The sequence below is a fragment of the Patella vulgata genome, chromosome 3 (assembly GCF_932274485.2).
Source record: "Patella vulgata chromosome 3, xgPatVulg1.2, whole genome shotgun sequence".
Taxonomy (NCBI): domain Eukaryota; kingdom Metazoa; phylum Mollusca; class Gastropoda; family Patellidae; genus Patella; species Patella vulgata.
The window spans coordinates 8230776-8374954 of NC_065881.2; the positions used below are offsets into that span (position 1 = coordinate 8230776).

General features: G+C 39.8%; 1 protein-coding gene across 2 annotated transcripts; it reads right to left on the bottom strand.

Annotated features, from left to right (window-relative positions):
* Positions 1-25036: 25036 nt before the first annotated feature.
* On the bottom strand, positions 25037-83492 carry LOC126815896 (1,25-dihydroxyvitamin D(3) 24-hydroxylase, mitochondrial). Of its 2 annotated transcripts, none has more exons than XM_050541937.2 (10): positions 83293-83492; positions 48485-48684; positions 46621-46843; positions 41468-41649; positions 37352-37550; positions 34644-34818; positions 33930-34096; positions 33092-33173; positions 31586-31798; positions 25037-31066 (listed from the first exon to the last, which is right to left on the bottom strand). In XM_050541937.2, the coding sequence occupies exons 2-10, from the start codon at positions 48672-48674 to the stop codon at positions 30947-30949; spliced, it is 1551 nt and encodes a 516-aa protein (XP_050397894.2). In that variant the 5' UTR covers positions 48675-48684; positions 83293-83492; the 3' UTR covers positions 25037-30946. The 2 variants fall into 2 exon arrangements, with proteins under 2 accessions (XP_050397894.2, XP_050397896.2); XM_050541939.2 differs by lacking the exon at positions 83293-83492 and adding an exon at positions 69442-69536.
* Positions 83493-144179: the final 60687 nt, after the last annotated feature.

Sequence of the window (144179 nt, forward strand, 5' to 3'; positions counted from 1 at the left end):
GTAAGAATACCCCACTCCTTATGACGTACATGCCGGGAATCGAAACCACGCCACTTGATTACACTGACAAACTTTATGACCTCTCCAACCCCTGTAAGAATACCCTACTCCTTGTCACGTACATGTAGGAATCGAAACCACGCAATTTGACATACCTTATGATCTTAAGCCAGCGCGTCCCCCTCCCCACCCCCTTCAACATGTGTTGAATATATTTGATATCTCTATTTGTTTCTTCGACTTGGGAGCCACGGTGGCTAGGTGGTTAAGACGCTGGCTCGCTAGCCTGGCAGTCGGGTGTTCGATCCCTGCATTGGCCGAGAAAGTTCATCTGGATTTTCCGACGTGGTTTCCCCTTGTCAGTGGTGCAGGGCGGAGGGCCTGACAAGGACAGCTGTCTAGTCCTTCGGATGAGACGAAAAACCGAGGTCCCGTGTATATATTGGAATGCACGTAAAAGATCCCTTGGCAGTTGGAATTCGATATAAGAGTAGGCGATAGTGCCGCTGCCCGGGCAAAATTTCCCTCATAGCACACTGTATGGCGTATGCCCGTCTTCATTAGCCCAGTATAGGAGCAGAACAGCAGGACGTTAAACCCCATTTCATTTCATTTCATTTCTTCGACTTATAGTTACATCAGTGAATGCTACTTATCCGTCGTAATTCAAGGCTGATGATCTCCAGAAGTGTTCAGAATTAATTCCCTACATAATAAAACAACATGACTAGCCGACGGCAATTTAATGACTGAACAATGTGGTTGCCATATCATTGTTGTCGTGGGACACATTAGAATTAGCTGAGAGTTATTCCTGATTTGGAAGGTAAACCCAGCTATCAGCGAGCGCCTGTGATTCGTTAGGGCCAGTCTGATCCGATGTAAACCAAAGCACAACGTATAATTAAAGGAAAATCTGGTATGGCTCATCACAATCTGATTAAAATACAGATCTATATTTCGTTTCGTTTTTTGATACTTTCGATGGCCTACACTACCAAGTGCACACTGATCCGCAGTGAATATTCGCTTGGCCGCTACAATCACTGATAAAGATGACATCGATGTGACTTAATGACTACAAAATATTAACTTTTTTCTTTCGACAAATTAAATTCTGAAACATTTTTTTTTAGTATTAGAAAAATAAATAAAGGTGTTTGAAGTATATCTTGATAAAAAATATTCCATATTTAGCGTAAATAGGTACAGAAAATAGTACGCGGAGGCGTAAAATGGGTAAAACGATATAATTCTGCCCGTACCAGTTCATATTACTACGTTCGATGTAAACAACGCACGTGTGACCATCAATTTGACGTTTTTTTCTGTTTGTTTACTCTGAATTCTTTCAGAAGTACATTTTTTACCGTCTAATCTGATTGACCTGCTCGTGTTTGTTTTAAAACAACAAAAACAAGCCACAGAAGTAATCTTTTTTGGCGTTATCGATGCCATCTTGCTTTGTTGGTAAACATTGTGATGTGACGTCACCCATAGAACTACAGCGGTCTGACCTTTTAAAGGTCAGTCATCTTGGACAGAGATAAAAGACGGATGTCGCATTAGGTCTGTAAAAAAGATTGTACCAAGTGTAGTAAAGACAAGTAAAACGAAATTTTGAACTATAAAAACGAAACGAAATAGGATCTGGGTTTTAACCAGATTGGGCTCATCACTAACAATGATCAAATTTGCTTTTGAAATACATTTAAAGGGACAATAACACTTTTGCTGGCTTGAAAGCTCCAGAAAATAAATAATATCTCTATCTAAGTACTAGATGTTTAAGTGTCCTACCTGTTGTGTAAATTATCCATTACATCCTATTTTACTTGTCCAGAGGGTTCGAAAATATTTTTTAATCGAAGTTTCATTTGAAAAGGTTTACGTCAGGCTTTTCAAATCATTTAGTTGAATTTTTCCAATTTTTTAAATTAGGTGTGTTAAGATGAAATTTGTATCAACAATTAATTGGAATATTGTAAAATAGTACAATTTGTTGACTAGAATAAAGATTGGGACATATTATTCAGTTACAACAAGAGTGGTATTGAGCCTTTAAAGGAGCCAAGTCTTTAACTCGATATCATACACAGACTTCGACATTGTAAACACAAATTATTGGTCAATTTAAATCAATATTGATTTTGTTATATTACCGTGATAAGATGGGCTTATGATATCCAGTATTTAAGACACATTGAACGTTTAAAAATTGGCACACGAATCGCGTGCCAGAATGCTTTTAAGTGCCACTTGTAAGAGAGAGAGAGAGAGAGAGAGAGTTTAACGTCCACTCGACAAAAACTAGGTCATTTCGGGACTAACATATGGTTCAATTTTATTTCAAAAATTCGCTTGGGCGTAGGTGTCTTTGGCAGTGGGAGGAAACCGGAGAATACCTACGAGGTGGGACAGGCGACCAAACTCCTTGTCACATACAACCGGGGAATCGAAACCACGCCAGTCGACTCGACGACAGACCTTATGATACAATGCGCACGCGTTAACCACCCGACCCCCCCATAAAAACGAAATGAAATAGGGTCTTCTATTTAATCAGGTTGGGTTTTGGTTGTCTAAAAGTTAAACTTTCCTATATTCCTACAAGATTTAGCTCTTGGACACCTAAATTATAATTCAATTTCCTTTACAAAAGACCAGACGCGATTTTACAAAAGAGAGAGAGAGAGAAATGGGGTTTAACGTCCACTCGACACAAACTAGGTCATTTCGGGACTAACACATGGTTCAATTTTATTTCTATAATTCGCTTGCGCGTAAGGGTCTTTACCAGTGGGAGGAAACCGGAGGACCCGGAAAACCTACGAGGTTGGACAGGCGACCCTACTCCTTGTCACGTACAACCGAGGATTCGAAACCACGCCAGTCGACTCAATGACAGACCTTATGACACAGCGCGCGCACGCTAACCATTCAGCCATCCCCCCCCCCCCCCCCGATTTTACAAACATTGAAGCCTAAACATGGGAGTAACTGAACTCGACATCTAGACAATTTTGCAGTACTCTGTGGGCTGATATTTTACAATGTCTAATGTAAATTATAACAATGGCCTCTCTATTACAATTTTACACTACCACCTGTAAAAAGAGCGAGAGAGCAATGGGATTTAACGTCCAGTCGACACAAACTAGGTCATTTCGGGATTAACACATGGTTCAATTTTATTTCTATAATTCGCTTGCGCGTAAGGGTCTTTACCAGTGGGAGGAAACCGGAGGACCCGGAAAACCTTCGAGGTTGGACAGGCGACCCTACTCCTTGTCACGTACAACCGGGGAATCGAAACCACTCGACTCAATGACAGACCGACACGGAAAGATATGTTATAGATATACATGTACACACATTTAGTCTGGCGGTGGTACCACCGTTGTAAAACAAAATTGCCATGGAAGGAATTCTTTGCTTTTCGAAATGGGGGTGATGTCTAGTGCTCCAGAAAAAAAAGCCCCGTCGATCGGGTCATGGGAATTTTTTTGGCAGCGGATTGAATTTTGAGGTCCTGACGGCCCAGATTTTCGCCTGGAATTAGGGAGTAGGGTATGATATATGCAATATGGCCAAATTCTAATGTGTATTTATCGCAGAAAGGTGATAATATATGAATCCAATACATACTTGATCTAAAAAATGAACCTTAACGCATGTCCGATGACGTCATCAATCCAAACTCCAAGATGGCGGCCAAAATTGCGGAAAATACCCAAAATGATCATGTCAACTCAAACTGACCTTCTAATATATCGTTTTATGTGTTTTCGGGGTCGTAGATGACGAATATACCCATAGAAATTCATTAGAATCATTGTGTGTGATTCAGTCACCCGCTGATTTTACTGATTTCGTAGAAACGCATCCTGATTCTGTACTGTATTCAAATCGATACTTATCAATGATAAAGTACAGAATCAGTATGCGTTTCTACGAAATACAAAGAATAAAACGAGCTTGATAACCTGTCTGACTAGCCACCTACAGAACGGCAATCATTCCGTTCAGTGTAGTGACAGCGATGCCGACACACTTGTCGTACATGAAGCCATTACCAGAGCTAAAAATGGACAGTCAGTGAAAGTAGTCGCTAATGATACAGATATTCTAGTTATCTTGATACATCATTGGCAACAAGGAATGGCGGATATCATTCTACAACGACCAGTGAAAAAGAAAGTGGAGCTGTTCAGTATAAAGGAAATATGTCAGTCATTGGACCAAAATACACGAGACCATATCCTATTTCTGCACGCCTGGACTAGATGTGACCCTACGTCACAATGGTTTGGTCACGGCAAGACGACTATTTTAAAACAAGTGCGGGGCAGAGATAGTGCAGCGATACTGGAAATGGCTGAGCAGTTGACTTTAGCTGATGATCAGCAGACAGCTGGCGATGCGGCCATCAAACTATTCCACACATTGTGTGGGGTAAAGCAGGAAAGTCTCTGGACTCCATCCGTTATTCTCAGTTTCAAAGCCAAATCGCTTGCGCGAAAAGCATTGATCCACAGAAGTTACCACCCACAAGTCGTGCGGCATTTTACCACGGGCTCAGAGTCAACCTACAGATTTCAGTTTGAAGGATCCATTGGAATGGGGGTGGTTTCGTGGACAAAATGGACTAGAACCTATAAAGACTGATCTACCTGTGGCACCTGATAGCGTTCTCAATTTCATCAGGTGTGGATGTAAATCCACAAAAAATCAATGTGGAAATCAGATGTGTACTTGCAGAAAAAATGGACTAAAATGCGTTGAAGCCTGTCGTGGCTGTCATGGTGCGGACTGTATAAACTCTGAGCCTGTCGATCTTGACGATGGAATGGAGAAATTGGACAGCGCATAGATTTCATGTGAGTACGATTCTCAATGCTTCATGATGTTGATATTGACTGCCGAGAATATTTGATTTCTGTACCTATAGAGGTCAACTCATCATGTTGTTCCTTCCCCCTGATCAATACCAGTCAGTAGGTAACCAGGTAGACTCCTCTGGCGGTCCATTGTAGAAATCAGTAAAATCAGCGGGTGACTGAATCGACTTAGCATCACACACAATGATTATAATGAAATTCTATGGGTATATTCGTCATCTACGACCCCGAAAACATATAAAACGATATATTAGAAGGTCAGTTTGAGGTGACATGATCATTTTGGGTATTTTCCGCAATTTTGGCCGCCATCTTGGATTTTGACTTGATGACGTCATCGATCACGCGTGGAAGTTCATTATTTAGATCAAGTATTTATTGCATTCGTATATTATAACCTTTGTTCGATAAATACACATAGGAATTTTGCCATATATGCAAATATCCTAGCTTACCCCCTAATTCCAGGCGAAAATCGGGGCCGTCAGGACCTCAAAATTCAAACCGCTGTCAAAAAAATTCCCATGACCCGATCGAAGGGGCTTTTTTTTCTGGAACACTAGACATCACCCCCATTTCGAAAAACAAAGAATTGCTTCCATGGCATTTTGTTCCACAAAGGCCCGCAACTCTGGTACCACATTTCATCATTTCTTAAAAGAAATTTAAAAAAAATTATTTCTTAAAAAAAAAAATTGAAAAAATTATTGATAACTGAAGTTTGGACAAGAAACCGACAAGAAACCATATGAGAGTTTTTTTTAGTCAGTTTCACTAACCCATAATTTGTCAATTTTTGTTTTAAATTTTTTATATTATTGACATGATGTCTAGAATGCGCATATCTTTAAAATCTTTCGTATAGGTTACCTTATGTAATACGTTGGGCGTTTTATTTGCAAAATAACGCTCTTGACGCCGCATTAGCAAAGCCATTTTTGCCAGAATTTGAATTATCCCCTTTGTTGCAATACTTTGGATGCTATTGTAATACGTTGGGCGTTTTATTTTCAAAATGACGCTCTTGACGGTGCACTAGCTAGGCCGTTTTTGTCAAAATTTCTATTATCTCTTTTTTTTGCAATATTTTGGATGCTACTGGCCACACAAAAATGCCCTTATCGGTGCTTGTCGGCGGTTCAGTATCAATTATAAACTACGTGTGTTATTATTGATAAAAAACTTTTCGAGTAAGATTCTGTAAGTATTTCCACAGCCGTATAATAAAGTGAGAAAGAAATTGGGCTTAACATCCACTCGACACAAACAATCTCATATCGGGACAAACATATGGTTCGGTTTTATTTCAATAATTCGCTTGCGCTTAGGGGTATTTAGAAGCGGGAGGAAACCGGAGGACCCGGCGAAAAGTCACGAGGCTGGAGAGGTAATCCTACGCCTTGTATCGTAAAAGCTGGGAATCGAAACTTAACTCAATGACAGAAATGAAATGAAATGAAATGGAGTTTAACGTCCTACTGTTCTGCTACTAACCTGGGCTAATGAAGACGAGCATACGCCATACAGTGTGCTATGAGGGAAATTTTGCCCGGGCAGCGGCGCTACGGACTACACTTATATCGAATTCCAACTGCCAAGGGATCTTTTACGTGCACGCCAATGTGTACACGGGACCATGGTTTTTCGTCCTATCCGAACGACCAGACAGCTGTCCTTTTCAGGCCCTCCATCCTGCATCATTGACAAGGGGGAAACCACGCCGGAAAATCTGGTAGAACTTTCTCGGCCAATGCAGGGATCGAAAACCAGACTTCCAGGCTAGCGAGCCAGCGTCTTACCCACTTAGCAACGTGATCCCCTAACTCAATGACAGACCTTATGGTCTAAAGCACACGCGTTAGAATACCCCCCCCCCCTCCAAAACCCGCGTATAACAAACAATAATATCAATCGGATTAAAACACAGATCCTATTGCGTTTCGTTTTTTATAGTTCAAAATTTCGTTTTATTTGCCTTTACTACACCCAAGATCTGGAAGAGTTGTTATATAACCCGAGTTCTGGTAATGTGAGCGATAAGCCAAAGAAACGGCCTGTTGTGGCGAGTTCTTGGCGTGAGATGCACGGAACTGTGGGTAACCCACTAGAAACATCAACGCTGATTCGTTAATCAAACAATATTTTATTCAGGATGTCTGAATGGGATTGGGGAACAGGCTTAGCCCATGTAAAACCCCTACAGATCTTCATGTAGTGTAGGCCATCGAAAGTACAAAAAAAAAAGAAACGAAATATAGATGTGTATTTGAATCAGATGGCTATAATATAGACGTACCTTTGATAATTGTATAATAAGACTAGATATCATCGGATCCGGTATACAGCCATGTTTTCTACTGTCTGACGTATGTGATAGAGGACCTCGTTTCCCTAATCCAGCACTGCCCCATCCAATAGTCTGTGCCCATTGTCCTTCTGTAGAGGGTACGTATATAGACAGTAACACAACCATTAATAATACGAATTTAATTTGAACATATCCGTTGTTTGCTAAAATATAAATTAAACATACATTATTATGTAAGAGCTAAATCTGCCTATCGCAGGTCTTTCTTTAGGCCTGAAATATTATCTAAATTATTAATTAGACATTAATTAACTTATTCAGACCATAATCAACTCTCGATGTCATCGCTAGCCTGCGATATTTACTGGATTATAATCCGATCTGCTGCGCAACGCTCATTCATGATTAAATAAAACAATGGATAATCAAGACTATGTTTTTATCGTGCCGACTTTAGTAATGATGATCGTGACTAGGCCCCAAAATTCAATCAGTATGACTGAAATTTTCAGCAAATTCCCTTTACATTATCTAGTATATAACTATTATAGTGAGAACTGCCAGCTCTTTATCTAACCTCCCATAATGTATCTTTAATAACATTATGTAAGAGCTACATCTGTCTATCGCAGGTCTTTATTTAGGCTTCAGATGTTATATGTATTGTTTAATGGTCGAGAGCGAGACATTAAGTAATATATTGTAACAACATGAGGGCCGTAGGCCCGAATGTTTTTACAATATATTACGCAATGTCGTAAGCTCGAGACCATTAAACATCTTAAAATACTGACACTCAGCACGAGCTTTTACGTCACATTAGTCCAATATCTCACTGGTTTGAATAAAGTACTATTGGCAAGTTGCCCGTACGATTATTTGAAATAATGGTACGCCAACATCAAAGGGTGACGTCACTTCTGTATTTTAAAAATTATTATTTAGACAATTATTAACATTTCAAGACTATAACCGACCCTCTAGACCAGTGATTCTCAACCTTTTTTTGGCAACGGCACACCTTGGAACACGTGGAAAAATAGCGGCACACCTTGCTAAATATTTATGGAAAATATTTGAATATTGCAAAATAAAAATATGGTAAGTCAGATGGCATACAACCGTAGACACAGGGCAGTCAAAGATACATAGAATGACTCAAACTAAATAAAGAAAAACACCACAGCTATGAACTTATCAGTAGACACCAGAGCATACTCCATTGGGATCATGTGGTTTTTCGCATTTTCTTAGTGAGCTGTTCAAAATTACGCGGCACACTGGTTGAGAATCACTGCAATAGACTATCGGATGGCCGAGAATTAAATGGATTTAAACACCTTTGTTTGCTAAAATATAAATTAATAACATTATTATCGTATTATTATCAAAGATAATATTCTCTTAAAGATCCCTTATCTAAGAGTTAAAAATCTGTATATTGCAAGTCTTTATTTGGACATTTATTAACATAATCGACTCTCTAGTCCATCGGATGACCGAGATTTAAATGGATTTAAACACCTTTGTTTGCTAAAATATAAGCTAATAACATTATAATAACATTGTTATATTATCAAAGATAATATTCTCTTAAAGATCCCTTATCTAAGAGTTAAATCTGTATATTGCCGGTAGTCCCGAAATGACCTAGTTTGTGTCGAGTGGATGTTAAACACCCCCCCCTCTCTCTCTCTCTCTCTCTCTCTCTCTCTCTCTCTCTCTCTCTGTATATTACAGGTTTTTCTTTTGGCTTCAAATATTATAAATTATTTAGACAATTATTAACGTATCAAATCTATAATCGACCCTCTAGATTATCGGATGGCCGAGATTTAAATGGATTCAATTACACGCGAGATTTAAAAAAAATAATGACAACATGGACAAATGGGGCTGTAAGTAATGTTGTTACGACAACTAACGATCTAGGCTATATCTTGAAACAGTCACGACTTCGCTCAGAATAAAGTTATTTGACTGAAATTTTTAATATATCCATTTACAAATATTTTTGAAGTGTTATAGCACGAAAACCCAGCTCTTGAAACATTTATAACTTCACCAAGAATAAAGTAATTTGAGTGAAATTTTCAATATATTCATTCACCATTATTTATTTTTGAAGTGTAATATCATGAACGTCCAGCCATTTGTTTAAATCTGACATAATGCATCTTTAATAGAAATAAAATGGAGTTTAAAGTCTTACTTTTCTACAACAAACCCCGAAATGAAATGAAATAAAATGGGGTTTAACGTCCTAGTGTTCTGCTCCAACTGGGATAATGAAGACAGGCATACGCCATACAGTGTCCTATGACGCTACGACTTACTCCTGTTCCGAATTCCAACTGTCAAGGGATCTTTTACGTACATGTCAATGAAGACGGGCATACGCCAATACAGTGTGCTATGAGTGAATATTTTGCCAGGACAGCGACACAGCAGCCTACTCTTATATCGAATTCCAACTGTCAAGGGATGTTGTACGTGCACGCCAATGTGTACATTGGACATCTGGCTTTCGTCCCATCCCCTGCACCACTCACATGGGGAAAACACGCTGGAAAATTCCGGGAGAAATGTCTCGACCATCACAGAGAGCTCCTGATTAGTGAGTCAGTGCCTTAACCACTGAGCCACCGCGGCTTTAAATAATTGTCCACGAATAAATGAAACTCGTACAAAATATCTATTGAAAAATAACCCAATCCGTTTAACATCAACTCCTTTTCGTGAATGAAATGAGCTTACAAAGCAGGATTAGAATCTACATGGGGAGCCACGGTGGCTAAGTGGGTAAGACGCTGGCTCGCTAGGAAGCCACGGTGGCTTAGTGGGTAAGACGCTGCCTCGCTAGCCTCGGGGTTGCGTGTTCAATGCCTGCATTGGCCGCGAAAGTTCATCGACATTTTCCGGCATGGGTTTCCCCTTATCGGTGGTACAGGACGGAGGGCCTGGCAAGAACAGTTGTCTAGTCGTTCGGATGGGACCAAAAAACCGCGGTCCCGTGTATACATTGGCGTGCATGTAAAAGATTGGAATTCGATATAAGAGTAGGCCATAGTGCCGCTGCCCGAGCAAACTTTCTCGCATAGCACGCTTCAATAGCCCATCTTCATTAGCCCAGTCGGGGCAGAACAGTAGAATATTAAACTCCATTTCATTTCATTTCGAAACTACATTCCATCGGTAATATTCTTATAAATATGCGAATTTAGATCACGATTCCAGAATAAAAGAGGTTACCGGATCATACGCTAGTCACGAAATACATGTAATATAAAATAAAACAACGAATACGTTAACAGATTCCGTAAACGCGTGTTTCTCCTTATTACATCTTTTAATAAAATTATCATTTGGACAATATTTTGCCTGATATCACAAAAGCTTTTAAGGTCTACCAAAAGTTTTCCATAATTCCAACTGTCTTCCAACATGGCCAGTTATTTTAAAGGAGCTAAATCGCTAATATTTTGGGCCTAGAAATTGGCACAAATGGGTCGCAACACATATAATAATGTAATATGAATTTATATAAACTGTTTTACATTCAATCGTTTCCGTTTTACTGTGAATTGTCATCAGTTATGTTCGGCGAAATACGCCAGAGGTCTCAACCGAAAGACAGTTTCTAGCGTCTGGTTATTCCAGTCAACACCGATAGTATATATTGCGCATGCTCTCCAAATAAGAATATGGCATCACCGTTTGACATGACTTGTGGAATATGTCTAGCCTCATTCTTTGCGCACCTTGTTACAAATGGTGCTGAAACGCATTATGGTACACGATTCGTGTACCAATGGTAAAATGTTTATTTTGTCTTAAATATTGGATATCAGAAGCCCATCTTTTCCAGGTAAGACCACAACACCAATGCTGATTTAAATTGCAATGTCGTGTTTTCAATGTCGAAGATTTTGGATGATATTGAGTTACGCACTTAGCTACTTTAATATCATTAGCAAAATATTTACTTTTATCAATGATTTACAATCGTCAGTCTATACTAGAAGCTGTTCTTCCCTAGAATTTTACATACCTTCTTAAAGGAGCTAAATCGCTAATATTTGGGACCAAGAAATTGACAAAAATAGATCGCAATGCATACCATAATGTAATATGAATGTATATAAACTGATTTACATTCAATCGTTTCTGTTTTTACTATAATTTCTAATCAGTTATGTTCGGCGAAATACGCCAGAAGTCTCATGTGAATGGCAATCTTTAGCGTCTGGTTGTTCCAGTCTACACCGATGGTATTTGGGTTAGAGACTTAGCTACTTTAAATAAATATGCATTATGCAAGAGCAAAATCTGCCTATTGCAGGGTTTTCTTTAGGCCTGCAATGTTATCTAAAAAATGAATTAGACAATAATTAACTTATCCAGACCATAATCAACTCTCGATGTCATCGCTAGCCTGTGATATTTAGCGGATTGCAATACATTTTTTGAAAAATATTAAACGTAAAAGTGGATAATCGAGACTTTGTTTTTTTTATCGTACCGATTTTAGTAATGATGATCGAGGCTAGCCTAAAATTCACAAGATAGTACCTCGATTCAGAGTGGAGCAATTTGATTGAAATTTTCAGCATATTCAAATTACATTATCTACTTTTTTTAAAACTATTATAGCTATAACTGCCAACTCTTTATCTAATCTCCCATAACACCCCTTTAATTCGTTATATAATATTTGTACCACCATTACATTACATTTTTATTTATTTATTTCAATTTCAATCAAATTGCTCCACTCTGAACCGAGATATTACCGATTGAATTTTAACCCTAACCTCGATCATCATTACTAAAGTTAGTACGATTTTCCAGTTTTACGTTTAATATTTTTCAAAAAATGTATTGCAATCCGCTAAATATGACATCAAGAGATGATAATGGTCTGGATAAGTTAATTAATGTCTAATTGATAATTAAGATAACATTTCAGGTCTAAAGAAAGACCTGCAATAGGCAGATTTAGTTCTTGCATAATATAGGCTTATGTTTAAGGAAATTGCTTGTTTGAAAATATTTAGTAGAAGGGACATCTTTTATCCGGTTAACCAGGGACGTCGCCTCGAAATATAAACATTTCTGCATATATAAAAAATTTCTTTAGAATTTAATGGACTTCCTTTATTGCCTATTTGATACCGCTTAAATCATTAATAGCTTAGATTCTAGTCTCCAGACATTTTGGGCTACAGTGTTCAATAAATTTGATACCGCTTAAATCATTAATGACTGAGATTCTCCAGAAATTTTGGGCTACAATGTTCAATAAATTCTAATAATTTTTCTTGAAAAATTCAAAACAATCTTACCCATATTATTAGTTCTCCTGGTTGATCAAGTCCGAGATTTCCGATGCTGCTGTATGATGCCAAAAGTCTGTGCCTTTAATACCATACCTAACAATAGTATGTGGACATTGTTAATTAAAAATTCCACCACACTCTCTTCATTGTGCTTCTTATAATGCACGAGCGCGTGATCAGATGAAAATGCGAAGGAGGTAAATACGAGACTATGTCCAGCCCACTGACACACCATATGGCCCCCTCACCATCTTAACAAGCATGCCTCTATATATAATTCAATAAAACCATTATCTGTTCTTTTAGCGTCACAGAGACATTCCCTTGATTAATGCAAATGAAAACCTTCCAGCAGATGTGCTCCCTTGGTGACAAACCCCCATCTTGTAGAAGAGACAGTTATGTATTCCAGAGTGTTCATTTCTACCACTTAATTAAACTTTAACATTTTCTTTTTTTAATATTTTTTAAAAAGTAACGAGAATCTAATGACATGAATACAATCAGTGACGACTCCGAAAATACCTACTCTTTAATTGTTCTGCCAATAACGCCTATACCTATTTTCGTACAAATTTATTTTCTATTTTAAAACTTTAAACGAAAATACATACTCCTTAAAGTAGATAAGTCTCTAACTCGATATCATCCACAGTCTTCTACAATGAAAACACGAATTATTTGTCAATTTAAATCAACATTGATCGTCCGACCTCACCGGAAAAGTCGTGTCAAACGGTGACGCTATATTCTTATCTGGAGAGCATGCGCAATAAATACTATCGGTGTAGACTGGAATAACCAGAAGCTAGAGATTGCCATTCGATTGAGACTTTTGGCGTATTAGAAATTACAGTAAAACAGAAACGATTGAATGTAAATCAGTTTATATGCATTCATATTACATTATTATATGCGTTGCTACCCATTTGTGTCCATTTCTAGTTGCCAAATATTAGGGATTTAGCTCCTTTAATTGTTCTGCCAATAATACCTATTTCAGTAAAAATTTATTTTCTATTTTAAAACTTTAAACGAAAAACTGCTGCCATAGAATTTTTGTATACATGCACAAAATCGTTGACATTACGAAAATACAAAGTAACAGTTCTGCCAAAAATAACGGGCGTGTAACTCTATTCATTGAAACCTAAAAATAGACAAAACGGGTATAAACGCACATATTAATATAATATGAATGTAATTGGGGGGTGGATGGCTGAATGGTTAGCGTGCGCGCGCTGTATCATAAAGTCTGCCATTGAGTCGACCGGCGTGGTTTCGAATCCCCGGTGGTACGTGGCAAGGAGTAGGGTCGCCTGTCCAACCTCGTGGGTTTTCTCCGGGTCCTCCGGTTTCCTCCCACTGCTAAAGACCCCTACGCGCAAGCGAATTATGTAAATAAAATTAAACCATATATTAGTCCCGAAATGACCTAGTTTGTGTCGAGTGGACGTTAAACCCCATTTCTCTCTCTCTCTATGAATGTAATTTAAGTCATTTATATTCAATTTTTAGAAAATTTATTGCAATTTCTAATCAATCATGTTCGATGAAATACGCGAACAGTCCTAACTGAACGACAGTCGTTTACGGCTGGTTAGTCCATTCTACACGTTTTTTGGAATTATTATTTGGTCGATTGTGAATGAGACATTACTAATTACTTCCACATTGTCTTGTAGGATATGATTTTCTCTGTTATTTCTCTGATGTTTGTTTTAATTTCACGCCACAAAGAAAATGCACAAAGGTTGTCGGAAAACTTACGTGAGTCGAGTTTCCGAGAGAGAGAGAGAGAGAGATGGGGTTTAACGTCCACTCGACACAAACAAGGTCATTTCGGAACTAACATATGGTTTAATTTTATTTCATTAATTCGCTTGCACGTAGGGGCCTTTAGCAGTGGGAGGAAACCGGAGGACCCTGAGAAAACCCACGAGGTTGGACAGGCGAAAAAGAACTTTTAAATTGAGGAATAAGATAACAATGGCGAAAAATCGAGGTCGCGTGTATGCATTAGCTTGCACGTAAAAGAGCACTTGTCAGTTGGAATTCGATATAAGAGTAGGTAAGGGTGCCGCTCCCCGGGCAAAATTTCCCACATAGCATGCCCGTCTTCATTAGCCCATAATTGGGGCAGAGCAGTAAGACGTTAAACTCCATTTCATTTCGGGGTTTAAAGTCTTGCTTTCCTGCACCAACTCCGGACTAATGAAGACTGGTATACGCCATACAGTGTTATGTAAGTGATATTTTGCTCTGACAACCGCACCACGGCGTACATAATGCATCCTTAACAATAATAATTAAAGATACATTATGGGAGATTCGATAACAAGTTGGCAGTTCTCACTATAATAGTTAAAAACTAGATAATGTAAAGGCAATTTGCTGAAAATTTCATTCAAAATTGATCCACTATGAACCGAGAACTAAGCGATTGAAATTTCCGCCTAGCCTCGAACATCATTACTAAAGTCAGTACGATAAAGAACATAGTTGCGATTATCCATTTAATCGTTAAATCGTGAAGGAAAGTTATGCAGTAAATCGGCTTATAATCCACTACAAATCGCAGGCTAGCGATGTCATCTAGAGTTAATGGTGGTCTGGATAGGTTAATTAATGTCTAATTAATAATTTAGATAACATTTCAGGCCTAAAGAAAGACCTGCAATAGACAGATTTAGCTCTTGCATAATGTATGTTTAACAATAATAATTAAACATTATCATTTATAATAAAAATATTGTATATTTACATCGTGCCGGTTCCACCCACAAATGCATGCACAAGGCACCGTCTCTGTGTCCGTTATAAACCGGCGGCTCAGTGCGGGGGAGTGTCCATTAAATGGGCACAAAACCAGACCCAACTTTTCTATTGTAAAATTTTGCGTAGAATACGTTGCTGAGTGGTAATCAGTCCGTCGCTGGGGCGTTGTCGAGATATTCAGGGTCAAAGGTCAAATGAGGTTATTTACACTCAAAGTGAATACGCAGCCATTCTTGTACCATAAAAACATGCTGAAAATAATCGAATGTAATCACTCTTTCAATCAAAATGTAATCTTACTAAATTCACCTTTTTTCTTTGTGACCAAGGGGGTCAAAACAGGTCAAGTTTTGAGTTTTTGCACTAGGAAGCTTTAACGCAATACTCGAGCAAGCGAGCCCCCCCCCCCAACCCATCCCTTCTGGACACGCGTCTATGTTAAATGTTGAGTTATACATGAGATATCAGACTATTAGTCAATCGATTTCCATACAAGAGTTGAATAACAATCGTCTATTATTTATGTGAAGCCTGTCACTATCGTCTAAAAGTATTTTTGTGTAAATAGCTATAACATATTCGGCGTTGAAATGGGCGGACTGGATATCTATGGGCTCTCGGACCAACTGGTTTCGGGGGTGTTGGATGGCCGAATGGTTAGCACGTGCGCGCTGTATCGTAAAGCCTGTCATTGAGTCAACTGGGGTGGTTTCGAATCCCCGGTTGTACGTGACAAGGAGTAGGGTCGCATGTCCAACCTCGTGGGTTTTCTCCGGGTCCTCCGGTTTCCTCCCACTGCTAAAGACCCCTACGCGTAAGCGAATTATTGAAATAAAATTAAACCATATGTTATTCCCGAAATGACCTAGTTTGTGTCGAGTGGACGTTAAACCCTCTCTCTCTCTCTCTCTCTCTCTCTCTTTCCAACTGGTTTCCTCGCTGTGAAGAGAAAACTAAACTAGCTTGATTCCCCTTTCCCGCACCCCACTCTTAATCATTTGTCTTCTCGGATATAGGCTATAATAGTTTTTAGTGGCTCTGAAGATTCGTTTAATTTTCTTTGGGCCCCTGGAAAGGGGGGGGGGGGGATTTTAAAAGGTGTACAACATTTTTTTTTTTTTTGCAATGATCATTAGCGTGTAGGGGTCTTTAGCAGTGGCCCGTCTTCATTATCCCAGTCGGAACAGAACAGTAGGACGTTAAACGCCATTTATTTTATTACTTTAGCAGTGGGAGTAAATCCGGGGACTCGGAGAAAACCCACGAGGTTGGGAGGGCAACCCTACTCCTTGTCACGCATAAGCTGGGTTCGAAACCACACCACTTGACTAAATGACAGACCTTATGATCTAAAGCGCATGCGTTAAACTCCCACCCACCAACCATCCCACCCTTTCCGATAACAGTTTAAAGTTAATACGGACAACTGTCAACATGAAAATAGAAACAGGTGAATTGTCTATTTCAAGGTAGATCGAATGATTGAAATGTCATGAAGAACACCTGCTTTACACAATTTATTGAAGGTAAATGTAATAGGATCAGGACCCGATTAACAAGACCAACAGAGTTGGATGGCCGAATGTTTAGCGCGTGTGCGTTGTATCATAAGGTCTCATTAAGTCAATTGGCGTGGTTTCGATACCCCGGTTGTAAGTGACAAGGAGTAGTGTCGCTTGTCCAACCTCGTGGGTTTTCTCCCGAGTCCTCCGGTTTCCTGCCACTGTTTGTGTCGAGTGGACGTTAAACTATTTCTCACCCCATCTGCAAATATTGTCAATGAATTAAATCAAGTGTTGTTTTTATCAACATTGGTGCGGACATTCATAATTACGTTGTATTATTCCTGCGCAATTCATATCAGGTTAGTACTTTGATTGGCTGTTGTACACGACGCCATGCCTTCATGACGTCAAAGATGTTAAATTTAAAATAGTGGAGAGCCAGGCTATTATCACTTCGATGCTTCGATTTAAAAAGACATGATTTGTACCTGTGTCAGATAGGATTATATGCTTAATTATAGTTGAATGTGGCAGAAATGTAATAAACAACAATAATCAATCGTTTTAATGAAAAATGTCATGAATTTTGCTTACTGAGGCCCGACGTGTTTCACGTCGAGATTTGCAAGGTAAAACTATATAGCACCATCTCTCATCTAGAAACACGTAGGGTTGAGAGATGAGGTTTCTTATCTAGTAGACGTAGGCCTGATCCTCGTGGGATTTTTAAAAATACGTTCAAGGAACCCAGCGGATTATCCTAGGCGTAATTATTAATACATTATAGGTTTCACAGGCACAAAATGCAGACTGAAAAACATCGTGATTTGAGTGGATGACAATCCACAATGACATTAATACAATAGGTCGCATCTGTTTAAATGGGAGGGAAAAAAACCCAAAACTACTATTTAATTTCAACTTCCTCCTCTTGTATGCAGGTTTTAATTTTATTTTTGACATCATTTATTTATAAAAAATAATTCATTACCGTCACAGTAAAATACACAGCTGACTTACATATCTGAACAACAAAGGCTTCATTTTTCTCACTCCGTTCATGGCAGACGTCAACAGGCGGGAGCATCTGTTGAACAAGGATCGTCAATAAATGGGTAATTATTATTGAAGCTAAAAACAACATGTTACTGCGTCTGTGGTCACAACAATAAAACCTACAGTGATGAACTCGAACCGAGGGTTATCTTTACAGATCCCAAACATCGAATGTTAGTGCAATCTCATATACTTAAGATGAAGAGCGGCCTTAGGCTATTCCACATAATGAGGCCCCTCCCGATCCCCACATTCACGAATAGAATAGACAGAGAGAGAAAAATGGGGTTTAACATCCACTCGATACAAACTAGGTCATTTCAGGACTGACACATGTTTCAATTTTATTTCAATAATTCACTTGCGCGTAGGGGTCTTTAGCAGTGGGAGGAAACCGGGGGACCCGGAGAAAACCCACGAGGTTAGACAGACGACCCTACTTGTCACGTACAACCGGGGAAACGAAACCACACCAGTTGACTCAATGACAGACCTTATGATACAACGCGCACGCACAACCAGGAAATCGAAACCACACCAGTTGACTCAATGACAAACCGTATGATACAGCGCGCAAGTGCTAACCATTCGGCCATGCACCACCACCACCACCCCACCCGCTAGCTACGTGCCTGTTAATATAAGGTTTATGAGAGATATTTCTATATTGGGTTGAGTAATAAAGCACGTGATTTATCAGTAACACCAGACTACTTAATAACCCAATAATCCTCCGACAGATGAAATATTACCACAAGTTTCAGGTTAATTCATGGTTTTAAACATCTATTGTGGGCGTTGGTAGACCTTTATACGTAACATCGTTACGTATTATATAGTGCTTCTTCTTCTCGCTGCACGCTTTACGAGGACGCGATAATCCGATTCGGTTTGTTACACAATTCCCATTCTGTCGGCTTTTCGGGTAGAAATCGCGGAATAAGCTTTATTTTGAATGTTTTGATGTTTAATGACAAAAAAACAATGTTGACATTTTTTCTGAGTAGGTCTTCATAGTATGGGAAGCCATTATCTGAGGGCAGCCATTTTGCGATAATATTCCAACTTACTTTTTTATTTACACCTTATTTATAATGTTATGGAAATATCAACTGTCATTTAGCAATGTATTAATATAGGCAGGGGTCGTGACTATATTTCAGATAGCTTTCCATCACATCATCAAGATATTTCCAAAATGGTGACCATTTTTGGCGGGAAAATCGGACGACGTGGTGATTTTGATTAAGTAGTGGTGTTTGGTGTCAATACATATGTTTTCAGGGGCACAGATTCTATTTCTAACGGTTACAACTGTGTAAAATGATCATAAATTCACCTATTTTGCACATTTCAAAGGTGGCCGCAATTTTCGGCGGGAAAATGGTACGGTGTGCTGATATTTATTTAAGTAGTCGTCTTTGGTGTCAATATACATGTTTTCAACAGCACAGATTTTATTTCTACCAGTTACAATTGTGTAAAATGATCACAATTCACCTATTTTGCATATTTTTGGCGGGAAAATGGTATGTTGTGCTGATATTGATTAATTAGTTGGCTATGGTAACAGGATATGTTTTCTGGGTGGAGATTCCATTTCTGTCGTTTACAATTGTGTAAAATGATCACATGTTCACATATTTTGCATATTTCCAAGATTGCGGCTATTTTTGGCAGCAAAATGGGATGATGTGCTGATATTGATTAAGTAGTCGTCTATGGTATCAGGATATATGTTTTCGGCTCGCAGATTCCATTTCTGTCGTTTACAATTATGTAAAATGATCACATGTTCAAATATTTTGCATATTTACAAGATTGCGGCTATTTTTGGCGGCAAAATGGGATGATGTGCTGATATTGATTAAGTAGTCGTCTATGGTATCAGGATATATGTTTTCGGGGCGCAGATTCCATTTCCGCCGTTTACAATTGTGTAAAATGATCACATGTTAACATATTTAGAATATGGCTGCCATTTGTGACGGGACGTTTCCTAAACACATTACTGAAAAGGTTTCTGAATCAAATTCTGCTATGTTTAAGCTTGTAGCATGTTCCTGGAAGCAGTGGTGTGTTTTGCTTATTACGTATATTATCCAACAATGAAAGGTCGTCATCCGAGTTGACCACTAATATCGATTTTCCAGGAAAATAGCACATTTACTTGGTCGATCGCTTTGTAGTAGTTGGACGCAAGTCTGATTTTAAGACTTGGTGGCGCGATCGCGACTTTCAGTTTATGTTGTCTGTTAGTTATAGATACAAAATTGACGATTGTTAAACATGTGAGAATTAATAATAAATTAAAAATAGAACAGAAATGTATGATATTAAATATAAAGCGGTATGCAAAGAAATAAAAACAAGGACTGCAAATGAAATAGTAATACCTGTTATAAGAAACCTTCGTGGCATAGACTATATTATCAAGTGACCCCAAGCTGCGCGTGGAAGAAGCCATTGAGATGAATGCTGTTGCGTTGGAAAAACAAACTATATCACCACTTAAATGACGACGTTATCCGTCATTTATGACATCTCTGCCATCAGTGCCGGATTAAGGCTCTGCTGGCCCTAAGGCACATTTTGATAGGTGGCCTGAAAATACAGATATGTTGGGCTCATTGACAAAAGGAATTAAGTTAAATTTAGCAACAGAAAATTTATTACAAACAAATTCAGAACATTGACAGTACCGTATTTACTATAAGTAGCCTACATATTCCCATCCACTGCTTAGCTAGATTACGACAAACGCGTAGATGAAGGATGCAATTTATTTACATAAAAATAAAGGCAAGCATTTTTGTCACCACCTGATAATTATCAAAAAACGTTTTACTTTATTATTTTGTGGCCTGGAATTTTGGCTGGCCCTAAGGCATGTGCCTTATTTGCCTTATGGTTAATCCAGCACTGTCTGCCATCACTATTGGAATAACTGGTGGCAGTGATGTCAAAGTAGCCGGCCACATGCTCGTTCCACAATCAGCTTGGAAGTCAGTTGATAACATAATCTATGCTATGGGGGCTTCTTAGCAAGTATTACATTTACAGCCACGTCCTCACCACTCTGAACCACGTTGCCACCAAGCTGGATCGAAGCTCCTGGGTACATGCTTGCTACGCTGTTACAACCTTTATGTATATATAGGGAAGATACTGAACATCGCCCGTCAGCTCAAACTTCGCGTCCAAAGAGGAAACATCAAGAAAACTAAAAATTGTTCTTGATTGCTTGACTTTTGATTGTTCTCTGCTTTGAAAGTTAATGAGGTCGTTATAGGCGCGACGAGAGAGCGTCCTACGCCTGCTAGGCACGTCACGGGAGTGTGGTGGGAACACGTTGCGCGTAGCTAGAGCTTGGCCATGAGGGTAGTAAGTTCTTGACTGGAGCGCGCTGCGTTTAGCAAGCGCTTGGTTGGTCGTGGTAGAAGCATGATGGGTGCGTGTCAATTTCTTGACACGTTTATTGGCGCAAGCCCAACGCTGCCGTTACGCTCTCTTTGCCTTCATGCCAGGAGACCGAGTAAATAGGCTTTTCTTTCCCAGGAAAATCAATAACAGCTCAGTGGTCCTCTCGGATAAGGAATTTTCATCGTTGGATAATATACCAAATGGGTACCGGGACTGCACGTATTTAAGCCCAGGGCTTAAATACGGATTTTGCCTGTTTTCATCGGGTAACATTTTAGTCGAATTTAAGCCCAGGGCTTAAAAACGAAAAACTAGCAAAAACAATCAAAACATGTAGAATATTCAAAGTTTAGTAAAGACAGCATTTTCATGATCAAACATCCGTTAAGGGAGACCACTTTAATTCAATAATCTAATTTACGCCCCTAACAGCACTTAGCGTATAATACTGACTGAGATTTTCCATGGATAGCACGTTTCAGCAAACATCCGTTAAGGGAGACCACTCTAATTCAATAATCTAAATTACGCCCATGGGCTTAAAAACGTTTTTTTGCCCGTTATTAAGCCCATGGGCTAAATAACGGGTGGGCTTAAATACGTGCAGTCCCGTACGACACGGTACCGGCTTTCCGGAATGTGCTACAAGCTGATAACCTACGTAGCAGAATTGGACTCTGAAACTTGTACATAACAACAACAAGTAAATAAATGATAATAATGTGTTTAGAAAACGTTCCGCCATCTTGGAAATATGCTAAATTGGTGAACATACGATCATTTTATGTACGATCATTTTATGCAGATGTATATGGCAGAAATCGAATTTACGCCCCCGAAAACATATATAATGACACCAAAGACAAATACTTAATCGTAATCAGCACATCGTCTGCAGCAATATTGGAAATATGCTAAGTATGTGAACATTTGATCATTTTATAAGGTTGTAAATGTCAGAAATGGATTCTGTGCCCCCCCCCCCGTAAAGATATATATTGCCACCAAACACTACTACTTAATCAAAATCTGCACATCGTCTCATTTTCCCGCTTAAAATGGCCCCCATCTTGGAAATATGCTAAATATGTGAACATATGATCATTTTACAAGGTTGTAAACGTCAGAAATAGATTCTGCGCCCCCGTAAACATATATATTGACAACAAACACTACTACGTAATGAAAATCAGCACATCGTCCGATTTTCCCGCCCAAAATGGTCGCCATCTTGGAAATATCTCCATGAAGTGGTGAAAAAAATCTGAAATATAGTCATGATCCCTGTCAATACTAATACAGTGCCAAGTCACAGTTGATATGTCGATAAGATTATAAATAAGTTGAAAACAAAATATAAGTTGGAATATTATTGCAAAATGGCTGCCTTTCAAATAATGGCGTCCCACACTATGAAGAAGTACTCAGAAAAAATGTCAACATTGTTTTTTTGTCATCAAACATCAAAACCTATAAAATAAAACTTGTTCCACGATTTCTACCCGAAAAGCCGACTGATGTACATTAAGGATCGGACTACGAGGTAAGATGGTTGAAACGAGGACATTCTGTGAGCAATGACCAGTTATTCTCTCTGCACGCTTTACGAGGACACGATATACGACAAATGAAACGAGGAGAATTTCTAAGCAATGACCACTCATTCTCTTTGCACGCTTTACGAGGACACGATATACGACAAATGAAACGAGGACATTCTGTAAACAATGACCTGTCATTCTCTCTGCACGCTTTCCGAGGACGCGAGGTAAGATGGGTGAAACGAGGACATTCTGTAAACAATGGCCACTTATTCTCTCTGCACAATATACGAGGACACGATATACGACAATTAATGAAACAAGGATATTCTGTGAATAATGGCCACCTATACAGAGTTTCCTTCAAAATATAGAACCATTGTTCTGGTAGATTTGTTTCTCGAGAAATGAAGTGGGGTTTAACGTCCTACTGTTCTGCTCCGATTAGGATAATGAAGACGGGTATAAACCATACAGGTGGTTATGAGGGAAATTTGGTCTATTCTCCAGTTGCCAAGAGTTCTTTTTACGTGCACTGCAAACGACTATACGTTGTCCATTGCCAGGCCCTCACTGACAAGGTCAATCTGATCAAAACACAGATCATATTTCATTTCGTTTTTATAGTTCAAAATTTCGTTTTACTTGTCTTTACTACACTAGGGACTGGAAGAGTTGTTATCATTGACGTGTTCTGAAAGATGTGAGCTATTAGCCAATGATACTGTCTGTTACGGCGAGCTTTAGGCGTGTTTTGCACGGAACTGTGGGTAACCCACTAGTAACATCAATGCTGATTGGTTAATCAAATGTCTGTCGTTATAGGGTTAAAAGCCACTCGTATGACCTATCGCTACAACCGGTCAGATCTTCATGTAGTGTAGGCCATCGACAGTATAAAAAAACGAAATGAAATATAGATCTGTATTGTAATCAGATTGTGACAAGGTGGAACTTTCTCAACCGACAAAGTGATCGTGAAAGGTCGCGGTGTCTCAATGAGTAATGCTAGGTTCCCATTATCACGATTCGCGCTACGATCGCAATCGTGGTTTTAGTCGTGGAATAATCGTGGTGATCCTATCAGGTCTTATCATATATTGAGGTCAGTCGTAGCAATCGTGTTGATCATATCGAGACGTGTCCGAACGTACCAGATCGTGGACTCAATAGGGCCAACCCTATCGTAACACCTTGCACGACAGTGGGAACCTAGTTACTTTAGTAACGAAAGTATGAGAGCCTGCCCTGTCTGCTCTCTGCGTTACTGGTGAGACTTAATGACAACTAGTATGAAAATAAGGCTTTTCCCCATCTCGGTTCTAAGGCTATTTTAGAATCCTTACCGTCTATTTTGCACCGCGATTCTTCTTTGATCACCAAAAGAAATCATTTCCTGCCACAACCGACACAAATTTATAATAATCCAACACTTTTTTTATGTAGAATTGTGCGCTAGAAAAACATAAACAACATTCATTCAAATCTGGCGACCATTGTAAACTGACGCCTGCGCAGACCGGTTCATAGCTGCTCTCAGCCAATATTCCAAATTTAGGAATGGAATTTTTTACCGTAAACGAAAATTCGGGATACTAGTTGTCATTAAGTCTCACCAGTAACGCAGAGAGCAGACAAGGCGGGCTCTCATATTTTCGTTACTAAAGTAACTTGTGGGAACCTAGCATAAGGCGCTGACTCGGTAACCAGGAAGTCCCGGTTTCAATCTCTTGTTGGTTATGAAAGTTCCTTTGGATTTTCCGGTGTAGTCCCCCCATGTCAGTGATACAGGGCGGAGGGTCTGGCAAGGAAAGCGCCCAATCTTTCGGATGGGACAAAAAACGAGATCCGTAAAAGACCCTTGACATTCGAGCAAAGTTCCCCCCATAGCACACTGTATGGCGTACATGCCCGTCTTCATTAGCCCAGTCGGTGCTGAGGCCTGTTTCACGAAATTTTAACTAAGATAAAATCCAAATTTTAGTAATTTGATTGGATCATATTAGATTGATTTTAATGCTTAACCAATCAAAATTGAAGTATCTACTAAAATTTGGATTTAATTTTTAGTTAATATTTCGAGAAACAGAGCCCAGAACAATAGAACGTTAAACCCCATTTCGCTTCAGCCGCTTCAGTTTCGCAGCATCAACGTTTAAATGATGCCATAACAGAAATAAATAGCAATAGTATAAGTCAATTTATTCAGTTTGCGTACATGGTTACATTCAATATTATTTACAATAACATGTTTAAATACAGCAGCAATATTTACATTAGGAACCATATCAACAAATATAGATGTCATGTCTTAGATTTTATTGTGCACCCTTCCACCACCCATTCTTAGTGAAGCTAAACACCTCTTTGAGTTCGGTCAATCTGATTAAAATACAGATCTATATTTCGTTTCGTTCTTTTAGTCTTATCATTTATTAAGTGAAACGAAATAGGATCTGTGTTTTAATTCGATTGAATTTTGGCCAATCTGATTAAAATACAGATCTATATTTCGTTTTTTTTTACACTTTTCATTTATGAAACGAAACGAAACGAAATAGAATCTGTGTTTTAATTCGATTGAATTTAGATCTATATTTCGTTTCGTTTTTTTTTTTGCACTTTTCATTTATGAACCGAAACGAAATAGAATCTGTGTTTTAATTAGATTGAATTTAGGGCAATATTAAATTTAGTTGAACTGATAATCGTTGTCATCGCAAAAGTACACCCCAACACATAACAACAAAGAAGTCTCGCCATCTACATTCCCCAAATTATCGGAATGGCAGTGCGAGTATTTTAAAAAATAAATTATCCCTGCAATGAAATGTATTTTTATTTTGTGAACCATGTGAATCGGTAATAATTGCTTTTCGTGCTTGGCGATCGTCGCATTGTATTATATTGTGTTTCTTCTTCTCGCTGCAGGCTTTACGAGGACTCGAGGTAAAATGGGTGAAACGAGGACATTCTGTAAGCAATGACCAGTCATTCTCTCTGCACGCTTTAAGAGGACACGATATAAGACAAATGAAACAAGGATATTCTGTGAACAATGGCCAGTTGGCCACCCATAAAGAGTTGGTCTATTTGATACGGTCAACTTCCATATTGGTCAAAGGTCACGAGATGTAAACAGTCGGGCTATAGCGCTAATCCCAACCCTAACCCTAACCTTGGACCTAGCCCCAATGCTTACCCAAACCTACAACAATCTCGTCAACAATCACGTGCCCTCACCTTATTTACATCTCAGCGTCTTGCCGAAAATTGAGCTGGCCTTAACAAATAGATTCAGCCCCTCTCAAGAGGGGATATTGACTTTCAAAGATCTTACTGTAGTTTGAAGGTTGACATCAAAATAGAAACGAAAAACAATGAAACGAAATAGTAAGGTTTAGTTTTCATAAGAGTGATAGAAATTCGCCTTAATCAAAACTATTCGTGCCACAAAGTCAGTGAGAATGAGTAGGAATAGTGTATTGTCTTCGTACGCGTTTATGTTAACGTCATCTTTAAGTCGGTTACACCATTGTGTAGTGCTTGGACATGAGTATCGGGTATCAGGCCCCAAGTTCACAAAGCATTCTCAGACTTATGAATTTACTCAAAATTCTTCGCCTTATTTTAACTAGAATATAGCCCTTTATCAAACTTTTGTTGATTTAATATATCAAATACACCAATAAGAAATAATAATAATAATAATGTATATTTGTAATGCGCTTAATAATCCATCCATATACGCATGCCCAAACCATGTACAAAGTTTCTGGATCAAAGATTGCATTCTTCATACACAACAAAGACTTTCACTTTAAAGACACATTACGTAAGAGCTAAATTTGCCTAATGCATGTCTTCTTTCTGACGTCAAATGTCATAAAGTATTATTTACGCGACAAAGCCTCTAGTCATCCCTCTAGACCACCGGATGACCGAGATTCACGTGAATTAGAATGGTCACAAGATTTATAAACTTAATGATAAAATGGATAACCGAGACTCGATTGTCAAGTATACCGTTTCTACGATAGTGAACAATCTTCAGATGTCATGAACTGTTATTCACATGAAAAGCCTTTAAAAAAAACCCTCTAGACCATCAGATGACCGAGATGAAAATAAGCATATCATTGGTCGCTATGGTTAGTGAATTTATGATACCTATGAATATTTTAGGGTGACCTGAAATCCCTAAACTAAAGCCACATCAATTTGATTTCCTGTTCTTCGGGAATACCCGTAAAAATTTACCTTCTTATTTCTTCTTGAAAAGGACTAATTTAGAAACCAAAAGTACTTGATTGCACTGTTGAAACGCTTTTAGTTCCTAATTATTATGTTTTAAAATTTCAAACAAAACAGAGTCGCCTGTCCAACCTCGTTAGTTTCTGCGGGTCCTCCGGTTTCACGTTAAACCCCATTTCTGCGGGTCCTCCGGTTTCACGTTAAACCCCATTTCTCTCTCTCACTCTCTCTCTCTCTCTCTCTCTCTCTCACACACAACATCTGTCACGTGATTCAAGTGGTTATTTATTTATCAAGGCTTTAACATCAAATTGGTTTGGCCATAACGGGTTTTTCATAACTGAAATATTCAAGGATTTCATAAAATCTCTAGTTTTACATCTTACTACAATCTAATTATAACACAGATCTTATTTCGTTTCGATTTTTTATTGTTCAAAATTTCGTTTCGATTTTTTATTGTTCAAAATTTCGTTTTACTAGTCTTCACAACACTGGGGTCTGGAAAAGTTGTTATTTAACTCCAGTTCTGGATGATGTGAGGGATAAGCCAACAAAACAGTCTGTTACGGCGAGTTCTTGGCGTGCGGTGCACAGAATTGTAGGTAAATCACTAGAAACATCAACGCTGAATGATTAATCAATGTCTGACGTCATAGGGTTAAAAGCTACTCGTATGACTCCCTGACGCGACCTTCCACTACAACAGGTGTAGGCCATCGAAAGAATAAAAAACGAAATATAGATCTGTATTTTAATCAGATTGATCTGTACTATGACATAGATACTGTTAGTTTTATCAACAATATTATTAAATACATATTAACTTACATGGGTACATCTGTATTAATAGAGAATCTCCTACGAGTCTTTTTTGATATAAAAAAAATATCAACACAAGTTGATAAAGTGAGCCTTGTTTTTTTTTACTTTATCGACGAGTGTTGATATTTTTTGATATCAAAAAAGACGAGTAGGAGATTTTATTTATCACCCAATCCCTTCTTACATGCACAAATAAATAAATATAATTCTTTGCTATAGATTTCACTTTTACTGAATGTGATTACATGATACGTCATTTTTTGACAGCAATTTTTGACAGCAATTCAACCATTGCAAAGTCCTTTATATTGATCCAGTGTTTTCATCAAAGACAATTAAATAGAAAATACTTGCTTTTTAATAAGAAAGAAGTTAATTTTAATAAAAAAAATGAACTGTTCTTTGAAAAAAAAAAAGTAGTTCCTTTTTGATTGACCAATCAAATTCATATAAGTTAGTAGATTATGAAATTTATCACACAAGCGATATCTACTGTTAAATGTATTATTGGGTGATAATATTATAATAATTAATTAAAACGAAAGTACACATGATAATTTGATAAATAAACTTGTCATATAAAATGGTGACCACCAACAACGTTCTCTAAATGGGCCAAATTCTGTGGACGTATATTGTCGTCGCCCTTATCCGTCCGGACGTCCGTCCACAATTTGTGGACATTCCACAGGTCACAATTTTTATCCAATATTAAGTCTATCTCCCAAAGATACCAGTTCCTTTCGAAATTGGTCTCTGATTGCAGGAAAAATTGCGTTTTTAACTTGTGGACACTCAAGAGATCACATTTTTTATCCGATTTTGATAAAACTTGAAATGTATGTTTATAACCCAACAATCTTGGTTCATATCGGACCGTAACTTCCTGGATTATGGCTCCTGTGTGTACGAAAAATCGCGTTTGTAGTTTGTGGTCCCGTCTAAATATAACACCGTTACACCCTAATTCTGGTTGAGTTCGAATTTCGTGAAAATCGGACCTAAACTGCCCGACAAAATGGCTGCTCTGTGTACGCATATAGTGTAAATGTATGTAATACCAAGGTTGTGGACTCTCTAGTAGCCACAATTTTTATCCGATTTTGATGAAACTTAAATATATGTTTTATTCAAACTCTATCAGTTCCTGTCGATATTCCCGCATATCGGAACGTAATTTCCTGGATTATGGCCCCTGATTGTACAACAAATCGCCTTTTTTTTTTAGCTCGCCCATCTCTTGCAAAATGTGGGCGTATCTTGCATGGCAACCCTTTGTTATTTGAATGTTATTGAAAGTCTAATAGAACATTTTCTCGGCATATTTTAGCTCGTCCATCTCTTGAAAATATGGGCGTATCTTGCATGGCAGCCGCTTGTTATTTCAATGTTATTAAGAGGGTCTAATAGAACATTTGTCATATAAAATGATGGAGACAAATATCGTACTTTAAATGGCTCAAATTCCGCGGAACCCAAAAATCATTTTCGTCCGAATTTTGTCTTTTTTTAAATTAATCATTCTAAAACATTTTAAAGGTATTAGAAATCTAATAGAACATATGCATACAACCAATCTGATTAAAACACAGATCCTATTTCGTTTCGTTTTTTATAGCTCAAAATGTTGTTTTACTTGTCTTTACTACACTAGGATCTGGAAGAGTTGTTATATAACCCGCGGTCATGATCATGTGTGGGATTAGTCAATGAAACGGTTTGTTATGGCGAGTGTTTGGCGTGAGATGCACGGAACTGTGGGTAACCAACTAGAAACATCAACGCTGATTGGTTAATCAAATGTCTGACGTCATATGGTCAAAATCTGTGACCTCTGACGCAACCTTCCTCTATAACCGGTTAGATCTTCATGTAGTGTAGGCTATAAAAAACGAAACGAAATATAGATTTGTATTTTAATCAGATTTGCATACCACGTAAAGACTGCTTGTTAAGCTAATGGCGAATACATATATATAGACATTCGGTTGGTCAGGAATACAAAACATTTTTGAGATTTAGTAGAAATAATTTGAATGATATTAATTATAGAAGGATAACTCGTGTTTTCCTTTCGTCACTTCCGTTTCCCGAAATCTTGATAACGCATCTATCGTAGCAATGATCTCTGTGTTAAAAGTATATTTAGAAAATGTTTAACCAGTTCTATCACATATGTTATAATGACTGACACCAATATTGTCCTTTAAAAATATAAACGTTGAAGACAATCGTACGATGGGTGGTAGGGGGCGGCGTGGGATGGGTTTAGGGGGATTACAGACTGTTGAAATATTAGTCTGTTATCGAGGTTATCGACTTGTTTCATCGTAAAAGTTTTTGTTGTTGTCTCTATTCCCCTGTATAATGATTTTCCAAAAGTCTTGCACAGTTTTAGCTGTCCAACCTCGTGGGTTTTCTCCGGGTCCTCCCGTTCACCGCACTGCTAAAGAACCCTACGCGCAGGCGAATTAATGAAATACAATTGAACAATACGTTGGTCCCGAAGTGATCTAGTTTCTCGAGTGGACATTAAACCCCATTTCTTTCTCTCTCTGTTAATGTTTGATAACATCCTTCAATCCCAAAATAACACAATTTTATGGATTTAGCTAGTAGCCCACATATTAGCTGAACTATACCCAAAGATAGTAACACAAATGTAAAGTTTCACAGTAAACGACGAAAAAGATAAAAGGTATGCCAGCACAAACTGATTTCAACACTGGTTTAATAACATTTTAAAAGTACCCTTTCGCTCATTTCCGGAAAGCTCGCCGGAATTTATGTCATTGTCTTTCACTGGATGGTGGTTTAAAACTGGTGGCATATATATACAAACCCACCGTGATTTAACGATGCGATATCACCCAAGGCGGAAGCGGACGTTAAACTTCAAGGAAGGGACGAACAAACACTGGGCAAATGATGAACATGCTATGATAATGGATGAACAAGTGGTAACTTGTTTGATGTGAAGTTTGATCTTCTAGCTCGTTCAAGATATCCAAACATTTCAGCCATTTCTTGGTTTAAATATTAACGGTATGGGATGTTTAGTTGTTATAAAAGTCGTATATTCCACAATCATGTCTTCGCTGTCTTCCTCTAGATCTACTTCACTACGCTGCAAAATCTAAAAAAACAAACACATAAATTTTTTGTTGTTTATGGATAACTACCCCCTACTACACCCCCCCCCCTCCCCGTTCCCTACCATCTTACATAATAATTCATTTACATGTCTTGAAATGAAATGAAATGAAATGGGGTTTAACGTCCTACTGTTCTGTTCCGACTGGGCTAATGAAGACGGGCATACGCCATACAGTGTGCTATGAGGGACATTTTGCCCGGGCAGCGGCACTACCGCCTACTTTTATATAAGAGGTTCTTTTACGTGAACGTCAATGTGTACATCGAGGACCCGTGTATACATTGGCGTGTGCGTAAAATATCTCTGACGCTACCCGGGCAAAATTTCCCGCATAGCACACTGTATGGCGTATGCCCGTTTTCACTAGTCCAGTCAGAGGAGAAGCGTAGGACGTTAAACCCCATTTCATTTCATTTCCAAATTTCCGGACAAAGGGATTGACAGACTAGCCATAGGGAATGTTTTGCAAACGGAACCCTCAATTTGTTTTTGCATTACCTGAATAGCAGCAAGATACATTTCCTGTTCCGCAAATCGTCTGCCAACACAATTTCTGGGACCAAAACCAAACGGTAAAAGCGCCATTGCCGGAATAGGCCTCTGCCTTGCCCCGTCAACATTTCGTAACCATCTCTCGGGCACATAACTCTCTGGGTCGTCAAATATGTCCGGGTTTTTCGCCAGTCTTTGATTAGATAATATGATTTCAATCTGAAAAGATCACAACATTTGCTGGATAAATACTATGGATAATCGAATTACCGGGGAGGGTGGGGTGGGGGTGTGTGGCCGAATGGTTAGCGTGTGTGCGTTGTATCATAAGGGCTGACATTGATTCAACTGGCCTGTCCAACCTTGTGGGTTTTTCTGGGTCCTCCGGTTTCCCCTCACTGCTAAAGACCCCTACGTGGCGAATTATTGAAATAGAATCGACCAATGTGTTAGTCCCGATATGACCTAGTTTGTGTTGAGTGGACTCAAACCCATCTCTCTCTCTCTCTCTCTCTCTCTCTCTCTCTCTCTCTCACACCATGACCAAATAGAAGTTGTCAAAAACAGAAGCACGACTAAGGTCGGCGATAGTCGGCGACTAAATGGATATATCAAAAGCAGGAATTCCAAACCTTTGCATGTCGCTACAAAAATAATTCCACTTATAGTAATCCACGTATACATATTGTAACACAGGAACTTCTGGTGCACGTAAAAGATCCCTTGTCAGTTGGAATTCGATATAATAGTAGGCCATAATGCCGGTGCCCGGGCAAAATTTCGCTCATAGCACATATGGCGTATGCCCGTCTTCATTAGCCCAGTTGGTCAGTAGGACATTAAACCCAATTTCATTTCATTTCCAAACTTCTGGTGTACGTAAAAGATCCCTTGACAGTTGGAATTTGATATAATAGTAGGTCATAACGCTGTTGCCCGGGCAAAATTTCGCTCATAGCACACTATATGGCGTATGCCCGTCTTCATTATCACGGTAGGTGCAGAACAGTAGGATTTTAACCACATTTCATTTCATTTCAAAACTTCTGGTGTACGTAAAAGATCCCTCGACAGTTGGAATTCGATATAAGAGTAGGCCATAGTGCCACTGCCCGAGCAAAATGTCCCCCATAACACACTGTATGGCGTATATATAGAGAGAGAAATGGGGTTTAACGTCCACTCGACACAAACTAGGTAATTTCGGGACTAACATATGGTTTTAATTTTATTTCAATAATTCGTTTGCGCGTAGGGGTCGTTAGCAGTGAGAGGAAACCGGAGGACCCGGAGAAAACCCACGAGGTTGGACAGGCGACCTACTCCTTGTCACGTACAGCCGGGGATTCGAAACCACGCCAGTTAACTCAATGACAGGCTTTATGATACAGTACGCACGTGCTAACCATTCGGTCATCCAACCCCCCTTTATGGCGCATGCCCGTCTTCATTAGCCCGGTAGGTGCAGAACAGTAGGACGTTAAACCCCATTTCATTTCATTTATAACTTACCCCTTTTGGTATTCTATAACCACCGAGAACGATATCTTCTGGAAGAACACGAATAGTGCCAGTAGACGTTGGATGATGAAGTCTAAAACATATAATAATATACAGAAATTAGTCCTTCAATCTTTAGTTGAGAAACATCTTTATTATGGAGTGGAATTTACGACACAATTCTTAACCTGGTAATGCGTGAACTAATACGCTTACTTCAAAGAATGTAACTTCTTTTACGTGACTGGTTGCACACCTAAAATGCTAAATTATATAACTTATATCTTAAATATTTCAGATTGAAATTGTAGTTTGTTCTAAGTTCATTATTACTTTTAATAAACTGTCATTTACATTCAATCGTTTCCGTTTTCACTCTAATTTCAAATCACGTTATGTTCGGCGAAATAAGCTAGAAGTCTCAATCGAATAGTAAGCTCTAGCGTCTGGTTATTCCAGCCTACACCGATAGTATTAATCGCGCATGCTTTCCAGATAAGAATATGGCGTCACCGAATGACATAACTTGTGAATGTCTAGCCTCGTTCTTCAAGTCCCCTGTTACAAATGGCGCTGAAACCTATTATGCTACATGATTCGTGTACCAATGGTAAAATATTTATTTTGTCTTAAATTTTGGATATCAAAAGCCCATCATGTCCCGGTATTATCACAACATCAACCAGAACGCGGGTTATATAACAAATTTTTCAGATCATGGTGTAGTAAAGACGAGTAAAACGAAATTTTGAACTATAAAAAACGAAACGAAATAGGATCTGTGTTTTAATCAGATTGGATTTAATGTTGAACGTCCTGGATCCAACCCTGTGATTAAATATATTTTTACCTGAAAGACTCTTTAACACAAGCTCTCAAATATTGCATCTTAGCCAATGCTTCCGGTGTGACGTCATTCTGTGGACCCAATGCATTTTGAATTTCCTTGTATAACTTCTCTTGTTTATCTTTATTGGTCGCCATATTGTAGAAAAATACTTGGAGATTTTTAGCCGTCTGCAATCATCAGAAGGTAAGGTTTGTTAATGGTAGTTTTAAATAGGTGTTTGTGTTGTTAAAATTCAAGGGGTCGCGGTGGCTCAGTAAGTAAGATGCTGGTTCGATCCTTGTTCCCTCTTGTCAGTAATGCAGAACAAGAGGGCCTGGCCGGGAACACTGTCTAGTCGTTCGAATGTGACGAAAACCGAGGTCCCGTGTCCAGATTGACGTGCACGTAAAAGAATACCTGGCAGTTGGAATTCAATGTAAGAGTAGGCCAGAGCGCCTCTGCCTCTGTCCGGCCACAATTTCGCTCACACCTCACTGTATGGCAAACGCCCGTCTTCATTAGCCCAGTCGGCGTAGAAGAGTAGGACGTCAAACGCCATTTCATTTCATTGTTCTCATACGATTTTGCTTGTTAAACATTTGCAGTTTAAACAAGGACCATAAAGCTATTTAACACACACAGAGCAAACTCTTGTCTGCGATATCACCCTAGTTGGAAGTGGACGTAAAACCCCAGGAACGAACAGGGGAAACTAAAAGATAAATAAATTCTTACGGAGTCTGTTCCTGCGACTACAAAGTTATGAAGCAGTGTATCAATGTCGACTTCTGATAGGTTGGTATTTGTAATCAGATGATGCAGAAAGTTGGGTTCATCGGGGTCAAATGTTCCATCTTTCTTTTTCCTGTCTATCTCCTCTCTCAATCTACGTGTATATTTATTTACGGTTCTAATAGAAATAATAAAAAAAAACAACAACAATAAAATTAACGCCAAATATTTCCGAAGCCAATTTCTCATATAATAAATGAAATGGGGTTTAACGTCCTACTTTTCTGCACCGACTGGGCTAACACCATACAGTATGCTTAGAGGGAGATTTCGAATTTTAACTGCAAAGGATTGTTTTACGTGAATGCCACAGGACCTCGGATTTTGTCCCATCCGAACGACTATACTGTGTTCTTGACAAGGTACTCAGACCAGGCCCGCGGTAGTCAAAACAGTAAGATAAGGACCTTGGTAGTCAGGGCGCTCAGACCAGGACCGGGGTAGTCAGGGCACTCTGAACAGGACCGAGGTAGTCAGGGCAGTCAGACCGGTACCGTGGTAGTCAGGGCACTCAGATCAGGACCTTGGTAGTCAGGACACTCAGACCAGGGCCGATGTAGTCAGGGCACTCAGACCAGTACCGTGGTAGTCAGGGCACCCAGATCAGGACCGAGGTAGTCAGGGCACTCAGACCAGTACCGTGGTAGTCATGGCACTCAGATCAGTACCGTGGTAGTCATGGCACTCAGATCAGGACCTTGGTAGTCATGGCACTCAGACTAGGACCTTGGTAGTCAGGGCACTCAGACCAGGACCTTGGTAGTCGGGGCACTCAGACCAGAATCGAGGTAGTCAGGCCACTGCACCCTCGAACAGAGGGTTCCGGCTCCAAATCCCGACGCGGGCAGAGAAGAACATTCGGGATATAAACCCGAGGCCCGTATGCATATTGGCGTTCAGTAGAGACCCTGAACAGTTATAATCTGTCTTTTCATGGTTGGCTGCCACACAAGGGCTATCGCGAGGCTGACATTTGGTGTATAGGGGTTGACCGGACCGGGGACAAACATAGGCTAGATGGCGTTGGCATACCGCTTCCGGGTTATCCGCTAGTACTAATATAAGAAGAATGTGTGGCTGATACCCTTATTCATTAACCTATTTGGTGTTGATGAATATGACATTAACCTAATGTCAGTGCCGCGGTGGCTCAGTGGGTAGGACGTTTATTCGCTAACCTGGAAGACACGTGTTCGATCCCTGCTTTGGCCGAGAACGTTCATCGGAATTCTCCAGCGTGGTTCCCCTTGTCAGTGGTGTAAGACGGAGGGCCTGGCAAGGGACAAAGTTTAGTCGTTCGGATGGGACGAAAATTGAAGTCCCATGTACACATTACCGTGCACGTAAAAGAACCCTTTACAGTTGGAATTCGAAATAAGAATAGGCCATAGCACCGCTGTGTGTATGAAATAGCTTTATTTAACATCCGCTTCCACTGAGGTGATATCGCAGACAATCCGCGGCGCTGTCCAGGCACAATTTCCTTATAACGAACTGCATGGCGTATGCCTGGCTTCATTATCCCAGTCCGAGCAGAACAGTAGGATGTTAGATCCCATTTCATTTCATTTCCATTCGTATTCTAATATTAGATTACCCGTTCTACAATTAAGCAATGGGAAATAACTCTAATGTTCATGTAAGTCTATTAAACTGAGACAACGAATACGTGTACATTATAGAATCACGGTGTATTACGATGAAATAGTTACTAGTAACATCAGTCAGTTATATAGAGAGATGACTCGTGTTTTCCTTTGGCGTTCGTCACTTCCGATACAGGAAACCTGTATTACTCAGCTATCGTAGCAATGATCTCTTTGTTAAAATTATATTTGGAATGTGTTTAACCAGCTCTATCACATTATGTGATAATGACTGGCACCAATATTGTCCTTTAAGGTCTTTTCATGTTAATAAATGTCGAAATAATAATTTAGATAACATTTCAGACCTAAAAAAAGACAAGCAATAGGCAGATTTAGCTCTTGCATAATGCATGTTTAATTGGTCATTGTGGGTTTTTGTAATTGCCATAATGACCAATCTATGGCACTTTGAATAAAAGTTCTACCGATGTCATCGAGAGTTGATCATGGTCTGGATAAGTTTATTAATGTCTAATTAATAATTCAGATAACATTTCAGGCCTAAAGAAAGACCTGCAATAGGCAGATTTACCTCTTGCATAATGTATGTTTAATATGATTAATACAATGACGTCATTATTAATGTGACGTCATAATGTATGTTTAAACTGAAATGCAACAATTTAATTAAAATACAGATCTTTATTTCGTTTTTTTTATACTTTCGATGGCCTACACTACATGAAGATCTGACAAGTTATAGTGGGAGCTCACGTCAGGGGTCAAACGAGCGGCTTTTGACCCTATGACGTCCGACATTGATAATCAATCAGCGTTGACGTTTCTTCTGGTTTACCCACAGTTCGGTGCATTAAAAGGCCAAGAACTCGCCGTAACAGACGGTTTCATTGGCTAATCCCTCACATCATTCAGAACACCTCAATGATAACAACTCTTCCAGATCCTAGTATAGTAAAGACAAGTAAAACGAAATTTTTAACTATAAAAACGAAACGAAATAGGATCTGTGTTTGAATCAGATTGGAAATGAAATTGACTTACTTTAAAATAAAATCGTTCGCTTCTTCATATCTTTTATAGCTAGGTGTCTTAAAATAGCGAACAAGAGGAGTTCGACCCATTATAGATTCGTTGACTATCTTCATCAGTTCGTCATTAAATTTCAGGAACAGTTCTTTATTTTCATCCATTTTATCCGACAGAAAGCCTAGCTTTTTATTGTAGGTTATTACGCACGAAGCTAAAATATATAAATAAATAAAAAACAAATATGGCAATGTAGGTTTTGCGGCTCTAGGACAATTCGTCTCTGAACAATTTGTCCCCGGACAATTCGTCCCTGAGGACAATTCGCCTCCGGACAATTCGTATCAGGTCTTTTAGTCCTATAGGACTATTCCTCCCCTACGGATATTCTTCCCCAGACAATTCGTCCCCATGGACAATTTATCCCCTGACTATTCGTCCCCTAGCACAATTCGCCTGAAGGATAATTCGCCCGAAGGACACTTCGTCCCCTAGGCCAGTTTGGCCCTGAACAACAATAATGTTAGTTCCATTATCAAAAACTGAATTAATCCTAAATCCCAGTTTTGATGCTAGTTTTACATCGTTTTACATTTAGTATTAAATCTAGGCCTTAACTTAATGGTTCATGAAGTTTTTTCGGGCTAATTGATGTGCATGTAGTAATCAGTAATGATCAGCGACACCTTTTGTGAGTTAGAGAATCCATTTATCCCTTCACTATGTCCAGTGTCAATACTGCACTTGACTTATAATCAATATGCATTATTGAACATGATAAAACAATGTAGACCAGACATCAGTTAGTTTCAAATTCTTCAATTTCTTTAGAATTAGCTGTTGATCATAATTAGGGGACGGATAGACCTAGGGGATGAATTGTCCGGCGACGAATTGTCTTTGGGGACGAATTATCCGGGAATGAATAGTCCTAAGGTACGAATAGTCTCATGGGATTAGTTATCCGGGGACGAATAGTCCTATGGGGCGGGCGAATTGTCCGGGAACGAGTTGTCTGGGGACGAATTGTCCCGTACCCAGGTTTTGCATGTAAAGAATCGACAGAAAGGTTTTGTATGTAAAGAGCCATAAGAATTATTGACAAAACCGACCCAGAGATGGACTGTGAAGGAGCCTGCGACTGTGCTAGCCCCTTTAAAGTTAATGTTCACGGACGTAATAACGAGCTTTGAGTCATGGTTTTGAGTTTTTGCGCTCCCTTGAGATTTTGCACCCCCTCGCAAATAGCAAAAAATCATGCTGTTTTCAATATTATTTTATACGCATAATGCTTAACCAGCGTCAAACATATACCCTGCGTCAGATATTCTACAAATCGAATCTAGCATGTTCCATACAGCCCAACATTATTCCATGTCACTGGGAGGGACTGGCACCGCCCACCCCCACCACACATACAAATATTGTTTTTTGGGGTCCTGGACAGGATCTTGTTGCTCGTGCAAAATTATGGTTCACCACGTCCCTGCTTGAATTTGGGTCGTTTTTTATGAATTAGTAAGATGGCCACAGGCAGCTATATTTGTGTATAAATGAAATGAAATGAAGTTTAACGTCCTACTGTTCTGCTCCTAACCTGGGCTAATGAAGACGGGCATACTCCATACAGTGTGCTATGAGGGAAATTTTGCCCGGGCAGCGACACTACCGCCTACACTTATATCGAATTCCAACTGCCGAGGGATATTTTACGTGCACGCCAATGTGTACACAGGACCTCGGTTTTTCGTCCCATCCGAACGACTGGACAGCTGTCCTTGTTATTTGTGTATAAGCTAGAAACATAAGGTTTGGAGCAGGCCTCACGAGAGGGTGGGTGCAGCCGTGCACCGCCCCAGAACCAATAAGAGTCTATAGGGCCCATGAATATCAAAGTTCAAAATTGAAATGGGAAATTATGCATGAATTTTTTATTGAAGCTTATATAAGTATGTACAAAAGTTTTCACTTGATCGTAATCTGCTAGTGAATCATCTAGATATCACTAGTGTTGGAAAGGGGCGGGGGCAAATAGGTCTCGCCCCAACACATTTTTTTATTGTTCCTTTGAAGCTTATACAAGTATGTACAAAAGTTTTCACTTTATCGCAATCTGTTAGTGAATCATCTAGATATGACTAGTGTTGGAAAGGGGGAGGGAGGGGGGCAAAAAAGATCTCGCCCCAGCACATTTCTCTTCCTCTCAAGGGCTCTGCCATAGAGTGGGAACAACTTATTGAGCCAGGTTGAAGGGGGAGGGGCTATTACATGACACCTAACATAAAATATAGTCAACTGTATGACTGATAAACCATTTTTTTCAGTTGATCGGACTGTTTGATTATTTTTTTTAAATTTATCAACTGTATGATAACATTTTTGAGGCCAAGGTGATATAAATTATTGTGGATTAGATATGCTATGAAGTCTTGTGATACATTTCAATCAGTCACTTTAGTGTCACCACACCCTCGGTTGTCAATCGTACTTATAGATGAGAGAGAGGGGGAGAGAGAGAGAGGGGGTTTAACGTCCACTCAACACAAACTTGGTCATTTCGGGACTAACATATGTTTTAATTTTATTTCAATATTTCGCTTACGTTTAGGGGTCTTTAGCAGTGGGAGGAAACCGGAGGACTCGGAGAAAAACCACAAGGCTGGACAGGCGACCCTACTCCTTGTCCCGTACAACCGGGGAATACAGCGCGCATGTACTAACCATTCGGCTATCCAACCCCCCAGTACTTAAAGGCTCAATACCACTCTTGTTGTAACTGAATAACATGTCACAATCTTTATTCTGGTCAACAAATTGTTCTATTTTACAATATTCCAATTAATTGATGATACAAATTTCATCTTAACACACCTAATTTAAAAAATTGGAAAAATTCAACTAAATGATTTGAAAAGCCTAACGTAAACCTTTTCAAGTGTGACTTGGATTTAAAAATATTTTCGAACCCTCTGAACAAGTAAAATAGGATGTAATAGATAATTTGCACAACAGGTAGGACACTTAAACATCTAATACTTAGAATAAGGCTATTATTTATTTTCTGGAGCTGTCAAGCCAGTAAGAGTGTTATTGTCCCTTTAAAGATACATTGTGGATCAGGTATGATTGTGAATCTTACCAGATTCAATGAAATGAAATGGGGTTTAACGTCCCACTGTTCTGCTCCGAAGTGGGCTAATGAAGACGGGCATACGCCATACAGTGTGCTATGAGGGAAATTTTGACCGGCGAGCGGCGCTACGACCTACTTATATCGAATTCCAACTGTCAAAGGATCTTTTACCTGCACGCACACAGGACCTCAATTTTTCGTCCCACCCAAACGACTAGACAGCTGTTCTTGTCAGGCCTTTCGTCCTGCACCATTGACAAGGGGAAATCACGCCAGAAAATCCCGATGAACCTTCTCAACCAATACCGGGAGCGAACTCGCGAGTCATCCTCTTATGGACTGCTGTCCAACCTCGTGGGTTTTCTCCGGGTCCTCCGGTTTCCTCCCACTGCTAAAGACCCCTACGCGCAAGCGAATTATGTAAATAAAATTTAACCATATGTTAGTCCCGAAATGACCTAGTTTGTGTCGAGCGGACGTTAAACCCCATTTCTCTCTCTCTCTTATGGACTGAACCACCGTGGCACCCACTGGCATAAGCCTTTTTTTTTTACGCGCACTGTAGTCTCAAACACCCGTTACCATAGTCACTTTGATTTAAAACCTTCCCCATCTTCCACTGGTCGCGAGACTGGGGGATTGAGAGGGGCCTCTCTTCACATAAATCCGGAATTTAACGCCCACTCAACACCAAATGGGGTGGTGGTGGAGGGGGGAATAGCCGAATGGATAGCGCGTTGTATCATAAGGTCTTCCATTGGCGTGGTTTCGATTACCCGGTTATACGTGACAAGGAGTAGGGTCGCCTGTCCAACCTCGTGGGTTATCTCCGGGTTCTCCGGTTTCCTTCCACTGTTAAAGACCCCTACTTGCAAACGAATTATTGAAATAAAATTGAACCATATGTTAGTCCCGAAATGATCTAATTTGTGTCGAGTGGACGTTACCCCCCCCCCCCCTCTCTCTCTCTCTCTCTCTCTTTAAGAAATACAACTCACTTTCTGTAGTATATTTGTAAAACTCTTTGTTCAGGTCTTCCGGTGAGAACGCTCGTTTCGTTACCCTCTCGGCAAATTCAATGGCTACTTGATTCTGTTGATGAAGATATGGTATTGCTGAGTTCGGACGAGATAGGCTGATACTACAAGGCTTCCGTACAGCTTCCCAATCTGCCCCTTCCCTGAAACAAATAAAAACACGCATATTCACAATGAAACGAAGAAATGCCATGTGCTGATAATACGAGAAGGCGTATATTTTAAATGCTATTTAAAGACATGTCTTCTATTCGCTTAATTCATTAATAATTACGAGTATTTGCAGTTTTTCGACTAGACTTTCTTTCTCTCTTTCTCTCTCCTTCTCTCTCTCTCCCTCTCTCTCTCCCTCTGTCGAGTGGACGTTAAACGCCATCTCACCCTCCCTCTCTCTCTCTCTCTCTCTCTCTCTCTCTCTCTCGGCCAAAACTAGATGTTAATCTCTCTTCCTGAATAGTTCGTGACTGTCGTGATTCTCATATTGTTAATAATTGTTGATTGAAAATTAAATATTCCTACATCAAGAAAATGTATCGCACGATTATTATGAATCTTATCTATACCAGCGGTTAATCGCTCAGGTAGATAATACGGTATATTTATTGTTAATCACGTAATCCCATTGTATTTGATATCGCCAGGTAGAATCCTTTAATGTAGTTTTAATTACGTTCGCTTTAATAAATACCAAATGAATCGGAAATGTCAGGAACTATCCTACCTCAAAATAGCACGCTATTTCGTCAATAGATTTCACTAGGTTTGCCTGGAAGCCATTTAAATTACGGATAAATAAACAAGAGCGCAAATGGGCTTAAAGATACATTATGGGAGATTCGATAACGAGTTGGCAGTTCTCACCACAATAGTTAAAAACTAGATAATGTAAAGGCAATGTGCTGAAAATTTCATTCAAATTGATCCACTATGAACCGAGAACTAATCGATTTAAATTTTATCATTACTGATAAACAGCATATCCATTTAATCGTTAAATCGAGAAGGAAAGTTATGTAATAAATCGGCTCATAACCCACTAAAGATCGCAGGCTAGTGATGCCATCTAGAGTTGATTATGGTCTGGATAGGTTAATCAATGTCTAATTAATAATTCAGATAAAGAAAGACCTGCAATAGACAGATTTAGCCCTTGCATAATGTATGTATAACCAACCACAGATATCTGTCCGTTTCAGCATGTCCTTTCCTGGGTCCAAGATCTTTATTCTGAATACCTCCAGACAAGGAAATAAATTAACACATGAATCCAGGTAATCATATGTACTCTAAACTTTCAAGTCCGCCGGACCCGAAAAACAGCAAGAGAGAGAGGGACAGAGAGAAGTGGGTATTAACGTCCATTCGACACAAACTAGGTCATTTCGGGACTAACATATGGTTCAATTTTATTTCAATAATTCGCTTGCGCTTAAGGGTCTTTAGCAGTGGGAGGAAACTGGAGGACCCGGAGAAAACCCACAAGGCTGGACAGGCGACCCTACTCCTTGTCACGTATAACTGGGAAATCGAAACCACGCCAGTTGACCCAATGATAGACCTTATGATACAACGCGCGCACTAATCATTCGGCCATCCAACGTAATTATAGAAAGCGTCTGCTCATCATGAGATTATGAGTTGGGTATCGCCTGTAGGCATCAACCAAGAGGATATTGACATTTCTAATTATGTATCTCATTAATAACAAATATTTGGATTTAAGTGCCAAGGTTTGGCTTTAAGTACTAAAACGGATTCCTACGTAAGAACTAATTTAGCTCTAAGCGAATTACACGTTCTTATAAGCTCCTTATAAGTTTGTGGTCATTGACTCTTTGGTTCTGTAAAGATACTTGTATAGGAATAAGGCCACAGTAATTTGATTATCTGTTTTTCGGAGATCTTGAAACACGTGAAAGATGGGTTTTTTAAAATTTCATTTGGAACTTAAACCCTTTGAAATGAAATGAAATGAAATGAAATGGTTTTTTAACGTCCTACTGTTCTGCTCCGAACTAGGCTAATGAAGACGGGCATACGCCATACAGTGTGCTATGAGGGAAATTTTGCCCGGGCAGCGGCACTACGACCTACTCTTATATCGAATTCCAACTGTCAAGGGATCTTTTACGTGCACGCCAATGTGTACACGGGACCTGGTTTTTCGTCCCATTTGAATGACTAGACAGCTGTCCTTGTCAGGCCCTCCGTCCTGCATCACTGCCAAGGAAAACTTTTTGAACAGCACAACCAAATACGTTTGCTTTTTAAATAATTTTTTACCCGAAGAAATAATATGGACATTTTTCTACAGGTGTTCCAGAAGAACAGAAAATCACATTGGCGTGGCCTAAATCTGATTAACCTAATCAGCCATTCTGAAGTTGTCGAGCAATTAGGGAATTGGGTTTTGTAAAAGAATGCCCCAGGTTACAATCCCGTCATCAGTTGAGTAACGTGAGCAGAACATTTGGGATTACTGAAGCGTGGCTTAGGCCCTTAATCCATGTACTCGTTTTCGTGGCGTTTCCACACGCGTTCTCGCCGGCGAAAATGTCGTTCTAATGAAAATGTCATAGGACCGTTTCTACGTAACGCGTGCGTGGAAACCAATCCTCAGTATCCACAGTGGTTCCATTCCATTCCTCTCCACTACGGAATCAGACCACTGTGGAAACCAGATGGAAAACGGACTTTAAGGCTTGCTAAATTCGAAACAGAGTAGGCGGAAATACAACTGACGTATCAAGGAAAGTTAAGATCTACAGAAATATTTAAACATACATTATGCAAGACCTAAGACCTGAAATGTTTTCTAAATTCTTAATTAGACATTAATTAACTTATCCAGGCCATAATCAACTTCTGATGGCATCGGATTTCTCCGATATTAAATAAATTAGAACAGTTCAGCCATATTTTGATTTAAGCTAAAAATGGAGGAGCGAGACTAAGCTTCGAACAACCAGTACGGTGGTTGAAATTATTGCACACGTCTTGTCAAACCTTCAAAGGCTAATATCGCCGCTCGCAATAGAGTAATATGAATGAAATTTTCAAATTATTCGTTTTACATTATCTATTTTCGAACTATTATAGCAAGAATGGCTAGCTCTTTATCTAAATCTTACATAATGTATCTTTAAAGTAACGGTGCGTCATTTGCATTTTTCCCAAGGCTTAATCCACGTTAATACGTATTCAGATTCATTATTTTACATTTAATTAAAGATACATTATGGGAGATTAGATAAAGAGCTGGTATTTGCTGAAAATTTCAGTCTAATATTGATCCACCCTGAACCGAGAATGTAGCGATTGAATTTTGGGCCTAGCCTCGATCATCATTACTAAAGTCGGTACGATAAAATACAAAGTCTCGATTATCCATTTCTTGATTTAATCATGAATAAACGTAGAGCAGCAAATCCTAATCCAGTTAATATCACAGGCTAGCGATGACATCGAGAGTTAATTATGGTCTGGGTAAGTTAATTAATGTCTAATTAATAATTTAGATAACATTTCAGGCCTAAAGAAAGCCCTGCAATAGACAGATTTAGCTCTTGCATAATGTATGTTTAAAGGAGCTAAGTCTCTTACTCAATATCATTCAAAGTCTTCGACATTGAAAACACAAATTATTTGTCAATTGAAATCAACAATCAACATTGATGTTGTGATTTTACAGGGAAAAGATGGGCTTCTGATATCTAATATTTAATACAAAATAAATATTTAACCATTGGTACACGATTCGTGTACCATAATGCGTTTCAACGTCATGTGGAACAAGGAACTCGAAGAATGAGGCTAGACATTCCACAAGTTAAGTCAAACGGTGACGCTATATTCTTATCTGGAAAGCATTATCTGGGGGACAATCAAATACTAAACACAGAGAGAGAGAGAGAGAGAGAGAGAGAGAGAGAGAGAGAGAGAGAGATATTAACATCCACTCAACACAAACTAGGTAATTTCGGGGCTAACATTTGGTTCAATTTTATTTCAATAATTCGCTTGCGCAAATAGGTCTTTAGCAGGAGAGGAAACAGGAGGAACTCGAGAAAACCCACGAGGTTGGACAGACGACCCTAGTCCTTGTCACGTACAACCGGGGAATCAAAACCACACTAGTTGACTCAATTACAGACCTTATGATATAGCGCGCACTCGCTAAACATTCAGCCCCCCCCCCTAATAGTGGCTAAACTGGGGCTTATAATTGCAAGCAAAAAGAACAACAGTTCCCGTTGTTAAATTAATATTGTTTTTTTATTGCTTTATTTTCTTTAAGATTTGTTTTATGGATATGAATTACGACCATAAATGTTTCGTAACGTTATATTACGTGGCACTAAAAATAGATTGAGTTTCGGGGTATGCAGCGTTAAGCCCTATACATGTCATTAATAATAAGTGTGTTGGGTTAAGTACCATATTACAGCTACGGAACGCTGGCGTGAACAAAATTTATATCATTTTTTAAAATTTTATCAGCGGGGTTTATCTTCTTGCTATTCGGCAATAATTTATTACGATTTCCAAGTGACAAGGGTTCTTTTACGTGCACACAATGCGTCCACGGGACCTCGGATTTTCGTCCTATCTGAACGACTAGAGACTGTTCCTTGTCAGGCCTTTCGCCCTGTACCACCGAGGAACTTCCTCAGACATTTTATCATGTCGTGACTATGACAGTTGGGTATCCGTTACGGGGTTGGCAATTTGGGCTGTCCCGAGTCTGCTATTTGGGGTATACGGGCACCTTGGGCCTGGACGTGACAATTAATGTACGAATGAATGGAATGGATGTTAGAGTCATAATTTTCGTAACTACTTCCGGTTTCTGAGTTATAGTTCAGAAATGCCGATTTAAAATGCTATCACTATATAAAAGTTAGTTAATTGTTCCCTGTAGATAGACAGATATAAATAGGGTTTAACGTTCACTCGATAGAACCATTGGGCCATCCCCCACCCCCCACCCCCATCAGGACCAACTTCTAGAACATTCACAAGAATTGGCATCGAAGAAAAGATCAGCGGATTAACGGACACGAAAAACGTAAATATTTGTCTTAAAAGAAGAAAAAATCAATTAAAAAACGTACAGATTCTCCAAACCATTTCTGACGTTTCGTCTTTCTCCATACGCGATAGACACTGGAACACCGGGTCTGTTAGGGTATTTCCCTTCATTACCGAACACTGTCTTAATATCGTTTATATCTTCCACCAATACCCGCCATCTTCCTAACTTGACTCTTACAATAGGACCATATTCTTCATGTAAATCATCTATTAGACAATGGATTCTTTCTGGTACATGCTTGGCTGAAAATATATTATAATGATGCATTTAAATATCATTCAATATACATATAAAAAAAAACCCCAATCTTTTTTACGCCCAAATCATATATACACATCATTCACTATACATATAAAAAAACGCCAAGACCAAAAGAGAGAGAGAGAGAGAGAGAGAGAGAGAGAGAGAGATGGGGTTGAACGTCCACTCGACACAAACTAGGTCATTTCGGGACTAACATATGGTTCAATTTTATTTCAACAATTCGCTTGGGCGTAAGGGTCTTTAGCAGTGCGAGGAAACCGGAGTTCCCGGAGAAAACCCACGAGGTTGTACATGCGACAGCTACTCTTTGTCACGTACAACCGGGAAATCGAAACCACGCCACTTGACTCGAGGACAGACCTTAGGATACAGCCCCCTCAAGCTGACAAACATCAAATCATAAGCTAACTGTCTGTCCTTAAAGATGCATTATGTAAGACTTAGACAAAGAGCTGACAGTTATAAAATAGATAATGAAAAGAGAAAGTAATAATATGTTGAAAATTTCAGCCAAATCACTCCAGTCTGAGCGTCGTTGGAAGAACAGTGTAGTCTCGATTATCATTGCTACAGTTGTTACGATAATAAACAAAGTCTCCATTATCCAATTTTTAATTAAATCATTAACTGTCAATCGTATTTAAATCCACTGAAAAGCAAAACCACCCGATGGTCTAGAGAGTTGAGTATGGGATTGGCAAGTGAATAAATGTCTAAATAACGATCTATATAATATTTGGGGCCAAACGAAAGATCTACATAATGCATCATTAATTGAGTGTCTTCAAAAATATTAGAATTTGCCGAGGAAGTTCATCGGGATTTTCCGATGTGATTTCCCCCTTGTCAGTGGTGCTGGACGAAGGACCCGACAAGGACAGCCGCCTAGTCGTTTGGATGGTACGAAAAACCGAGACCTCGTGTATACATGGGCATGTAGACTAAAAAATCCTTTTGGCAGTTGGAATTCAATATAAGAGTAGACCATAGCGCCCCTGCCTGGGCAAACATTCCCTCATACCACACTGTATGACGTATAATATGCTGGTCTTCATTAGCTCTGGTGATGCAAAAAAGTAGGGCGTTAAACCCTATTTGATCTCCTTTTTCTGTACAATGCACAATGTTGTTGTTCTTAGTGCTTAACGTCTTCTTCTACGCTTAGGGGTCTTTCCTGTGAGAAGAAAACGGAGTACCCGGAGAAAACCCACAAGGTTGAGAAGGTGCCCCTATCTTCATGCCACATACGCTCACTCAAGGTATCGAAACCATGTCCGCAAGCCAGAAGTGACAGGCCAGCTAGAGTGCGAAGCGCGACAGTCTAGATCACTGGGCCATCCCAACCGGCGGGACGATTTACTCAATACTACCCAATACCACCCAATACCACCTCAATACTACCCAATACCACCCCAATACCACCTCAATACTACCCAATACCACTCAATACCACCACAATACCACCTCAATACTTCAACATAATGATGCAAAATTGACACATCACATCATTTGATGTTTTTCAAAAATAGAGAGTTATATCGCGGGAAATGAGTGGTATTGTTTAGTATTGGGTAAATCGTCCCACTCCATCGCAACACCCCAATACACAATGTACTCACTGAATGGTTTGAAATGTAGTGCAGGTCCTATGACAGGTATGGAATATAGGCCACTAGGTCCAGGTATATCATGCCAATCCTTTACACCTGTACAGGATATTTTCCCATGTACAGATGCTGATGAACTTTGGTATAATATTTGCTGAATGCAAACTCGGATTCTCCCAGTTAGTAGTTTAGATGAATTCATTTAGACGAATCTGAAAAAATAAAAATATTATACTTAGAACTGCCAGCTCTTTATCTAATCTCCCATAATGTATCTTTAACAAGCCCAAAATCCCAAAATAAATAGATGACACATATTAATTAATCGCACATTTATCAACTATACATTAAGTTTTATCACTCTCTGTCAGATAGAATCAAAGTTATCTTGTCCTAAAGCATCGACCAATGAAATTGCTTAGCTCTGCTTAGCTTTAGCTTGGAATGTTAATCATTGAACTCAGTCAAGACATTCACCTAATGAACATCTACATCAAGTTTAAACATTCTACCTCAATTAAAAGCAGGGTTGTTATGTTCCAAAGTCTTGACCAATCACATTACTTATCGCTCCTTAGTCTAAGCAGAAAATTCTCATCATCGAACTTAGTCAAGGTTATGATATAATGAATCTATACTCCGCGTGTCATCACTCTCAATTCATTAGAACTAAAGTTATCATGTCTCAAAGCATCAACCAATCAAATTGTTTATCTCTGCTTACCCTAAACAGAAAATGCCCATCTTCGAAATCCATCAAGGCATTGACCTAATAAAAACCTACACCAAGCTTAAACATTCTAGCCCAATTAGAAGGAGAGTTATTGTGTCCCAAAAAGTGTGACGGACAGACAGACGGACGAACCCATTTTAATAGTCCCCTGCTTTCTTCGAAAGGCGGGGGACAATGAAAATATTATAGTTAGAACTGCCAGCTCTTTATCTAATCTCCCATAATGTATCTTTAAAAACATCGATTTACATTCTCATTAAAACACAGATCCTATTTCGTTTCGTTTTTTATAGTTCAAAATTTCGTTTTAGTTTCTCCGCACTTTACCTGCCTAAATATATTTGTTAAGGCCAGCTCAATTGTTGTCAATGTCGCTAAGATGTAAATAAGATTAGGTCACGTGAGTGTTGACTAGGGTTAGGGTAAGCATTGGGGCTAGGTCTAGGGTTAGGGGCAGGGTTTGGATTAGCGTTAGTCCTCTTTACATCTCGTGACCTATAACGAAAATTGAGGTGGCCCTATCACTAGCACAAATCTACTTCACCCATCCATCGAAAGAATAAGAAAAAACAAAATGAAATATTTATCTGTATTTTAATAAAAATTGATCCGATTTAGAAATGTTGAAAACACTATTATATATCTAAATCAGTTTCATTGAAAGCAATTTTTCCTCCATTAACATCGATATTTCTTCAAACAAAAGTTCCAAGACATCATTCTGCCTCCAAAGGATTTTAGAAGAATAAGCTAATTAAATGAATATGTAACATTATCAATATTAACTTCCAGTTATAGTTAAAGGGGGGTTGGATGGCCGAATGGTTAGCACGTGCGCGCTGTATCATAAGGTCTGTCTATGAGTCAACTGGCGTGGTTTCGATACCCCAGTTGTACGTGACAAGGAGTAGGGTCGCCCGTACAACCTCGTGGGTTTTCTCCGGGTCCTCCGGTTTCCTCCCACTGCTAAAGACCCCTACGCGCAAGCGAATTATTGAAATAAAATTGAACCATGTGTTAGTCCCGAAATGACCTAGTTTGTGTCGAGTGGACGTTAACCCCCCCCTCTCTCTCTCTCTCTCTCTCTCTCTCGATTACATGAATCGTTTTTTTAAATTATGTTATAAATTATAAATTATAAATTTATTTACATGTCAAGTCTATAAGCAACGCTCTAGATCTTCGGGTGGTCTTGATCTTGATTGAATTTGATGTTAAAATGGACGATCGAGACTTTTATATATTGCCACTTTAAAAATACAATCTACGTTCTTCTGTTTTTCTTCCCACGTAATTGTACATTAATATTGAAAGCGAAATATGTCATCATTTAACGCCGACATCATAAATCATACGATAAACCACCAGAGGGAAACATATTTCACCACAAAGATTTTTTGAATATTTATTCTTTTGTAGGTAGTGGAAGCGAGAGAGAGAGAGAGAGAGAGAGAGAGAGTGGGGGGGGGGTAACGTCCTCTCGACACAAACTAGGTCATTTCAATAATTTGCTTGCGCGTAGGGGTCTTTAGCAGTGGGAGGACAAGGGAGGACCCGGAGAAAACCCACGAGGTTGGACAGGCGACCATACTCCTTGTCACGTGCAACCGGGGAATCGAAACCAAACCAGTTGACTCAATGACAGACCTTATGATAAAACACGCACGCGCTAACCATTCGGCCACCCTCCCCCTACCCCCAATCACGAGTAACAACCCATGAAATAATTAAAAGGCAATCTGACTACAATACAGATCTCTATTTCGTTTCGTTTTTTTTATACTTTCGATGGCCTACACTACATGAAGATCTGACCGGTTGTAGCGATAGATCGCGTCAGAGGTCATATGAGCGGCTTTTGACCTTTTGACCAATTTCGTTTCGTTTTTATAGTTCAAAATTTCGATTTTACTTGTCTTTACTACACTTGGATCTGGAAGCGTTGTTATTTAACTCGTGTTCTGCTTGAAATGAGGGGTCAGCCAATCAAATGGTCTGTCGAATCGAGCGTTTGACCTTTTTTGCGCGGAACTGTGGGTAGACATTAGCGGCAATAGAAATCAAAACAAAGCAAAAGTAGATAAAAAATACATGGCGGTCGCTAATTGGTTAATCGAACGACTGACGTAATCGGGTCAAATGTCGCTTGCTTGCTACCTGACGTCATAGAAAGTGAACTCCCACTATAACTTTTTAGATCTACATGTAGTGTAGGCCATCGAAAGTATAAAAAACGAAACGAAATATAGATCTATATTTTAATTAGATTGTGTAAAACCCGACTTCTTACTACCCCATACTATATTAGATATCATTCGTACAGATTTCCCTGAGTATTGTAGCGAAAAAATATTAAAACAATATGATATTATAAAGTCTTAAATTCCTGATATTTGGTGTTACATTATTAGCAATCCTACTACCTTCCTTTAAAAAAGAAAAGAATGTATTTTTACAACTGATAACGAATAAATTGAACCAGAGCAATTAACAAAAAGTTCTGTTACAACAGTCTTATTAGGAAATTGTTCGTAGAACCGAAATGTATTGTATTTTGGGAGAAAAGAGTGATGAATATAAATTTTTAAGTTTTAAAGACCCGCAAATGATAGCATTAGATTACAAAGTTGTACACAACATTATTTGGACAAAATTAAAATTATTCAAGATAAATAAAACATTAGATGACATTTGCCCAGTAGTAAAAGAAGAAACTGAAGATTTAATTTTTTAATTGTCTAGATTTGCTAGTAGTGAGGAAGATCTCAAAACATATTTTTTAATTGGGTTACAATCCCAAAAAAAACTCTCAGCCGTTCGAGTTAGTCAACTTAATACTAATCTGTGCCCGAATTTCTGTGTATAAAAGGAGAATGAAATCCCTTGACAGTTCTACTACTATAGAAATTGATGTTGTAAAATTTTGTAAAAATGTAAGAGAGTACTGTAAGAAAAATAATATTAATTTTAATAAAAAGTTTTTTTCGCCGTCATCATTTATTTCTTATGAAAGTTATGGACCTATATGTATTGATATATAATTAGTATTTTAAAATTTTGAAACTAACTTTTAAACTCGAAATGGTTTCGCACTTTCGCTAAGTTTCGAGATTGAAAGCTTTAGATAAAGATAGGATGCCAGGCAACGAAACATACACCCACATATTTTACTTTTTTCGGTAATGAAATCTGATTAAGAGCAACAACTCATTAAGTAATTATCAGAAAACTATATGAATTTGTTTGGTTTTTATAAAGTTCTGCCCCATGCTAACGTTTTGTATACAAAACTTTTAATATCATGGATTTAGCTGTTCAAGTCATAAAAATTCATTGAAAATCACAATACTTGTTCATCTCAAGATCTTAAACTCTGTGTATCAATCTGAAGTCAATCGGTTGATAACTTTAGCCTTTAGAGCGTCACAAAGTGATCAAGGGCCATAACATTGGCAGTAATTATCGATTATCGGGAATTGTTGAAAATCAATAGGATTCTTCGTCTCATGACCTTAAACACTGGTATAAATTTAAGGTCAATCGAATATTAACTTTGGCCTCTAGAGCGTCCAAAATATTTTTTGAAGTGATCAAGGGCCATAACTCTGGCAGTAATTATCAGAAATCGCTGAAAATCAATAGGCTTCTCCGTCTCATTACCTCAAGCACTGTGTATAAATTTAAAGTCAATCGGATATTAACTTTAGCCTGTAGAGCATCCACAAGATTTTTTGAAGTGACCAAGGGCCATAACTCTGGCAGTAATTATCGGAAATCGCTAAAAATCAATAGCCCTCTTCGTGTCATGACCTTTATCACTGTGTATAAATTTAGAGTCAATCGGATATTAACTTTGGCCTTTAGAGCGTCCACAAGATTTTTTGAAGCGATCAAAGGCTATACCTCTAGTAGTAATTATCGGAAATCGCTGAAAATCAATAGGCTTCTTCGGCTCATGACCTTAAACACTGTGTATAAATTTAAGGTCAATCGGATATTAACTTTGGCCTCTAGAGCGTCCACAAGATTTTTCAAAGTGATCAAGGGCCATAACTCTGGCAGTAATTATCGGAAATCAGTAATAACATAATCATCTAGAATGGACGCATTTACTTTATTTTACGTATATATATATATATATATAACAAAACAAGCGAAAATGAAAATGATGCCTTTAAGAATACCAAACAAATCGTCAAAAACATATCACATTCTAACAATGGTTCGTATTAAATATATTTTAAATTTCCGTTTCACATTATCCAGAAATAGCGTCAAGTTATTGTCATGTCATATTTCAATATACGATAACAAATCTATATATATATTTGAGACTGTCGTTTGTCTGTCTGTCTGTCTGTCTGTCTGTTCGGGGTTGGCGGCTACACTAGGTCTGCCCCGAGTCTGAAATTTGGGGTATATGGGTAACTCGGACCGGGGAGTAACATAGGCCAGGTCGCGTTAGTCTACCACTTCCAGTTTCGGAGTTATGACCCCCCGAGCGACGCCGGTCTGTTTGGGGTTGGCGGCTACACTAGGTCTGCCCCGAGTCTGAAATTTGGGGTATAGGGGTAACTCGGACCGGGGAGTAACATAGGCCAGGTGGCGTTAGTCTACTACTTCCGGTTTCGGAGTTATGACCCCCGAGCGAAGTCTGCCTGTTCGGGGTTGGCGGCTACATCTGCCCCGAGTCTGAAATTTGGGGTATAGGGGTAGCTCGGACCAGGGAGTAACATAGGCCAGGTGGCGTTAGTCTACCACTTCCGGTTTCGGAGTTATGACCCCCGAGCGAAGCCGGTCTGTTCGGGGTTTGCGGCTACACTAGGTCTGCCCCGAGTCTGAAATTTGGGGTATAGGGGTAGCTCGGACCGAGGAGTAACATAGGCCAGGTGGCGTTAGTCTACCACTTCCGGTCTTGGACTTATGACCCCCGAGCGAAGCCGGGTATCCTGCTAGTAACTTATAAAATGTATACGATTATTGATCGGGTTGGCTATTACTGATTTAATTATATAACTATTCCAGTCTACATATCGCTGATCAAACTAGAAGTTACTGCCTGTAGGCTGGTAGCATAATAACATCCAACAATGGCACATATTAACTTGAACTCCTCTCGTCATTATTCTCGCTATATACATACAACAACAAAAACAGTTAGATCTCGGCAAATGAAATAAACCGCAGGAATGATCAGCGTGATCGTTTTGTGTTCGATCTGTTTACTAGAGAGAGAGAGAGAGAGAGAGAGAGAGAAGAGAGAGAGAGAGAGAGAGAGAGAGAGATGGGGTTTAACGTCCACTCGACATAAACTAGGTTATTTCGGGACTAACATGTGCTTCAATTTTATTTCAATAATTCGTTTGCGCGTAAGGGTCTTTAGCTGTGGGAAAAACCTGAGTAAGCTACCCGGACGAACGCATGAGGTTGGACAGACGACCCTATTCCTTGTCACGTACAAGCGGGGATCTAAACCACGTTTCTTGACTCAATGGCAGTGAAGACGGCGCATACTTCATGCAATTTGTTATAATTTTACTCGGATAGCGGCGCTACGACCTACAGTATTTTCGGATTCCCATCTTTCAGGGGATTTTTAACGTTCTAATAATTGAATACTCGGGACTTGGACGCTTGTCCTTGCTCTCATGTCTGCATCATGGACAAGGTGAACCCAAACTGGAAAATCCTGAGAAATTTTCTCGGCCAACTCAGGCATTGAACAAAGATTGAGAGAGCAAAAAATGGGGTTTAACGTCCACTCCATACAAACTAGGTTATTTCGGGACTAACACATGGTTCAATTTTATTTCAATAATTCGCTTGCGCGTAGGGGTCGTTAGCAGTGGGAGGAAACCGGAGGACCCGGAGAAGACCCACCAGGTTGGACTGGCGACCATACTCCTTGCCACATACAACCGGGGAAACGCTCTAACCATTCGGCCATACAAACCCCGCCGAACAGAAAGTACGCTAGTGTCAAAATTACTAAGCCATCGTGGCTCCCCACCGAGCAATTTAATTGCTTTTGTAGACAAAGTGCACTTAAAAGAAAACTAAACCATTAACGTAACCTTATCTGTCGAGTCTAACATAGTTGTAAATGTACGTGGTTGAATAACGTCCATACGTTTAATGACAAAACATCATGTTTTATAGCTTTTGTACAACAATTATGTCTAATGATCATGAAATGGATGTGACTTGGGGTCTAGTTATCGTCCAAACATTAGAGTATCTGAAAGTTGATCGCCAACTTATTCAATGGAAACACGGCTTTTTACTTAGCCGACTTTCCCAAGATTACAATTTCGTTTCGTCTTATTTGTTTCTGATTTTTACACTACCTTATGATTTCTATCATCATGATGTTCTGCCAGGAATAGTTCTTGCTTTTATTATCCAAATCAATTTCTTCCCCTCCCTCCACCCCCACATTATTTAAAACTTAAATTGTAAAAAATACTTAAACAGTCGGACGCGTAGAACGGAGATATAAACAGTCGGTCGACGAGTGTAGATATAAACAGTCGGTAGCCGAGCGTAGATATAAACAGTCGATCGTAGAACGCAGATATAAACAGTCGGTCGCAGAACGCATATATAAACAGTGGGTCGTAGAGCGTAGATATAAATAGTCGATCGTAGAGCTTAGATATAAACCAGTCGGTCGTAGAGCGTAGATTTACACAGTTAAATTGGTCGTAGAGCTTAGATAGGAAGAGTCGGTCGTAGGGCGTAGATATAAACAATCGGTCGTAGAGTATAGATATAAACAGTCGGTCGTAGAGTGTAGATATAAACCGTTGGTAGATATAAACCGTCGGTCGTAGAGTGTAGATATAAACCGTTGGTAGATATAAACAGTCGGTCGTAGGGCGTAGATATAAAGTGTCGGTCGTAGAGTGTAGATATAAACCGTTGGTAGATATAAACAGTCGGTCGTAGAGTGAAGATATAAACAGTCGGTCGTAGAGTGAAGATATAAACTATCGGTCGTAGAGTGTAGATATAAACCGTTGGTAGATATAAACTGTCGGTCGTAGAGTGTAGATATAAACCGTTGGTAGATATAAACAGTCGGTCGTAGAGTGTAGATATAAACCCTTGGTAGATATAAACAGTCGGTCGTAGGGCGTAGATATAAACCGTCGGTCGTAGAGTGGAGATATAAACCGTTGGTAGATATAAACCGTTGGTAGATATAAACCGTTGGTAGATATAAACAGTCGGTCGTAGAGTGTAGATATAAACCCTTGGTAGATATAAACAGTCGGTCGTAGGGCGTAGATATAAACCGTCGGTCGTAGAGTGGAGATATAAACCGTTGGTAGATATAAACCGTTGGTAGATATAAACCGTTGGTAGATATAAACAGTCGGCCGGACAGCGTAGATATAAACAGAAATATAAAATGATCTTTGGAATAAGTGGATCTAATTATTTGATATATAAACTAATTAATGTTAGATTAGAATTTCGTTTCGTTATTTTTGTTCTGATTTTTTACACTTATACAGTTATAATCTACTATACTTTCTATTACAACCGAATTCCTTTAGTTACGGGGTTGGGTGAGATAGAGAGAGAAATGGGGTTTAACGTCCACTCGACACGGGCTAGGTCATTTCGGGACTAACATATGGTTCAATTGTATTTCAATAATTCGCTTGACTATATATACGATTAGATTCTGGTTTCGAAAGATTTCGTAAAGGTCAGCTTCTTAGCTAATCTTAATTTACTGTTTGGCTTTGTGTCGACAGCGTAACACAAAACCGGTTATATAATACCTCTGACTACCTATAGACATGTATATTTCAAACGAATACCGATTATCACCCCACAAAACAGAGCTATGTATTAATTTCCCTGATATCGACATTTATACATTTGACCCACATCAAAGAGTGAGAATTTATCAGACATTAGTGTGCGATTTCGGTGTAGCTGTAGGAATTGTCTTTTGATTTCTTCATTACTCCCCAGTTAAGAAAGACGAGAGAGAGAGAGAGAGAGAGAGAGAAAGAGAGAGAGAGAGAGAGCGAGAGATGGGGTTTAACGCCCACTCGACGCAAACTATGTCATTTCGGGACTAACACACAGTTCTATTTTACTTCAATAATTCGCTTGCGCGTATGAGTCTTTAGCCGTGCGGGAGGCAAAGCCGGAGGACCCGGAGAAACCCCACGAGGTTGGACAGACGACCCTACTCATTGTCACGTACAACCGGGGAATTGAAACCACGCCAGTTGACTCAATGACAGACGTTATGATACAGCGCTCATGTGCTAAGCATTCGGCCATACAAACCCCGCCGAACAGAAAGTACGCTAGTGTCAAAATTACTAAACCATCGTGGCTCCCCACCGAGCAATTTAATTGCTTTTGTAGACAAAGTGCACTTAAAAGTGCACTTCCTTAAGGAAGAAGAACAGGGTCGTTATACCTACAGGAAATCTTTTTTCAAACCCCTTATAAAACATGGTGGATTTCGTTTATGTTATAATCTTAAGTTAGACTCAATATCAAATACAACACATACAATCCAATAACCAGAATTTTCCAACGTGGTTTCCCCTTGTCAGTGGTGCAGGACGTCGGGCCCGACAAGGACAGCTGTACGTCTAGTCGTTCGGATGTGACGTGAAACCGAGGTCCCGTGTATACATTGGCGTGCACGTAAATGATCACTTGGCAGTTGAATTTCGATATTAGAGTAGGCCATAGTGCCGCTGCCCGGGCAAAATTTCCCTCATAACACACTGTATGACGTATGCCTGTCTTCATTATCCCAGTATAGGAGCAGAACATTAGGACGTTAAACCCCATTTCATTTCATTTCATTTCAATAACCATAAAAGACGGGGATGTCCGAATGTAGAAATATCCCACTAACATTCCATGACATTGTTATAAAATAACATTAAATAGAACGCTTTTCAAATTGAAATCGTGACACAGATTTAAGACTATCGATAATTTGCGCATATCCAGACAATATTACTTTCTGTTGACATATTTAACTATTTATGATATGTACATACATACAATACATACGTAAGCTATACCGCCTGTCTACAATTAGCTCAGCTTGAAACATACACGAAGTTAGTTGACCGACATTTTAATTCCTAAATCGACGATTTTAGTCTAAAACTCTAAGAATAACTCGAGAATTTTTAGAAGTGTTTATCTGCTTTCATTTAATGAAATCGAAAATGTGTTTTTTTGTGTAAAGAGGATTAAAACCGCATTAAAATTGTATATTAATTTTGAATATGGCGGCCATTCAGTACAGAGATCTATTTTCAAAGTAGTCACATTTCTAGCTCTGTGTGCAGAATGCATACACTATTCAAGAAATGAAATGAAATGAAATGGAGTTTAACGTCCTACTGTTCTGCTCCTAACCTGGGCTAATGAAGACGGGCATACGCCATACAGTGTGCTATGAGGGAAATTTTGCCCGGACAGCGGCACTACGGCCTACTCTTATATCGAATTCCAACTGCCAAGGGATCTTTTACGTGCACGCCAATGTGTACACGGGACCTCGGTTTTTCGTCCCATCCGAACGACTAGACAGCTTTCCTTGTCAGCCCCTACGTTCTGCACCACTGACAAGGGAGAACCACGCCGGGAAACACTATTCAAGAACACGAGTCCTTAAAAGCCCAGGATTATTTTTGATTTGAAAAAAAAATCTAGACTTAAAGGAGCTACGTCGCTAATATTTGGGACCTAGAAATTGACACAAATGGGTCGCAACGCATATAATAATGTAATATGAATGTATATAAATTGATTTACATTCAATCGTTTCTGTTTTTACTGTAATTTGGGCATGCTCTCCAGATAAGAATATAGCGTCACCGTTTGACATAACTTGTGGAATATGCCTAGACTCGTTTTTCGAGTCCCTTATTACAGATAGCGCTGAAACACATTACACGATTCGTGTACCAATTGTAAAATGTTTATTTTGTCTTAAATAATGGATATCAGAAGGCCATCTTTTCCCGGTAAGATCAAAACATCAATGTTGATTTAAATTGACAAATAATTCGTGTTTTCAATGTCGAAGATTTTGGATGGTATTGAGTTAGAGACTTAGCTACTTTAAGCTATTGATCGTGGCAAGATATCATGAGAATGGAAATAACAATAAAATAAAAACTTCCATTAAATTTCCATATAGTAAGTGCAGATGTACCACACTACACGCACGTGAAATGAAATGAAATGGGGTTTAACGTCCCACTGTTCTGCTCCGACTGAGCTAATGAAGACGGGCATACGCCATACAGTGTGCTATGAGGGAGATTTTGCTCGGATAGCGGCACTATCGCCTACTCTTATATCGAATTCCAACTGCCAAGGGATCTTTTACGTGCATTCTAATGTATACACGGGACCTCGTTTTTTCGTCTCATCCGAAGGACTAGACAGCTGTCCTTGTCAGGCCCTCCGTTCTGCACCACTGACAAGGGGAAACCACGTCGGATAATCAGGATGAACTTTCTCGGCCAATGCAGGGATCGAACACCCGACCTCCAGGCTAGTGAGCCAGCGTCTTAACCACCGAGAGAGAGAGAGAGAAAGAGAGAGAGAGAGAGAGATCCACTCCACACAAACTAGGGAATTTCGGGACTAGATTAACAATTTATTTTGAATAATTCGCTTGCGCGTAGGAATCTTTAGCAGTGGGAGAAAACAGGAGGACCCGCAGAAAACCCACGATGCTGGACACGTACAAGCAGAAAATCGAAACCACGCCAGTTGACTCAATGACAGACCGTATGATACACGCGCACGCGCTAACCGTTAGGCCACCCAACCCCTCTCCGATAAGACAATATAAACTACATATAAACAGACGCCCCAACAAAGAACAACAAATATCAAGTTTTAGAATTTAATCCTTGAGTGGCATTTAGCGATTGAGCGCATTAAAAAAAAACCCCACATTTTATATGGAAAACAATCACTGGTTTATACACCTACTATACATCTTCAATAGAAGGCTTGATCTCGCTTTAACTACGTACATCTTATCAAGGCCTACGCGTAATACCCTACAAATGTCGGCACTAATTTCGATTGGGTACAAGCCCAGTTTGTGAGTCTATCAGATTCCTCGATCGTCGCGAATACCAAGTCTAGGGCTTTCAAGCTAAAATGTCTAGTTGTGACCAGAGCCGTGACAATCGAGTTGCAAAGTTGAAGGTACATTCAATGTCAAGGTTTCCGCGGAGGTCGCGATGTCACAACCTCTGATTGGACGCTACTGCTCACGTGTCTGTAGATGACATAGTTATAAGTTCGGGAATTGTGAAGTAAACAAGCAACGGCCAGATGTTGTAAAACTCACAGTCGTTGCTTCAGGAACATGACACCTATAGTACGACCGTACTTTTTTCTTTTCTTTTTAAAAAAAAATATAGAATTGATAGTTAATAAACTGCCAATCTGATTAATATACAGATCTATATTTCGTTTCGTTTTTTTTATACTTTCGATGGCCTACACTACATGAAGATCTGACCGGTTGTAGTAATAGGTCGCGTCACAGTTCATACGAGCGGCTTTTGACCCTATGCCGTCAGACATTTGCCTAAGTTTTGACAAAAAATAGTCTAAATTGTGAAGTACCATTGTCATGATAATTAAATTAGTCCTGATTTTTAGTCCTTCAATTGGATGTAAAAATTAGTTCGTCATATTATCTTTTAACGTAGATATGGCAGACATCGTTTAACCCTATGATTATGTACTTGTCATGTTAATAAACTCTTAAATGGACGTGGTGTCGGATCTAATATTCTTAAAATCGGAGTCATCCGATGGTCTAGAGAGATAATTATGAGCTTGTCATGTTAATAAACTCTTAAATGGACGTGGTGTCGGATCTAATATTCTTAAAGTCGGAGCCATCCGATGGTCTAGAGAGATAATTATGAGCTTGTCATGTTAATAAACTCTTAAATGGACGTGGTGTCGGATCTAATATTCTTAAAATCGGAGTCATCCGATGGTCTAGAGAGATGATTGTGAGCTTGGCACGTTCATAAATGTTTAAAGATACATTATGGGAGATTAGATAAATAGTTGGCAGTTCTCACTATAATAGTTAAAAACTAGACGATGTAAAGGGAATATGCTGAAAATTTCAGTCAAATTGCTTCACTCTAAGCCAAGAAAACCTTATTTTAAAATCTTGGTAGCCTCGATTGTCATTGTTAGCGCTGTCTCGATTATCCATTTTTGCGATTAATCATCAACGGACGTTTAACAGCAGATCGGATACAAATCCATTGAAAATCGGACACATAAGATGGCATCGAGAGTTGACTATGGTCTGGATAAGTTAAATGAAATGAAATGGAGTTTAACGTCCTACTGTTCTGCTCCTAAGCTGGGCTAATGAAGACGGGCATACGCCATACAGTGTGCCATGATGGAAATTTTGCCCTGACAGCGGCACTACGGCCTACTCTTATATCGAATTCCAACTGCCAAGGGATCTTTTACGTGCACGCCAATGTGTACACAGGACCTCGGTTTCTCGTCCCATCCGAACGACTAGACAGCTTTCCTTGTCAACCCCTCCGTCCTGCATCACTGACAAGGGAGAACCACGCCGGAAAATCTGGATGAACTTTCTCGGCCAATGCAAGGATCGAACACCCGACCTCCAGGCTAGCGAGCTAGCGTCTTACCCACTTAGCCACGTGATCCCCGGATAAGTTAAATAAAGTCTAATTAATAATTTAGATAACATTTCAGGCCTAAAGAAAGACCCGCAATTGGCAGATTTAGCTCTTGCACAATGCATGTTTAAGTAAATAGATTTAGCTCTTTAAAGATCAGGGGGAACCACGGTGGTTAAGTGGGTAAGACGCTGGGTCTCTAGCCTGGAGGTTGCGTGTTCGATCCCTGCATTGGCCCAGAAAGTTCATAGGGGTTTTCCGGCGTGGTTTCCCCTTGTCAGTGGTGCAGAACGGATGGGACGAAAAACCAAGAACCCGTGTATACATTGCATGCACGTAAAAGATCCCTTGTCAGTTGGAATTCGATGTAAGACTAGGCCATAGTGCCGCTGCCTGGGCAAAATTTCTCTCATCCCTCATAGCACACTGTATGCCGTATGCCCGTCTTCATTAGCCCAGTATTTCTTCAGGTGAATGCTTTAGATCGTTTGAAGTGTTTGACGGTGACCCTCACTCTAAAAATGCCAACACGTGTCTAGTTAATGTAAGGTGCAATGTACGTGTGCACTGACAGAGAGAGAATTTTCCTCCGGCAGCGACAAACATGTGTCTATATATTTCCCTCATAGCACCGTTAAAGACCCTTACTCGCAAGCGAATTATTGAAATAAAATTGAAGCATATGTTAGTCCAGAAATGACCTAATTGGTGTCGAGTGGACGTTAAACCCCATCTCTCCCTCTCTCTCTAAACCCCTTTCCATTCCTTGCAGCTTACATTAAGTAGACACGTGTTGACATTTTTAGAGTGCGGGCCACCGTCAAACTCTGAACGAAAATATATAATAATAATAATAATAATAATAATAATAATGAATATCTATATTGCGCGCATTCCATCCAAACAGTATGCTCATGGCGCAGGTTTGTTTAGCTCTTCTTTTTTTTCTAACCGAATGTCTCTTTAAAAATATGGCTGGGTGTCGTAACTGGGTTTATAAACACGGGTATAAGGAGTTCAGTGAACTCTTGTATGGTATACAAATACATGGAATGCTATAGTAAATATATAGTAGCCACATTCATTACTATCGACACAATACCAATGTAAACAAATATCGTGGCTTAAAGAGAATGTAAGTCAAAAATGACAGAGGGAGAGGGAGACATGGGCTTTAACGTCCACTCGACACAAACTAGGTCATTTCGGGACTAACATATATGGTTTAATTTCATTTCAATAAATCGCTTGCGCGTAGGGGTCTTTAGCAGTGGGAGGAAACCGGGGGACCCGGAGAAAACCCACGAGATTGGACAAGCGACCCTACTCCTTGGTCACGTACAACCGAGGATTCGAAACAAAAATGACAGGCTTTGTGTCAATAAGTTTTAGATCGAGTTTAAAAGAAATGAAATGAAATGGGGTTTAACGTCCTAGTGTTGTGCTCCGAACTGGGCTAATGAAGACGGGCATACGCCATACAATGTTCTATGAGTGACATTTTGCCGGGACAGCGGTGCTACGGTCTGCTCTTATATCGAATTCCAACTGTCAAGAGATGTTTTACGTGTAGACCAATGTGTACACGTGACCTCGGTTTTTCGTTCCATCCGAACGACAAGACAGCTGTCCTGCGCGAGGGTAAAAGAATTGGAATGAGATGCAAAAACCCCTACGCGTGCGCTAAGATAACAAAAATGAAAATAAGACAACTTGTCTGCGATATCACCTTCGGTGGAAGCGGACCTTAAACACTAAAAACAACAACAACAACTCGGCCTTCGAAATAATCGATCCCCACTTTATCGCCAGGTAAACGAACACCATGACCTAGCAGGGACCCGGTACACAGGTCAAGAAACGGAACCCAACTGCTTTGTATTAGCGTGTTTCCAAATATCGACTACATTAACCCAGTTTTCGTTACAGGTTACTTCGTTTCTTTAAAGGTGAGTGGTTTCAATGTTTTTATTTGAGAGTTCGTGACACAGTTTTCTATCGCTGTACACACACACCATGGGCTAAATCTATTTGTTAAGGCCAGCTCAAGTTTCGCCAAGGTCTCTGCGAGATGTAAATACGGTTAGGGCACGTGACTGTTGGCGAGATAATAGGTTAGGGTTTGGGTAAGCATTAGGGTTAGGTCCAGGGTTCGGATTACCGCTAGCTTTGTTTACATCTCGTGACCCTGGACCAAACCTGAAGTTGGCCTTATAAAATAGATCTAATACACACCATGTGACATTTAATAACGACTATGTTTACTAAGATTCTAAACAGCGACATTGTATGAGGAAATAACGTGTGTTTCATGGAGAGTGAGAGAGAGGGAAACGTCCAATCGACACAAACTAGGTCCTGACAAGGACAGCTGTCTAGTCGTTCGGATGGGACGAAAAACCGAGGTCCCGTGTACACATTGGCGTGTACGTAAAAGATCCCTTACCAGTTGGAATTCGATATAAGAGTAGGCCGTAGCGCCGCTGCCCGGGCAAAATTTCCCTCATAGCACACTGTATGGCGTATGCCCGTCTTTATTAGCCCAGGTTAGGAGCAGAACAGTAGGACGTTAAACCCCATTTCATTTCAGGTAACTTCGGGACTAATATATAGTTTAATTTTATTTCAATAATTCGATTGCGCGTAGGGGTCTTTAGCAGTGGAAGGACATCGGAGGACCCGGAGAGAACCGACGAGGTTGGACAGGCGGGATATCGAAACCACACCACTTGATTCAATGACACTACGTGTGATCAAGCGCGTACGCATTAACCGGTTGGCCACTCACCTCCCAAAGTTGATTTGTTCAGAATGCAGTACTTTGCAGGCGCGGATCCAGAGGGGGGGGGGGGGCGCACCCGGCGCACGCCTATTTTTTGCGGTGGCGAACAATGTATTGCCCATATATATTCGCGCGGGCAAGGAACGAGCCGGTTGCTGACTTGGTTTATTGCCCGTCAGTCCGCCCATCGAGGGCCGGGCTCCGGTTGGTGACTTGGTTGATTGGCCGTCAGTCCGCCTATTGAGGGCCGGACTACGCACTCCCAAGGGGGGGGGGCAGCACGCACCCCCTTTCTGAGAATCCTGGATCCGCCCCTTGTTTGCACTTTTTCCAATCTTAATGATTACGAGAATTCATTGTTTCTGCATTCGGGATAATGAAGTCGAGCCTACGCCAGGCCGTGTGCTGTAGGGAAAATCTGAACGAGCGAGATATAATACGTTTTAAATCATAAGGTGTGTCATTAAGTTAAGTGGTATGGTTTCGATTCCCTGTTGTATTTGACAAGGAGTAGGGTCGCCTTTCCAACCTCGCGGGTTTTATCTGGGTCCTCCGGTTTTCTCCCACTGCTAAAGATCTTACACATTAGCGTGCACGTAAAAAATCTCCTGACAGTTGGAATTCGATATAAGAGTAGGCCGTAAAGCCGCTGTCCGGGCAAAATATCCCTCATAGCACACTGCATAGCGTGTGTCCGTCATTAGCCCAGTCGAAGCAGAACAGTAGGACGTTAAACCCCATTTCATTTCCTAATCCCTCTAAAGATCCCTCTAGTGACAAAGTCAAGAGTTCAGAGAGGTTGCATAGCAAAGAAACATATGCCCACTACAGCTAAGTCGTCCGAGGCTCTCTCTTATTATGCATCGCGAGGTAAATAAAAAGCAAAATCTATTTACAGAAAGTCTAGTAAGGACAGTATCTAGTCCTTCGGATGGGACGAAAACCTGAGGTCCCGTGAACCCACTGGTGTGCCCGTAAAAGAAACTTTGGCTGTTGGAATTTGAAATAAGAGTTGGCCATAGCGCTACTGTCCGGGCAAAACTAAAGTTATAGCACAATGCATGGCTTATGCCCGTCATTAGCCCAGTCTGAGCAAAAAAGTAGGACGTAAAATCCCCATTTCATTTCATTTTATTTTATACCATACAATATCAATTGTATGTTGACAAGAAACTTGTGGCAAAGTGATCTATACCTTTCATCAAATTGAATGATCATTTAGGTGAATAGAACTTTATGACCACTGCTGGTTTTGATAATATATGATATTGACGTTTCAACTCTGTATAAACTTATGTTAAGGCACGGACTGACTACGATCTTATTAAACATCTAATTAATTCAATATGCCCTTTACAAGCTACACATGATATGTGCGCCCTTTACAAGCTACACATGATATGTGCGCCCTTTACAAGCTACACATGATATGTGCGCCCTTTACAAGCTACACATGATATGTGCGCCCTTTACAAGCTACACATGATATGTGCGCCCTTTACAAGCTACACATGATATGTGCGCCCTTTACAAGCTACACATGATATGTGCACCCTTTACAAGCTACACATGATATGTGCGCCCTTTACAAGCTACACATGATCTGTGCGCCCTTTACAAGCTACACATGATATGTGTATAACACTCGGCAGAACTTCATGACTTCAAAGTAAATACGCAGTGCAGTTACAGATACCATAATCTGATCAATAAACAATACCATGTATGATGATCACTCTTGTCCATCTTCCCTAATTGTTGGACGCTATATAAGCAGGAGTTTACTGACAGTAAGTCAGACTTGGAATAAAGGTCATATCACTTGTGCTGATCCTCTGTTATCTGTAGTGTTACAAACTATGACATAATCAATGGTAATAACTGTAGAAATATCAGATATTAATAAACTATAATTGTGATTCACTGCAATCAAATAAACAAACAGCATGCACGTGTCGGTAATCAGCTGACCGTGTTATCGGAAATCGTTTGAAATGAATAAGCGACTTTATTTCATCAACATAAACATCGTGTATAAATTTTAAAACAATCGCGTGATAGTTTTTATCGGAAATCGTTTGAAATCAGTAAGCTATACTTGATTTCGTCAACATAAAAATCGTGTATAAATTTCAAAACAATCGCGTGATAGCTTTCATCTCTAGATTTGTTCGGTGTGATAAGGGACATAACCCCGAGAGCAATTATCGGAAATTGTTGAAACCTTTTCGATCATGAAAATAAACTCTGTGTTAATTAAGCTCCCCCAGGGCGTTACATTTTTATTTTAAAACAAAACTGGAAATGTCATTTTATTCTTTGTCAAGGGTGGTTCGGTGATCGAATGGTCTAAGGCGTGTCCGTTAGATCATAAGGTTTATCACTGAGGGGGTGGATGGCCAAATGGTTAGCGCGTACACGTTGTATCATAAGGTCTGCCATTGAGTCAACTGACGTGGTTTCGATTCCCCGGTTGTACGTGACAATGAGTAGGGTCGTCTGTCCAACCTCGTGGGGTCGCCTTTCAAGCCTCGTGGGTTTTCTCCGGGTCCTCCGGTTTCCTCCCACTACTAAAGGCCCCTACGCGCAAGCGAATTGTTGAAATAAAATTGAACCATATGTTAGTCCCGAAATAACCTAGTTTGTGTCGAGCGGACGTTACCCCCCCTCCACTCTCTCTCTCCGGGTCCTCCGGTTTCCTCCCACTACTAAAGACCCCTACGCGCAAACGAATTGTTGGAATAAAATTGAACCATATGTTAGTCCCGAAATAACCTAGTTTGTGTCGAGCGGACGTTACCCCCCCCCCCCCCAAGATCTCTACGCGCAATCAAATTAATGATATACAGCGACGTCGGTACGATAAAAAACATAGTCTCGATTATTCATTTCATAATTAAATTATGAATGGAAAATGAAATGCTCCGATTGGGCTAATGAAGACGGGCATACGCCATACAGTGTGCTATGAGGGAAATTTTGCCCGGACAGCGGCACTACGGCCTACTCTTACATCGAATTCCAACTTCAAGGGATCTTTTACGTGCACGCCAATACGTACACGGGACCTCGGTTTTTCCTCCCATCCGAACGACTAGACAGCTATCCTTGTCAGGCCCTCAAACCTGCATCACTGACCAGGAAGAACCACGTCGTAAAATCTGAATGAACTTTCTCGGCCAATGCAGGGATCGAACACCCGACCTCCAGGCTAGCGAGCCAGCGTCTTACCCACTTAGCGATACTATCGAGAGTTGATTATGGTCTGGTTCAGTTAATTAATGCCAAATTAATAATTCAGATAACATTTCAGGCCTAAAGAAAGATCTGCAATAGGTAGATTTAGCTGTTGCATAGTGTATGTTTAAAGCATGGTGTACGAGATATGGTATATAGATTGGTACTATGTCGGATTGTCGATATACTGTGTAAGTACGGTTGTACGTGAAAGACTATTTATGTATTCACTATATTTGTACTTAACGCATTCTATAAATAAACTTACGAGAACATACTGCCTTTTAGGATACTTGTTTCAAAACTAAACTACAATTTAGGTTGGTTGCTAAGAAAAAAAAACAAAACATTTTTTTTTTCATTTAAGACAAACAGAGTTCAAGGAGACTTTATGGGAGATTAGATAAAAAGTTGACTGTTCTCGTTATAAATAGTTGAAAATAGATAACGTAAATATAATATGTTGAAAAATTCAGTCAAATTGCTCCACTCTCAACCGAGATATTAGCTTTTGAATTTTAAGCCTAGCCTCGATCATCATTACTAAAGTCGGTACGATACAAAACACAGCCTCGATTATCCATTTTTGGATTTAATCATCAATGAGCGTTGAACAGCAGATCAGATTCAAATCCAGTGAATGTCCGACTCATAATATGGTATCGAGAGTTGGTTATGGTTTGGATAAGTTAATAAATGTCTAATTATTAGTTTAGATAACATTTCAGACCTAAAGAAAGACCTGCAATAGACAGATTTAGCTCTTGTATAATGTATGTTTTAGGGCCCGTGCATTTTGTAGTACCGTTGTTATCGGATTGTTTCGTCCGATGTATGTGCTCTACTGGCCGACAATTCATCGCCGTATGGATGGCCGAATGGTTAGCACGTGCGCGATGTATCATAAAGCCTGTCATTGAGTCAACTGGCGTAGTTGTACGTGACAAGGAGTAGGGTTGCCTGTCCAACCTCGAGGGTTTTCTCCGGGTCCTCCGGTTTCCTCCCACTGCTAAAGACCCCTACGCGCAAGCGAATTATTGAAATAAAATTAAACCATATTATGTTAGTCCCGAAATAACCTAGTTTGTGTCGAGCGGACGTTACCCCCCACTCTCTCTCTCTCTCTCTCTCTCTCTCTCCAGGTCCTCCGGTTTCCTCCCACTACTAAAGACCCCACGCGCAAGCGAATTTTGAAATAAAATTGAACCAAATGTTAACCACGAAATGACCTAGTGTGTGTCTCTCTCTTTCTCATCACCATGGGGTTTACAAAATCTAGGCATTTTCATCGTCAAGAGGAAATTTCTCGGCCAACACCGGAAGCGAACCCACGACCCCCTGGTAAATGATTCAGCAGTATACGCAGTGAGTCACACACAAGAAAATATAATAGGTTTTTTTTAGTTACTGTATGATATCCATATACCTCACTGTGATCTGACGGAAATTCAACATAACCACGTACATAAAAAAAAGTTCACTATCTACTTTTTAGACTGCTCACCTGTCGATATGACGTGACTTTCGAGCACAAAATCTGTTACATTCCACCCTATTTTTAATGATGTACTTTGTCGACACTGGAACACAAAATCTGTGACATTCCACCCCCTTTTTTAATGACGTACTTTGTCGACACTGGAACACAAAATTTGTTACATTCCACCTCTTTTTTAATGGCGTACCTTGTCGACTTTGGGGCACAAAATCTTTTACATTCCACTCTAGCTGTCTTTATAGACGTATTTTTTTTAAAACAAAGTCATATTGTCACTCCACAAAACAATTAATCAACATAAGATCCATCAAAATCAAGAAATATATTTTTAACCCAAAAGTTGACCATTATCTAAAGTAACCTAGCGACACAATTACAGATTATGCTAGGTTGCCACTATCACGATTCGCTCTACGATTAAAATCGTGGTTTTAATCGTGGAGTAATTGTGGTTATCCTATCACGATTCGCGCTACGATTGAAATCGTGGTTTTAATCGTGGAATAATCGTGGAGATCCCGTCAGGTCTTATCATATATGGAGGTCAGTCGTAGCAATCGTGTTGATCGTATCGAAACGTATCCGAACGTATCTGTACGTACCAGATCGTGGACTTAATAGGGGCAATCGTAACGCTTCGCACGATAGTGGAGACCTAGCATTAGTCGCAACGAATTTAATGTCTTGTTTTAAAAAGCCACTGGGTTTTAATGTCCTACTATTCTGCTCCAACTGGGATAATGAAGACAGGCGTACGCCATAGAGTGTACTATGAGGAAAATTTTGCCGGGGCAGCGGCACTATGGCCTATATCAATTCAAACTGCCAAGGGATATTTTACGTGACGCGCATGTAAACACGCGACCTCGGTTTTTCGTCCCATCCGAACAACTAGACAGCTGTCCTTGTCAGGCCCTCCGTCCTGCATCACTGACAAGGGGAAACCACGCCGCAAGATCCCGATGAACTTTCTGGGCCAATGCAGGGATAGAACACGGGACCTCCAGGCTAGCAAGCCAGCGTCCTACGCACTTAGCCACCGTGTCTCCTCTCCGAATGCAAGCACAGTCAAGAGATTGATGCTCAACAGAGTGTGACCCAGTGTCGTGGTAACAGTTGAAAGAGACTTATTCGTCTTCTTAAATTTCTGACAGTATTTTAAATGAGTGATTAACCTCATTTCGTCTGAATAGACTGAAGTCTAGTTTACTTATCAAAATAGATTCTATTCACATAAATATATTTACAGCCCTTTTATTTTATCTATGACGGTGAAGTACAAGGGGGTATTCTGTAATATTACACTTAATTCAATTAATGGCAACTCAACACAGGTGTATGACCCATCTACCTGGTCGACACACACCAAACGACTTTTCGTTTAGGTCAAGTCATTAAATGGGACTGCAGAGATGAAATGGGATTTAAAAACCTCCTACTTTTCTGCACCGACTGGGGTAATGAAGACTGGCATCGGCGCTACGGTCGACTCTTATATCGAATTCCATACGGATTAAACCCCATTTCATTTTCTCTCGGGGGGGGGGGGGAGCTGAATGGTTAGCACGTGCGCGCTGTATCATGAGGTCTGTCATTGAGTCAACTGACGTGGTTTCGATTCCCCGGTTGTATGTGACAAGGAGTAAGGTCGCCTGTCAAATCTCGTGGGTTTTCTCCGGGTCCTCCGGTTTCCTCCCACTGATAAAGACCCCTACGCGCAAATAAATTATTGAAATAAAAATTGTTAGTTTCGATCGAAATAACCTAGTTTGTGTTGAGTGGACGTTAAACCGCATCTCTCTCTCTCTCTCTCCCTCACTTTCTCTCTCTCCTCTCTCTCTCCATACCACATTACATGTCAAATGCTCAGCTGAAGTAGGAAAACGGAAGGTTTCATTTCTTTCATTGGCAGTACGCCGTAGCGGCCCCGTCCGAGCAAGATTTCCACCAGAAATATTAAACCCCTTTTCTGTATTTCTTCAGTTTCATAGGAACCGGCGTGGTTTCCCCTTGTCTGTGGTATAGGACAGAATGTCAAAGGCAGTTGTCTAGTAGTACGAATGAGACAAAAGACAAAAACCCGAGGTTGCCAGGTCCTCCGCCTGCACCACTAACAAGCGAAAACCGCACCTAGAAAGGTTTCAAATAGAAAGAGTGAGAGAATTGTGGTTTAACGTCCACCCGAAACAAACTAGGTCATTTTGGGACTACATATATTTCAATTTTATTTCATTAATTCGCTTGCGCGTAGAGATCTTTTAAAGGGAAACCGGAGAACCCGGAGAAAACCCACGAGGTTAGACAGGCGATCCTATACTTGTCACGTACGAGCGGGGAATCGCAACCACACCACTTGACTCAATGACAGACCTAATGATGCAACGCGCCCGCGTTAACCATTCGGCCACCCAACCTCCAGAAGGGTTTCAAGCAGCAGTGGTTCTCAACCTTTTCCTGCCATCGACACGCCTTGGAACACATGAAAATATAGCGGCACACCTGGCTAAATATATATGAAAAATATTTGAATTTTGCAAAATAAAAGCATGGCAAGTTAGACGGAATACAACCGTAAACAGAGACTAGTCATAGAAACATGGAAAAACTCAGCTATGAACTTGTCAGTAGACACACAGAATGACTCAAACTAAATAAAGAAAAACACAGCTATGAACTTATCAGTAGACACCAGTGAATACTCAACTGGGATCACGTGGTTTTTCACATTTCCTTAGCGTGCCGTTCAAAATTTCGCGGCACACTTAGGAAGATTACGCGGCAGTGGTTGAGAATCACTGATTTCGAGCGTTAATACAAAGTTGTATTAGTTGTTAGCTAGATGGACACTCCACTTGACTACAATTTATATTTAAAGGAGCTAAGTCGCTAATATTTGGGACCTAGAAATGGACACAAATGGGTCGCAACGCATACAATAATGTAATATGAATGTATATAAATTGATTTACATTCAATCATTTCTGTTTTTACTCTAATTTCTAATCAGTTAGGTTCGGCGAAATACGCCCGTATTCTCGATCAAATTTCAATCTCTAGCGTCTGGTTATTCCAGTCTACGCCGAGAGTATTTATTGGGCATGCTTTCCAGATAAGAATATAGCGTCACCGTTTGACATGACTTGTGGAATATGCCTAGCCTCGTTTTTCGAGTCCCTTATGACAAATAGCGCCGAAACACATTATGGTACACGATTCGTGTACCAATTGTAAAATGTTTATTTTGTCTTAAATAATGGATATCAGAAGGCCATCTTTTCCCGGTAAGATCACAACATCAATGTTGATTTAAACCGACAAATAAATCATGTTTTCAATGTCGAAGATTTTGGAGGATATTGAGTTAGAGACTTAGCTACTTTAAATAAAAAAAAAAACAACAACAACGTTACAAACGACAGGCGCCATATATCTAAATAGTTCACTCAAGCTTAGACTGAATTAATTCACCGAGATAGGGTTGATAAGTTTCAAGAATTTTATTTCAAAAAGGATTTAAAAGAAATTGTGTAATTTTAACACTAAGTAAAAAAAAAAATAGCTTATTTACATTACTCGAGATCCTGTTTGACTTCACAATACTATTTTGATTTGGCCACAAATCAGAGGGAGAGCGAGAGAGAGAGAGAGAGAGAGAGAGAGGGAGGCACAAATCAGGTCATTTCGGGACTAACATATGGTTCAATTTTATTTCAATAATTCGCTTGCGCGTAGGGTTATTTAGCAGTGTGAGTAAACCGGAGGACCCAGAGAAAACCCACGAGGTTGGACAGGCGACCCTAGTCACGTACAACTGGGGAATCGAAACCAGGCTAGTTGACTCAATGCCTTATGATACAGCACGCACGTGCTAACCATACGGCCATCCAACCCCCGTACTCTACTAGAACGATTCAAATATTATGTTTAAGCTTCAATAAATTTCTTTAAAGAGATAATAGTTCAAAAATAGATACTGCAATTTAAAGGCTCAATACCACTCTTGAATAATATGTCCCAATCTTTATTCTGGTCAACAAATTGTACTATTTTACAATATTCCAATTAATTGGTGATACAAATTTCATCTTAACACACCTAATTTAAAAAATTGGAAAAATTCAACTAAATGATTTGAAAAGCCTGACGTAAAGCTTTTCAAATGTGACTTGGATTTAAAAATATTTTTTAACCCTCTGAACAAGTAAAATAGGATGTAATGGATAATTTACACAACAGGTAGGACACTAACACATCTAGTACTTAGAATAAGGCTATTTTTTATTTTCTGGAGCTGTCAAGCCAGCAAGAGTGTTATTGTCCCTTTAAAGATATTTCAGTGAAATAACCAATCTGATTAAAACACAGATCCTATTTCGTTTCGTTTTTTGTAGTTCAAAATTTCGTTTTATTTGTCTCTACTACATTAGGATCTGAAAGAGTTGTTATATAACCTGCGTTCTGGATGGCGTGAGGGATTAGCCATTGAAACAGTCTGTTACGGCGACATCTTGGCGTGCGATGCGCGGAACTGTGGGTAAACCACTAGAAACGTCAATATTGATTGGTTAATCAGTGTCTGAGGTCATAGGGTTAAAAGCCGTGCGTACGACCTCTGACACGACCTTTAACTACGACCATATATCACGGTCCATGTTACAACTGGTCAGAAATATAGATCTGTATTTTAATCATATTGTGAAATTACTTTACTCTGGGCGAACAAAGTTTTGACAAAAGTAAAACTTCGATTATCTATTTAATCGTCAAACTCTTAAATGGCCGCGGTGTCGAATCCAATCTACTGAAAATCTAAGCCATCCAATTGCTCTATGGGCTTGTCGGGTTAATAAATTTTTAAATTATGATTTATGTAACATTCGAAACAAAATGACCTTCAATTTCCAGATTTAGCTCTTTAAACATTAATGTGCTTTACTAAGACAGCTGAGTGCATAAATGGCTGTTTATTATCTATTAAACATACATTATGCAAGAAATGTTTTTTTAAACTATTAATTAGACATTTATTAACGCTCGATGCCATTGCTTGCCTGCGATATTTACTGCATTTGAATACATTTTTTTGGTGGATGATTTAACGTCAAACTACCCAATTTTGGGAAAAGTTAGAGATACTATTTTTAGATTCGACTTTTATTTTTGGATGCCCTGAAAGCTCAGTTAAAGATACATTATGGGTGATTAGATAAAGAACTGGCAGTTCTCAATATAATAGTTAAAAACTAGATAATGTAAAGGGAATTTGCTGAAAATTTCAGTCAAATTAATCCACTCTAACCCACATTTTAGCGATTGAATTTTTGGCCTAGCCTCGATCATCATTACTCAAGTTGGTACGATAAAATAACATAGTCTCGATTATCCATTTCATGATTAAGTCAAGAATGAAAGTGGAGAAGCAAATGGTATCCTAATCCAGTAAACACCACAGGCTAGCGTTGACATCGAGAGAGTTGATTACGGTCTGGATCAGTTAATTAATGTCTAATTAATAATTTAGAACATTTCAGCTCTTGAATAATGTATGTTTAAGGGAATTAACTCTATGTTTTGTATACGATTGAAATAACCAGAGTAAGAGATTGAAATGAAATGAAAAGAAAAGAAATGGGGTTTAAAGCCCTCTTCAAATGAAGCAGTCACTAGACTAAATGACTTGGGTGTTCACTTCAAAAATGCTAAATTATGCAAATAGGTAAACTTAAAATAAATGTTTGCCAATAAAATCTTTGACCTTGCTTTCATTACATATATTGGTCGATTTTTTTTCTGTTAAAGATACTTTCCCAGACAAGCATTTATCGTGTGTTTATTTCCAATAAAAGTATGGCAATTTTGGTATATATCGAAAGTAGAAACATCCAATCTTACTAGAAAAATACTGGAATCCATGAAAAACGCCCAACTGAGTGCATACAAGACAAAAATGTAATGGTTTCCCAAACTGGCAACCCGACGATTAGTGATGTCTGTTCGAGTAACGTCAAAGGTAGAACGCGAAGATTGCCTAATCTCCCAGCGTTAGTGAGCGCTTGATGTATATGTTGATAAACTTGATGGTGCAACAGTTTCTGAGTTAAAAACCTCGGGAAAAAAAACTTGGGCAGTGGATAATCCGAAAATTTATTGGGCTTCGATATTTGTAATAAATAGTCAGCGATTAAAGACAGCATCGTCTTGTATATACAATGAATTCTCCCCCAGCTTCGCACTCGTTGCTGGGTACTAGGAGAGGTATGTCACGTGACACAAACATGACCACTTTTGATCATGGGTAATCCTTGACAATTACAATGATTTGAAGGAAAATTATGATCAATTAATTAGTTTGAATGTTTTTAGTCCAAATATATCATCGAATCACCCAGATTGTACGCGGGAAAGTATCTTTAAGTGTTAGAAAGGATGAAACATATTTTAGGAGAAAGTATTCTGTCACGCCCTTGGTACACTTATGTTTGTCAGGAAATGGTTTCATTACAATACGTTTACTTATCGCTAAATAGAGAATCTCCTACGAGTTTTTTTGTAAATCAGAAAGACAGAGAGAAATGGGGTTTAACGTCCACACAACACAAACCAGGTCATTTCGGGACTAACATATGGTTCATTTTTATTTCCATAATTCGCTTGCGCGTAGGGGTCTTTAGCAGTGGGAGGAAACCGGAGGACCCGGAGAAAGCTTACGAGGTTGGACAGGCGACCCTACTCCTTGTCACGTACAACCGGGGAATTTTTGTAAATCAACCCAAGTCGATAAGTAAAAAAAAACCTCCACAAAAACCGAAGTCTGCCGAGTTTTTCTACTTTATCGACGAGTTTTGATATTTTTGGATAACAAAAAAGACAAATAGTAGATTTTATTTATCCCTCAACCCTTTCTTAAACTCATAAATAAATAAATAAATATAATTCTTTGGTATAGATGTAATTTTACTGAGCCTGATTACATTATGGCGTAGTGATACATCATTTTTTAAAGTTACAATTTCATATTTTTAAATTATATTTTTAAAATTTATTAAAATAAAGCCTTAAAATAGATGGTATCTATAAACAGTCCTACCTTGTTGAAGAATAATCCTATTACTCCTATAATTCACTATTACCAGTTGAGAAATTGGCAAAAATATCATTTTCAACTTCAAATTCAAACATTTGAAGTTAGCTATTCCATGGTGGGGAATAGGAAAACAAGGGAGGTAACTGGGAGGTAATTGTGTTATTATTTCCGGCGTGAAGATTTCTAAGTGTGAGAAAGATAACCTATGGTCGTATAATAGTGAGTTGACAACCTATTGAACAAAAGACATAGAAATAATTATGTTTTGACTTTCTTAGAAAATATGAAATTGTAACTTTAAACAGCAAACCACATGTTGCAAAGTCCTATATATATTGACGTGGTGTTTCCTTGATTTAATAAACAAACTAAACAGTGTCACTGTTTATAATTCTTGGATGTTTATGGGGAGTGTTGTAATTGTTTAGGCTAATTGAGAACTTGTGTCCAACAATATTACTGGATTCACAAAATAGTCCATTTTTAATAGAAAAAAGTAGTTCCTTTTTCATTGACCAATCAAATTTGTGCAAAGCGATATCTCCTATTGTCTGAACCGTGATAAATTTTAAACGGATTTCCTAAATAATTGTTATTAAAAACTTGCCTATGTGTTTGAAATCACCCCCGACTGAATAAAATCCATTGCACATTTACATATCCCAACGAAAAAAAACAGTTCTTTAAAAAGTCAATGTTTTTGCTTGTATTTTCGACTGTGCCCATCGTAAAACTTTTGACTATCACGTGTGTTGTAATCAAAACAGCCGCACGATCTTTTCGACATCTGTCTAGTCTTTCGGATGGGACGAAAAACCGCATCCCGTGTATACATTGGCGTGCACGTAAATGATCCCTTGACAGTTGGAATTCGATAAAAGAGTAGGCCGCAGTGTTGCTGTCTGGACAAAATGTCCCTCATCACACTGTATGGCGTATGCCCGTCTTCTTTAGCCCAGTATAGGAGCTGAACAGTAGCACTTAAAACCCCATTCCATTTCATTTCATTTAACAAAAATTTAAACAGATACTTACTGATATAATAAACCCCGTCAATAAATCAGATCACATCCATATAGCGCTACATCCATAAAACTTGCTCATAGCGCATACGAAAACTATATTCAATACGAAAACTATACACGTTGACTCTTAAGTCAATTTTTGTAATGCATTTTAAAAAAATGAGTTTTGAAGATTGACAAAGAAGTAAAAAAAGTTCAACCATGAGTGAATTTCATCTGTCTGCAGCCAACGCTCTTCAAGAATAGAGTTTCAATATAAATATCATAATGTCTGCTGTTGGTAATTTATATCTAATTTCTCAAGGATGTAATTTTATTTATTCACAATTAAAATGACAAATGGGGCCAATATTTGAATTTAAAGGAGCTAAGTCTCTAACTCAATATCATCCAAAATCTTCAACATTTAAAACACGAATTATTTGTCAATTTAAAACAACATTGATGCTGTGATCTTATCGGAAAAGGGTGGGCTTCTGATATCCAATATTTAAGACAAAATAAATATTTTATTCTGATATCCAATATTTAAGACAAAATAAATATTTTACCATTGGTACACGAATCGTGTACCATAATGCGTTTCAGTCCCAGTTCTAGCAAGAGACTAGAGGAACGAGGCTAGACATATTGCACCAAACCATAGAACTAGAATACTAATACTAGTTCTATGACCAAACCAAACGGCTTATGTAGACTGGAATAACCAGACGCTAGGAATTTGCACTCGATTGAGACTGCTGGCTTATTTCACGGAACATAAATGATTTGAAATTAGAGTAAAAACGGAAACGATTGAATGTAAATCAGTTTATATACATTTATATTACGGTATTATATGAGTTGCGACCCACTTGTGTCAATTTCTAGGTCCCAAATATTAGCGATTTAGCTCCTTTAAACCCGGAAATTACAATGCATTTTTATTCTGATTCGTTAAATATATTTCTTAATTTGTTTGATTTACCGTCATATTATATCTCATTTGTCGGTCCTATATCTGGAAAGAGGCAATAAAATGGAAATGGTTGAATTAAACATAAATTATGCAAGGGCTACATCTGTCTATTGCAGGTCTTTCTTTAGGCCTGAAATGTTATTTAAATTAATTAATTTATCAAGGGTTTAATGTCCACTCGACAAAAACTAGTTCATTTCGGGACCAACTTAAGGTTTAATTTTAGTTCAATAATTCGCTTGCGCGCAGGGGTCTTTAGCAGTAGGAGGAAATAAAAGGACCCGGAGAAAACACACGAGGCTGTAGAGGCGACCCTACGCCTTGTTATATTCAGAGGGGAGTGGAAACCACGCCATTTGAATCAATGACAAATCTTATGATTCCACGCACACGCGTTAAACCACGACTAGACCATACAACTCTCCTTGCGTGCACAGAAAGGTACCCATGATGAAATGAAATGAAATGGGGTTTAACGTCCTACTGTTTTGCTCCTAAACTGGGCTAATGAAGTCGGGCATACGCCATACAGTGTCCTATGAGGGAAACTTTGCCCGGGCAGCGACGCTACGGCCTACTCTTATATCGAATTCCAACTGCCAAGGGGTCTTTTACGTGCACGCCAATTTGTACACGGGACCTCGGTTTTTCGTCCCATCCAAACGACTAGACAGCTGTCCTTGTCAGGACCTCCGTCCTGCATCACTGACAAGGGGAAACCACGCCGGAAAATCCGGATGAACTTTCTCGGCAAATGCAGGGATCGAACACCCGACCTCCAAGCTAGCGAGCCAGCGTCTTATCCACTTACCTACGTGATCCCCGAACCCATGATGAGCAGTGCGGGCAAATTTCTCCTCATAGCACATTGCATGACATTCTGATTACAACACGGATCCTATTTCGTTTCGTTTTTTATAGTTCAAAATTTCGTTTAACTTGACTTTACTACACCAGGATCTGTTATATAACCCGCGTTCTGAATGATGTGACGGATTAGCCAATGAAGCGGTCGGTTAGGGCGAGATTTTGGCGCGAGATGCACGGAACTGTGGGTAACCCACTAGAAACATTAACGCTAATTGGTTGATCAAATGTCTGAAGTCATAGGTCAAAAGCCGCTCGTATGACCCTGAAACGACCTTCCAGTACAACAGGTCAGATCTGCATGTAGTGTAGGCCACCGAAAGTATAAAAAAACAAAACGAAACGAAATATAGATCTGTATTTTAAACAGATTGACTCCATGGCTTCTACCCGTCAAAAAAGTAGGGCGTTAAAGGTGCATTATCTAAGATTTAGATAAAGAGTTGCCAGTTATCCCTTTTTAATAAATAGATAATGAAAAAGGAATATATTAAAAATTCAGTCAAATTACTTTAGTCTGGGCGGAGTTTTTACTGTTTGGAGAATAGCGTAGTCTCGATTTTGATTGCTACCTTTGTTACGATAATAGACAAAGTCTTGGTTATCCATTTTTAAATTAAATTATCAAATTTCGATCGTGTTTCAATCTGTTCTACTAGAACCATTGTTTCATTCTGTTTCATGTGCATTAAGACACCTGAAGGCAGCGTTTCTGACAAGTTTTTCAAACTTTCCGGGGTAGTTAAATGGGTCACAAGGAACAACCTTTAACAAAACTTTCCGGTTTAGTTTACTGGGTTATAAGGAAAAACTATATTAAATCCCTTCATAAATGCTTCTATAAATTATATACCATGAATTATATACCGGTATATACCAAATATTATATACCTTAAATTACATACCATGAAATTACATATTATGAAATTATATACCACGAATCATATACCATGAAATTGTATACTACGAATTATATACCATGAAATTATATGCCATGAAATAATATAACATGAATTATATACCATGAAATTACATACCAGAAAATTATATACCATAAATTGTATATCATAAATTGTATATCATAAATTATATGCCATGAATTATATACCATGAAATTATACCATAAATTATATATCATAAATTATATGCCATCAAATTATATATCATGAAATTATATGCCGTGAATTATATACCGTGAAATTACATAAATTATACACCATGAAATATATACCATAAATTATATATCATCAATTATAAACCACGAAATGACGTACCATGAAATTATATGCCATGAATTATATACCATGCAACTATATACCATACAATTATATATCATCAATTATATACCATAAAATAATATAATATACCAAGAATTAGACCGCTTTATACATAAAATTATAGCCTACGTTAAACCCCAGAGAGAGAAATGAAATGAAATGAAATGGAGTTTAACGTCCTACTGTTCTGCTCCTAACCTGGGCTAATGAAGACGGGCATACGCCATACAGTGTGCTATGAAGGAAATTTTGCCCGGACAGCGGCACTACGGCCTACTCTTATATCGAATTCCAACTGCCAAGGGATCTTTTACGTGCACGCCAATGTGTACATGGGACCTCGGTTTTTCCTCCCATCCTGACGACTAGACAGCTTTCCTTGTTCCTTGTCAGCCCCTCCGTCCTGCATCACTGACAAGGGAGAACCACGCCGGAAAATCTGGATGAACTTCCTCGGCCAATGCAGGGATCGAACACCCGACGTCCATGCTAGCGAGCTAGCGTCTTACCCACTTAGCCACGTGACCCCCCCCCCCCCGAGAGAGAGAGAGAGAGAGAGAGAGAGAGAGAGGTCCACTCGACACAAATTAGGTCATTTAGGGACTAACATATGATTCAATTTCATTTCAATAATTCGCCTGCGCGAAGGGGTCTTTAGCAGTGGGAGGAAACCCGGAGGACCGAGAGAAAACCCACAAGGTTGGACAGGCGCCCATACTCCTTGTCATGTATAACCGGGGATTCGAAACCACGCAAGTTGACTCAATGACAGACCTCATGACACAGCGCGCTAACCATTTGGCCATCTAACCCCTTTTATTTAAAGGAGCGAAATCTCTATGCTTTGGCACCTAGATATGGACACAAATGGGTAACAACGCATATAATAATGTAATGTGAATGTATATAAACTGATTTACATTCAATCGTTTCTGTTTTACTGTAATTTCTAATCAGTTATGATTGGCGAAATACGAGTAGAGTCCAAACTGAATGGCAGTCTTTGGTGTCTGGCTATTCCAGTCTACATCGGTAATATACTCCTGTGGATTTTTAGCCTCGTTTATCGAGTCGCTTCATTACAACTGGCGTTCGAAAGCGTTCTGGCACGAGATTAGTGTGCCAATTTTAAAATTTTGTCTCACATTTTTGATATCAGAACCCCTTCTTTTTACGGCAAGATAACAACATCGATGTTGATTTAAATTGACCAATAAGTCGTATTTACAATGTCGAAGACTTTTGATGATATTGAGTTAGCGACTGGCGTCCTTTATTCTGCCTATTGCAGATCTTTCGTTAGGCCTTTATTAACATGACAAGACCATAACCAACTCGCGATGCCATCTGAAGGGTAAATTTTAAACAAATTTGAATCCTATCTGCGATTCAACGGATGTTCATGATTAATCTAGATTTTGTTTGTTATCGTAACAATCGAGGATACATTTTTTTTTTTTTAAAAATTCGTTTGTTTCGGCTCAGAGTGAAGTAATTTGATTGAAATTTTCAGCAGATCCTCTTTACATTATCTAGTATATAACTATCACAGTGAGAACTGACAGATCTTTATCTAATCTCCCATAATGTATCTTTAATTAAACCAATTTTCAGTATATACTAGCATGGATTTCGCAGTGAAATAAATATTCGATAATGTCCGAAAAGAAAACCAGAAGAGATGGGTAAGCAATCAAAACTCTGTATAATTACTCCAAAGGCATGCTCTGCCGCGTGTAAGACGCCCATCACTGCTCATAGTCAATTTTGCTTATGTGGCGGTATACCTAATTACATAATTTTAACATAACTTCAAAACAATCTTTTTTTGGGAAAACCGAGATCGCATTTCCTGCTTCGTGTACGACGCCCGCCACTACTAGTAGTTAATTTGAGCTTATGTATCGGCATACCTAGTTTTGAATTCCTGACATATGTGCAGAATTTTAACATAACCTCAAAACGATCATTATTTGGAAAAACAGAGATCGCATTTTCTGATTCGTGTACGACGACCGCTATAATTGCAAAATTTTAACATAACCTCAAAACGAACTTTATTTGGGAAAACCGAAATCGCATTTCCTGCTTCGTGTACGACCCCCGCCACTATTAGTAGTTAATTTGAGCATGTGTTGTGTATCGGTATACCTAAAGGGCAATAGTGCTGGATTCCTGACATAATTGCAGAATTTTAACAAAACTTCAAAACGATCTTTATTTGAAAAATCGAGATCGCATTTCCTGCTTCGTGTACAACCCGCGTCACTACTGGTAGTTAATTTGAGTTAGGTGCCTAGTTTTGAATTCCTGACATAATTGCAGAACTTTAACAAAATTTCAAAACCGAGATTGCATCTGGAGTCCTGCTAAACTTTGATGAAATACAGCCACCGAACGAAATAAAAAATACTTTCCTATACAGCGTCTCCCAACTTTTCTATAAAACAAATGTATACCAAGTGCGTAATTACAAAAATGTTGCCTCGCTTATTCTGCTATAACGGATACCATATACGAAAGTCATTTAATTTACAAGACAAAATAAAACTTTAAAATATTTTCACTAATATCAGTGCTATTACGACGATATTGATAAGTGTAAACGAATATTTAATAAGTACATTATAAGTAAACGAAACTTACCTATATAAAGCCTTGTGCTGTTGTAGTAATATAATTTACGTTATGGATACACAACGGTAAATAGGGCAATCCATATAATGAAAGCACAACACTATCTTAAACTATGTGTTAACAAACTGCAACTATTTAACGCATAGCTATTCGCTAACTTTGACATTTGTGATTGTTGTTCTTTTGGGGTTACTGACCTATGGGCATTCAACCTGCATATTAATCGAGACATCTAAACAAATCTAATTTCTGAGCGAAACATGTAGCTTGACTTGATTATCCAGCCACCACTCCACGGTGGTTTATATATACTCCGTACAGCGAATGTTAGTTTCGCGCACACAAAAAAGACTTTTCATGGTTCGCGGGGTGTGCAATTAATTTGTGTTTATTGCAAAATCATTTTATGTTATGAGATGGGCGTAAAATGTCGTTAAAACGTGTATTCATTTTTATTCTTAAAATTTTAATTAAGTTCACGATCTGAAAAGACAATGACTTAAAGTGATGCTTAGAATTCCACTGGAAGGGTTGAGGTCGAATCATTTAATAGATGCACTTTAGATCATCAGGGTTGTTATAGAGTAAAGTGGCGTGGTTTCCATACCAAAATTGTACGTGACAAGAAGTAGGTCGCCTGCATAACCTCGTGGCTATTCTCAAGGTCCTTCGGTTTCATCCAACTACTAAAGACTCCTCAGCGCCAGCGAATTATTGAAATAAAATTGCTCTCTTTTTAACATTTCAACATATCATAAGGTCTGTCATTGAGTCAATTGGCGTGGTTTCGATTCCCCGGTTGTACGTGACAAGGAGTAGGGTCGCATGTCCAATCTTGTGGGTTTTCTCCGTGTCCTCCGGTTTCCCCCACTACTAAACACCCCTACGCGCAAGCGAATTATTGAAATAAAATTAAAGCATATGTTAGTCCCGAAATGACCTAGTTTGTGTTGAGTGGACGTTAAATCTCTCTCTCTCTCTCTCTCTCTCTCTCTCTGATGACTTTGTTGTGACATTGTAATTTGCGCCTAGATAAAATGAGACGATTTATATTTATATTAAAGTACAGCGATGCACTTCAATATATAATCTATCTTAATATCTAAAGCTGTCATTGTATAAAAAAAAAGGAAAAACATATTCAGTGCTGAAACATGTTGACATACTGACGTCTTTAGAGACGACGGGTCCTTTTTCGCATGAAATATCACATTCTTAATTAAAAAAAAAATTAATGTACCAGGCCCTACTGGTTTATTTTTATACCGGTTGCGTAATGCTATGCAATTATGGTATGTGAAGGGCTAAATCTATTTCTTAAGGCGAGCTCCATTTTCGTCAAGGTAGCTGAGATGTAAAAAAAGGTTAGGACAAATGGTTGGCGAGATTGTACGTTAGGGTTAAGGTAAGCATTGGGGTTAGGTCTAGGGTTAGGATTAGGGTTAGCATTAGCGCAAGCCCGGTTAACGTGATTGTTGACGAGATTGTAGGTGTGTGTTAGGTAAGCTTTAGAGCTAGGTCAGGGTTAGCATCAGGGTTTGGATTAGCGCAGGCCCTGTTTTTATCACGTGACCTTTGACCAACTAGGTCTAACCTATGTGAAGGGGTCGGTTGTTTGTTTATCCTGTTGACCACCCAGAAGTTATGTTTGTGTGTGTAAGAGCGAGAGAGAGAGAGAGAGAGAGACGGAGAGAGAGAGAGAGGGGAGGGGGCTTTAACGTCCACTCGACACAAACTAGGTCATTTCGGGACTAACATATGGTTCAATTTTATTTCCATAATTCGCTTGCGTGTATGGGTCTTTAGCAGTAGCAGGAAAACCCACGAGGTTGGATAGGCGACCCTACTCCTTGTCATACAACCGGGGAATGGAAACCACGCCAGTTCGATATGAGCAGGTCATAGTGGCGCAGACCGGTCAAAATTTCCTTCATAGCACACTGAATGGCGTATGCCCGTCATCATTTGCCTAGTCGCAGCAGAACAGTAGGACGTTAAACCCCATTTCATTTTTAAATCCCATTTCATTTATGTTTGAATTTTAATCACCCGTATTGTCCCTTTAAACTATGCAATCTTTTTGTTATGCATTAAGCATGTTGTCCTCTTAAATTGCCCAATACTATTATTATTACCCTGCTTGGAACAAACGTCTCGCTATTTGACACCAAATAAAACGTTATCTAAAGCACCAAGGTCGTTGACCTGTAAATCGATTACGAACCTAATGTTTTATTTAAAAGTTATTTTAAACACTACATATCTTATCTCGTGAATCTAACTAACCCATTCAGCCAGTGAACTAAATTAATTACACAATTATCCTTCTTTTTAACTCCATGATAAAATATCCCAGGCTCGAAATTCGGAACATACAAAATCTTAATTTAATGGGGCCTGACGTCAAGGTCGGATAAAACTTGCACGAGAGGCTGGCTAAATCTTTTGGTTAAGGCCAGCTCAATTTTCGTCAATGTTGCAGAGATGTAAATAAGGTTATGGCACGTGATTGTTGGCGAGATTGTAGGTTAGGGTTTGGGTAAGCATTGAGGCTAGGTCCAGGGTTAGGGTTAGGGTTGGGATTAGCGCTAGCCCTGTTTACAACTCGTGACCTCTGGACAAACCTGAAGTCGGCCTTATCAAATCGATCTAACCATACTTTGTGGTATGTGCATCAACCTTTCATCTAATTCCAACTGTCAGGGTTCTTTAACGTGCACACCAACGTGTAAAACAGGACCCCGGGTGATCGTCCCCTTCGAGCAAGTAGACCCTGGTCGGGTGTTCGATCCCTGCATTTGCCGAGAAAGTTCATCCAGATTTTCCGGTGTGGTTTCCCCTTGTCAGTGATGCAGGACGGAGGGCCTGACAAGGACAGCTGTCTAGTCGTTCGGATGGGACGAAAAACCGAGGTCCCGTGTACATAAAGATCCCTTGGCAGTTGAAATTCGATATAAGAGTAGACCGTCGCGCCGCTGCCCGGGCAAAATTTTCCTCATCGCACACTGTATGGCGCAGAACAGTTTAGGAGCAGAACAGTAGGACGTTAAACTCCATTTCATTTCGTTTTTTTTTCTCGGTCAAGATAGGAATCGGACTCGGGACGGCCAGCCCTCTACACAATGAGTCACCGTGGTTCCATAGTCTTACCTAAATGCAAATTGATTCAAAGATTCAAAAGTTATTTTTGGGTGGTCGAAAGGTGTAACACGTCCGATTTAGACCACGTCCGATTTCTAGTCCACATATGCATGTGACAAAGAGTAGGATCACTTGTCCAACCTCGTGGGTTTTCTCCGGGTCCTCCGGTTTCCTCCCACTGCTAAAGACCCCTATGCACAAGCGAATTATTGAAATACAATTAAAACCATGTTAGTCCCGAAATGACCTAGTTTGTGTCGAGTGGACGTTAACACACATTTCTCTCTCTCTCTCTCCAACCTCGTTGGTATTTCCGATCCTCTGGTTTCCACCACATGTAAAGATTCCTATAAACATCGACACCAAGGTGGTATCTAACATATGGTCTGTGTTTAAATCACCCCTACCTTTACTATGGTGCCTCGGGGCTTTAACAAGATTGTTATAAAACATCTTCAAGAAAACAAATTTATAACATTTCTACATATCATAAGGTCTGTCATTGAGTCAATTGGTTTGGTTTCTCGATTCCCCGTTTGTACGTGACAAGGATTAGGGTCACCTGTCCAATCTTGTGGGTTTTCTCCGGGTCACCCTGTTTCCTCCCACTGCTAAAGACCCCTACGCGCAAGGCAAATATTGAATTAAAATTAAACCACATGTTCAGTGCTCACTGACATGTTAGTCCCGAAATAAACTAGTTTGTGTCGAGTGGACGTTAACCCTCTCTCTCTCTCTCTCTCTCTCTCTCTCGCTCTCTCTCTCTCTCTCTCTCTCACATTTCAACAGGTCAACGAACTCTTTTTACCTTAACTTATTTCGAGTGTCCTTGTCTGTTAATTTTAAAAAGTCGGACAGTTGAGTCAAAGATATAGTTAGTAAATAGAACTGTTTGTCCTCTTTTTTTTTATAAGAATGGGGTTAGGTCTATTTGATAAGGCTTACTTCGAGTTTGGTCAAAGGTCACGAGAGATAAACAGGGCTAGCGCTAACCCCAACCCTAACCCGGGACATAGTCCCAATGCAATGCTTACTCAAACTTTAAGCTAACAAAATCTCTCCAACAATCATGTGCCCTAACCTTATTTACATCTCAGCGATCCTGACGAAAATTGAGCTGGCCTTAACAAATAGATTCAGCCATGGAGTGGGTATATTTTAAAGTCTGACAGGTCATTGAACTACAGGTATCTAAAATTTGAAGAATAAATCCCATATATATTTGGTGTCCAAGCTTATATTTTAGGGGATAAGGGTAAAATTTTTAAAGAGAGAGAGAGAGAAAAATGAGGTTTAACGTCCACTCGACACAATTCACTTGCGCGTAGGGGTCTTTGGTTTATTCCCACGAAGGCGCAGTTATTGACCGTAACGGATTAAAAAATGTCGTTTTCGAAGACTTCGCGGGAATCCAGCCCCTAGGGATTAAAATGGATTAAAAACGTAACAATGGTGTTATAGATTGTTATGATAAGAATTTGCACTTTCATAATCCCCAATGTAACTAATTAACCAACATTTTAGCATCAGTTTTGGCAGAAGAAATAAAAACATAACTATACTATAACAAAAATTAATTTAATTTTGCCAAATAAATAAAAACATAACTATACTATAACAAAAATTAGTTTAACTTCGCCAAATTCCTGGAGCTGGCCTTGGATTGGAGCATTTTTGTATCCTTTCCTTGGTGGTTCCTGTCCCCCAGCATACTGAACGATTCTAATCTCATTGATATTTTGTTCTTCTTGCAAAATTGGTGAATAAAATTCAGAGTGAACATAAATTCATAAAATCTTTAACACCGTTAATTGGGTCCTAATAACAACATGTCTCTCTTCAAACGAAAGCCGGCAAGTCGATATCTGCGCCTTCGTGGGAAGGATTAATTTTGGTCACGCTCAATAACTGCGCCTTCGTGGGAATACACCGGGTCTTTAGCAGTTTGAGGTTGGACAGGCGACTGTACTTCTTGTCACGTACAACCGGGGAATCAAAACCACGCCAGTTGACTCAATGAAAGACTTCATGATACAGTGCGCACGTGCTAACCATTCAGCCATCCAAACCCCTCTTGATCTTTTTTTTTTTTAAATTTTTTTTAAAGTTTGACAGGTTGATAGACAAGATTAAACATACATTATGCAAGAGCTAAATCTGTCTATTGCAGGTCTTTCTTTAGGCCTGAAATGTTATCTCAATTATTAATTAGACATTAATTAACCTATCCAGACCATAATCAACTCTCGATGACATCGCTACCCTGCGATCTTTAGTGGATTATGAGCCGGTTTACTGCAAACTTTCCTTCACGATTTAACGATTAAATGGATATCGAGACTATGCTGTTTATCGTACTGACTTTAGTAATGTTGATTGAGGCTAGGCGGAAATTACAATAGCTAAAATCTCGGTTCATAGTGAATCAATTTGACTGAAATTTCCTGCAAATTCCCTTTACATTATCAAGTTTTTAACTGTTATAGTGAGAACTTCCAGCTCTTTATCTTATCTCCCATAATGTATCTTTAACTAAATGTTAAATAATGAATTTGAGTAGGTGTTTAGCTTGGATTATATAAGTCATGAAAAATTAGATATTGTCCGATTCTAAAAATAAAATTTTTAGAACGATGACATTATGGGAATCGAGACTTATTTGTCAGCGTTATATATTATAGATAGCGTATATTATGTAGCAAAATAAAACCTGCTAAAACCTGCATCAAGTGTGCATTGAGAAGTCATGTTAAATTTGAAGGAGAATTCTCAGCTATGCTTAGTGAATCAAATAGGTCGATGAACTGTCTTAAATTTGAAGGAGAAAGCTCAGATATGCTTGGTGAATCAACCTGTCTAAATTGCCAGACGCTCTGAAATGAAATGGGGTTTAACGTCCTACTGTTCTGCTCTGAACTTGGCTAATGAAGACGGGCATGCGCCATACAGTGTGCTATGAGGGAAATTTTGCCCGGACAGCGTCACTACGGCCTACTCTTATATCGAATTCCAACTGTCAAGGGATCTTTTAAGTGCACGACAATGTGTACACGGGACCTCGGGTTTTCGTCACATCCGAACGATTAGACAGCTGTCCTTGCCAGGCCCTTCGTCCTGCATCACTGACAAGGGAGAACAACGCCGGAAAATCTGGATGAACTTTCTCGGCCAATGGAGGGATCGAACACCCGACCTCCAGGCTAGCGAGCCAGCGCCTTACCCACTTAGCTACCGTGATCCCCCAGGCGCTCTGAACCAAAGACTTCCTGGTAAGCCGGCGTTAACATCTTAATGAGCCTTGGTGGCTCAGCGAATAAGGCGCTTGCTCGCTAGCCTGGACGTCTCGGGTTCGCTTCCAGTGTTGGTCGAAAAAGTTCATTGGAATTTTCCAGCGTGGTTCATTCTTGTCAGTAGAGCAGGACGGGGAGCCTGGCACGAAACAACGTAGAGCTGTGTCCGGCAAAAATTTCCCCCATAGCACTCTGTATGGCGTATGTCCGTTTTCATAAGCCCAATCGGAACAGTGGGACGTTAAACCTCATTTTTTTTCCAGCTGCATTATTTTTTGTCAATTGGCGTGGTTTCGATTGCCCCGGTTGTACGTGACAAGTAGAAGGGTCGCCTGTCCAACTTCGTGGGTTTTTGTTCCGGGTCCTCCAGTTTCCTTCCACTGCTAAAGACCCCTACGCGCAAGCGAATTATTGAAATAAAATTGAACCGAAATGTTAGTCCCGAAATGACCTAGTCTGTGTCGAGTGGACGTTAACCCCCCCTCTCTCTCTTTCTCTCTCTCTCTCTCTTTGCCACCTTCAAACACCAAGGAATTACACCTTTAACATTTAACATTAGTAATAATATATTTATAAGTATTGTCGTACCTGGATAATACAATAGCTTATAAGTAGGTCAATGATCGATGTACTCACCTGTCATATCGCAGGTGAAGTAGGGCGTAACAATTTTAAACAATCATCACATACTATATATCATTAAACTATATGTTTCTTTAGGTCGACAGATATTATTTTTTGTGGCGTCCTGAGGCGACAGGTTTTTTTTTCTTTTTAAAGAAAAATAAATTACCAGCAGTATGATGTCAAAAGATTTTTTTTTTTAGATTTATATATTTGAAATTACATTGATATGAACATGAAATGAAATGGGGTATAACGTCATACTGTTCTGCTCCGATTGGGATAATTTTAAAGAAAAATAAATTACTATAGTGAGCAGTATTATGTCAAAAGATTTTTTTGAAATTACATGTACATGGATATGAAAATAAAATGAAATGGGGTTTAACGTCGTACTGTTCTTCTCTGATTGGGCTAATGGAGATGGGTAATCGCGATATACGGTGTGCTATGAGGGAAATTTAGCCCGAACAGCGGCGGCACGGCCTACTAGTATGTCGCATTCCAACTATCAAAGGTGAGTTTACTTGCATGTCAATGAGTACACGTGACCTCTGGTTTTCGTCTTATCCGAACGACTAGACACTATTCCTTGCAAGAACCCCTTCCTGCACCCCTGACAAGGGGGAAACTGTCTCTCTCTCTCTCTCGCTCTCTCTCTCTCGTTTATGAAATTTAGCTGGCGTGGTTTCGATTCCTCCGTTCTACGTGACAAGGAGAGTCACCTGTCCAACCTCGTGGGTTTTCTCCGGGTCCTCCGGTTTCATACCACTGCTCAAAGACCCCTACGCGCAAGCGAATTATTGAAATAAAATTAAACCATATGTTAGTCCCGAAATGGTCTAGTTTGTGTCGAGTGGACGTTAAACCCAATTTCTCTCCCTCTCTCCCTCTCTCTAACACGCAGGGACTTCCGGGTTAGCGAGCCAACGTCCTACACACTGAACCACCATAGCCCCTTCCCCTAATAAAGAAGCCATATTTAGATTATGAATGTAATGATCTATAACTTTGTTGGTTAAAATTTGTAACATGACGTGAAGCTATAGAAAGGAATGTATTAATGCATTAGGACTTCCATTGGCATAAAGAGAGGAACGAATGACGTCATAGAAGCCGTGAAAAAAAACAATTATTTTTTTCTAATACCAAACAGAATTTTAAAAGTACTTTTAATAATAGCCAGTTAGGAAGCTGGTATGGATGCCCTCTGATAGCTGTCTGTCTTTCTGTAAGTGCAGGAGAACCTCACTACACACTACACAAAACCTACAAGACCAACCTGTGGACTACATAGACTTTGCAAGAAATAAACAATAAATATCAGATCAAGTGAATGGATCCTGGAGCCAGTCGTAAACATTGACGTAGCGATACATTCCCGGCCTGTAATGAAGGATACAGGTTTCATTTAAAAAGAGAGAGAGACAGAGAGAGAGAGAGAGAGAGAGAGATGGGGTTTAACGTCCACTCGACACAAACTACGTCATTTCGGGACTAACACATGGTTCAATTTTATTTCAATCATTCGCTTGCGCGTAGGGGTCTTTAGCAGTAGGAGGAAACCGGAGGACCCGGAGAAAACCCACGAGGTTGGACAGGCGACCCTACTCCTTGTCACGTACAACCGGGGATTCGAAACCACGCCAGTCGACTCAATGACAGACTTTATGATACAGCGCGCGCACGCTAACCATTCAGCCATCCAACCCCCCTATTTTATAAATATATCAATATTATAAAAATATATAATATATAAACACAACCGTCAATTTATAATAAAATCCTGTCTCTTTAAAAAAATTAACACTTTACCATATAAACCCGGTTGGGCACACGTGTAATGTAATGATTGACAACGGTAAAAATGCGATCTAATATTATTTAAGATCCTTGCACTCAATCAAAATGTGCTTAACTGTCAAAGGAATATATGACAGTGTTCACATTCTGGTTGAGGTTTTCGCTTCAAAATGAAAATGTTCGTTAAAAAGTATGACCTATGCGAGAACGACACAAAACAACTTCATCTCTCCTGTTAGTTCTATAGGAGCTTGGACAACCTCCTAAGAGAGGCTTAATGTGATGAAGTTTGTTTGCAAGACCCCAAGACCGTTGCCAGCTAAAGACCCCTTACGCGCAAGCGAATTATTGAAATAAAATTGTACCATATGTTAGTCCCGAAATGACCTGGTTTGTGTTGAGTGGACGTTAAACCCCATTTCTCTCTCTTCTAGATTTCGACAGATGCACAACCAACTAGCAACTATTCTTCTCCACTGTTTATAAACATTTAAAGAGAATTTCTCCAGAATCCCAGCAACGTCTTACCTTGCTCCGAGTCCTCCGGTTTCCTCCCACTGCTAAAGACCCCTACGCGCAAGCGAATTATGTAAATAAAATTAAACCATATGTTAGTCCCGAAATGACCTAGTTTATGTCGAGTGGACGTTAAACCCCATTTCTCTCTCTCTCTTTTAAAAAGCAAATTCTCTGATCAAATTCATGCCAATAAGCGAGGTCATCTGTAATACCCCCGTCGGACTGGGGTGGTGTCCTTACTGCGACGCTACGGCGACGGAAAATGGTCGCAGAGCGCGTCATAATCGCCATAAGCTTGGTTAAAGCGTGGTAACACAACGCCAGATATCGTGCTGTGGTCTCCATAGTCGCCAATGATCGCCGAGTCACGGCGTTTGTTTTGAGTTCTGCGTTCTGACCTGGAAAGCTGTGAGAACGAGACTTTTTTCAAGTTTGTAATTGTTTGGGACATTTTCTCGCGTTGTGTTCACGTTTGCCGGCGACCTTGACTCGTGCATTTTCTGGTCGCTGTACGGTCGCAGCAGCGCAGTAAGGGCGCCACCCCGGTCTGACGGGGCATAATTTGCCCATATACTGCTACTTAGCGCACCGGTTATATCGCATGTTCCTGAAGCAACGACTGTGAGTTTTACAACAGCGAGTTTTACAACCTCTGGACGTTGCTAGATTACTTTGCAATTCCCGAACTTATAGCTACGTTATCTGTAGACTCGTGAACAGTAGCGTCCAATCAGAGGATGTAACATCGCGACCTCCACGGAAACCTTGACTTTGAACGAACCTTGAACATGCAACTCGATTATCACAGGTAGACATTTTAGCTTGAAAGGCGAGACTTGGTATTCGCGATGATGGAGGAATCTGATAGGCTCACAAGTTGGGCTTGTATCCAATCGAAATTAGTGCCGCGATATGTAGGGTATTACGTGAAGGCCTTGATGTAGGTAGTTAAAGCGAGATCAAGCCTTCTACTGAAGATGGTTATATTGTATCCATGTAGACATTTCAACGATTACTCTGTTTTTGTTAAAGTAGCAACTGACCAATGTCCGAATTAATATCTGTGTAATCTTTCTAGACTCTTGACTGGTTGAGTTTGTGCCTAAACATACATTATGCAAGTCTATTGCAGGTCCTTCTTTAGGCCTGAAATGTTATCTGAATTATTAATTAGACATTAATTAACTTATTCAGACCATAATCAACTCTCAATGTCATCGCTAGCCGGTGATATTTACTGGATTCCAATCCGATCTGCTGCTCAACGCTCATTCATGATTAAATCAAAAACTGGATAATCGATACTATTTTTTTTATCATGCTGACTCGAGGCTAGGCAGAGAATTCAATCGCTAAATTCTCGGTTCAGAGTGGATCAATTTGACTGAAATTTCCAGCAAATTCCCTTCAACTATTATAGTGAGAACTGCCAGATCTTTATCTAATCTCCCATACTGTATCTTTAATTACTGAGTAAGGTTCTGTAAGGTAATGCTGTTATGATACCGAAAGTTTAGTATCGGCTGAAAACCGCACCAAGACCAATTTGTAGTACCTGGGAAATGAGAGAGAAAAAGTTTAGGGTCGGCGATAAGGTCTGTCTGGTAACGATAAACACAAATAATTTTCTTTTTGGCCTAATATATATAGTCCTAGTTATTGTAAACTTTAAATGTAGTGTTTTCTAGAAATATCTCGCATCTTATTTTAAAATCTACAGGTCGATCAGTAGTCACAAAACACCCCAAAAACCTGAGCATATGAAACCCGAAGCGAAATTTCACTGAAGCATTAATATCCCTTGCATATGATTACCATGTATGTATTTAAGCCTTTTGTGATGCATAGATAATAAGATATCGCTTTTCATAAGGTAACGCATTGAAAGCGACTAACTTAAACAAGTGTTCGCCTAGTTTAAAGGGGCTGTCCCCGATATATACTATTCAAAAAAAGTAGGGGATATTTGATTTTTAAGTGTTATTAAAGTCACCTAATGAAACTGACGAAGAAACAAATGACAAAATGAAATGAAGTTCACATTCATCGATTTATTGCAAATGATCGTTAGACTAAGTAAGGCACAGACTGACCATTATAAGGGTAAAATGATACCCGGGGTCAAACAGCAAAGTTACCACAGCATCACAACCAAGTCAGTAACGGGTAAATCCTCCTCTGTTTGCCAAACAAGCATTGATCCGACGTGGCATACTCCTAATGAGACGTCTAAGGTCATTTTGGTCCAGATTGTCCCATTCCTGTTGCAACGCAGCAGCAAGTTCTTGGACATTGGCAGGACGTTGTTGACGTTGACGTAACCTCTGTCCAAGCATGTCCCAGACATGCTCGATGGTGGAGAGGTCGGGACTCAGTGCTGGCCAAGGTAATGTGGTGATGTTCTGTTGTTGGAGGTAAACTGTAACGATCCTGGCCCTGTGACATCTTGCGTTGTCATCCTGGAAGATGAAACGGCGGCCATGACGTCGTGCGAACGGCACAACATGGACTGCCAAGATGTTGTCCCGGTAGTACTGGCCTGTAACACGCCCTGCAACAACATGTAAAGCCGTTCTTCCAGCAACAGTGATGCCTCCCCACACCATAACAGAACCACCCCCAAATCGATCATGTCTGATGACGTTAACGTCTTGGAAGCGCTCGTTTCGACGACGCCACACCGTCCTACGTCTGTCCAAAAAATCAACAGTGAACCTTGACTCATCTGAAAACATCACATTGCTCCAGCGTCGATTATCCCAGTGTTGACGATCCCTACACCAACGACGTCTTGCCTGAATGTGATGATCTCTCAAACAAGGGATCACGCGAGGACGTCGGGCGCGAAGGTGACCCCTATGCAGTCGATTCCGAATCGTCTGGCCACTCACTCTCACACCAGTGTCTGTTTGAAGACGAGCGCTGATCTGATTTGCTGTGATGACACGATTTCTCAAGGCCAAGGTACGGATAAATCGATCCTGGGCTTGAGTTGTCGCCCTTGGTCGACCTGAGCGTGGTCTGTCCTGTACAGATTGTGTATCACGGTATCTGGACCATAGCCTGCTTATGACAGACTGAGAAACATTCATCGTCCGCGCCACAACCGCCTGTGTTGTGCCGATCTGTAGCATGCCAAGGGCACGTAACCTTTCATTTTGGGTAAGCCGACGCATATCAAAATTTGTTTTCTGGTCACTAAAACAATTAAACTGATGTTTCCACCCTGGAATTCAATGCCACAATGACTGTAACATTCAAAGTCAGAGTCGTGCAAATCTTGGGTTGGACCCCCATGATGATCCCAAGCATCACCTGCATTCCATGCGGTAGCTATTGGTTCGTTTGGGCGTCACATGTAACTGGAAATGTTTCTTCTGTTAGGTTCTATAGTGACTTTTTTCGTAGTCATTTGCATATTTTAGTATTATGCCCCCAAAATCAAATATCCCCTACTTTTTTTGAATAGTATATTTCCGAACTGAAATGAAATGGGGTTTAACGTCCTAGTTTTCTGCACCGACCGGGCTAAGGAAGACGGGGATACACCACACAGTGTGCTATGAGGGGCATTGTGCCCGGACAGCGGCAGTATGGCCTTTTTTAAATTCAAATTCCAACTGTCAAGGGCACTTTTACGGACCCTCGTTTTTTCCTCCCACCCAAACGACTAGTCCCCCATCCCCGGCCCTGCACTACTGAACAGTAGAAACCACGCTGGTATAACAGGAAACTTTTAGGGATACTTGTTTGAACAAATATAAGGGGGGGGGGGTGGATGGCCGAATGTTTAGCGCGTGTGCATTGTATCATAAAGCCTGTCATTGAGTCAACTGGCGGGGTTTCGATTCCTCCATTGTACGTGACAAGGAGTATGGTCGCTTGTCCAACCTCGTGGGCTTTCTCCAGGGCCTCCGGTTTCCTCCCACTGCTAAAAAAAACCCTTAGAGCAAGCAAATTATATAAATAAAATTGAACCATATGTTAGTCCTGAAATGACCTAGTTTGTGTCGAGTAAACGTTAAACCCCATCTCTCTCTCTCTCTCTCTCTCTCTCTCTCTCTCTGGTTTATGAAATTTAGCTGGCGTGGTTTCGATTCCTCCGTTCTACGTGACAAGGAAAGTCACCTTTCCAACCTCGTGGGTTTTCTCCGGGTCCTCCGGTTTTCTCCCACTGCTAAAAACCCCTACGCGCAAGCAAATTATTGAAATAAAATTGAACCGTATGTTAGTCCTGAAATGACCTAGTTTGTGTCGAGTGTACGTTAATCCCCATTTCTCTCTCTATGTATATATATTACAGGTAACTACTTATACATGTCTAAACAAATATCTAGGTATATAGGTAACACACAGGTTAACTTACACCGTTCATGTTTGTCCTATATTCTTATTGAGATAAGATATTTAACTAAAATACACAACAAGCCTAATTAGTTGTGATAGAACTATTTATATTTAAGATAGGTAAATAAAAAAAATGGATGAATGTTCTTATGGGTAATTAACCATGAGTTTCAACAGAATCTTGTAATTGCTATATATATTTAAAAGTTTCTAAATTCAACTCACATGATTATATACCAAGAAATACTAAGATTTGACTGGAACAATCTATATTTTAATCAGGGGCGGATCCAGGATTTTCAGAAAGGGAGGGGGTGGCGTGCTGCCCCCACATGGGAGTGCGAAGCCCGGCCCTCGGTTTTCGGACTGACGGGCAATCAACCAAGTCACCAACCGGCTCGTTTCGGAGTAAATTACGACGGGGATCACTACCATTTTTAAGTATATTTGTTCTCCTTTCCCGCGAATTGTTCGCCACCGCAAAAAATGCCCCCACTCCCCCCGCTGGATCCGCACCTGTTAATTAGTCTACATTTACATATTTGCCAAGATCTTTCCGCCTTACGGATGTTCAAAAGACAATAACGTCGCTTAGTTACATAATAGACGTATAGGGCCGAAAGATCTGAGTATTTTTTGAGATTATTCCCATTATCACGATTCGTGCTGCGATTGAAATCGTGGTTTTAATCGTGGAGTGATCGTGGTGATCCTATCAAGTATCATCATATATTAAGGTCAGTCGTAGCAATCGTGTCGTATCGAAACGTATCCGAATGTATCGGCACGTTCTAGATCGTGGACTCAATAGGAACACTCCTAACGTAACGCATCGCACGGCAGTGGGAACCTAGCATCAGTGGGTAAGACGTTGGCTCGCTAACGTGGAGGCCCCGTGTGCGATCCAGGTGTTGGCCGTGAAAGTTTATCGCGATTTTCCGTTGTGGTTTCCCCTTGTCAGGGGAGCAGAACAGAGGGCCTGGCATGGGGTAATGTCTAGTTGTCGGTTGGGATTAATAACCGAGGTCCCCTGTACACATTGGCGTGCACGTAAATGATCCCTTGAAATTTGAAATTCGAAAAAGAGTAGGCGAAACGCAGCTGTCCGGGCAAAATTTTCCTCATAAGTGATAGAACTGGTCGATAAGTGTTATAGAACTGATAAGTGATATACAATTGTTAAGTGATATGGGGTTTAACGTCCTACTGTTCTGCTATGCTAATGAAGACGGGCATATAGTGATCTATGAGGGAAAGTTTGCTCGAACAAATATATCTGTCGAGTGGACGTTACCCTCCCTCTCTCTCTCTCTCTCTCTCTCCCTCTCTCTCTCTCTTAATATATCTGAAAATATGTTTGATAATATTCACCGATCGCCATACTCTCTTAAAGATACATCATGAGAGTTGGCCATTCTTGCTGAATGGTTAGCGTGCGCGCGCTGTATCATAAAATCTGTCATTGAGTCGACTGGCGTGGTTTCGAATCCCCGGTTGTACGTGACAAGGAGTAGGGTCGCCTGTCCAACCTCGTGGGTTTTCTCCGGGTCCTCCGGTTTCCTCCCACTGCTAAAGACCCCTACGCGCAAGCGAATTATTGTAATAAAAAATTAAACCATATGTTAGTCCCGAAATGACCTAGTTTGTGTCGAGTGGACGTTAAACCCCATTTCTCTCTTTCTCTCTTGCTATAACAGTTCAAAAATAGATGATGAAAGAAGAATATATTGGAAATTTCAGTCAAATTACTTTATTCTGAACATAATTATCACCAGTGTAATTTTTGATTAGAAATGGGATTGCATTTCATCTTCACCGATTCTTAGTATGGCCGATCGTTTGATTGACAGGCGTTAACTTGTGTTTTACCTTTTTAGATTTTTATAACAATTGGACAACATGAGTGAGAGGGTAAATTTTCATTCTTACTTGTATTTTGGGCATGCATTAAATCAATTGAATATAGGACATAATATTATAATACAATTATGATAAATATATAGGTATAGCCTTCACCAGTAGCAGTGGCGTCGTGCCTATTGGTGAAATAAAATATTTTTTATTGATATTATTAAGACGGAAGAAATGTCCGTCTGTATTAGCCATCACACGGTCTCCAGGAATTGTATAATTTGTCATTATCTGTGTTTAGTTTATTGCACTTTAAATAGTTTAGATGTCATTTGTTAAGGCATCGCTCAACACCGGCCTCGCTTCGTACACTCTATCATTTAGCCTCGATCCGGGAGTATGACGTCAACGTAACGGTTAATCTCCGCTCACGACGCCATTTAAAATTAAATCAGTCAACGAAATCCCGTTTAAATCCAAGCTGAATCCAAGCCATCCGTGGGTCTACAGAGTTGATTTTGTGCTTGTTGTGTAAATAAAGATCTAATTTATAATTTCTATGACATCTTAAGCATAAATAAAGACTTGCAATAATCAGATTTAGCTCTTGCATAATGTATGTTTAATATATCTGGAAATATGTTTGATCATATCCACCGATGGCCATACTTTCACTTTAAGTTAGCTGGTCTGTATACACATTCAAAGAAAGCGCCATGAGGCCTGTCTGTTAATACTTAATATACAGGTAGTTTAATATATCATCCATACAGGTACTTAGCTAATTAACTTTAATATATCATCTATACAGGTACTTACCTAGCTAATTAACTTTAATATAATTAAGTAAGAGAGCGAACAACGCAAAGATTCTATTTGTTGAAGATTTAATGTTTTATTAAATGAAAATCTCTTGGAATACCACAGAGTCTAATCAAAATTAAAATTACAAGGAATGGCTAACATTCTTGGAAACGATATTTATAAGTAGGGCTAATGTTTATGCTTGTTTATGTGCCCTATTTATTCTAGTTATTATATTGTTTAAAGGAGCTAAATCTCTATTCGTTGGACCCTAGAAAAGGACACAAATGGTTTACGAGAGAGAGTAATGTGGTTTAACGCCCACTCGACACAAACTACGCCATTTCGGGACTAATATACCGTTCAATTTTATTTCCATAATTCGCTTGTGCGTAGGGGTCTTTAGCAGTGGGAGGAAACCGGAGGACCCGGAGAAAACCCACGAGGTTGGACAGGCGACCCTACTCCTTGTCACGTACAACCGGGGTATCGAAACGACGTCAGTTGACTCAATGACAGACTTTATTATGCAACGTGCACGCGTTCCACGGCCGACTGTTTATATCTAGTCTTTAGGACCGACTGTTTATATCTACGCTCTACCACCGACTGGTACAGCGCGCACGTGCTAACCATTCATCCCCCCCCCCACACACATACACAATCATACCAAATGGGTCGCAACGCATATAATAATGTAATATGAATGTATATAAACTGATTTACATTCAATCGTTTCTGTTTTTACTGTAATTTCTAATCAGGTATGTTCAGCGAATACACGAAGAACCCAACTTAAATGGCAATCTTTGGCGTATAGTTATTCCAGTCTACACCCGTAGTATTCTCCTGTTGGATATGTTTAGCCTCATTCGTCGGTGGTTGGGGCTTGTCCTCAAGCGCTACTGATCTTCTTGTTGGTGTTCTTCGCGGCTCTTAAAACAAAACCCCTAAAATTCCCTCAATTTAATTTTGGTTGAAATGAAACTGGCCATGCTCGCTTCTTTGAAAATTTCACATCCATTGCCCGACTTCGCCTTTCACAATTCCAAGATGGCTGCCATGACGTCATACTCAGTTCCGTGTCCTTAGGTTCACCTGTCTGTAGATAACGTAGCTATAAATCGGGAATTGTGAAGTAATCTAGCAACGCCAAATTGTTGTAAAACTCGCAGTCCTTGGTTCAGGAATATGTTCTATGCGGGAATTTGATTCTGAATGTTTCTAGATTTCGACAGATACACAAGCAGCTAGCAGCTATTCTTCTCAACTGTTTCTAAAGATTTAAAGAGATTTTCTCCAGAATCCCAGCAAGGTCTTACCTTGCTTTTATAAGGTTTTGATGAAAAGGGAATTAACTCTGTAGTAATTAATAGGGTTCATCCTAATAACCAGAGTGACAGTTGAGAGCGGAAACGCCAATAATTCAGGACGTAGATTTTGTGGGGGATCCTTATTAACGTACTACTAATGGTATATAAGGGATCCCGGGTTTTTGGTCCATCAGGGCAACTAGGCGTTTTGTCTTGGTTTTATTTTTTGGCTAACGAACCTCCAGAAATATATAGACACGCTTTTACCAGGGGTATGATCATTGGGAGATGCTAATTTAGGGCCGGGTGGGGAGTTTCGGGTTTTTCCAGAGCACAACATGGCCGCCTTTTATAAATGAGTATTTTTGTGGGGAATACTAATCCGAACTCATGGCGTGATTTCGATTTCCCACTTGTAGGGTCGGCCTGTCCAAGCTCTTGTGTTTTCTCAAGCCCCTCCCCCGTCACCCCCCCCCCCCTCTCTCTCTCTCTCTCTCTCTCTCTGTTTTCTTCCTTATGTGATGACCCTTTCCCGCAAGCGAATTATTGAAATAAAATTTAACCATGTTGGTCCCGAAGTGACCTAGTTTGTGTCGAGTGGCCGTTATACCTCCCCCCTCTCTCTCTCTCTGATATCCTATGCCAAATATATTCATATTGTAACACTCCCTTTAATAACTCATATTACTTTACTTATAATATAATTATTTCGGGATGAAATAACATGGTAACCATCTCCTGTTACACCGGTTATTTATATATCACTACACTATCCTTAATCTAAACATCTTTTATACATGGTTGTGAAATAGTATATACTTTTTTATTAAAGGAGGGAGCCACGGTGGCTAGGTGGTTAAGACGCTGGCTCGCTAGCCTGGAGGTCGGGTGTTCCATCCCTGCATTGGCCGAGAAAGTTCATCTGGATTTTCCGACGTGGTTTCCCCTTGTCAGTGGTGCAGAACGGAGGGCCGGACAAGGACAGCTGTCTAGTCCTTCGGATGAGACGAAAAACCGAGGTCCCTTGTATACATTAGAATGCACGTAAAAGATCCCTTGGCAGTTGGAATTCGATATAAGAGTAGGCGATAGTGCCGCTGCCCGGGCAAAATTTCCCTCATAGCACACTGTATGGCGTATGCCCGTCTTCATTAGCCCAGTATAGGAGCAGAACAGTAGGACGTTAAACCCCATTTCATTTCATTTTATTAAAGGACATTGACTTGGTGTACACATCCTGTATACATGCATAACCGCAGTACCGGATCTAGAGGTGGGTTGACAAGGAGTAGGGTCGCCTGTTCAACCTCGTGGTTTTTCTCCGGGTCCTCCGGTTGTACGTGACAAGGAGTAGGGTCGCCTGTCCAACCTCGTGGGTTTTCGCCGGGTCCTCCGGTTTCCTCTCACTGCTAAAGACCCCTACACGCAAGCGAATTATTAAAATGATATAAACCAGACGTTAGTCCCGAAATGACCTAGTTTGTGTCGAGTGGACGTTAAACCCCATTTCTCTCTCTCTAGAGGTGGGGGTGGGGGTGGGCTGGGGGTTGGTGGGCGTGGGGAAAATGTATAATTAAAGTTGCTGATTTTATTCTTCCTGTGCACAGACAATGTGTTATACCAGAATTAATTTTTATTATGTTGTATAAATTCCGGAAAGAGGGCATTCGTGAAAGGAAATGGGGTTTAACGTCCCACTCTTCTGCTCCGACTGGGATAATGAGGCGCAGAACGGAGGGCTTGGCAAGGACAGCTGTCTGTTCGTTTGGATGGTTCGAAAAACTGAGGTCCCGTGTACACATTGGCGTGCGCGTACAAGATCCCTTTGCAGTTGGAATTCGATATAAGAGTAGGCCTTAGCGCCGCTGCCTGGACAAAATTTTCCTCATAGCACTGTTACCCCATAGCACACCATATGGCGTATGCCCGTCCTCATTAGCTCAGTCACAGATGAACAGTAGGACGTTGAACCGGGTCTAGTCCTTCAGATGATACCAAAAAACCGAGTTCACTTTGGAATTGAATGAATGGTAGGCGTAAACGTGTAGTTTCCCCTTTTCAGTGGTGGAGGATGGGTGGCGTGCACGTAAAAGAACAATTGACATTTGGAATTCGTCATAAAAGTATGCCGTAACACCACTGCCCTGGCAAAATTCCACTCATAACTAACTGCATCATTGTGCCCGTCTTTGTTAACCCGGTTGATGTTGAAAAGTAGGACGTTCAACCTAATTTCATTCCATGGTCAACTCAGTGGTGTAGGAGGGGAGGACCTGACCAGGACAGCTGTCTAATCGTTCGGATGTCGCGAAAAACCGAGGACCTGTGTACACATTGGCGTGCACGTAAAAGATCCCTTGACAGTTGGAATTCGATATAAGAGAAGGCCTTAGTGCCGGTGTCTGAGCAAAATTTCCCTCATAGCACACTGTATGGCGTATGCCCGTCTTCATTAGCCCAGTCGGAGCAGAACAGTAGGACGTTATACCCCATTTCATTACAGCCATTTAATTCCATAGTCATTTTTATATCCAATCTTTAACCATCGTACACACAGGGACATTTCTTGGGGGTCTAGATCTAAGCGATTTCTGGCTATAAAATTACTTAGAAATGAAGTGAAGTTTTAATTCCTTTTTTAAATCACTCGCCATGAAATCACTGTAGTCGATGGTGCTTTCCTGTGATGCTGAACTGGACAAATATATATGCATAATAATACCAAGGTTGTGGACACTCTAGAGGTCACAATTGTTATCAGATGTTGATGAAACTTGTAATGTATGTTTATAACCCACAGATCTCGACTTCTTTCGATATTGGCGCATATCGGACCGTAAATTATTGGATTATGTCCCTTGTTTGTATGAAAAATCACATTTTTAGCTTGTAGGCCCTCTAGAGATCACAATGTTTAATGATTGTAAAAATCGTTCACATATATCCCCGTTACACCATAATTATGGTTGAGTCCGAATTCCCTGAAAATCGGACCGAAACTTCCCGTAATACAAAGGTTTTGGATCCTTTAGATTTCTGTTTTCGATGAAACTTAAACAAATGTTAAGTATCACTACTAGTTCATTGATGCGTTTGGTACGCATCCGTTCTGGAGTTATGCCCCTGCCTTTCACGCAAAATGTGAAATATGAATGAAGTTTCTGAAACCTTCCAGAGGCGTCAATTGTTGTGCGATCTATGAGATGAAAATTAAACTATGTGTTAAGGGCCAAAAGTTCTTCGGTGAGTTTCCATTTGGTAGAGGGGGGTTGGATGGCCGAATGGTTAGCATGTGCGCGCTGTATCACAAGGCCGTTCATTGAATCAACTGGTGTGCTTTCGAATCCCCGGTTGTACGTGATAAAGAGTAGGGTCGCCTGTCCAACCTCGTGGGTTTTCTCCGAGTCCTCTGGTTCCCCCCCCCCACTGCTAAAGACCCCTTCGCGCAAGCGAATTATTGAAATAAAAAAATTAAACCATGTTATTCCCGAAATGACCTAGTTTGTGCCGTGTGGACGTTAAACCCCATTTCTTTCTATCTCTTTGGTAGGCATCAGATCTTCCATTGTAGAGCTATACCCCCTGCTATGGAACGTGATTTAATTACCCAATATGTTATAGATGCAACGGAAGTCAGATGGAATGAAATATTTAAGATCGACTGTTCAGTTATCTAATCGTGACCCTGGGGGACTCTTAACCCAGGGATCAGTATAAAGCATACCAGGGCTTTTTCTTCTGAAGTCTCACCAGTTACGTCATTAGATAAAAGAGTACTTGTGGTCTGGCCTTAAATATGAATGAATGTAGGCCTAGTTAAAGGTATTCATATCCTGCAATATATTCATATCCTGTCACTTCAGGCCCCCCAAATCGTTATTACTTCAATCAGACCTCGGACCAACTATTCCACGTATAAGGCCACTCCCAGCCCCCACCCACACGACCTGGAAAACTTCAGGCCTCTCAAATTGGGTCCCCCATTTTTTACAACCGGCCCTGCGTAAATAGTCGTTACTTCAACCAGACCCCTGACCAAAATCAGGCTGATGTAGTAACATAGTCAGTTGTTTCTGATTATTCCACTTATGAGGCCCCTCCCAGCCCTCCCCCACCCACACACACACACGACTATAGGAAGATGAAAGTATCTTCAAAACAACTGAGCCAAGGCGAGGATGATGGCGGATGTTTAAGGCCACAGTGCGTTTGTGAGACTGTGAGAGGATATCTGACAATTCATAAAAAAATAATTGACTGTCACTATAGATAAGAGAAAACGACAAAGTTTGTGCGTTACCATGATTTTATTAAGTTTAGAATGAATAATAACAATGCACGGACTTTTCCTATTTTTCTCGTTTTCTCTAACCTTGTGACATGTACAGTTTTGAATTATCAGATATCCTATCACAGCGTCACATAACAACTTTTTGGTCTTGAAGGAATTATTAGTGAGCAGAAATTCGCCCGTGTATCTGTTATCACTCATCACTTCAGTCAGTTATATAGAAGAATAACTCGTGTTTTCCTTTTGCTTTCGTTACTTCCGTTTCTTGAAATCTTCATTACGCATCTATCGTAGCAATGATTGCTGTGTTAAAATTGGAAAGTGTTTAACCAGTTCTACCACATATGTGATAATGGCTGACACCAATATTGTCCTTTAAGACCACAGTGCATTTAAGAACAGCTCATGTTAGTGTGAAAAATATTTTACACCTTGGATCGGGGTCCCTAGACCCTGAGAACCTATAGGTAAATCCGGGACTGCAAATAGTAGAATTATTGGAGAGCCACCGTGACTCAGTGAGTAGGACGGGGGGTTCCGTGTTCGATCCCTGCATTGGACGAGAATTACATCGCGATTTTCCAGCGCTGTTCTCCCCTTGACAGTGGTGAAGGACAGGATGTCTAGCAAGGGACAGCGTATAGTTACGTGTATACATTGACGTGCACGTAAAAGATCCCTTGACAGTTGGAATTCGATTTAAGAGTAGGCCATAGTGCCGCTGTCCGGACAAAATTTCCCTTATAGCACACTGTATACCGTATGCCCGTCTTCATTAGTCCAGCCGGAGCAGAGAAGTAGGACGTTAAAACCTATTTCATTTCACAGGACCAAGGTCCCCGAGATCTTGAGCCTTGAGGACCCCTAGATCTTGATCCTTGAGGACTCCCTAGATCTTGAACCTTGAGGATTCCCTAGATCTTAAGCCTTGAGGACCCCTAGATCTTGAGCCTTGAGGACTCCCTATATCTTGAGCCTTGAGGACCCCTAGATCTTGAGCCTTGAGGATTCCCTAGATCTTGAGCCTTGAGGACTCCCTAGATCTCGAGTCCCTATGCGTGGAACTGCCAAACATATGAGCAACCCCGGAACTGCAAACACTAGAATGAGAGTAAATATTGTAGTAGAACAACAGGGGTTGGATTGCCGAATGGTTAGCGCGTGTGCGCTGTATCATGAGGCCTGTCATTGAGTTAACTGACGTGGTTTCGAATTCCCGGTTGTACGTGACAAGGAGTAGGGTCGCCTGCCCAACCTCGTGGGTTTTCTCCGGGTCCCCCGGTTTCCCCCCACTGCTATAGACCCCTACGCACAAGCGAATGATTGAAATAAAATTAAACAATAGGTTAGTCCCGAAATGACCTAGTCTGTGTCGAGTGGACGTTAAACCCCATTTCTCTCTCTCCCCTCTCTCTCTCTCTCTCTCTCTCTCTCTCTCTCATTCGGGATAATGAAGTCGAGCCTACGCCAGGCAGCGTGATGTGGGGAAAATCTGAACAAGCGGGATATAGTAAGTTTTAAAATATAAATTTCTCTCTCTCTCTCTCTCTCTCTCTCTCTCTCTGTAGTAGAACAAACAACAGATAAGGTTATAAACCGTTTACTCGCGTATAACTATAAACAAAGTCTGTTTAGAACCAATTTCTCTACAAGATAACAATAGCTCCTCTGCATAGACCAGTAAAGTTACGAGACGTCAATCATTAAGACAGGTGCCATTCAAACGTCATTCTGAAATGAAATGTACATTCTATATGTGTTAATACACCTACATAAATACACGAATAATTATTATAATACAAGCAGCATACACCCAATTCGCCCGGGCCCAAATTAACCAGGGACCCAAATTCGACAGGGGCCCAACTCGTCCGGGACTCAAATACGCCCCCGGATTAAATTCGTCCTTGGACCAAATTCGCCCGGGGCCCAAATTCGCCCGCGGCCCAAATTCGATGGCCTAAAACATTCACGGGATTATGATGGTTAATTTGATACCACATATGTGGTGGTGGAGCGCGGAGACGAAGCTTGATTCGCTCGGGGCCTAGGCCCAATTCGTCAGGGGCCAAAATTCGATGGCCTAAAACATTCACGGGATTATGATGGTTAATTTGATACCACATATGTGGCGGAGACGAAGCTTGATTCGCCCGGGGCCCAGGCCCAATTCGTCAGAGGCCAAAATTCGATGGCCTAAAACATTCACGGGATTATGATGGTTAATTTGATACCACATATGTGGCGGAGACGAAGCTTGATTCGCCCGGGGCCCAGGCCCAATTCGTCAGAGGCCAAAATTCGATGGCCTAAAACATTCACGGGATCATACTGATTAATTTGAGGGTGACGAAACGTGATGGAGGAACACAAACATACACACGTACATCCTTGATTCTATTTATATAGACTCAGAATCACGTCCATAATAATCAATACAATAAACTAATCACAATCTAATCAAAACACAGATCCCTATTTCGTTTCGTTTTTTTTTTATAGTTAAAAATTTCGTTTTACCCGCGTTTTGGATAATGTGAGGAATTCGCCAATGAAACGGTCTGTTGCGCCGAGTTTTTGGCGTGAGGAACTATGGTAACCCCATAGAAACATTATCGCTGATTGGTTAATCAAATGTCTGACGTCATAGAGTCAAAAGTTGCTTGTATGACCTCTGACGCGACCTTCCACTACAACCGGTCAGATCTTTATGTAGTGTAGGCCATCAAAAGTGTAAAAAAAAACCGAAACGAAATATAGATCTGTATTTTAATCAGATGATATAACTGCATCGTTATCAAAATAATTATCAGTTCGAATCCATCTCAGTTGCTGTTTTTAAGCCCCGTTCAAACGATCAAACATTTGTTTTAAACATGATCATACAATTGTATGCTTAGATTCTGGACCAAATATCTGATCATCTGGACTGTTTCCCAACATATTTGATCAACTTCAATCTGATTAAAACACAGATCCAATTTCGTTTCGTTTTTATAGTTCAAAATTTCGATTTTACTTGTCTTTACTACACTTTGATCTGGAAGCGTTGTTATTTAACTCGTGTTCTGCTTGAAATGAGGGGTCAGCCAATCAAATGGTCTGTCGAATCGAGCGTTTGACCTTTTTTGCGCGGAACTGTGGGTAGACATTAGCGGCAATAGAAATCAAAACAAAGCAAAAGTAGATAAAAAAATACATGGCGGCCGCTAATTGGTTAATCGAATGACTGACGTAAACGGGTCAAATGTCGCTTGCTTGGTACCTGACGTCATAGAACGTGAACTTCCACTATAACTTGTTAGATCTACATGTTATGGTGGCTGATAGTGGCCATGTTAAATCTCGCCCTTTTCATAGCGCGACAACACGACATCACGACAGTATTGACGCAATCATACGACACTTAACTCTGTCGTATCATCGTGTTATTTTTATCGTAACGTCGAGATGTCGACTTATTGTCCTAGTCTCTTTCTACAAGACACAAAAATACAGCTGTACTCATTACATCAGATACATATAAATAGATACATATAAATAAGACTCGTCAAAAGAGATAATAGGAAAACGTTGATTCGTTTTCTAAAAAAAAATGAAACATTTTGCGCCCAAAATTGAATTATATTTGGTATTACATTCAAAAAATCTAGAATCATTATAGCAGGACAAAATGGGAGTCATCTATGTTAATTCCTTGAATAAGAAGTGGTGTCGGTAGGTATCGAACAAGTATGCATTGCCTCGTGTACGACACCCACCAATACTTATAGATTACTGAAGCGATAGTTTAGAAGCGATTTCAGAAGATTTCCAATTTATTTTATTAGAGTGGGAAGGGGATTATATAAAACCTCAAATCAGACTACATAAAATCACCGCATTGGTGTAGCACGCCATCCCAATAAGTGCAGGGGAGGTTTTTTATGAGGTGAAGAAAGCGATTTACAGCTGTTATTGACCTTATCGCATATTCATCCGTTTGGCATCACTAATGGGATCGGGGCCTAGATGATTAAAAATAGGCCCAGTATTGCCTTCAGCTATGAACACACTCCAAAAGTCCCCTACGCACCCCCCCCCCCTCTTATTTTGTATAACAAATAATTTCGGAATCAATAAAATGGTAGGTCCCTATCAATGATGTTTGACACGACTGGAAATTAATGTGTCTAAAATTGATTAAACAACATAGGGTAGTAAATATTACATTTTGAATCCGTATCAATGATACATTTAGGGTAGTAAATATTACATTTTGAATCCGTATCAATGATACATTTACTCAAAATGTTCCTTCCAATGGATCACCATTTAACTTGAAAACAAGGGAAGCAGCCGATCGAAGAAAAAAAGATTTTAAAAAACAAGTTTCAATATGATAGTAGTGGTTCGGTCATGCATTTACATCTGTGGATGTCATCCTTTCTTTGAAAGTAATGATTGTGCCAGATTTGAACAAAGTCCATCTAGATTCGCGGCCTGTAGGTAAAGTGTTGACAGATAAAACGTAAAAAAAAAACCAGACCTATAAAAATATATTTTCTAAAACTATTTTAATTTTGAAATTATATTATTTTCACATGTGCTAAGTGTTTTAGTGAATAGTTATAGAAAGGGTCTTGTAGATTAAGACTATAGCGCATGTGCAATGTGCAGTTTTAAACTTCCGAGACGACAAGTCGATGATACGACAGTTTCGCTTTTTGTCGTGCCGTCGTATCATCGACTTGTCGTGGTGATAAGTCGATGATACGACGGCACGACAAAATCGGGGTCGATGACACGACAAAATCACGCGATCTTACGACAGTTTGTTCTGTCGTAAGATCGCGTGATTTTGTCGTAAGATCGTGTGATTTTGTCGTGTCGTCGTATAATCGACTTACAGTGGCGATAAGTCGATGATACGACGGCACGACAAAATCACACGATCTTACGACAAAATCACGCGATCTTACGACAGAACAAACTGTCGTAAGATCGTCTGATTTTGTCGTATCATCGACCTTATTTTGTCGTGCTGTCGTATCATCGACTTATCGCCACGACAAGTCGATGATACGACGGTACGACAAAACACTAAACTGTCGTATCATCGACTTGTCGACTTGTCGTCTCGGAAGTTTAAAACTGCACATGCGCTATAGTCTTTATCTACAAGACCCTTCTATAAATATTCGCTAAAACACTTAGCACATGTGAAAACAATATAATTTCAAAGTTAAAAGAGTTTAAGAAAATATATTTTTATAGGTCTGGGGTTTTTGTTTTTTTTGTTTTTTTTACATTTGATCTGTCAACACTCTACCTACAGGCCGCGAATCTAGATGGAATTTGTTCAAATTTGGCACAATCATTACTTTCAAAGAAAGGATGGCACTCTCGGAGGTAAATGCATGACCGAAGCACTACTGTCACATTGAAACCTGTTTTTTTTAAAAAAAAATCTGTTTTCTTCGATCGACTGTTTCCCTTGTTTCAAGTTAAATGATGATCTATTGGAAAGAACGTATTGAGTAAATGTACGTTATCACTAATATGGATTCAATATGTAATATTTCTCATGTTGTTGAATCAATTTTTGACATATTATTTTCCAGTTGTATCAAACATCATTGATACCATTTTATTGATTCTGGAATTATTTGTAAAACTAAATAAGAGACGTGGGGGTGGGGGGTATGAGGCTTTTAGAGTGTATTCATAGTTGAAGATATTACTGGGCCTATTTTTACTCATCTAGGCCTCAATCCCATTAGTGATGTCAAACGGATGCAAGCCTATATGCGATAAGGTCAATAACGGCTGCGAATCGTTTTCTCCACCTCATAAAAAAAAACTCCTGCATCTATTGGGGTGACGTGGGGGGGGGGGGGGTATGAGGCTTTTAGAGTGTGTTCATAGTTGAAGATATTACTGGGCCTATTTTTACTCATCTAGGCCTCAATCCCATTAGTGATTTCAAACGGGAGAGAGAGAGAGAGAGGGAGAGAGAGAAATGGGGTTTAACTTCCACTCGACACAAATTAGATCATTTCGGGACTAACATGGTTTAATTTTATTTCAATAAATCGTTTGCGCGTAGGGATCTTTAGCAGTGGGAGAAAACCGGTGGACCCGGAGAAAACCCACGAGGTTGGACAGGCGACCCTACTCCTTGTCACGTACAACCGGGGATTCGAAACCACGCCAGTTGACTCAATGACAGGCTGCGAATCGTTTTATCCATCTCATTCAAAAAAACTCCTGCAACTATTGGGGTGACGTGCTGCACTATGATAAAAATAATGCTGTGATTTTAAAGAATGTGGCCCGATTTGGTTTTTCTACAATCACCTTCCCACCCTGTCTTCTGATATCACTTGATAGGGACCTACCATTTTATTGATTCCGAAATTATTTGTTAAACAAAATAATAGGGGGGGGGGGGGGTGCGTAGCTGAAGGCAATACTGGGCCTATTTTTAATCATCTAGGCCCCGATCCCATTAGTGATGCCAAACGGATGAATATGCGATAAGGTCAATAACAGCTGCAAATCGCTTTCTTCACCTCATAAAAAACCTCCCCTGCACTTATTGGGATGGCGTGCTACACCAATGCGGTGATTTTAAGTGGTCTGATTTGAGGTTTTATATAATCCCCTTCCCACTCTAATAAAATAAATTGGAAATCTTCTGAAATCGCTTCTAAACTACCGCTCCAGTCATCTATAAATACTGGTGGGTGTCGTACACATGGCAATGAATGCTTACTTGTTCGATACCTCCCGACACCACTTTTTCTTCAAGGAATTAACTTAGCTAACTCACTTTGGTCCTGCTATTGTAATTCTAGATTTTTTAATATAATACCAAATATAATTCACTTGTGGGCACAAAATGTTTCATTATTTGGAGAAAACAAATAATTAATCAACGTTTTCCTACTATCTCTTTTATATTTATCAAATCTGCTACTTAGGCCTATATATGATGTAATGTGTACAGCTGTATTTTTGTGACTTGTAGAAAGAGACTAGGACAATAAGTCGACATCTCGACGTTACGATAAAAATAACACGATGATACGACAGAATGAAGTGTCGTATGATTGCGTCAATACTGTCGTGATGTCGTGTTGTCGCGTTATGAAAAGGGCGAGATTTAACATGGCCACTATCAGCCACCATAACATGTAGTGTAGGCCATCGAAAGTATAGAAAACGAAACGAAAAATAGATTTATATTTTAATTAGATTGTATCAACTTCAAACTTGAATTATGTTATTAAAAGATTTTAAACATGGGCTATGACGCAATGTATGAGAGAGAGAGAGAGAGAGAGAGAGAGAGAGGGGGAGAGAGAGAGAGAGAGAGAGAGAGAGAGAGAGAGGTTTAACGTCAACTCGACACAAACTAGGTCATTTCGGGACTAAAATATGGTACAATTTTATTTCTATAATTCGTTTGCCTGGAGAGGAAACGTTTGCAGTGGATGCAAACCGGAGGTCTCAGAGAAAACCCACGAGGTTGGACAGGCGACCCTACTCCTTGTCACGTACAACCGGTGTATCGAAACCACGCCAGTTGAATTAATCACAGACATTATATGACACAACGCGTAGGCGCTAAACCCCATTCTATTTCATTTCCAGCAGCTTTAAGATCTCCTGGGAACCATTCCAGTGACCTAAATTAGGTTGTCCTTACTAGAACACTCCATACGTCTTAAATGACGTCCCTCGATCCTTGGGAAAGCCGACATCACGGCGTGCGAGATTGTGTAATAGACAGGATATAACATTAAGCTAACGCTGCATTTATTCTTCCTAACCTTCTTGTTCTCCCGACGCTCAAGGCATCCAGACTCATAGAACTAATGCTATCATGTAATAATGATGACAATACATTACCAACTATAGAATATTACGTTCAATGACCTGAGTTTTCTCTATGTGACGAGTGTCTCTGTATACATGTGTATATATATATATATAGGCTCCATTAAAGCGCATGTCAAGACACCTCGACCAATTAGTGAATCCATCTTTCACGCTATCTGTATGTGATCGGGTTAACTTCCAGTATAAAGAATTTTCTTTAAAGCAACCTTCCGTCGTTTAAAATCACATTTTTAAGTTGACATCAATAAGTTCAATACAAAATGCTATTAATTTTGAATATTATAGAGATGGAGAGAGGTTAACGTCCACTTGACACAAGCTAGGTCATTTCGGAACGAACATGGTTCATTATACTTCAATAATTCGTGCAGGAATCTGTAGCTGTGGGAAGAAACTGGAGGACCCCGAGAAAATCCACGAAGTTGCACATATTATAGTGTGGGCTCGAAACTACGCATCTTGACTCAACGACAGACCTTATGATCTAAAGCGCACACATCAGACCATCCGATCACCTAACCTCTCAATTTGGTTTTGATTACCATAGAAATTACATAAGTCAATCATAATTACCAAGCCTCCAAGCAGTTGTCTACTAGTACGAGTTTTCGTTGACATCATTGAAAATACAGTGTATTTAAAAAGTGTACAGAGTCGTAAATCAAGCATAATAATGTTTATAATGACGTCAAATGGAAACCATTTTTACACAAGCGTCATTCCATGTCAAATCAGCCTCCAACATACGCAAACTAAACCAGACCGCCATCGATTTCGCTGAATTTTGGTTTTCACGCTTTCTTTGTCTGAAAAGGCATGATCGGACTAAGGCTCCCTAAGGCTCCCTAAGGCTCCAATATTCATGAACTGACCAGGACCCACAAACCCGCTAATGCCGATTGGACGATATAAAAGACAATTGTTTCGGCTTTTATGTTCCAGTTTTGGACCAACCTCGTGGGTTTTCTCCGGGTCCTCCGGTTTCCTCCCACTGCTAAAGACCCCTATGCGCAAGCGAATTATTGAAATAAAATTAAACCATATGTTAGTCCCGAAATGACCTAGTTTGTGTCGAGTGGACGTTAAACCCCATTTCTCTCTCTCTCTCTCTCTCTCTCTCTCTCTCTCTCTCTCTCTCTCTCTCTCTCTCTCTCTCCAGTTTTGGAGGTTTCAATTTTTTATATTCTGAAGATAATTATTTTTAGTAAACTAGTAGCTTAAATAATCCGATTGGATTTGAAACGGGGTCTCTTTCTCTCATTGAAACGAATCGGTATTTTGATCTTCAAAATTTTTCAACAATCAAATCCCAGGGTTGTGTCCCTTGGTTAAGAAAAAATATTAGAACTTTACAGGCTGCAATTATTAATCTATCTTTCTGAATTTCAGATCGGTTGTCTATCCTACTGAAAGAAAGAATCCCATTAATTTTGATTTTCAACGATTTTCAATGATAGCTTCCTGCATTAGTTTCCTTTGTAACGAAATCTTGTTAGTGTCTTAGATGCTATAGTTACGTTCCGTATCCGTATGTCCCAGCCATTATCCTGGTTGGTGAGAGAGAGAGAGGGAGAGAGAGGGGGAGAGAGGGGGAACCAACATGGGGTCTTTAGCTGACCCGAAGTAAACCCACGAGGTTTGACAGGCGACCCTACTCCTTGTCACATATAAGCGGGAGATTCGAAGTCACGCCACTTGACTCAGTGACAGACCTTATGATACAACGCACTCGGTGCACCGTTTGGTTAGAAAAAAAATAGGACGTTTCATCTTATTTCTTAATCTGTTTAAACAATCTACTCTTTGTTTAATTCAGGTGATTGTTAATTTTGATGGATACCTGGGATTATTTTCACATTTGGCATGTCAACAAAAGATACCACAAACCTCATCTGTCACTTGAAACAAGACTGATTGAAGGAATGTGGGAGCAATGAAACGTCAAGTGACGGAATAATTTTCCTGCTTAATAAAGTAGAAAAACCGGTTTACAATCGATTAGACATGACACAGTTAAAGAGGCAGAGAGATGGGAAATAGAACGAGGTTTAACGTCCTACTTTTCTGCACCGACTGGGCTAATAAAGACGGGGAAAATGAAATGGGGTTTAACGTCTTACTGCTCTGCACCAACTGGGATAATGAAGAGGGATGTACGCCATGCAGTGTGCTATGAGAGATATTTTGACCTGACAGCGGCACGACGGCCTACTCTCATTTCAAATTACGTGCACACCAATGTTATACAGGACCTGGGGGATCACGTGGCTAAGTGGGTAAGACGCTGGCTAGCTAGCCTGGACGTCGGGTGTTCGATCCCTGCATTGGCCGAGAAAGTTCATCCAGATTTTCCGGCGTGGTTCCCCCTTGTCAGTGATGCTGGATGGAGGGCCTGACAAGGACAGCTGTCTAGTCGTTCGGATGCGACGAAAAACCGAGGTCCCGTGTATATACTGGAATGCACGTAAAAGATCCCCTGACAGTTGGAATTCGATATAAGAGTAGGCGATAGTGCCGCTGCCCGGGCAAAATTTCCCTCATAGCACACTGTATGGCGTATGCACGTCTTCATTAGCCCAGTATAGGAGCAGAACAGTAGAACGTTAAACCCCATTTCATTTCATTGGCCCAGTCGGATCAGAACAATAGGACGTTAAACTCCATTTCACATAGCTATATTGTTAGAGACGATGATAAGCGTCTCTAGCATGTGTTCAGCTGTGACGAGATTCGCCAAGACGTTGACTTAAATCGCCTGTGGTCTTACCATAATACAAAGAGAATCAAGCAAGAAATATATTTCGGTATGCCGCTAATATTATTAAAACATAACATTATAAGCCTGACCTTGATAGCGCCGGAGGTATTCTTGATTCGATTTCATGTGACGACAATTGTCAAGACGTTGACTCGAATCGCCCGTGGTCTTACCATAATACAAACAGATTCAACTAAGAAATATATTTCGGTATACTGCTAATATTATTAAAACATATACGCATGGCCTTGAGTTGGCCGGAGGTAAACTTGGATCAAGGGATATAATTTGAATCATTAAGACATTGACTTGAATCGTCCATATAACGTCAATATTAAAGGAAATGAAATGAAATGGGGTTTAACGTCCTGCTGTTCTGCTCCTATCCTGAGGGGAATTTTGCCCGGGAAGCGGCACTATCGCCAAGGGATCTTTTACGTGCACGCCAATGTATACACGGCACCGCGGTTTTTCGAACCATCCGAACGACTAGACAGCTGTCCTTGTCAGGCCCTCCATCCTGCACGACTGACAAGGGTAAACCACGTCCGAAAATCCCAATGAACTTTCTCGGCCAATGCAGAGATCGAACACGCGAGCTTGCGTCTTACCAACTTAGCCACCGTGGCTCCCGATCTAAGTAAGAAATATATTTCGGTATACTGCTAATACTGACTTTGAGTGGGCTGGAGGTATTCTTGTATCAAGGAGGATTAATTAGATTTCATGTGACGCGAATTATTAAGAGATTGACTTGAATCGCCAGTATAACGTCAATAATATTAAAGATACATTATGGGAGATTAGATAAAGAGCTGACAGTTCTCACTATCATAGTTAAAAACTAGATACTGTAAAGGGGATTTGCTTAAAATTTCAGTCCAATTGATTCACTATGAACCGAGATTTTAGCGATTGAATTTTCAGCCTAGCCTCGATCATCATTACTAAAGTCGGTAGGATAATTAAACATAGTCTCGATTATCCATTTCATGATTTAATTATGAATGGAAGTCGAACAGCAAATCGGAACCTAATCCAATAAACGTCGCATGCTAGCGATGCCATCGAGGGTTGATTATGGTCTGGATAAGTTAATTAATGTCTAATTAATAATTTAGATAACATTCCAGGCCTAAACAAAGACCTGCAATAGGCAGATTTAGCTCTTGCATAATGTATGTTTAAAGGAGTTAAATCGCTAATATTTGGGATCTAGAAATTGGCGCAAATGGTTCGCAACGCATATAATAGTGTTATATGATTGTATATAAACTTATTTATATTCAGTCGTTTCTGTTTTTACTGTAATTTCTAATCAATTATGTTTGGCGAAATACGTCAGAAGTCTCAATCGAATGGTAATATATAGCGTATTGTTCTTCCAGTTTACACCGATATTTTTCATTGCGCATGCTCTCCAGATAAGAATATGACGTTACCGTTTGACCTGACTTGTGGAATAGGTGTAGCCTCGTTCTTGGAGTGGCTTGTTACAAATGGGGCCGAAACGCATTACCGTACACGATTCGTGTACAAATGGTAAAATATTTATTTTGTCTTAAATATTGGATATCAGAACCCCATCTTGTCCCGGTAAGATCACAACATCAATGTTGATTTAAATTGACAAATAAATCGTGTTTTCAATGTTTGGATGATATTGAGTTAGAGACCTAGCTACTTTAAAACATATAGGTTTGACCTTGACATGCACTGGGGTATGATTATGTCAATGATTAATGTAATTTTGATTACGTCAAGCATATCAATAATGTATAGACTGGTTAACCTTGACACGTGTTCATAATGTAGACTGGTTAACCTTACTCAAATGACGTTAAGCTTGATCCTACGCTTGTGACTGACACGTGTTCTTGTCAACACTGGCCCATTACCGTAGCTTTGGCCATCAACATTCGACCAATTTGATTAAAACACAGATCCTATTTCGTTTCGTTTTTTATAATTCAAAATTTCGTTTTATTATACTACACTAGGATCCGGAAGAGTTGTTGTATAACCTGCGTCCTGGATAGCGTGAGGGATTAGCCAATGAAACCATCTGTTACGGCGACTTCTTGATTAATCAATATCTAACGACCCCTGACGCCACCTCCCAATACAACTGGTCAGATCTTCATGTAGTGAAGGCCATCGAAAGTATAAAAAAACGAAACGAAATATAGATCTGTATTTTAATCAGATTAAAATTCGACAAGCGATCACCGAGCGACCGAGCGAGTCAAATCACTGACCCGCTGTGATCGACTATCCACCTCACGCACGTGTTGGATTTTGGTATCTTGTCAGTGGTGCAGGGCGGAGGGCCTAACAAGGTCAGCTGTCTAGTCGCTCTGATGAACGAAAAACAAAGGTCCCGTGTACTCACTGACGTGCACTATGTTTTCGACTTAATATTAATTTCTAAAATACACCGAATAATGAATTAAAATTTCTAAAATCAACCGTATACATTTTCTAAATAATGATTTCCAAAATCGATCGAATAACGATTTCCCAAAACGACCAAATAATAATTTCTAAAATCGGCCGAGAAATAATTTCTAAAATCGACTGAATGCTAAATTCTTAAAGGAGACGTAATAATGAATTCGAATTTCTAAAAAAAAACCTCCCGTAAATGGCACATTTCTAGTAGCCTCCTATTGCAAAGACCACCATAACTTGCCGGGAAAAGGTCATTTACGTTTCTAAAGGTCAAGTGTTTAAGCAAATATTTCGTTAAGAAGGCGCCCCTGCCCCTGGCTATTTCCAAAGTGTCATCTATGGGGGTGTTCAGTCCGGAACGTCCCGAATTGACAGAATTACAATCAAGTGATATGGAATTCATCCCTGTCACAGTTCTGACAGTCCCGACAGCTGAGGTGGTGTGAATAGAATCGTGACGTATTTTAAGTAACAAATATGTTTCAGCTATCATGATTGGTTGATATATTTTTTATGCACTCGGCACTTGCGTTGTACACCGAAATTCTCCTTTACACTCGATTGACACTATTTTTGTAATTGAAAAAATTTAATTCCGGAAAGTTCAATCGAGTATCTCAAATGTTCACTTATCGAAAAAGACTAAGGGAAATAACTCCATCAAATTCATAGTTCTAGCATGGACGAAGACCACCAATTTTTCCCCATCTTAGTACCATCGACGAGAGCTTGAGATGGGGTTTAACGTCCACTCGACACAACTAGGCCATTTCAGGACTAACATACGATTCAATTGCATTTAAATAATTTGCTTGCGTAAGGGTATTTATGTCAGGCCCTTCGTCCTGCATCAATGACAAGGGGGGACCTCGCCGGAATATCCCGATGAACTTTCTCGGCCAATGCAGCGATCGAACACGCGACCTCCAGGCTAGCGATCCAGCGTCTTACCCACTTAGCCACCGTGACCCCCTTGTGGTATAGAGCCTTCAGTCCAATGAGTATTCGGGAAGAAAATGTTAGAGCCGGACAGAGCGACAAGAAATAATATTCAAATCAGTGGAAGAATAGTTTGGAGAGTAAAACATTTTAACATTTATAAATAATATTGAAAATTTATTGAAAATATAATATTGTTTTATTATTTTAAAGATTTTAGATGGGAGTCGGAAGCAGTTATTTAACGCGTTGGCTTTAGATCGTAAGGTCTGTCATTGAGTGAAGGTCCCCAGCTGTCTAGTCCTTCGGATGGGACGAAAAACCGAGGTCCCGTGTACACATCGGCGTGCACGTAAAAGATCCCTTGGCAGTTGGAATTCGATATAAGAGTAGGCGATAGTGCCGCTGCCCGGACAAAATTTCCCTCATAGCACACTGTATGGCGTATGCCCGTCTTCATTAGCCCAGTTCGGAGCAGAACAGTAGGACGTTAAACCCTATTTCATTTCATTTCATTTCATTTCATTTCAAGTTCCCAGGTTTCCTCCCACTGCTAAAGACCTCTGCGCAAACGAGTAATCAGAATAAAATTGAAATGGGGCATGGGGGGGGGGGGGTGGAACTTGGGTGGCAGAATTGTTTATATGTCCGCATTAGATAATAAGGCCTGTCCCTGAGTCAAGTTGCGTGGTTTCCATTCCCAACTTGCACGTGACAAGGAGTAGGATCGCCTGTCCAACAACCTCGAGGGTTTCCTCCGGGAGCTCCGGTTTTCTCCAAATGCTAAAGACTCTCTAACCAAACGAGTGATCAAAATAAATATGAAACATGTCAGTTCCGAAACCACCTAGTTTCTGTCGAATTGGCCTTATCCCCCCCCACCCTCTCTGTCATTGTATCATAAGGTCTGTCATTGAGTCAACTGGCGTGGTTTCGATTCCCAGGTTGTACGTGACAAGGAGTAGGGTCGCCTGTCCAACCTCGTGTTTTTATCTCCGTGTCATCAGGTTTCCTCCCACTGCTAAAGACCCCTACGCGCAAGCGAATTATTGAAAAATAAAATTGAACCATGTGTTAGTCCCAAAATGACCTAGTTTGTGTCCAGTGGACGTTAAACCCCATCTCTCTCCCTCTCCTTCTCTCTCTCTCCCTCCTCTCACTCTCTCACACATAAGCATATTGACCTACCCATTATTCAGTGTCGCAACATCTCATCTTCAGTGTCCTGCATACAGTTGGCCAACGTTTCTGCTTGATGCTGACAAAATAAGATAAAAGAAAATTTATACATTAGTAGCGCAGCTAAGTTGGGAAGGAAGATCGGGTCCGCACGGCCATTTTCCTTCTTTTTAAAATTTGTATTATTCTTAATATTTTGAGTTTGAGCTGGCGTCAATTTCTTACCTGTAACATTTTGTTTTAACATTCCGATGATTTCAATCGCTATAACTGGAAACAGCCTGGACACGAATTCACAATCATGTGAAATGGAATAAGATGAAATGAAATGGGGTTTAACGTCCTACTGTTCTGCTCTGACCGGACTAATGAAGACGGATATACGCCATACAGTGTGCTATTAGGGAAATTTTGCCCGTACAGAGGTGCTACGGCCTACTCTTCTATCGAATTCCAACCCCCAAGGAATCTTTTGCGTGCACGTCAATGTGTAGATTGGAGCCCGGTTTTTCGTCCCGTCTGATTCGTTGATTCTAAACACAAAGTCAACGAAGGGGTAGGGTCGCCTGCCCAACCTCGTGGGTTTTCTCCGGGTCCTCCGGTTTCCCCACACTACTAAAGACCCAAATGCGCAAGCGAATTATTGAAATTAAATTAATCCATATTTTAGTCCCGAAATGACCTAGTTTGTGTTGAGTGGCCGTTAAACCCCATTCCTCTCTCAATCGACACAATCGGCATAAAGTGCGCCGGCCTCTCGAGTTCTAGGATGAGGGGACAACGGCTCTTTAGAGGGCTAACATTTTTTTAATGTCAAAAAAAGAGTTTTTCCCCTTCTCTCTCCCTCTCTCTCTCTCTTTTTCTTTCTCTCTCTGTTCAATAGTATCGCCGCCCACCCATACAAGGCCGAAAGATCGTAGCGTGTTATAAATGTTTTAAATCTGGTAAATAAACAACAACTTGTTATGCTGAGTCAGTTGAATGTGGAATGAATGGCGTGATCTATCCTTAAATTAATCAAACACAAAGCAAAACCACTTTAATGTGATGGTGAGAATAGATCAAAGTGCTTCTTAAAATATGCCTTTATTTATTTAGTACATTACAGCTGTTTGTCAGCGAAGATCTAAAGTGAAGGCCATCATCCACCCGGCAAAAATCAGCAGATTCCAGTACCCTACATATAACCTCGGCTGTAGACGAAGTCCGCCATTGGAACTACTTTCAAATTCCCGAATTACCAACGGCGTTTCCCATGACGACGCCTTTCAAGAATGCTTTATCATACAAATATTTCAAAGTCTGAAGCTGTTTTTTTTTCAAGTTTGTCCGATTTTCTTCAAACAAGGACAAATTTGCACTGAAAATTCTACACACCTTTTTTTAAAAAAGCGGCTAGTTTTCCTAATAAGTAAACTGGTGCCGCGTCGCAATTGTATAGGCGTAGGTACATATCACTTACCGTCAAACATCCCAGACTAGAGGGGGGTTGGATGGCTGAATGGTTAGCGTGCGCGCGCTGTATCATAAAGTCTATCATTGAGTCGACTGGCGTGGTTTCGAATCCCCGGTTGTACGTGGCAAGGAGTAGGGTCGCCTGTCCAACCTCGTGGGTTTTCTCCGGGGCCTCCGGTTTCCCCCCACTGCTAAAGACCCCTACGCGCAAGCGAATTATGTAAATAAAATTAAACCATATGTTAGTCCCGAAATGACCTAGTTTGTGTCGAGTGGACGTTAAACCCCATTTATCTCTCTCTCTCTCTCCCAGACTAGATGTAACGGAATCTACCGAGGTCTGCCGAGTGGGCCATCATCATGTCGTCATAATGTTCCAGTTCATGAATTTTTAAAAATGTTTTTGAAAAAATGTTTTTGAAAAAATGTTTTGCAAGATTTGTATTTAGAATTTATATTTAGAAATTTGTTGTTCGAGATTTGTTTTTCGTTGTATGTTGTTTGTATGGTTTTTTTTCCTATTTACTAAAATAAATTTTGTCTTTATATTAAGATACAATTAAATTAAACAAAAATACATTTTACAAATCTGATATGACAAATATCTGATTTGTAAAACGAATACCCGATTTGTAAAACAAATATCTGATTTGTAAAACAAATATTGATTTTAAGATACAAATGTTAAATTTAGTGTACAATTGTCGATATACGACAACAAATGAAGAAATAAGAATTATGAACTATAAATTAAGAGCTGTTTGGTCTTCCATAGCAGATGGGCTAAATCTATTTGTTACGGCCAGCTCAATTTTCATCAAGGTCAATGAGATGTAAATAAGGTAATGACACGTGATTATAGGTTAGGGTAAGCATTAGAGCTAGATCCAGGGTTAGGATTGGGATTAGCACTAGCCCTGTTTACATCTCGTGACCTTTGACCAAACATGAAGTTGGCCTCGGTTTTTCGTCTCATACGAAGGACTAGACAGCTGTCCTTGTCAGGCCCTCCGTCCTGCATGAACTCAAAATGAAATAGAGTTTAACGTCCGACTGATCTGCCCCGGCATAACGCCATACAGTGTGCTATAAGGGAAATTTTGCCCGGACAGTGGCAATACGGCCCACTTTTATTTCAAATTACATGTATACCAATGTGTATACAGGACCTCAGTTTTCCGTTCCATCCGAAGGACTATACGTTGTCCATTGCCGGACCCTCTTTTCCTTGCACAATTTTCTCGGCCAACACCGCAATCAAACACGAAAGCTCCAGGTTAGAGAGCCAAAGCTTTCCTCACTGATCCTTATGGACAGGAGGCTGAGCCATCCGCGCGATAAAAGAGCAACATTTCACCTAATATCCAACTTTCCATAGTAGCACACTGATGGTGTGTGTCTATCTTCATTTGCCCCAACTTCAATGGGGCGGGGGTGGGGGTGGGGGTAAACGCATGTGCGTTGCATCATAAGGTCTGGCATTGAGCTAAGTGGCGTGGTTTCGATTCCCCGCTTGTACGTGACAAGGAGTAGGGTCGCCTGTCCAACCTCGTGGGTTTTGGCCGGGTCCTCCGGTTTGCTCCCCACTGCTAAAGACCCTACGAATCCACGCCAGTTGACTCAATGAGAGACATTATGATACAACGCGCACGCGCTAACCATTTGGCCATTCACGGCCCCGACCCACCCTCCCCAGCAGAAAGTTAACCTTTATCGTTTAGCGTCCACTCGACACAAACTAGGTCATTTCGGGACTAACATGTGGTTTTAATTTTATTTCAATAATTCGCTTGCGCGTAGGGGTCTTTAGCAGTGAGAGGAAACCGTAGGACCCGGAGAAAACCCCCGAGGTTGGACAGGCGACCCTTCTCCTTGTCACGTACAACCGGGGATTCGAAACCACGCCAGTTGACTCAATGACAGGCCTTATGATACAGCACGCACGTGCTAACCATTCGGCCATCCGACCCCCCCCCTTATTTTAACAAAACAATTCCTTTTTTTTTTTGTAGGAAATGAGTAGCTTTAAAGGACAATATTAGTGTCAGTCATTATCACATAATTATGTGATAGAACTGGTTAAACACATTAGAAATATAATTTTAAAACATAGATTATTGCTACGATGGATGCGTAATGAAGATTTTAAGAAACGGAAGTGACGAAAGCAGAAGGAAAACACGAGTTATCCTTCTATATAACTGACGAATTTCTGCTCACTAATAATTCCTTCGAAGACCAAAAGAGGATATCTGACAATTCAAGAAAAATAATTGATTGTCACTAGATAAGGGTAAACGAAAAGAAAAATAAAAAAAAAATATAGAAAAAGTCCGTGCATTACCATGTTTTTATTAAGTATAGAATGAATAAAAACAAGAGAAGGTACGGACTATTTCTATCACATATGTGATAATGACTAACACCAATATTGTCCTTTAACTTCTTACTTTTAAAGGTGTTTACACGCTTATCTCAGACGTTTTTCTTTTAACGATCTGAAGAAATGACGAAGACAAACTCCTTTACTTCGCGCAGTGTTTAAAATTATCTTTCCAAGACTTTGACCTTGGATAAAAAGTTGGGACGAGGAAGTTTTGATAATGAGAAATACGAGCTGACATTTTCTTTTTTTATTCGTTTCAAACGGAGAGTAACAACCCATAAATGAAGAACAGCGATAGTCTAATAATTTAATAATGACAACGGCATTTAACTTCACGTTAAACCTTTGTTTAAAATCATTTTAAAAGTACGGTGGAAGTAATGAAACACGATATTGTTCGTGCCAAACAATCATAAATAGATCGAGCCAAGGGAAACAAATCCAACGTGGTTTTATCTTAATCAATTTACTATTGTAAGCAACTTAAAAACTATCCGAACGCCATTAGAGTCTGAGCAGGTGTTTGTTGCACGATATTCAATTTTTTTTTTAAAAAACAATTTTCTTTGTTGGTTCTATAATTAGTCTATCAGTTAAAGATACATTATGGGAGATTCGATAACGAGTTGGCAGTTCTCACTATAATAGTTAAAAACCAGATAATGTAAAGACAATTTGCTGAACATTTCAGTCAAATTGGTTCACTATGAACCGAGAACTAAGCGGTTGAAATTTCCGACTAGCCTTGATCATCATTGCTAAAGTCAGTACGATAAACAGTATAGTCTCGATTATCCATTTGATCGTTAAATCGTGAATGGAAATCCGCTCATAATCCACTAAAGATCGCAGGCTAGCATAACAATCTAGAGTTGATTATGGTCTGGATAGGTTAATTAATATCTAATTAATAATTTAGATAACATTTCAGGCCTAAAGAAAGACCTGCAATAGACAGATAAAGCTCTTGCATAATATATGTTTAAAGATTTTTTTTTGCTAAGGAAATATTTACGAACACTAACATGTCTAGGTGTACACACACCAGGAAGTAATTTATGTTTAGTCATGATTAGACATGGCGTGTTTTCGTTGTATTGAAAAGAAAAAAAAAGGTCGAAAATGAAAAGAAAATGGGGTTTAAAGGAGCTAAATCGGTAATATTTGGCACCTAGAAATTGATACAAATGGGTCGCAACGCATATAATAATGTAATATGAATGTATATAAACTGATTTACATTCAATCGTTTGTTTCTGTTTTTACTCTAATTTCAAATCAGTTATGTTCGGCGAAATACGCCAGAAGTTTCAATCCAATGGCAATCTCTAGCGTCTCGTTATTCCAATCTACACCGATAGTCCAGCTAAGCGGACGTTAAATAAAGCTATTTCACACACACAGATAAGAATATGTTGTCACCGCTTGACATGACTTGTGAAATATGTCTAGCCTTGTTCTTCTAGTCCAATATTACAAGTGGCGCTGAAACGCATTATGGTACACGATTGGATATGAGAAGCCCATCTTTTCCCGGCAAGATCACAACATCAATGTTGATATAAATTGACCAATAGGTGGTGTTTTTATTATTCTGCTCCGACTGGACGAATGAAGACGGGCATACGCCATCCAGTGTGCTACATGTATGAGGTAAATTTTGCCCGGACATTGGCGCTATACGACCTAGTCCTATATCGAATTCCAACTGCCAATGGATCTTTTACGTGCACGCCAATGCGTAGATGGGATCTCGGTTCTGCCCTCCGTCCTGCACTACTGACAAATAAGGGAACCCCCCCGCGGGCGAACCCACGACCTCTAGGCTAGCGGGCCAGCGTCTTACGCACTTAGCCACCGTGGCTCAAAAAAAAAAAAAAAAAAAAAAAATAAACATAAGAATCTCCAAAGGGTATTTCACAGTTTTGCAAGTTTTCTATTTTGTGTTAGGAAATGTTGAAGAGAGTCTGACATGCATGAATAGTATATAAATTAAACGGGCATTATATAAGGTCTATTGCATGTCTTTCTTTAGGCCTTAAATTTTATATAACTCATTAATTAGACATTAATCAATTCTCGATGCTATCGTTAGCCTTCAGGTTATTAAAAGATTAAACATACATTATGAAAGAGTTAAATCGGCCTATTGCAGGTCTTTCTTTGGGCCTTAAATGTTATATAAATTATTAATTATACATTATTCAACTAACCTAGACCATAATCAAATTTCGATGCCATCGGATGACTTCGGTATTAAGTAGATATAAATACGTTTAGCGGTTGATGTGGTTACCGTCAAACTGGATGATCGAGACTTTGTTTATTATCGTAACAACGGTAGCAATGACAACCGAGGCTAGACTGTAAAAATGGTTCGCCGATAACTAGGCTCAGAGTGAAGTAATTTGACTGAAATTTCCAACATATTCCCTTTTCATTATTTATTGTTTTGAAGAGATGGCGTTTAACGTCCGCTCGACACAAACTAAGTCATTTCGGGACTAACATATGGTTCAATTTCATTTCAATAATTCGCTTTAGCCTAGGAGTCTTTAGCAGTGGGGGGGAAACCAGAGGACCCGGAGAAAACCCTCGAGGTTGGACAGGCGACCATACACCTTGTCACGTACAACCGGGGAATCGAAACCACGCCAGTTGACTCAGTGACAGACCTTATGATTTAAGGCGCACACAACAACACCCACCCTAATTAAAAATATTTGTTGTACTTTTGCATTGAAATAAAGAATACAACTCACCCTTAAAACTTTTACTAAATCATATAAAATTCTTGTGTCTAATTTACTGTAACAGTTGTTTGGTTCAACGCCCATTGGAGGCGATCTTTTACCGGAGCCCCACGTGGGAGAAAAATGGATCTGCGCCACCGACATTGAAAGAAGACAGAATGAACACACCAGCACTAACAACGTATGGATTGAAATTGACGACATTCTGAAAATACAAAGTTTAAAGCCATAAAAGACAAATAGGAAAACGAAATGAAATGGGGTTTAACGTCCTACTGTTCTGCCCCGACTGGGATAATGAAGACGGGCCTACGCCATACAGTTTGTTATGGGGGGAATTTTGCCCGGGCAGCGGCGCTACGGCCTACTCTTATATCGAATTCCAACTGCCAAGGGTTTTTTTACGTGCACGCCAAAGGTTTTTTTTACCTGCACGCCAATGTGTACACGGGACATCGGATTTTCGTCCCACCCGAACGACAAGACAGCTGTCCTTGTCAGGCCCTTCGTCCTGCACCACTGACAAGAGGAAACCACGTGGGAAAATCCCAATAAACTTTCTCGGCCAATGCAGGGATCGAACACCCGACCTCCAGGCTAGCTAGCCAGTGTCTTACCCACTTAGCCACCGTGGCTCCGAAATAGGAAAACATTATGTTTTTTATTATTTATTATTTGTTCCTGATGTTGTCGTCGTTTTCGTTGTACTGAAAAGAAATGATTCTCCGACTGGGCTAATGAAATTTTGCCCGGACAGCGATACTACGACCTACTTTATATGGAATACAAAGTGCCGAGAGGTAGTTTACGTGCACGGTAATGCGTACACTGTCCCTCGGTTAATGCAGATGAAACTCCTCTGTTAACACCGGAATCGAACACGGAATCGAACACGGAACCGCTGGGTGATAAGGTTCAAAGGTATATGTATGGTTACAGAACTGCAAAGATGCTAGCAACGTGATCTTAGTTTTATTGTGCAGTTTTATTCGTTCCCTCATAGCACACTGAATGGCGCATGCCCGTATTCATTAGCCCAATCGGAACAGGGCCCTGTTTTTCGAAATTTTAATTAAAGATAAAATCCAAATTTTAGTAGATACTTCAATTTTGATTGGCTAAGCACTAAAATCAATCTTATATTAACCAATCAAATTTTTGAGCTATTTTATTACTATTTCCACTTACAGATGTATTATGTAATTTGAAAAAAAAAACCAATGCTAGGGTGACCCATGCAGCTACAGAAATACAGTCAACCGCTGATAGTTCGAGACTACCACTGAAGCGTGCACATTCGCCGTGTCGAGGCCAACTTTCTGACGGCACGTGCAATTCTCTACAAATCTATCAACTATTACAGCCGTAAAAAAATTATTGTTGACGATTTTGAATAGCAGTAAAATTAAGCTTCTTGGTTATTACAGCAGATTTAGAAATTACGTTCGTTTCATTTTTTAAATCGCTTTATCATTAACTGTACCGTTAAGAGCGGCATCTTTTGGTTTAGTACAAATAGTATCTCTGAAACACTCGGGTTAGACAGGAACATGATACTAGCAGTAGTTTCATTTTACTTTTACAAGCTTCTTAAAACAATTGTTGAGCTAGCTAACGTGCTCATTTCTAAATTCAATTTCTTGTTCTAGCTTTCTGTTATGTTTCGTAAAAAAGTAGTCTTGGTTATCCCGACCTGTCAATCAGCCTTAGAATGGTCGATAGACTGGTTAAGCGAGACTAATTTCAAAACAAGGGCACGTAACCTATCTTTTACTCAAAAGTGTCTGGATGTTATGGACGACACATGGAACCAGTTTTCAGTCTATTATTTATAGATGATTATTGGTCATAGCTTATTAAGTACAACATGATCGTTTATTTAGTGACTATAATTGTGTGAAACTGATTTGAGGCTTGGCATATATATAAATATTGTGGCGAAATTGTCGAGATATATGGAGATATTTATTTATGGTGGGTCACCCTACCAATGCGAAATGAATATATTTTTAAAATTCCAATCATATTATATTAATCTGAGCCAAGTTATGAGTGTTTGAAGTTTCGACAAGATGAAATTAAATGAAATGGGGTTTAACGTCCTACTGTTCTGCTCCAAACTTGGCTAATGAAGACGGGCATACGCCATACAGTGTGCTATGAGGGATATTTTGCCCGGACAGCGGCGCTACAGCCTACTCTTATATCGAATTCCAACTGTCAAGGGTTATTTTACGTGCACGCCAATGCGCACACGGTGTCTCTGCTTTTTTGTATCGTCCGAAAGACTAGAGACTTTTCCTTGCTACACCCGTAACAAGGGAAAACCACGCCGAAAAATGTCGAGGAAATGTCTCGGTCAACACCTGTAGGTTAGCGAAACAGCGTCTTGCGCACTGGGCCACTGCGGCTCCGAATACAAATAATAACCTTTTCATAGGTTGTTCGATGTCTGCTACAGTTAGCTGCTCCAGAAAGATCAATGACGTAATGAGAGTTCGAGAACTATGACGTAATGTAAGTCCGAGAACAATGACGTAATGGGAGTCCGAGAACAATGACGTAATAAGAGTCCGAGAACAATGACGTGATGGCAGTCCGAGAACAATAACGTAATGGCATTCCGAGAACAATGACGTAATGGGAATCCGAGAACAATGACGTAATGTGAGTCCGAGAACAATGGCGTAATGTGAGTCCGAGAACAATGACGTAATGGCAGTCCGAGAACAATGACGTAATGGCAGTCTGAGAACAATGACGTAATGAGAGTCCGAGAACAATGACGTGGTGGCAGTCCGAGAACAATAACGTAATGGCATTCCGAGAACAATGACGTAATGGGAATCCGAGAAAAATGACGTAATGACAGTCCTAAGAGAAACAATCCAACTTACCTTTGGTTTATTAAAGTCGGTAAATAAATGAATCGCAGGCAATCGACAGGTGTTCGTCCGGCTATAAGAAAAAAAGAGACACACGTTAACTCAACCGTACCATATCATTCTTGGTCAATGGAAGAAAAACTAATGATCTGCTTTGCTATAAATACGGACCACTGACGTCAGTTTGGAAAAATGGCCATCAATACGCCATCTATAAATATCAATCAATGTACAAACACGAAAAGGTCTTAGAGTTAATATATAGACTAATAAAGGTTAAAAAGTGCTTAAAGAGAGGACTATAATTTCAAGAGAGAGAAAAATGGGGTTTAACGTCCACTCGACACAAACTAGGTCATTTCGGGACTAACACATGGTTCAATTTTATTTCAATAATTCGCTTGCGCGTAGGGGTCTTTAGCAGTGGGGGGAAATCGGAGGACCCGGCGAAAACCCACGAGGTTGGACAGGCGACCCTACTCCTTGTCACGTACAACCGGGGAATCGAAACCACGCCAGTTGACTCAATGACAGACCGTATGATACAGCGCAGCGCGCACGTGCTAACCATTCGGCCATCCAACCCCCCTAATTTAAACATACATTAGCAAAGAGCTAAATCTGCCTATTTGCAGGTCTTTCTTTAGGCCTGAAATGTTATCTAAATTATTTATTAGACATTAATTAACTTGCCAAGACCTATAATCAACTCTCGATGCCATCGGATGCTCGAGATTTTCAACGGATTTGAACACGATTGGCGGTTAATGATTTTTTTAAGACATAACAATGACATGTAAGGAGCCACGGTGATCCCGTGTTCTATCCTTGCGTTAGCTGACAAAGTTCATCGGGACTTTTCCGGCGTAGTCCCCTTTTGTCAGTAATGCAGGACCGCAATCCTGGTAAGGGTCTACATGTAGTCGTTCGGATCGTTTGAAAAACCGAGGTCCCGTTTATACATTGACGTGCACGTAAAAGATCCCTTGGCCGATGGAAATTTTGCCCGAACAGCGGCGCTACGGTCTACTCTTTTATCGAATTCCAAGGAATCGTTTACGTGCAATTCAATGTGTGCACGATACCTCGGTTTTTCGTCCCATCCAAACGACTAGACAGCTGTCCTTGTCAGTCCCTCCGTCCTGCACCACTGACAAGGAGCAACTACGTCGGAAAATCTCGATGAACTTTCTCGGCCAACACCGGCAGCGAACCTGTGACTTCCAGGACAGCTGTCTAGTCTTTTGGATGGGACAAAAAACCGCGGTTCACTGTACACATTTGCGTTCACGTAAATGATCCCTTGGAATTCGATGTAAGAGTAGGCCATAGTGCCGCTGCCCGGGCAAAATTTCCCTCATCCGGGAGAGCCACGGTCACTAAGTAAGACACTGGTTCGCCAGCCTCGGGGGCGCGTGTTCGATCCCTGCATTGGCCGAGAAAGTTGTCAGTGGTGCAGGACAGCTGTCTAGTCTTTCGGATAGGACGAAAAAGCGAAGTCCCGTGTACACATTGGCGTGCACGTAAAAGATCCCTTGGCAGTTAGAAGAGTAGGGCACAGTGCCGCTGTCCGCGCAAAATGTCCCTCATAGCACACTGTATGGCGTATGCCCGTCTTTATTAGCCCGGTCGGAGCAGAACAGTAGGACGTTAAACCCCATTTCATTTCATTTTCATTTTTCTCGTCCGGGGAGCTCGTTAGAAGTAATGGCATTGTATAGGTAATTGTCTGGACATATATCGACAAGATACAAGTTAATATATCAATACATGCCTTATAAAGGCTATTAATACTAACTTAAGAATCCGTGATCAAAATGATTGGTAACGAGGATTTCAATGAGGGCGGAAGCACACAATTTGGCGGTTATTTATATATGTATATAGATACATTATATTTAAAGATACATTATGGGAGATTAGATCAAGAGCTGGCAGTTCTCACTATAATAGTTAAAAACTAGATAATGTAAAGGGAACTCTGAACCAAGAATTTAGCGATTGAATTTTGGGCCTAGCCTTGATCATCATTACTAAAGTCGGTACGATAAAAACACAGCCTCGATTATCCATTTCTTGATTTAATCATGAATGAGCGTTGAGTAGCAGATCGGATTATAATCCAGTAAATATCACAGGCTAGCGATGACATCGAGAGTTGATTATGGTCTGGATAAGATTATTAATGTCTAATTAATAATTAAGTTAACATTTCAAGCCCTTGAATAAGTTCATTTATATCCGTAATCGTTTCTTCCGGTTTTAATAAAAACTTAATTTCTCGCTTAAAAAACTTTTTTGTTTGTGTTACAGCGGGGATTATTTCTGAATGTATTTAAGTCATGGAAACCTTTGAGCAGAATCTCCGACCAGGAAATTGAGCTTGCTAGTCGTTACATCAGGGACTTGGTGAGAATGAGTACATGAGTACTGAGTAGAAATACTCATGCGTCAGTGCCACAGTAACTTTTGCGCAACTTTTGGTATCATCTTTGCGCCAGAAATCAAAAATTCTTCACCCCCCCCACCCAAAAAACCCAACAAAAAACAAAAAATAACCCTATCTACTACATTTTCTTCCATTTTCTATCTCCACAAAGCTCTATGGAAATTATCGTTGGACTAAGACAGTGCCGGTCATTGAGCAAAGCCCACACAAGTACGCTAGTGTCCGAGAGGGGTCTGTTCTCCCCCAGAAAAATTTTGAAAATTGACAACCACAAACGCATTTTCCAAGCATTTAAGACCAAAGCAGAAGGCAATTTTTTGACTTAGGAAGAACTAAGTAACGGTTTAAAGATGAATTACACGGTTCTCGGTATAATGAGGTCAAACCCATAAAGTTCTTTCCTTGTAGTACACTTCTTTTTTGTGTTGTTTGTCAGTCATTTTATTCCTATCTTTTCTTTCTTCTGTCTGTGTCATGTCCTCTCCCTCCTTCTTTCTTTTCTTTCCTCCCCCTCTCCTTTCTTTCTTTTCTTATTTCTTTATAGGCTTAGGCCTTCACGGACAGGTGGACAGGTGGGCCCAGTCCGGTACTGGACAAAGAGTCAGTACATTATTCTAAATGCAACATGACAACACGCCCATGTGCTACACAGGAACACGCCCAGTTGCAACACGGCAATTACGCCCAATGAATCTATGAAATATATTATCAAAATCGTGAACAAAACCTCATTTTGACCGAATATCCCAAAACAAACACATCAGTATATCTCAACGTTTATAGACACCTTCTCGTAGCTACGGAAAAGGTGAACCAGGCTAGTTTTGTTTTCCGCCATGTTATACCCCCGTCAGACCGAGGTGGCGTCCTTAACACGCTGCTACGGCGACGGAAAATGGTCTCAGAGCGCGTCAAGATCGCAATAAGCGTGGTAGCAACATGGTGGAAACGCCAGTAATCGTGCTGTGGTCTCCATGGTCGCCAATGATCGACGAGTCATGGCGTTTATTTTGAGCATGTTCAAAACAAACGCCAAGGTTCTGCAAATTGACCAGGAAAGCTGTGAGAAAGCAACTTTTATGGGACATTTTCTCGCGTTGTATTCAAGTTTGCCGGCGACCTTGTGCGTTTTCTGGTCGCCGTACGGTCGCAGCAGCGTAGTAAGGACGCCAACCAGGTCTGACGGGGGCATTACGTATTCTTAACCGCTAAAGAAAACCAGTTGGTATTAGGGTCCAGTCCGCCCGTGGAGTTGTATATCATTTGAATAGACCCTTGAAAGGAAATAAATGTGCTGGGGCGAGACCTTTTTTGTTAGGTCATTTCGGGACTAACATATGGTTCAATTTTATTTTAATAATTCGCTTACGCTTTGGGGTTTTTTAGCAGTGGGAGAAAACCGGAGGACCCGGAGAAACCCCACGAGGTTGGACAGGTGACGCTTCTCTTTGTCACGTCTCGAAAATGACAAACCTTATGATACAGCGCGCACGTACTAACCATTCGTTCATCCAACCCCCTCTTTAGGTAGAAATATCTAGTTCAATGGGAGATATGCATGTAAAAGTGGTTAGTGCTAAATGACAAGGCCAGTTCAATTTTTCGTCATAGATCACGAAATGCAAACATGGCTATCGTTAATACCAACACTAACCCTAACCCTGGACCAAGCTCCAGTGCTTACCCTAACCATAACCCACAATCTCGCCAACAATTACCTGCCCTAACCTTATTTACATCTCAGCGACCTTGACAAAAATTTAGCTGGCCTTAACAAATAGATTTAGCATGCAGAAGTTGTATAATTAACTTTTTTGTGAATAATGAAGTCTCGTCGTCTTAGACAGCTCTAAACATATTAAAAGTGTACACGATCTTTATAGATCTAGAAGCACGATTTTAGCCTACACCAATTTCCAATATCACGAATCAGAGACAAGAATAGCGCATTTATTTCGGCATCTTTTTTCCCGCTGTGAAATTACATTTTGCTCTTTTGCGTTCTTCAGTTGGTAATTTACGACCAAACATCAAAGAATATTGGGAATATTGGAAATGAAATGAAGCCGCGTGGGTTCTGTACCGGACCGGATGTTTGCCGAGAAAGTATGGGCTAATACCCCCTTCAGACCTGGGTGGCGTCCTTTCTATGCTACTACGGCGACGGAAAATGGTCTCAGGGCGCGTCAACATCGCCATATGCGTTGTTAAAGCGTGGTGGAAACGCCAGATATCATGCTGTGGTCCCCATAGTCACCAATGATCGCCGAATCACGGCGTTGTTTTTGAGCATGTTCAAAGCAAACGCTAAAGTTCTGCGATCTGGCCTGGAAAAATGTGAGAACTCTACTTTTTTCAAGTCTGTAATTTTTTGGGGATATTTTCTTGCGTTGTGTTCACGTTTGCCGGCGACCTTGTGGGTTATCCCCCGGGTGTTTCCGATTTCGACCCCGGTGTTGGCCGAGAAAGTTTCCTGTGAAATTCTAGCGAGCTTTTCTGTCATCAGTGGTGAAGGGTGGAGAACCTGGTAAGGAACAGCTTATAGGGGTTCGGATGACAAACTTATAAATTCGCTGTCGTGAGAAGAGAGGGCGGGTTGGGATGGCCTAGTGTTCTAGAGTGTCACGCTTCGACCTCTAGTTGGCCGGTCACCTCGGGCTTGCGGTTGTGGTTTCGATCCCTGTTGTGGGCGTATGTGGCTTGGAGATAGGGAGCGCCTTCTCAACCTCGTAGGTTTACTCCGGGTACTCCGGTTTCCTCCCAGAGGAAATACCCCTGCGCGTCCGCTAAGATAGTGAAAATATAAAAAAGATAACTTGTCTGCGATATCACTTTCGGTGGAAGCGGACTTTAAACACGAAGAATAACAACAAGAAGAGAGGACTGGTTATCTTCTCCCTTTGTCATAATAAAGTTAAACAGGAGATATGACAAAGGGAAAAGATGAACCACCCTCTCTTCTCACGGCATCGATGTTATAAGTGTATTTTAAGGTGACTTTTTGATATTTGTTTTTACCAATTTTCAACCCTTTAAGTGTAAATAATGTAATTAAATCAACCTGTCCATAATATCATATTTATTGTATTGGACGTTAAATCTGTAATAAACAATAACAACAACAACAACAACAATAAAATTGTTGGCGTGTAGGTAACTCTTGCGATCCGGGTAAACTTCACTCATAGCACATTGTATGACGTATGTCCGTCTTCATTAGCAAAGTTAGTGGAGAAAAATATGACGTTAAACTCGATTTCATTTATTCATCTTTGTACAAACAAAACAGTAAAAATATTTAAAATTCAAATATTAGTAATATTTTTTTTTATAGTTTTATTTTGTACAAATATTTTTTATAGTTTTATGTTATACAAATATTTATAATAGTTTTGTTATTGTTTTATTTTATTCAAATATTAGTAATATTTTTTATTGTTTTATTTTATACAAATATTTGTAATATTTTTTTATTGTTTTATCTTATACAAATATTAGTAATATTAGTAATAGTTTTATATAAATATTTATAATATTTTTTTTTATAGTTTTATTTTATACAAATATTTTTATTATCTTATTTTATACAAATATTTGTAATATTTTTTATAGTTTTATTTTATACAAATTTTTTTTTTATTATTATATATATATTTTTATTATTAATGAATCTTGGTTTGTATATTCGGTTTTAAATGTTTCAAATATATAATAGTACAGTATTTTACATAGGTAAGCCTGTTCACCCAATCGCATTCATAAATCCTGAATACAAAATGGTTTTAGATATCTGGATCATTTCTTTTTTAAAATATGGAAATTTATTATATAGCCACGGACAAGACTAATTTATCGGTGGGGAGTCAAAAGAAATGTAATGAAATGAAATGAAATGGGGTTTAACGTCCTACTGTTCTGCTCCTAACCTGGGCTAATGAAGACGGGCATACGCCATACAGTGTGCTATGAGGGAAATTTTGCTCGGACAGCTGCACTACGGCCTACTCTTATATCGAATTCCAACTGTCAAGGGATCTTTTACGTGCACACCAATGTGTACACGGGACCTCGATTTTTCGTACCATCCGAACGGCTAGACAGCTGTCCTTGTCGGGGGGGGGGGCACGCCGGAAAATCTGGGAGTCAAAAGGATGTATCTGGTATATTTTTGTTTCTTCGGGATAAGAATTTTCTTGCGCACTTTTTCATCTAGTCGTCGTATTTCTAAACCATTAAAAAGGGGTTTTATAGATATTGTTTCAAATACGTACATTTTTTTACAGAAATATTTGAGAAATTCTTACGAAATACGTCATTTTACATACAACATTTTGACGTGACGTTTCTATACAACATTTTTATTCCTAACTTCTATGTGATTTTTGGCTCTCCTGTGGACAATTTCGCAAAATTCAGATACGACCGTTTGACTCCACACTGACAAATGATATACTTGATATGAATATAATGACTATATTTATTATACTGCAACGTTTCAAAACGATTTGACAAATCGCTTTCAAGGGCTTGTTGAAACGTTGCTTTATAATACACATAGTCATTATATGCTGATAACACTATTTTGCCGTATTACACTATTTTGCCTATACCGTTTTTTTAGGACTTCGAATTTTGTCTAATGGTTTGGATTTTTCGTATTTTATTTATATCCCAAACAAGTATTCTAGTATTATATTAAACAGGCATTACGTAAATCTACCTATTGCAGGTCTTGCTTTAGGCCTGAAATGTTATATAAACTACATGTCTAGTCGTACGGATAGGACAAACAAACGAAACTCGTGTACATATTGGCGGTGCACGTAAGAGTATCCTAGATGTTTGGAATTCGAAAGCAGAGTAGGCCGTACTGCCGTTGTCCGGGGGGAATGTCCCTGATGGTACACTGTTTTATGCCCGTCTTCATTGAAATTAAAACCAAGGTCCCGTGTACATATTGGCGTGCACGTAAAAGAACCATTGACATTTGGAATTCAAAATAAGAGTAGCCTTTAGCACCAGAAAAGTGGTGGTGCAGAAATATAGGAGAGGGAGAGAGAGAGAGAGAGAGAGAGAGAGAGAGAGAGAGAGAGAGAGAGAAATGGGGTTTAACGTCCACTCGACACAAACTAGGTCATTTCGGGACTAACATATGGTTTAATTTTTATTTCAATAATTCGCTTGCGCGTAGGGGTCTTTAGCAGTGGGAGGAAACCGGAGAAAACCCATGAGGTTGGACAGGCGACCCTACTCCTTGTCACGTACAACCGGGGAATCGAAACCCTGCCAGTTGACTCAATGACAGACCGTATGATATAACCATTCGTCCATCCACCCCCCTCGAAATATAGGACATTAAACCCCATTTCATTTGATTTCTATAGCAAGTATTGTAATATTATATTAAAGATTAGCGTTGAGATAAAAAGATATAAGCAGACTCCAGTTTTACAAAGCAATCTCAGGCTTAAACTTAAAGGAAAATATTGGTGCCAGTCATTATCACATATCTGATAGAACTGTTAAACCCGTTCCAAATATAATTTTAACACAGAGATCATTGCTATACGATAGATGAGTATTGAAGGGTTCAAGAAACGGAGGTGACAAACGCAAAAGGAAAACACGAGTTATCCTTCTATATAACTGACTAAAGTAACGAGTGATAACAGATACGCGGGCGAATTTCTGCTCACTAATTATTCCTTTGAAGACCAAAAGTTGTTACATGAGACTGGGAGAGGATATCTGATAATTCAAAAAAAATAATTTACTTTCACTAAGAGAAAACGACCCCCCCCCCCCCAAAAAAAAAACACCCCAAAAAACAGAAATAGTCCGTACATTATATCTTGTTTTTAGTCATTCTATACTTAATAAAAACATGGTAATGTACGGACATCAATATTGTCCTTTAAGCTAAGAATTTATTCAACTTTCAATCACTGTTTATGTGAAATAGCTTTGGTCCAGAAACACAAAACTTTGCACATAGTTTCTTATTGATGTATTTGATACATTAAAACAACAAAAGTTTTATAAAGGGCTGGCTATACTTTAGTTAAAATAAGGCAAACAATTTTGAGTAATTTCTTAACTTAAGTTTGAGAATGCTATGTGACAGAAAACCTAACATACCTTTGTAAGATGAACTAAAAGCCCCACGGTTATAATTAGTATCACTTACCTGTAAGGTGAGTTTACACAATGTATCAATAGAAAATCTACAAACGATATCTCCACGTTTCATGGTGCTAAAGACACACGGCAGTTCTTTATAAACGATCGCGAGGGTCATCAAGATTAATAATGCATATGGTATGGGATATACGAGGAAAGGGAATTGCGTGTTTATAACACATACCTCACCCTTTCTTGTCAGAAATACATTTTACCTGTTTCCAATCTTGTAAAGTGGACGATGTTCATTCGTCATTATTTCGTGTCAGGGATAATTGTTAATTCTTAACACTTGACACGACATCTATGATATATATATACGTTGGCTTTAACACCATCAAGCGGTTTAATCACCACACACAACCATTCCCTTTATTTTTAGCCTTGATATGTCGAACACGCTGCATTTTCTATTTTATTTTTATTTATTTTATTTTTTATTTTATTTTATTTTATCTTTTATATTTATTTTATTTTATTTTATTTTATTTTATTTTATTTCATTTTATTTATTTTTTATTTTATTTTATTTTTTATTTTATTTTTTTTATTTCATTTTTCTTATTTTCATTTTTATTATTATTTTATATTTTTTTAATTTTAATTTATTTTATTTTTTTATATATATATATTTTTATTATTTCATCTTATTTTATTGGAAATTCAGGGTGAATTGCATGTAGCTATTTTTGAGCTGCCCAAAAATTTCTTTAAAGTTTCTGATGAAGTTTAGTGTTATACGTTTCTGCACTAACCGTCCTAATGTATGAAACCTTCAAAATTTGGTCCGGACGGCGACGCTTCGGCCTACGCTACATCGACTTCCAAGTGTCAGTGGTTGTTTTTTTTTGTTTAACACGGGGTAAAAAAAAGACTGAATTGCATGTAAACTATTTGAACTGCCGACAAATTTCTTCAAAGTTATATATCTGCACCAATCTTATTAAAACACAGATCCTATTTCGTTTCGTTGTTAGAGATTTTATATAATAACCTGCGTTCTGGATGATGTGAGGAATTAGCCAATGAAACGGTCTGTTACGGCAAGTTCTTGGCGTGCCTTGCACGGAACTGTGGGTATCCCAATAGAAACATTAAAGCTGATTGGTTAATCAGATGTCTGACGTCATGGGGTCGCATGACCCCCACTACAACCGGTCAGATCTTCATGTAGTGTAGGCCATGGAAAGTATAAAAAAACAAAACGAAATATAGATCTGTATTGTAATCAGATTGTTAAGAAGTTGATTGTATGAGTTTAGGAGGAGATGAAATGAAAGGGGGTTTAACGTCCTACTCTTCTTCTGTACCGACTGGGGTAATAAAAACAGGTAGATTATAAGATGGAAACAGTACAACGCCATTAATTTCACGACAGACTCTAATATTGATTCTCGTCTCCCTCAACGTTTCCCCAAATTTTCGTGGGTTGAACGCTTTTTACCACAAACGGAACAGCATGTGGTATTCTCTTGCTCAAAATCATGTCAGGTTCATACAGGGCCCACGAGATGGGAGGATAGCTGGGACACTTGTTCAGGTTCATCCAGGGCCCACGAGATGGGAGGATAGCCGGGACACTTGTTTAGGTTCATCCAGGGCCCATGAGAGGGGAGGACAGCTGGGACACTTGTTCAGGTTCATCCAGGGCCCACGAGAGGGGAGGATAGCCGGGACACTTGTTCAGGTTCATCAAGGGCCCACGAGATGGGAGGATAGCCGGGACACTTGTTCAGGTTCATCCAGGGCCCACGAGATGGGAGGATAGCCGGGACACTTGTTCAGGTTCATCCAGGGCCCATGAGAGGGGAGGACAGCTGGGACACTTGTTCAGGTTCATCCAGGGCCCACGAGAGGAGAGTACAGCTGGGACACTTGTTCAGGTTCATCCAGGGCCCACGAGAGGAGGGATAACTGGGACACTTGTTCAGGTGCCCCTAGGTATGTGATTAATGTTTTATAAAAAAATTGTTGGTATAAATTAATAATAATATTAACCCGTTACTTGATCGCAAAGTAGAAGAAAACCGGTGACATTTCTGAATGTGGGTATCTAGTGGCATGGGTAGGATTAGAATCGAATTCTGACAGTCCACATTTTTTGGAAAAAATAGTGAATGAAAAACTATAAGCCTCCCGCATGGGTCTGCGCCTACTTGTTCCTCTTGAGGCGGTCGTCACTGTCAGGGTTTCCGGACCCTTGCTGTTTGAACCCAGTTCACATCAATAGTTTAGTGATGAAAGATTTTTCTTTTTAATAATTTTGCGTCTGATGATCACGGCTTTTATTTTTCGCTTTGTTTGCTTGTTTAACAAAATTTCCTGTCAAAATCTGATTTTTATTATTAAAACGTAGTACATGTATTTGGTATGTGGGGGTTGGGGGGGGGGGGGGGGTAGCACGTGCGTGCTGTATCATAAAGCCTGTCATTGAGTCAATTGGCGTGGTTTCGAATCCCCGGTTTTACGTGACAAGGAGTAGGGTCGCCTGTCCAACCTCGTGGGTTTTCTCCGGGTCCTCCGGTTTCCTCCCACAGCTAAAGACCCCTACGCGCAAGCGAATTATTGAAATAAAATTAAACCATATGTTAGTCCCGAAATGACCCAGTTTGTGTCGAGTGGACGTTAAACTCCATTTCTCTCTCTCTCTCTCTCTTATTTGGTATGTTGTGTTAAATCTCAGTTTCTGTGTTTTAGCAAAATGACCTCAAGTTACCCCCCACCCCAACCTCTATTCGGAGGAGAACAATAGGACGTTGAACCCCATTGTATTTGATTTCATTTCCAGTTAACCCTTTCGTCGAGTTATTTGTCCCAGGGCCCTCCGTGGACCTTGGGTTCTTATTGGAAATCTTGAGATACACAAACTGAAAGTAGCACACTCATAAATAATCAACTTTCCGCTCTACATTTCAACGCAACCAACCCCTTAACTCTTTTATTCTTCCACCTTAAAATCATGAATATTTATCAAACCCTAGAAGAAAATGTATATTAAAACCACTTTACTCCATTGTATACCATAAAGTCATTAAAAATCTCCATGTAATCGAAGGAAAGGAAATGGGACGGGGGCTGATAAGATAATAAAAAAAGAATGAAAGAAATCGAGTTTAACGTCCACTCGACTCTAACTAGGTCATTTTGGGACTACAGGGTTCAATTTTATTTTAATAATTCACTAGCGCGCAGGGGTTTTTAGCAGTGGGAGGAAACCGGGGGACCCGGAGAAAATCAACGTACAACTGGGGAATCGAAATCTCGCCATTTGATTCCATTATAGACCTTATGATACAGCGCACACATGCTAACCATTCGGCCATCCAAAATAGCTTTTGCACAAGATTCGTGGATGACCAGCGCAGGCGTTTATGGTGTTCTGTGCCCAGATGAGGTTAAGGGAAATGACGTGCCGGAAATAGCCGCTGCCGAACTTCTGATCTCTTGCTAGAGACAGACTAGTCATGATTAATTACTTTAACAAGATGAACACTCGATATTAGATGTTAATGAATAAGTTAGAAAAGGGAATAATTTATGGCGTTTCCATGTTATTATTAACTTTTATTATACACGCCCGGAGAAATGTGTCAACTTGCGTGGTTTAGATTCCCGGGTTGTACGTGACAAGGAGTAGTGTCGCCTATCCAACGTCGTGGGTTTTCTCCGGGTCCTCCGGTTTCCCCCACTGCTAAACTCCCGAACTGACCAAATTTGTGTCGAGTGGACAATAACAAGATGAAACCACGTCGGACAAGCCGAACACGCGCACTCCATCCTAGCTAGCCAGTGTCTTATCCACTTAGCCACCATGGCTCCCTTTTAAATATAAATTTAGAAATCAAACTTCTTGTACGTGTTACAGTTAAGGATTATATCATTGGTCTTCCTGTTTAAAGATCCCTTTGAATAAGAGTAGATTGTAGCGCTGCTGTCTGGGCAAAATGTTTCGTTTCCATTAGCCCGATTGGTGCAGAAAAGTAGAAAGTTAACCACATATCGTTGAAACTTTCCATAAAATGTTGACGGAACACTTTTAAATAGTGATTATTTGGGGGTAAATACACTTTATTAAGAAATTTGACAGCCATTTTGAAAATATGACTGGCACCATGTGAAAAATTAACTTTTTTTTACCCACAAATTCATTTTTTTTTAACCCCAAAATAGTAAAAGTCATTTGTTTCGGCCCAAAATAGTAAAATATTTTTTTTTTAGCCCAAAATAGTCAAATTCGTTATTTTCGAGATGTTTTGCGTTTGAAGAATTAAAAAAAAAAATCTTAAATTAAATCATTAAATGTCAGACGTGTTTCCATCCGTTCAAATCTCCGCCACCCTGTGGTCTAAAGATTATAGGCTTGCTCTGTGAATAAACATCTAAATAATAATTTATATAACATTTGAAGCCAAATCAAAACATGCAATAGGCAGATTTAGCTCTTACATAATGCATGTGTAAGTATAGATTAATGGTCGGGAGGGCGACATTAAGTAATATATTGAAACGACACGAGATACGTCAGTCCCCGAGTTGTTATTTCAATTTATTACGCAATGTCTTAAAATACAGACGTCACGCGGGTCCAAAATTTCAACTAGTATAAATAATGTACGCTAAGTACATTAGTCGTACCATTATTTGAAATAATGATACGCTAACATCAAGGATGACGTCACATCGGTATTTTAAAGGGCCAATCCCGATAATATTTTGGAGAATAAAACTGCTTAATTTTGTGTTAAAATCCCTTAAAATTCTTTACCTTAGGACCGAGCAACTAACTCAACATATGTGATACGTTTTTATACAACTTAAACCCGTCAGTCTTCATCTGGAAATGGAGACCGGTGCCCGAAGCTGTATTATGCGGTGTCTGGATGTAACCGGACTTTTATTTTATAAAAATAATGTGTAGGTGAAATTTACCTTTCGTTATCAAGTACAGCACATGGGTCATTCATTGTATAGACCTCTGACGGAACGAGAATTGATTAACAGGTCATCCAACGAAAAAATTTACCCAAAATCTTAAAAGAGTTACGTGTCCGGATAAGCAGTTTCGACGTTCATGCCCAAACGACTTAATATTTTGAGCTGAAATTTTGAGGCAAGGTAAATACACCATTCCTCTATATTTTGGCGCTTAAATTTCATACGTACTCAGACTTTTATTTTTGAGACTCTGTTCAAATCGGGACAATCCCTTTAACTATGACTATTGTGTTACTATTGTGTCACAATGTCATCGTATTAATTCATAATAAAAATTGACGTCAAACAGGATGTTGCATTTCTCTGCTTAAAAAGATCAATGTGTATGTATATACGCCAAAATGACGATAGAGACCATGTATTTCTCAAAAGATTTCAAGCCGGGGGGTGGGGGGAGGAGGATACATTTTCTCAGGAACCGGGCAAACCCACTCCTGCAAAAATTCCTGGATCCGCCACTGCAGATGGCGTTCCATCTTTGATGCGTGTACAACGTCATATCTGCCCACAAAATAGTGACGTCATTACTCGGTCGCCTTGAAAATAACCAATCAAATATATATATAGAGAGAGAGAGAGAGAAATGGGGTTTAACG

Coding starts and splice junctions, on each gene's coding strand:
- LOC126815896 (XM_050541937.2), bottom strand. CDS start 48,674: ATGAATTCATCTAAACTACTAACTGGGAGAATCCGAGTTTGCATTCAG. Junction 34,097..34,643: donor TAGTCGCAGGAACAGACTCC/GTAAGAATTTAT, acceptor TGATGATTGCAG/ACGGCTAAAAATCTCCAAGT. Junction 31,067..31,585: donor TGTATCTTGCTGCTATTCAG/GTAATGCAAAAA, acceptor TTGTTTTTTTAG/ATTTTGCAGCGTAGTGAAGT.